Here is a 144179-nt window from a genome sequence, read left to right as displayed (position 1 = left end):
ATCTAGGTTGGTCATAACTTTCCTTCCAAGGAGTAAGCGTCTTTTAATTTCATGGCTGCAGTCACCATCTGCAGTGATTTTGGAGCCCCAAAAAATAAAGTCTGACACTCTTTCCACTGTTTCCCCATCTATTTCCCATGAAATGATGGGACCAGATGCCATGATCTTCATTTTCTGAATGTTGAGCTTTAAGCCAACTTTTTCACTCTCCTCTTTCACTTTCATCAAGAGGCTTTTTAATTCTTCTTCACTTTCTGCCATAAGGGTGGTGTCATCTGCATATCTGAGGTTATTGATATTTCTCCTGGCAATCTTGATTCCAGCTTGTGCTTCTTCCAGCCCAGCGTTTCTCATGATGTACTCTGCATATAAGTTAAATAAGTAGGGTGACAATATACAGCCTTGACGTACTCTTTTCCTACTTGGAACCAGTCTGTTGTTCCATGTCCAGTTCTAACTGTTGCTTCCTGACCTGCATACAGGTTTCTCAAGAGGCAGGTCAGGTGGTCTGGTATTCCCATCTCTTTCAGAATTTTCCACAGTTTATTGTGATCCACACAGTCAAAGGCTTTGGCATGGTCAATAAAGCAGATATAGATGTTTTTCTGGAACTCTCTTTTCTAAAACCAGCTTGAACATCTGGAAGTTCACGGTTCACGTATTGCTGAAGCCTGGCTTGGAGGATTTTGAGCATTACTTTCCTAGCGTGTGAGATGAGTGTAATTGTGCAGTAGTTTAGTGCTTCTCAAAATCTATAAAATCTTAGAGTTGAGGAAATGTATTTTCTGGGCTCTTGTCCCAGTTCTCAGGGAAAAAAAATAGAGCAGTAAAATGAGCAGTGGTGTCCCATTTCTCACAGAGCCTGGTTCCTCTTGATCATGAAGAAGAAGGAAGGCCCCACCGGCTCCCCGGTCCCTCAAGTACTTGGCATCCATTCTTTCAGGAACCCCAGTCCTGTGGGGGAGGCATGGAGGAACTCCTTTTCCCAAATGAGACGAGGCCCTTGACCTCAGGGATGGCTTCTTTTTGGGTCCCAGCCTTGATATGTGTGTGGGGAGAGGTCAGACTAGGGGCACAGATTGATGACAGGGTGGACAGCCCAACCCCTTACAGGTTCCAGAAAACACAGGGCCCTTGGGTACCCTGGGGTTCTATGAGAGGGTGCGGGATGAGGGGAGATCAGAGAACACATCGTTCCTGGAATAGACTTGACGCCACAGATTTGTAGTTTCAGTCCTACACATGGCATCCCCCACCATCACCAACTTTAAGGGAATTTCCATCTCTTCTCTGTCCCTCGGCTCACCCTCCACCCTGCCCAGTCTTCAGGATGGGTGGGAAGGGAACTGTGGAAATTCCCTTTTCAGGGACATGCGGGGTGACCGAGAGAGCAGGGGGTGGTGGAAGCAAAGGGAACACTGAAAACTGAGAAGGATCCCTTGGCTTTCTGCCCCCACTTTCATCCTCAGCCAGGTCATCCTCAGAAAGGAGGAAGGCCTCACCAGACCCACCAGCAGGTGCTGAATTTTCCCAAGGCCTCCTGCCCACCCTCCTCCAGTCCCCCAGCCAGCCCACCCCACCAGGGAGTCAGAAGGCCCAGCTGACAGCTGGGTTGTGCAATCAGCAGCCCAGATGTGGCTGGGACTCTGGCTTGTGGCAGCTGCCTCTGTCATCACCCAGAGCCTATGGCCTTTATTTCACCCTTGAGCTGTATTCTAGCAACATTCCTGTTCTTATCCCAGACAGGCCCCACCCCAGCCACCATCCTCCTCCAGCAACTCCAGAGAACACTTAGCAGCTAAGGATTATGGGCCCAGCTCAGCCATGCAATGCATACTCTGCTGTGCCGCCAATGGGCAGGGCCTCACCCTCCTTGGGCCTCACTAGATACATGCTAAACCTTGAGCCCTAAGTTCTCTCCTGAACTTCTGCATCATTCTCAAGGCCCTTGAGTTTAGCGATGCATTTATTGGCTTCCCACAGTAACTGGATAAAATATAAAACCTTTTATTGCCCTTGGGTATTCTAACCAGGGCAAGGTCACATCCCAAACAGCAGCTACCATGACCACTGTTTGCAGGAAGCCTTGGGTGTGGTCAATCTTTAGGCAACACCATTGATTCTTTGGCTTTAGGTTTGGCAGCCAATCAGACCTACAATAATTTCAGCCTACTCTCTGCTTCATGCAGGACTGCCTGACTCAGAGCAGATGCACTGTAGTTATTTGCTAAATGGAAAAATACAGTAAAGATTAGCCGAGATAGACAGCTGCTTGAGGTCACACTACAAACTAGCGGCCAACACAGGGTAAATCAGATTGCTTTTCCCTGCACCATACTCTCTGAATTCACAGATGTGATGGTGGTGATGGTGGAGTGATGGTGAAGAAGGTGGTGGTCATGACGGCGGTGATGGTGGTGCTATGGTGATAGTGGTGGTGACGATGGTGATGGTTGCAGGGTTGGTGGTCAATGATGCCCGTGATGGTGGTGCTGGTGGTGAGAGTATTGGTGATGGTGGAGACGTGTTACTGGTTGTGGTGATGGAGGTGGTGGTTGCAGTGATTGGAGTGTTGATGAAAGCAATGGTGGGGGTGGTGGGGATGATGTGGTAATGATGACAGTTAAGATGGTTATAGTAAGGATGATGGTGACAAGGGTGGAAATGGTGGTGACGATGGTGGTGACAATGGTGACAATGCCTTGACATGATAATGGACATGAATCCCCCTTATTTCAAGGAGTTCTCTTTGGGAATGCATGCTGCTGCTGCTGCTGCTGCTACTGCTAAGTCGCTTCAGTCGTGTCTGACTCTGTGCGACCCCATAGACGGCAGCCCACCAGGCTCCACCATCCCTGGGATTCTCCAGGCAAGAACACTGGATTGGGTTGCCATTTCCTTCTCCAACGCATGAAAGTGAAAAGTGAAAGGGAAGTCATTCAGTCGTGTCCGACTCTTCGAGACCCCATGGACTGCAGCCTACCAGGCTCCTCCATCCATGGGATTTTCCAGGCAAGAGTACTGGAGTGGGGTGCCATTGCCTTCTCCGTGGGAATGCATAGCACATTCCAATAACTTTGGTTCTCATCTTCAACTTTGGGAGGATTCAGAATCTGAGCCCTTACTCTAAGTTTTCCTCAGCAGCAGAAACTAAGTCAGCTTTGACCCCTGAGCCAGCCTTGAAGATATTTTGCCCAGAACTGCTGCTCTGATGAGGATATGGAAAGACAGCTCCAGCTGCTGCCCTGCTGGATCCACCAGAGTTTTCCGTGGTTCCTGGGGCTACTCCAGGCAATGGCAAAGCACAGCAGTGCTCCTAATGCTAGCCTGTTCCTGGGGATGCAGGACTCCTCAGCCAGGTGAATTCGATTCACCATCCTCCCAATGCTGAGACTTTCTTGGAACTGTACCACAGTCTCAGATTCTTTTTCCCCAACCCTCCTTCCTTCCCTCTCCCCTTCTCAGGGGCAGGCCTGCACTGCCCTCAGAAGGTTCCTCTCAGCCCCCTGGCTCCCTCTCCTTTATTCTGGGAGAGTGTTCCTCCTTCCTCCTTTGCAGGTGTTTCCTCTGGTAACTCTTTTGTGTCTTTTAATGTCCTGTTCTATGCTTTTCAGAAGACCCGGGGAGAAAATCTGATTGCTCAAGCTGGGTAATACCATTCTGGTGAAAAAGAATTTTTAAATAGACAAAACATTTTTTAAAATGAGATGGATTTTCTTCTGACTTTCAGACTGCCTCTGAGGACAATTCCAGGCTGGTATGTGTTATATGCTTTGAGAAATAAAATTTGCCTTTGGGAGATTAAACCCTTGCAAAGGATTTGAAATAGATTGGAGAGAAGGGGGAAGATGGAGGAAACACAGAGCAAAGACTTTGAGACAGGAATAAACTTGCTATGTTCTGGGGATGACTAAGGTGGAGGAGAAGTCAGAGAAGTGGTGAAGCTGAAGCTGAAAGGTGGAGGGAATGAGAGAAGGATGTGGAAGTCAAGGAGAGGACCTGGGATTTGATGAAACAAGAAAAGAGGTGACACAGAGGACTCTTGGTTGGGTGGGAAGTGCATTACAGAGTGGCCGGGCAAGAAGGGCTCACAGGGAAGAGGCCATCTGGAGGTGGCTGGGGTCATCCAGCCGAGCCACGATGCCAGTGGGATTGAAACGGGCTGAGAAAGAGTAAATCCGTCTTGTCTCACTGTGCATGACCACTGGAGAGGAGGAAGGCAGCAAGGCGCCTTGGAGCTTCCAGTCTGGAAAGTAGCCTGGCGGTACCTCTGACAGAAACAAGACGGCTGAAAGGTTCTGGAGGAGAGATTGTGAATTGGTTTTGGCCATGCTTTTCTGTTAATAGTGGGCATGTCCACCAGGGACTTGGAGATGTGGGCCTGAAGCTTGGCAATAAGACTGTGGACCAGGATGCGGGCTTAGAAAGGGAAGAATCAAAGGCGCTGTCCTCTGAGGCAGATGGAGGGAGAAAGCAGATCTTGGGAACTACCTACAGTGGTGGCAGGGAAAATGGAGTGGAGCAAACAGATGAGGGGGTGAGCCACAAGCAGCAGGAGAGAAAGGCAGGCAGTGCTTATAACCACAGGAGTCCTGGAGGCTGAGGGGTGCCTGTGTTTCCCTGAAGGGAAGTGGGGACAGGCATCTGGGGGTTTCTCACAACCTCAGAGGAGCTCTTCCCTAGAGCCAGGCCAGGACAGAGGGGTGACATTCTGGCAGGCTCAGAACATCTGCACCCGCCACCAGGGCGGCCTCCCACAGGCTGCTCCTGTGGTCCAGTGGACACGTCGCTCTCCTGGGGTCAGCGCCGGGGCGGCAGCAGCCTCCGTGTGAGGTGGTAGTGCTGGCATCTGATTCCCTGGAACAGGGACTAGGAAAACAGATGACCTCAGGCTGAAAGCTCTTAGAAGCATTGCTCAGAAGAGGGCGGAAAAGACGAGGCTAAAAATATACACAGACCCAAATTCCCTACCTCTCCGGAAAAATTCCAGGCAGAGTGTCCTACAAATGCGTCTGACACAGGCCCTGCAATTGGCTGTTCCCTCACCACCCTTTCCCCATCATGCTTGTCTCTGGCCTGTGCACCTGCCCTCCACCCAGGCTGGTTCCTCTCTGTGCCTGGGGCACCTTGGCTCAGTCCTATGTCCTGCCTGTCCCCACGTCCCCCTACTTCCACCTGAGGCACCTTCCTTCTCCATTGGGCTTGTCCTCACTTGGGCAGCATTCATCTCAGAATGGCCCTCCAACTTCCTCCTCCTAGGAGCCTGCTGGACCACCCATGCCAGGACTGCTCTGGGTCCCCTAACCCAGAATCTGAATCACACAAAATTGACCCTCAGATGGTCTCTCTTTCCCTCAACTTCTGAAGGTTAGACAGATCTCTTACAGTCATAACAGAATCTTCATAATGGAGGTGGAAGCAAGAAGGGACTTCTGATGTTTTCTTTTTCTTCTATCTCCAAAAGCACTCAGTCTATAATTAGGCACATGTGGAGCTTTAATAAGGTGGTGCTAGTGGTAAGAAATTAGTGAGCTTCCCTGGTGGATCAGACTGTAAAGAATCTGCCTGCAATGCGGAAGACCTGAGTTCGATCCCTGGATTGGGAAGTTCCCCTAGAGGAGGGCATGGCAACCCACTCCAGTATTCTTGCCTGGAGAATCCCCATGGACAGAGAAGACTAGTGGGCTACTGTCCATGAGGTCACAAAGAGTTGGACATGACAGAGCGACTAAGCACAGCACAGTGGCAAAGAATCCGCCTGCCAATGCAGGAGATGTAAGAGGCACGAGCTGGATCCCTGGGTTGAGAAGACCCCCTGAAAGAGAGCATGGCAACCCGCTCCAGTATTCTTGCCTGGAGAATCCAGACAGAGGAGCCTGGTAGGCTATAATCTATAGGGTTGCAAAGGGTCAAACATGACTGAAATGACTTAGCATGGCACAGCATGGCAGAAGCTTAATAAATCTTAGTGAGCAATTGAATAAATAGAATGGCTCAGTTATTAGCAATAAAAAAGTGGGTAGGGACTGTGGAGGGTATGGAGGATGATGGGGAAGGATGGGGAGGCTTACCCAATGTGTGTGTGTGTGTGTGTATGCGCACATGTGTGTGGGCAAGTGTGCCTGCCCTTGCATGTGACATGCATGAAAAACTGTACTAAACCAAAAGGGAGGAACTAGAATGTTTGGGATTCCTGAGTAGTTTCTAAGGTTCTTAAGACAGACCTGGGCTCCCTGGAAAGCCCAAGCCCACATCTTTGGGGCTGGTACTACCTGATTCTTGCCCTGAATCTCCTCAGTTTGGCTGGAGATCGGGGAACCCTCCTGGCAGGGTTCCCAAGTAGAAGCTTTGGATCGTTTTCTGCCTCGAAGACCCTGGTTCCTCATCTTCAGTGGTGGGGAATGGGACACAGGGGTCCAGGGCATGTCTAATGGCCGGCGTCTCTTTACAGCGCTTCCTTTGCTTTTCTCTCAGGACCCTCTCCTTACTACTGCCTCTGTCCAACTGCTTCAGTCCTCATCTGGGAACCTCGAAGCTCCAGAAGCCCTGAGTACAGCATAAGACCCGACCCTCAGTAGGTAGCCCAACGTCGCAATAGGACGAAAGGGAGGGTAGGCAGGAAAGTGGGGGAGGAATTAGTCTTCCAACCTAAACCGTCTGGCAGGAGGATGGCAAAGAAGAAAGAGAAGGAAAACACATAGACCTCCTGCGGCATCATCCCGGTGTCCTTGCGGCACACGTGGCTCAGCAATGCCGGCTGACCTCTGTTTCAACAAAGCGACTGTCGAACAGTCAAAATAGTAAACATTACAGCTCTGACACGCTGGGGAAGGGGATGAGATTCTGACCCCCACAATTCAGCGTGACCCTCAGGGGAACGCCCAGTCCATCCCTCTCCAATCTAAGGAACATCAGGTGAGGAATCACAGGCCTTCTCCTCATCTCCCTCCCTTCTGGCCCCAGCCAGCCACACTGGGGATCTGGTCAAGACTGGACACTTCACGGTGGGTGGGCTGACTCAGACACCACCTCTTGTTTCTTTCACTTCCTGGGACCCGGCCTTCCCAGGCAGGCCCGCCAGCCTCCTGCCTCCTCTCACTTCCTGTGCTACGTTCTCACGGCTTGCCCGAGGCGGGGTGGACCAGGTGCTCCTAGCCTGTGGACAGCGGGCAGGTGGCTGCCAAGCCTGCCACACTGCCCCGGGCTACGGAGTCATGTGGGGCTGGGGGCAGGAAGCTCTCCTTGGACTTCCCAGGAAGCTTGGACTGTCCACCCAGCTCATCAGAGCAGCCTTGCTTTGGGGAGATGCTGGGCATGCATTCGGAGATTAGGGAGCTGCTACTTTGTTTCCCTTTTGGATTTTATCCTTATGTTCAAGACTCCCTTGGCAGGAGAGCTGGAAGGCAAGGAGGTGAACCGTAGAAATCAGGCCCCAGACCTCCCTGGAGCCTAATAAGGAGCCAGTACAGAGATAACTCAGTGAGATGCTAAAAATGCATCCTCAAGGTCACATTTCCATCATGTTCTGCCCCCTTAAGCAGATAAAGTGAAGAGCACAGGCTAGGAGACAGAAGACTTGAGATTCCAACCCTCCCCTGAAGGAATTCTTTCTGCTGCACAGCCCAGTGTCCTTCTGCGCAGCATGAGAAGATGGCTCTAGGAGACCGCAGAGGACCGCGCAGCCTCTCCTGTTAAGCAACTTCAGGATCAGAATTCGGTTTGATGCCTTCAGTTCTGTGTGCAGGACAGAAGCCGAAGGAACTCAGTGGTGGAGCAATGGGGTCAGGAGAGGAACCCACATGTGTGAACCAACTGGAGACAAATGTTTGGCAGAGTTTGATTGAATGCCTGAGTGAGTGGATCAGACCGGCAGTGACGGCTTGTGGGCTGGAACTCTTGCAAGGGAGCTGTACATCCATATGCCCTACAAGCATCGACCGAAGGTTGAATAAATAATACAACTTGCATGTATATGTGTGACTATTTTTCAAATCATCAATGCTGCTGTCACGAATGAAACACAGATTCACTCGAAAGTAGTCCTGCGTGCAGACCGCCTTTGGGTTACAAGGCAGTTTCTCAAACAGCAGACCTTATAAAGACAACTGCGGTTTACAGTGAAATAAAACGATATCTGGGCTCTTCTTTAAAATACTCAAGGGAAAAAAGGCAGGGGGTAGATGAAACTAGGAGAGAATGTTAATAATTATTGACGCTGGATGATGAGCACATGGGGGGCTATTTACCGTTGTCTTACTTTTGTATGTTCAAACTTTTCCATAATAAAATGTTTTTTGAAAAGTATAAGTGCTCTTATGTGGTCATTCATGGAATCTATTGACATTAAAAAAAGAGATTTTTTTTTTTTTTGTGGAAAGCTGTTCACAATACATCGCTGGATGAAAAAAAGCAGTTGTGAAGCCATATGAAAGTATGACTTCAATTCTCTTTCTTTAAAAAAGTGAGTACAAGTATGTGTGTGTGTGTGTGTGTGTGTGTGTGTCTAGAAAAAGGCCTTCCTTTCAGACCCTCTGGAGATGTGAATGATGGTTACCTCCAAGTAGAAGGAATGGGATCATCTTTATTTTCTTTATTCTGTACATCTATATTTCCAATGAGTCTATTTTCCTTTTGTTATCTACCCAAAATATTATTTTTAAAACATTATAATAAGTATTCTTAGATTCTGAGAAAGGTTAGGAGGGATTCATATGGACCCTCGACTGTGATCAGAATGCAGTTTTCAGGGAAACGAGCAAGGGGAACAGGCTTGGGAAGCTGTCATGAAGGACAGACGCCTTGCGCTGGGTCTTAAGGATGGGCAGGATTTAGATCCCAAGGCGGGTGGGAGGGTGTTCCAGGCAACATCAAAACAAGTACATCCCGTCTTGAGACAGTGGCCTTCCCAGAGCTGGGATGAGCCCAGGGGCCAGGGGGCTGTGGAGGACATGGAGTAGAGATGGAGGGGTTGGGTGGGGCATGGCCTCGAAGGGCCATGGGGTTCTGGGAAAAGAGGAGCCTGAATGTCTGGCTAAAAATGGTCCTGGGTATGTGTGTGAGTGTGCACGCGCGTATTAACTGTGGCATTCAGAACAAGGGATAATTGGAAAAACATGACTGATGCTGAGCCACACGCATTTGGGGACATGTGGCTCCAGTTCTGGGATTGTTTGTCATTCCTTATTTCAGGAAAGCAGGAAGACAAAAGATGTAGCTTCGAACGCAGCGAAGACTCAGATGTCACCAGTCAATGTGGGGCCAGGCCACCGCCATCTATCAGCAGCGGCCTTTTGAGGCTGCCACCCGCCCCATGATCAGCCCCATGCCTGGGCTGTCCTGTGCCAGCTGCCAGATAGGACCCAGAGCCCTCCACAATCTGAGCTTTCGCACGCTGGGAGAGGGAACTCTGGCTCCTTCCCAAGGGTTTGCCGGAAGGGAGCTGGAGGGACAGCGGGATGCAGAGGAAGAGGTAAACTGGCAACTGGAGTTACAGGCAAACTGGAGTCAACCGGGAAACTCCCAGAAACCCCAGCACAAACCAAGGAACGAGCCTGGGTGACCCACAGAGGCCTGCATGACCTCAGGAAGGGCCAGAGGCTGCTGACTTCCAAAAGCTGGGGAGGTTGAGGGCCTGCTTCTCTGTACCTCTGTGTCCTTTCTGGCAACTGAAGTGGAGGCATCAGGATGCGGGTGGGGGCTTGAAGAGAGCAGAAGACATAAACAGCATCCACATGCGAGGCCAGGCAGGTGGACTCCGGTTGGCAGGACCTGCATCCAACCCCCTTTGAGCAAGGTGATGGAGAACACACTTGCTAACTGCTAGCATCCAGTTCCTCTGAGTTCCCTTCACTCACTGGGATCTATCTAGTGCATAGACTCTTGGTATTTAGGACTGGAAGTGACATTACCCAAACTTGTTCTGATCTTTGAGAGAACACAGAACACTGTGCCTTACTCCGAGTAGGGGCTCAACAAACGTGAGGTCCCTTTACTGTCCCCATCCCGTCTCTGAGTCCCAGGAGACCTGGGTGGCAGCTTCACCAGGAACACAATAGCTTCCTTCTTGCTTTTCCAGCCAAGTCCTTTCCCCCTTCACTCAGCCAGAAATAAGACTGGACTTTTAAAAAATGTTTACTAGGAAACTAAGAAACAAACAAAGCAAACAGAATGCATGTGATGGAAGTTGAGGAACTATTACAGAATTCCAGATTTTATTAACACTCTTGGATCAAAGAACCCAATCTAAATCCCCCAGGATTTTTTCTCTCTTTTGGAGAAGTGCTTCTTGCTCGTATTTTATTGTTCTAATTTTCTTTCTCATTAATATTTTTTGCTAATATTTTTGAGCATTTGCCATGTGCCAAGCACTTTGCAATGTGATCACCAACCATTTTATCAGACTTAAGCAATGTGCACATATATCATTTTATCAGACTAGAGTGGTTAAATAATTTGCCCATAGTTGCTCCTTTGTGGCAGGAATGGGAGCTGAAATGAAACTCTGTGACCCTCTGCTGCTGCTACTGCTAAGTCGCTTCAGTCGTGTCCAACTCTGTGCGACCCCATAGACGGCAGCCCGCCAGGCTCCCCCATCCGTGGGATTCTCCAGGCAAGAACACTGGAGTGGGTTGCCATTTCCTTCCCCAATGCATAAAAGTGAAAAGTGAAAATGAAGTTGCTCAGTCGTGTCCAACCTCAGCGACCCCATGGACTGCAGCTTTCCAGGCTCCTCCATCCATGGGATTTTCCAGGCAAGAGTACTGTGACCCTCAAACCTGTGTTTTGATCACCTCTACCCTGACTTCCTTTGGCCTACACTCCCTTGTAACACCATCTAAGGAGGGTGAGGTAGGCTGGGGTAGGCTGGGAAGCCAGAAGGCACATGTGAAATTTGGAATCCACTTCTGCCCAGGCCTACTTTGTGCAAAGGTCCCTAACACTGACTATGAAACAGCTCGCAAGTTTAAGAAGACAAATAAATAAGTCTGCACTGTATTTCTTTAATTTCTATTTCTTATGGACTCATGTACACAAAGTTAGCATAATACCCGACTTACCTCTTGGCACGTTATCATCGTTGTTTCATACATGACTCTCGGTTATTTTTTATTTATGTATTTTTCTTTATTTCTAAGAAACTGAAGACCCACAGAGCACCACCCAACATTACAGGCAATGGACAATTACCTGTGTTCCCCTCCCTTCCTATCCCTATACCCCATCCCTTCAGAGTAACTATGCTGAATATCATGCTTATCATTCTTTTAAATGTCAGTTTATCAGATTTATTGTATGTTTAAAAGTAGAATTTTTTTAGTTTTACTTGTTTTCAAACTTGCAGGATTATAGCTGAGCACCAGAACCTAAGATTTCTTTTTTTCACCCAAAATTATACTACCAAGATTCATCCATGTTGTAATGGGCCATTTCTCTTTTTTTCTGTTTGATCCTATCAATAAAAACAGTCTAGTTAAGTAACTTTGCCAAGATTTTTGATCACTTTTGCATCTGCTATATCTTGCATAGATTCTTGAATTTAGTTCTCCTCTTAAAGGACACTTCAAAGAATGTCTTCAATGCGGGTTTCTCATGGCTGGTCATTCAAGTCTATGTATCACTAGGAATATTTTCATTATGCCCTGACAGTTGGTTAGACATTTGGTTAAACAGCTGGTTAAACTGACAATTCGGTTAGCTATATAATTTATGTAAATAAATAACTGTGGCAAGAATACATACATGAGATCTACCTTCTTAACAAAATTCTAAGTATATGCTATAGCATTGTTAACTATAAGCACAATATTGTACAAAAGATCTCTAGAACTTACCACTTTTGCATAATTGAAATAGACAATTTGCTGCTGTTGTTCAGCCGCTTATCATGTCTGACTCTTTGCGACCCCACAGACTGCAGCAGGCCAGCTTCCCTGCCCCTCACCATTTCCCGGAGCTTGCTCAAATTCATGTCAATTGAGTTGGTGATGGCGTCCAACCATCTCGTCCTCTGTTGTCCCCTTCTCCTCCTGCTTTCAGTCTTTCCCAGCATCAGGGGCTTTTCTAATGAGTCAGCTCTTCCTATCAGGTGGCCAAAGTATTGGAGCTTCAGGATCAGTCCTCCAATGAATATTCAGGACAGATTTCCTTTAAGATAGACTGGTTTGATCTCCTTGCTGTTCAAGGAATTCTTGAGTCTTCTCCAGCCCCACAGTTCAAAAGCATTAATTCTTGGGCTCTCAGCTTCCTTCATGGTCCAATTCTCAAATCCATATAAGACTACTGGAAAAACCATAGCTTTGACTATATGGACCTTTGTCGGCAAAGTAAAGTTTCTGCTTTTTAATATATTGTCTAGGCTTGTCATAGCTTTTCTTTCAAGAAGCAAGAGTCTTTTAATTTCAAGGCCACAGTCATCATCTGTGATTTTGCAGCCCAAGAAAATAAAATCTGTCACTGTTTACATTGTTTCCCATCTATTTGCCATGAAGTGATGGAACCAGATGCCATAATCTTCTTTTTTTGAAAGTTGAGTTTTAAGCCAGCTTTTTCACTCTTTTCTTTCACCTTCATCAAAAGGCTCTTTAGTTCTTCTTCACTTTCTGCCATAACAGTGGTGTCATCTGCATATCTGAGGTTATTGATATTTCTCCTGGCAATCTTGATTCCAGCTTTTGCTTCATCCAGCCCAGAATTTTTCATGATGTCCTCTGCATATAAGTTAAATAAGCAGGGTGACAATATACCACCTTGACATTCTCCTTTCCCAATTTGGAACCAGTCCATTGTTCCAAGTCTGGTTCTAACTGTTGCTTCTTGACCTGCATACAGGTTTCTCAGGAAGCAGAGAAAGTGGTCTGATATTCCCATCTCTTGAAGAATTTTCCACAGTTTGTTGTGATCTACACATTCAAAGGCTTTAGAGTAGTCAATGAAGCACAAGTAGATTTTTTTCTCAAATTCTCTTGCTTTTTCTATGATCCAACAGATGTTGGCAATTTGATCTCTGGTTCCTCTGCCTTTTTTAAATCCAGCTTGAACATTGGAAGTTCTGGGTTCACATACTGTTGAAGCCTACCTTGGAGAATTTTGAGCATTACTTTGCTAGCATGTGAAATGAGTGCAGTTGTGTGGTAGTTTGAGCATTCTTTGGCATTGCCTTTCTTTGGGATTGGAATGAAAACTGACCTTTTCCAGTCCTGTGGCCACTGCTGAGTTTTCCAAATTTGCTGGCATATTGAGTGCAGTACTTTCACAGCATCATCTGTTAGGATTTGAAATAGCGCAACTGGAATTCCATCACCTCCACCAGCTTTGTTCACAGTGATGCTTCCTAAGACCCACTTGACTTCACACTCCAAGATGCCTGGTTCTAGGTGAGTGATCACACATCGTGATTATCTGGGTCGTGAAGATCTTTTTTGTACAGTTCTTCTGTGTATTCTTGCCACCTCTTCTTAATATCTTCTGCTTCTGTTAGGTCCTTGCTATTTCTGTCCTTTATTGTGCCCATCTTTGCATGAAATTTTTCCTTGGTATCTCTAATTTTCTTGAAGAGATCTCCAGTCTTTCCCATTCTATTGTTTCCCTCTATTTCTTTACATTTTTCACTTAGGAAGGCTTTCTTATCTCTCCTTGCCATCCTTTGGAACTCTGCATTTAGACAATTTGAGACTACATCAAACTAAAAAGCATTTTCACAGCAAAGGAAATTATCAACAGGGTGAGAAGACAATCTATGGAATAGGAGAAAATATTTGTAAATTGAATATCTCACAAAGAGTAATACCCAAAATATAAAAGGAACTCAGCAAAAAACAAATAACCCAATTTAAAAATGTGCAAGGAACTTGAATAGGCATTGCTCCAAAGATGTAACAGTGGCCAAAAAGTGTGTTAAGAGGCTCAACATTACTAATCATCAGGGAAATGCTAATCAAAATCACAATGAGATATCACTTCGAACATTTTAAGATAGCCATTATTTTTGTTAAAAAAAAAATGAGCGTTGATAAGGTTGCAGGGAATTTGGAACCCTTGAACACTGTTGATGGGATTGTAAATGATAGCAATTATGTAAAAAAGTTTAGAGTTTCCTCAAAAAAATTGAAAATTAGAACCACCATATAAGCCAGCAGTTCCAAAAGAACTGATCCAAAAGAATTGAAATTGGGATCTTTAAAAAATATTTGCGCTCCTCTGTTATTGCAGCATCATTCAAAAGAACCAAAATGTGGAAACAACCTAAATGTCCCCTCAGTGGATGAATGGATAAAGAAGACATGATATATACATGAAATGGAATATTGCTGTTGTTCAGTTGCCAAGTCATGTCGACTCTTTGTGAGCCCACAGACTGCAGTGCACCAGCCCACCTTGTCCCTCAGCATCTCCTGGAGTTTGCCCAAGTTCATGTCCATTGAATTGGTGATGCCTTCCAACCATCTCATCCTCTGTCACCCTCTTCTCCTCCTGCCTTCAATCTTTCCCAGCATCAGGGTCTTTTCAGTGAGTCAGCTCTTCATATTAGGTAGCTAAAGTATTGGAGCTTCAGCATCAGTCCTTCCAATGAATATTCAGGGTTGATTTCCTTTAGGATTAACTGGATTGATCCCCTTGCTGTCCAAGGGGCTTTCAAGAGTCTTCTCCTGCACCACAGTTCAAAAGCATCCATTCTTCGAGGTTCTGCCTTCTTTATGGTCCAACTCTCACATCCATACATGACTACTGGGATGGAATATGCAATGCAATGGAATATTATTCACACATAAAAAGATGGAAATCCCACCATAGATGACAACATGGATGAACCTTGAAGACATTATGCTAAGTGAAATAAGCTTGCCACAGAAAGACAAATACTCCATGATTCCACTTACATAAAACAGAAGGGAGAATAGCAGTTGCCAAGGGCTGAGAGAAGGGGGGGAATGGGGAATTGCTGTTTAATAGTTACAAAGTTTCATTTATGCAAGACAAGTAACTTCTATAAATCTTCTCTAAAACATTGCCCTTTGTTATTTTTAAATAATGTTCCCCAATTCCATCTACAAAGCTAAAATATACCTAATGCAGAATGCTTGAAAAGCAGGCTAAAACGATCTTCAATCTTACCACCCTGAAATTTCTTCTATTAATAGTTCAATGTGTATAGATCCTGCCAAGACCTTCAAGAAGGTCGTAATGATGTAGATGTCAACTGGGTGCTTGAAACTCCTATTTCCTGAGACCTAATACTAATGCTGGATAATATTGATCTTAAAAAGTTTTGCCAAACTGATGGTTAAGAAGAAATGTAATTCCTTGTTGATTTAATTTGTAGCCCCAGAGCTGCAGGATAGTATTCATATGTGCATTAGCTATTGGCACTTCTGTGAAAGGCTCATTCAAACTCTTTGCCCAGGTTTCTTTTGAGTTATTTGAGTTTTCTTATTGTTTTGTAGAAAAAAATTTTGTATGCTAGCCTTTATATATGTTTCATACACTTTCTCCTCTTAAGTAAAGGGAAGGTGATTTGCATTTAACTGTTTCTTTGAAATTACAGATGTTTAAAATTTTCATGTAGTTTCAACATTTTCAATATTTTTCTTTAACATTTCTGAGATTGTGCAATGCCTGGGAAGGTTTTCCCCATTCCACAATTAGAAGAAAAAAAAAAAAATCCAAAGGATCTGAATAAATATTTATCCAAGCAGATATATAAATGGCCAACAAGAACATGAAAAGATGATCAACATCATTAGCCACCAGGAAAATGCAAATCTAAACCACAATGAGATACCATGTATCTACTAGTATCGCTACAATCAAGAAGACTGATCATTCATTACACATGGAGAAATCAGAACCCTAATACATTGTTAATATGAATACAAAATGGTTCAGCTACTTTGGAAAGCAGTATGACGTTTCCTCAAAAGATTAAACATAGAATGACCATACAACCCAGAAACTGTACTCCTAGATAAATACCCAAGAGAAACGGAAACAAATGTCCAAGCAAAACTTGTACGCAAACGCTCATTGCAACATTATTCTTAATAATCAAAAAGTGGAAACAACCAAAATGGTCATCAAATAATGAGTAAGTGAATAAAATACGGTATTCCATACAATGGAGTATTATTTGACAGTGAAAAGGACTGGAATACTGACACATCGTATAAGATGGATAAACCAGGGAAACATTAGGCCAAGTGAAAGAAACCAGTCACAGAAGATCACATGTTATATAACTCCATTTATATAAAATGTACAGAATAGGCAAATCTATAGAGACAGAAAGTAGATTAGTGGTTGCCTAGAGGTATGGTTCGGAGAAGGCAATGGCACCCCACTCCAGTACTCTTGCCTGGAAAATCCCATGGACGGAGGAGCCTGGTGGGCTGCAGTCCATGGGGTCGCTGGGAGTTGGACACGACTGAGCGACTTCACTTTCACTTTTCACTTTCCTGCATTGGAGAAGGAAATGGCAACCCACTCCAGTGTTCTTGCCTGGAGAATCCCAGGGATGGGGGAGCCTGGTGGGCTGCCGTCTATGGGGTCTCACAAAGTCGGACACAACTGAAGCGACTTAGCAGCAGCAGCAGAGGTACGGTTGTATAACTCTGCTGCTGCTGCTGCTAAGTCGCTTCAGTCGTGTCCGACTCTGTGCGACCCCATAGACGGCAGCCCACCAGGCTCCCCTGTCCCTGGGATTCTCCAGGCAAGAACACTGGAGTAAAGGCTGTTGAATTGTACACTTCAAATGAGCAAATTGTATAGTATCTGAATTATGTCTCAATAAAGCTGTTTTTTTTTCCACCAGCTTAAAAGAAAAGGAAATTTATTTGCCCTAACAATGGAAAGTCCAGGACAATGACTGACATGAGAGGTTTAGGGCTTTGTCTGTCTCTCTTCTTGGCCTTCGGATGTATAAAATTTATCCTCAGACTCTTTGGAGTTGGTCACATGGCCATCACCAAATAACCCAGAAGTGTGGAGTGTTTTGATTCACCAGAGCTGGATCACATGCTTGACTCCTGGTGCTGAGGGAGAAACTATATCCAGATCACATGAGACAAACATGTATAAGGAAGTGGATTCTCAAGTGACATTTATGAGCTATTCAGGAAGAAGAGGCAACAGATAGTAACAGACATTCAATATGGAGATAATTAAATCATCTGAAAATAATGGTGTTTCTGCATTTTCGTTTTCAGTATTTTTGCTACCCAATTTTTCTTTTCTTGTTGCATTGTTTAGGGTGTCCAGAACTATATAGGAAAATTATAGCAATAATATTACATGACTTTAATGGGAATGCCTCTAATATTTTACTATTCTAGACAGAATGGTTTGGATAAAATTTGATGCTCTTTACCAAGTAAGAAAAATATCATTATAGGCCTAGCTGGCTGAAATTTCTTAATTAAGAGTTAATTTGACTTATAGTGAATGTCAACTGCTATAATCATGAATTTACTCTCTTTTATTTGTCCAAACTACATGAATAAACTTTTTAACATTGGACAGTTTCTGTATTTCTATGAATTGCTTTATAATGGAGGGGATAAACAGATTATTTTTCTTAAAAAAATCAACAAGTAAGTTGTGACATTTTCTATTTCAGGAGAGCTCCTGGTTAAGGGAGAAAAATTTGGGTACCCATTGAGGGAGTATATGAGCCAGGATTCAAGAATATGGGAAAAGGATATGGCAGCGGGCTCTGTTTTCAGGCCCAGCTTTTAGGCCTTTTCCTTTCTTGGACCCAACACACTGGCAGTAATCATATAAGAGGCAAGTGCGCAGGATAGCCCAGTCCACCAACAGCTCCTTTCATATAATTTCTATTAGGCATGGTCTGTCAACAAAGGTCCATCTAGTCAAGGCTGTGGTTTTTCCAGTAGTCATGTATGGATGTGACAGTTGGACTATAAAGAAAGCTGAGTGCTGAAGAATTGATGCTTTTGAACTGTGGTGTTGGAGAAGACTCGTGAGAGTCCCTTGGACTGCAAGGACATCCAACCAGTCCATCCTAAAGGAGATCAGTCCTGAGTGTTCATTGGAAGGACTGATGTTGAAGCTGAAACTCCAATACTTTGGCTACCTGATTCGAAGAACTGACTCATCTGAAAAGACCCTGATGCTGGGAAAGATTTAGGGCAGGAAGAGAAGGAGACAACAGAGGATGAGATGGTTGGATGGCATCACCGACTCAATGGATGTGGGTTTGGTAGACTCCGGCAGTTGGTGATGGATAGGGAAGCATGGCATGCTGTGGTTCATGGGGTCGCAAAGAGTCAGACATGACTGAGCAACTGAACTGAATTGGATAGGGGTAAAAAACAGGATCAAGATCTGATAGAAGGAAAGAAGTACTTAGAAGACAGATAAGGAGGGACAAAGTGCAGAAAGCCTGTGACTTACCTACAGTTCCACAGGTTTTGAGTCCATGTGGAATAACCTCCAAAGTCTAGTTCCTGTCCTCACCACGATACTATCCCAAAGGTTGGTCTGTACTGCTCAGAACAGGGGCTCTAAATCCTTGGAACAGAAATTTTGGGGAAAGGAGGAACCAATATCCTTGTTCCTGTCTGGGTCTGAGGCTTCTTCTGGGCCACAGAACCCTTTTCACCAGTATGAGATGCTTGGTCCACATCCTGCCCAAATGGGTTCTCAAAGATGAAGCCCTCTGATTCTCACATAACTCACAGTTTTCTAGACAGAGTTTTTAGGAAAAAGAAAAGTTTATGGAAATCCCAGCCAGATTCAGATGGGAAAGACCTGTCCTCATCACAATGTTCATGCAGTTAACAGCTCTGATGCTCAAAAATGCTGTAGTGGACATCAAAATTAATGGAACCAAGGTTACTTGGAAGCCAACAGGGCTTTGGTAATCCCTTAAAAGTGTAACTTGTCTCAGTTATGACAAAGGGAGAGTGGGAAATGGAGGACAAACTTTAGTAAAAGCTGAAGACAACATTGGAAGCCCTTGGGGTTAGCCAGCTCTTCCTAACAGAGGATGGTGTTGATTTCATGGGACTGAATAAGGAGAAATACCATTCATTCATATTTTTGATGAGTATTTACCCAGTTCCTTCTGCATGCAAGGCAGCCTACCAGTTGCTGCAAACACAGTGGTGAACGGAGTAAACATGTCCCCTGCTTTGGCAGAGCTTTGAATCTAGTGAAAAAAGACAGTCAATAAGAGAACAAATTTCAAATTCTGCTAAGAGGAAAATGAAGTGTGTGTTATGGAAGGGAAGATGGGGTACACACGTGGAGATGTCAAGGGCGAGAAGAAGCCGTCTCAGTGAGGAGGAAGGGAGGCCACAGCATGGGTGAAGTCTTCACAGTAGAGAAGAGCTTGTTTTGTTCAAGGACCTGGAAGGTTAGTATAGCAGGAGCACCATGTGCTGGGAGAGACTCAAGTGAGATGACCTTGAAGAAGTATTGGGGCCAAATTATGCAGATCCTCTTGGACCATGTTGAGGAGTGTGGATTTTCTTCTAAAAAAAAAAAGACAAAAAACGTTTTTAGGCATGTGAAAAATCTGGTTTCTTTTTTTTTTTAATTGCTCTAACTTCTATGTGTAAAACAGATAGGAAAGGGCAGTATAGGAAATAGAGAAACTGGTTAAAGGCAAGTTCCCAAGTGAGAAATTAAAGAAGCTTAGGCCAGAATGGTGTCAGTGGAAATGGAGATAAGCAAGCGGACTAGAGATGTATGTTTGAGGAAGAATCAATAGAACCTGCTGATGAAGACAATGTGGGAAGTAAGGAAATGTGGAAAATCTGTAATTACTCCCAGGTTTCTGAATAGAGCAGTTTGTTGGATGGTGATGCTGCCTTGAGATGGGAAAACAAAGGGGAGGGTGAGTGGTGATGTATGGCAAAACCAATACAATATTGTAAAGTAAAAAATAAATAAATAAAATAAAATCAGCAGTCAAAATGACTAGTTGAGATCATGGAAATAAATAAATAATTTCTTACTAAAAAAAAAAAGAGTTCTATTTCATGCATATAGAAATTAAACATCTACTTTTAAAACTCTCCTTTGTCTATGGTCACACACTGTGCCTTATCCCTGGGAGCTCCTTGTCTTATGGGTTGGTGTGTCCTCTACTAGTCAATTACCAAGGACTCAAGCGCGGGGGAGGCCTAGAAGATCTCCTCACCCACTTTTTGCCCCAGCCCCACAATGCCTGTTCTCCAACAGCCCCATGAGGCCCCAAGTACCCCTTCCCCTTGGACAGGAGGATGGACTTGACCCTGGGAGCGATTCTTGGCCTCTACTGGGAAACTGGCTCCCAGCAACCTCCTCCCCCTGCGTCAGTCCTTTTCCCCTAAATGCTTCCCAGCTTCCCAGATGGTGTCCAGATAACCCGCACCCTCTCCCTGGGGTGCGATCATCATTCCGAGGGTCAGCTCATCTCCTTGAATCCTTCAGCGTAGGAAGAATCATGAGTCCATCTGTCATCACCCACCTCCCTGGGAACTGAGGAGGGCAGAGAGCCAGGCCAGCGGGCAGAGTACATTTGTATCCCTTTGCTCAAGGCCAGCTCTGCTGGTTAATCTATGGAGAAACCCAGCCAGGAAGTCTACAAAAAAACACAGGAATCACTAGTTTGAGCCTTCTGTCCCACACATCCTCTCCCCATCATCATACATGTCCTATTCATCATCCCAGATTTAGCTCAAAGGCCATCTCATCTGGGCAGGCTTCCGAATTCCCAAGCACATCTAGTCTCTCTCTCTCCTCCAATTCTTTAATTGGACCACAATGGTGGTCTGATCTTGATGTACTGATAATGAAACGGTCTGGTTATGTCTCTCTTTCCATTAAATCTGTGCTGTTTAATATGGCGCCCACCCATTATATGTGGCTGCTTACATTTAAATCAATTAAAATTCAACAAAATATAATTTCAGCTCCTCAACTGGTCTAGCACATGATCAGGTGCTCAGTAGCCATGTGTGGCCAGTGGCTCCCATATTAAACATCACAGATTGAGAGCCCCTTCTCAATCTGTAGAATAGCACTGTGTTAAACTAAGTACTCCCTGATGACCAAACTGGGTGTTATCCTCTTTGTGCCCTTGGCACCCGGTACAGAATACAGAACATAGAAGATGCTAAATATGTATGGACTGAATGAGCAGATGAGAGGATAAGTTCTGGACACCATGTGTGAAGGAGAATATGGGTGACCTGCATGAAGTATGCTCCAAAGACAGGAACCAAGAGAAGATATGATTTAGGGGAAAGACAGAGAGGACAGCTCAGTGTGAGCAAGGTGGCCTTTCTGTGCCCCGAGACACTAGAATGCCGTTGCCAGTGTCCTTCAATAGCACCATTAAATCACACATAGTCACATAGGACAGCTCATCCTATCAGCCTCTCCTCTGTGACACCTCTGTTTACCTCTCTGTCAATCCAGTCCCCTCATTGTCCTTGAAATTCCCTGAGAAGTCTCTCCTGACCCACCCCAGCTGGTCCTACTTGCCATGCTCTGTCCAGCATCCCCAAGTACAGTGCGAAGGAACTCCGTCTGACAGCTACAGTCACTGTCCATTTTGTGCCCCAGTGCATATGTCTTATGTCTGTAACTCTGCTCTGTCCTTCAGGCTAACTAAGCAACAGATCCCCAGGGATGAGACCCCCTAAGACTTGGGCTCCCTAGGGGTAAGATTTTACTGATCAGGATGAGTAAGGGTTGCCCAAGAAGCTCTTTCCTAACAGGCAGGCCACTTAGGGGAAGGACCCGAGATCTGATCTCACGGAAACTGTTTACCCAGAGTCCTGCCCACCATGGCAGACACAGATCAGGGGCTTGAGGGATTTCAAGACAACGCTACTTCTCCTGTGCAATCTCAAGTGGACTTTATGCAACAGCTTCTCTTCAGGGCAGTGGCTAGACTCTGGGAGAAGTGAGGAACACGGGCCTGAACCTTAAGGATCTGCGGAAGTTGAATCCCCCTGTGTTTGCCTGTATCAGCTCCTACTTCAGCATCTTGAGACTCATCATCTTCCTTTGCTTTCTGAGAATCCAGGAAAGACAGACTGAGCAGTTCTGTAGCTCTGACTTAGCTCTCTGTGATTCCTTCTTGACCCAAGAGCTCTCCCTAAATCCATGACTTCAGAGACCCTCCTGCCAACAGGAAGGGCTCTTCTGGCCCTGGGCCCTTATAATCCTGCTCTTAGCCTGGGCCATTTCTCTGTGGTCCCCTGGAGTTTATGTGCAAAGCTGTGGTAGTACAGTTTGGCTCTGCCCTGGTAGACAGTTCCGCTTCTTTTCCCACTAGAAACTAGGCCATTCTCAACAACAGGCCCAAATCCCCAAATAGTGGCCTTACCAATAGGAAGGTTGTAGAGGGTGATGTAGTATTTAGAATGTCTTCAATCATTCACCTTGTCCTTCTCCTGGGCTCTTAATACCAGCTTCTTTGACCCAAACACTATCCTTTAAAGCAATCAGCAGCTGTTCCCTTTGTCCCCTGAAAGAGAACCTGGCCCTCAGTAACATATCTTTGAAAGTTGGCAGGTGGGCACACCTTATGCCCCATAGATGATCCCTTCTCACTGGTTCTGTGTGTGACACCCCTTCCACCAGAGGAAAGTCTCTTAGAGTCATGATTTGAAAGCTTCAGCACAGTTCATCTGTATAGGAACACACGTCTGCTACAAGGAGGCTTGATGGCACACAACTTTGGTGAGAGGTGTCAGGAAAGATATTCCAAGCCTCAAATCTGAGTCAGTGTTTCCCACTAGACTCATTCTTTTGGGTTGAGACTGGCCCTCCTTTTAAACAGACCCTTCTTTTTAAACAGTGGTCTTCCTCCCTCCCTTGAGGAGCGCTTGGGACTGGTCCCATGGGAGAGCTTTGTGGACGCCAGGTGACTCTCTGACTACTCCTCCAAAGGGCAGTGGAAGGAAGTGGCCATCCCAAAGCCAGAGCCTGTGCTCATCTCTCCCCAGCTGCCATGGCTGAGAGTGGAGGCTGTCTTTCCCATGTTCGGGGCAAAGGAGGGGAAGAGCTGGAAGTCATCAGGGTGTTGTTTTTGCCAGTGGAGCCCTTGAAGTGGAGACAGGAGGAAAACAAACAAACTCATGTCATCTCCCCAGGGTCCTGGAAGAGGTCCCTTTCACAGCCAGGAATGTGACAAGGAGTGAAGTCAGCCAGGAGGCTGCCTGCAGAGGGAGGGAGGCAGGCAGCGGGGCGAGGATCAGAGGCGCAGAGCAGGGGAAGGGGCCAGACACGGGGAGGGTCCAAGGCCGTCATATCCCTGGGGCTGGGGGTGGGCAAAGAGCCCGCAGGGAGAGATGTGCCCCAAGGCTGGGAGGGCCCCACTGTACAGAAAGACATGTATCTCAGCTTGCCTACTAAAAGGTCCAGCCCATATTTTCCAGAAGCCAGTTTTGTGGAATAGATGTGGCAATAATTACAGGGATTGGCCGCTGATTGGCATGGAGATCAGTACAAGGAAGAATAAGATTAGAAGTAGATACACAGAAAGGAAAAATGGTCCCTGGGAGGAGAAAAAGTGCCAGGGTGGGGACCGGCCCCAGGCCAAGTGGCCAAGTGAGACCAAGTGGATGAGAGTCCAGGTTAGACTGAGGTTGCCCAGCCCTCTGGCTCCCCAGGAGGCCTCTGATGTACTGAGGCTGACCCCACACTGCTGCTGTTCAGGAATCCATGACGTGTCCCAGCCTCACCTCTCTATCACGGGGCAGGAGCCAGCAGGCAGTGCTGGGCCCAGATTTGGTTCTCAGCTTGCCACAGCCCCTGGAAACAGGGGAGGGCCTGAGGGGAAGGTGTGGGGTTTCCTCCTCCAAGCCACCTCCATGACCTTGAGAGCACAGGTGCAGCTCACCTGCTCCTCCTTCTCCTTGTGTGTCTGACAGAGTCTGAGATGTTCTCTGCTCTGGCTCCCAGCTGTGTGGGAAAGCTGGGCTATGCCAGCCAGGTCCAGTTTTCCCAGCAACTCCCTTTGTAGCATTGGGATCACTGTAAATGGTCAGGACTCAATATCCCCATTCTGAAAAATGGAGGTATATCCTGACCTCCCCTCACCTCACCTCACTCACAGTTGAGGGTTAACAAGAAACCAGAGTGGCCAGAGCACCCAGGAAGCAAACTAACACATCTAAAGTATTCCAGGAGAGAGGTCTCTCTTTGGGAATTTTCTTTTTGTTTGGGGGTTTGTATAGATAGTACTGAAAACTTTATTTTATGTATTTGATTTTATTAAATATTGTACAGTACATTTTGACAAAATAGATACAGTGTAAATCTATAAATATTTGGATTTAAATCAAATATAATTTTTAACTTACATTCACAAACACCTTTGTTTTTTGGGCAAAAACAAAATCTTATATTTTTTCTGAATTTTGAATTTTGTTAATGAGTGTTTAAAGCACACATTATCTCTGAGACACTTTCAACAATGTTCTCTGGAAGGAAGTCTGAAAAACAGAATCAAGTAAGATGGCATGTATTATGTAGTGACACTGAATGTTGAGTTACTGAACTTGGAATTACAGCTGACCTTGAAAAATCTCTTTGGTAATTTTCTGCTGAAGATGCTGACTCCGTCCACAGCCTGAAATGTACCCGTGAGAGCGTCTGCTCCAGCATCCCTGTGTGCAATTGGGAGGACGGAGGCCCACCTGGCTCACATACCCCTTAGGCAGGCCAGAGAAAGGTGAGCAGGGGAGAGGCAGCCCCGTCCCCTAGCAGCCCCGACCTTCTGCCTGGATTCTGATAAATGGGGTCTACCTTGTGCCTGAGACCCAGGAGCCACCTCAACCCTTTCCCCATTTCTGAACCTCCATCCTGAGATAGTCTTAGCACCGTTTGGAAGCCCAGACCTGGGACTTGCTTTTGCTTCTCCTCCCAGAGGCTCAAGTTCCCTCTGAATCTCCAGCCCAAGAGCCAGTGCCCAAGCACTGCTCCCAGATCCCTGACACCTCCCGCCTCCTGGCTAGCTGGGCTTTCACTAGGATGTAAACACTCTGTGAGCAGGGACCTTAGGTCTCCTGTTCACTGATGAATCCAAAGCCCCTAGAACATAGCACAATGGAGACACCAGTATTTGTTGAATGTGCAGAGGCCAGAACCTACTATAAAAGAATTGGTGGGAAAATCCAGCCCACAGATTAAAGGGAAACCCATCAGGAAAGACACTCTGGTGTGGCCACATGCATCTCACCTCACTTGCCCCTCACCACAGTTTGTGTGCTATGCTCAGTCACTCAGTTGTGTCTGACTCTTTGCACCCCCATAGACTGTAGCCCACCAGGCTCCTCTGTCCATGGGGATTCTCCAGGCAAGAATACTGGAGTGGGCTGCCATGCAAACTCAGGGATTGAACCCAGGTCTCCTGCGTTGCAGGTGGATTCTTTAACATCTGAGCCACCAGGGAAGCCCCACCACCATTTGCCACCTCTCAAAATGTATCAGCCCCTCCAGAGAGGACCACCTCCCTCCACCAGCTCAGGTCCTATAGCTCTCCATTGCCTGGTGGACTCTTTCAGCCTTCTTCTTTCTTCCTCAATGCTCAGTGTCACAGTAGCCCCAGGACAGTCCCTAAGCCATCAGGTTGCTGGCTCAGCATCCATATGGAGCTCACCAGGTCCCATTTGGCGGGTCTATCCTCCCAGCCTGGTCTGTGCATGCTCAGAGCTCACCCCTGTCTTGGAGGTTGTCTAGGGTGGGAGTCCTGGCTGGACCCAGCTCCCAAAACTTATTGGATCATCGAGAAAGCAAGTTTCTTCATCCTCTCTCACATATGCATCCCCAGCTCCACGCCCCTGCCTCTCTTTCCATGTTTTTAGCATCTTCTTCCGCTTGCTGGCTTCCCAGGGGTCCAGACTCAAGGCCATTTCCCACTGCCAGCACCCAGACCGCAGAAAGGCCGCTATCTCTCCCTCCTGGGCCTCCAGATCCCAGGGCCTTGTGTTCCTCTGCTACATTCCAGGCGAGACTCTGGTGGGAGAGACAGGGAGGACACCAAGGTGGTCTGAGCTCCCGGGAACAGCCCGGCTTCTTCCCTCCACTCCACTCTGCCTTCCCATCCCCTCTCAAGCTTTCTGGCTCTAAGCTGCCTGAAGGAATCTTGGCTCAAATCTTTACAGCCCCTCCTTTAGCCTCCTCCAAGGTCGCCTCGTCCTCTCCCTGCTGGTAGGCCCTGAGGACCTCACCCTGAGGACCTCACTAACACAGCAGGCTCCCCATGAACCTGCCATCCCTTTCCTTTGTCCCTGCTGGCCGAGAGATCTTAGAAAAGTTCTAATGAATTTGGGGCTCTACATCATCCCTGCCATATGAGGGATTTCAAGCTGGCACTGTTCCCTTCATCCTGCCACAGACAGTAAGCCAGTGTGGAGACCATACTCCAGTGAGAGACTCTCCCTCGGGCTGTCTCCTTAGCCTCAGACTGTCCTGCCCTAGACACAGATAGGTCTCTAACTCTGGTCCTCATTTGACATCATCTGTCCCTTCACAGGAGAAGGTAATGGCACCCCACTCCAGTACTCTTGCCTGGAAAATCCCATGGATGGAGGAGCCTGGTAGGCTGCAGTCCATGGGGTCGCTAGAGTCGGACACGACTGAGCGACTTCCCTTTCACTTTTCACTTTCATGCATTGGAGAAGGAAATGGCAACCCACTCCAGTGTTCTTGCCTGGAGAATCCCAGGGACGGGGGAGCCTGGTGGGCTGCTGTCTCTGGGGTCGCACAGAGTTGGACACGACTGAAGCGACTTAGCAGCAGCAGCAGCAGTCCCTTCACAACGACCCCAGGCCCCTCCAGCCAACTCTCAAGAATGGGACATGAAGCACTTGAGGGAGCTGATGTTAGAGGCTTTTGGAGACCCTCCTCACAGCCCACCTTGGGTGGGGAGGGGCTGGTCACCCACAGTTCACTGCTTCGTAGATACTCTTCTGCCATCAGGAAGAGCTCTCTGGCCCCGAGCCCTTCGAGGCTTACTCTCATCCTTTGTCCATTTCTCTCTGTCCCACTGGCTCCAAGTATGAAGCTAGAAGCCTAAGATGGTAGCCTAACAGTGTCAATGTTTGGAGGGTGATTTATTTACCATGTCCCCAATTATTCCCCTGGCCTTACCACTGGGTGTATTCAAGCAGTATCCCTTCTGCAGCTGTGCTCCTCTCTCAGGCCTCTGCTCACATTCAGTGTTCCTGAGGTCTCCATGAGCTCTCTTGACCCTCGCCTGGATCCCACCAGCATGCCAAGTCTCTCTTAAGTGTGGATGTCCCTGCTTCTTTCATACTCATTTCATCCCTGGAGCATATTGCTCCTGAAACACCACTCGCTGTCATGGCCTGTCCTTCTAGATATATCTGGTTTCTGATGGGTCCTGCATGGCATGAACACTGTAGAAGGTGATCCCAGAGTTGGCCAGAGTCCAAAATACCTCACTTCTAGCCTCAATTCTTTACCTTCCCTTTTCCCAACTGCCTAAAAAAAACGTGCCTCTTATGGATTTGTTTGAATAATAATTTTCTTTTTAAAATGCAAGCTCTTCTGCAAAGTCTAGGCCCTTCCTTCCCTTCCTTATATTGACCTCACATTTCTGCCCTCTAACCTTCACAGAACTTGATTAAACTGCACAGAGATAGGGTGTCTCTATTGCTGTTTTTCACCAGCTCCTCCTTATGTTTCTCTCACTGGTCCGTCATTTGCCAAATATTAATCAAGACTCTGCAATATACAAAGTAATGGGCACTTTCTATCTTCTTTCTTCTTTTCCATTAAAAAAAATAATTTATGAAGTAGAGCCAGGGATCCCAGGCCAAGATAAAGTCTAAACAAGGATATAGGTGGTCCATCCCAGGACTGAGTGAGGCACAGGACTTGGTGTGCAGAGCAGAGAGTAAATCCCAAGAACCTCTTTTGAGTGAGGACCCCAGGGGCACCTGCCTCCCCATGGCTCACTGAAGAAGCTATCATCAAGCAGCAGCCACCACCCCCTGCCCCCAGTCCACTTCTATTCAGAAGCCAGGGAGAGTCTCCAGAACACACCTCAGATCACATCCTTCAAGGGTGACAAACTCCTGCCTGATCTGGACCTCAATGTCCCCCTCATCCCATCTTAAGTTTGTGTGTTCCCTTGCTTGCTACAGACACATTGGTTTTCTTCAAGACCAGCTTTGTGTCAGCTTGCACATGCCTCCCTCACAACTTACACACATGCCCCTCGAGCCCACCACACTTGTCCTCACCCTCACTCTCTGCTTCTTGCCAACATTCACATTTCACTGTAAGTGGCACTTCTTCAGAAAGGAACATCTTACCTGACCTTCAGCTGAAGTCAGTGCCCTGCTGTACATTCTCATCATCACCCTTATCATCATGAAACTCCACTGAGCTTATGCTTCTGTGATTAGTGATAGCAGGTGGCAGGGTTAACGGGGGGTCTCCATTCTGCTAGGGGGAAAACAGACATAGGTATGAGTTCTGAGAGCAGGGCTCTGGGAGGTAGTAGAGAAGCCAGTACCACATCCAGCTGACCACCAGGAGAGCCCACGTTGGGTGATAAAACCACTGTAGCATCCCCAGCCCTCGGCAAGGTCTGGCTGACCGGTCAGTGAGCAGCTGCGCTGCAGCTGGGACAGCTCTGGCCCTCCCTGTCCTCCGCTCATCTGATTTCTGCATGGCCCCAAGGATCACACTGCCTCCCAGGCCAGGAGCCTGTCATCAGCGTCTTATTCCCCGCCTCCCCTTCCTCCAGTGTGCACGCCACAGCTCATATTCCCAGGGTGTCTGGGAAACAGCAAGGGTACCATGGGCTCCTCCCAACTCAGGTGGCAGGTGATAAGCACTCCAGGCCCCAACAAAACTGAGCCTTTGACCCCTTGAGGCCTTTCCCACACATGCCATAGGTATTCAGTCTGGCCACATGAGGCTGGGGACACCTCCCTGTCTGTGTCCTGCTCCCTGGCTGCTGGCTCTCTACAGGACTGAAGGGGCATGTTCTTGGAGGTCCTGGAGACCCAGATCTATGGCTTCTGGCCTGAGGTGGTGTGATAACTTCCTTCTCCTCTTCCCTGCACCAGCTGCCCAGCCTTTCCTGGGCCTTTTCTCCTATTCTGCCTTTACAGAGGCAGCCGGTGCTAACAGCAGAGGCCTCTCATTCTTCTTCCACTTTATCCTGGTTCAAGCTCATCAGTTCTTGTCAAGAAAGGAACTGAAGCCAGGGGTTCTAATCTTCCCAGCTCTGAGAATAATTTGCTCAGAAAACCCCTCTTTCCTTGACAGCTAGGTTTTGGTGTTGAGAAATCCAAGCCAAGAGACTTCCTCACCATAAAGATCTGGACATAGCTAGCAACATCAACTTACTGCCATCAAAACCATAATCTTCAACACTGTGATCATCACCACCATGAGTAATACAGTCATGACGACCATTACATCATTACCACCATCCAACGAACACTGTCGCCCTCCTCATCACCCTGATCGTTATCACCGTCTCCATTATTTTCACCATGGTTATTATCACCGTCACCAAGACCCATGACCACCCCCGCCACCGCTGCGCAATCATCCCACTTAACATTACTGCTATGATTAGCATGTCCACCACTGTCACTGCTGCTCCACTTTCACAAACATCCTCACCAACTTCTAGATTATCATCCCTGTCAGTTTTAGCACAACACCACAACAATTACACACTCACCATCTCCTTCACGGCACGTCAGCACTGCTATCATCAGGCATCACCAGCATCTCATCACTCTTACCTTCACAAACACCATTACCCACTGCCATCCCCTCTGTGAGCACTGTTATCACCCGCCAACATCAATACCATTATGATGGTATTCATACCCATCATCGCCAGCCATCATCAACACCCATTATCACCACCAAGCATCACTGTCCTCGTCCTTGTCCATGTCCTTCTTTATTCAGATGATTTTTCTCTGTAATAGATTCTATGAAATTCTTCTTTATTCTAAAAATCTATACTAAACACAACCTGTGCATTTAACACACAATGGGTTATTCAGGTTGAATTAGTTGGCTTTCGAGGTATAATGAGAAACCCCAAAATAAGTGGTTTGAAATAACAAATATTTAATTACTTAGTGTATGAGTCATGGGTCGGTTGGGTAGTCCTTCCAGTCTGGGATGGAAGCCACTAGGCTTCCTTGCTGCTGCTGCTATGTGTCCCCAATCAGCTGATAGGTCAGGCAGCAACCAGATGAAGGGTGGTCCGACTCACATCGATGGGGCCCCTTAGCTCCGCCTCATGTGTCTTCTCACTCTCCAGTGGGCTCGCTCAGGCTCATACACACAGTGGTCTCGGGGTTCTAAGTTTAGCAAAAAGGCAAGCCCCCATGCACAAGGGTGGTTTCCAAGCCACTACTTATATCACGCTTGCTAATATCCCATTGTCTAAAGTAACTCACAAGGTTGGCACAGACTCTAGAGATGGAGAAAGAGACCACCTCCTGATGAGAGTATCCACAAAATCACTTTGCAAGGTCATGATCTCAAGGAAGGGAAGAATTTATAGCCACTTTACACTTTACCATACTGTAAACTGGCCTGATGGTCCTCGTGGACCCCTTTTTATCCTCCTTTTCCAGGGACTCTCTCGATTCCTGCTGGACACGGCTTATGAAACTTCTGATTCCATCAGACCCTCAGCCACTTAGTCTCCATTGCGTTTGTGCATGCGTGCTAAGTCGCTTCAGTTGTGTCCAACTCTTGGTGACCCTGTGGACTGTAGCCTTCCAGGCTTCTCTGTCTGTAGGATTCTCCAGGCAAGAACACTGGAGTGGGTTGTCATGCCCTCCACCAGGGGATCTTCCCAACCCAGGGATCAAACCCGAGTCTCTTATGTCTCCTGCACTGGCAGGAGGGTAGCACCACCTGGGAAATAGCCGACTCCACACATGCTTGTGCAGGTCTGCCATCTGAGGTTGACCAGTTGCCCTGCCAGTTTCAGACTCCTGCTGCACTTCCATTCTTAGAAGAAACATCAGTGTGCAGAGTCTGGGCTCTAAATTCATAAGCAGTTACTGAAGGAGCTGAGTGACACAGTCAGGAAGCTCAGGTTAGACAACTCCCTATGAAACGGATTTTGGCAGAGAGAAGATGGGAGAGAACTTCAGATAACAGTCTGCTTTTCCTTTCTAATGAATTGTTCTAAGACACATTTTTTTCTGTACAGTCTGTTCAAAGATGTCCTGCCTAGCTGATGCACTTATATCTTGATGAGCTGTGTCTCTTTGTAACTCGTCAGGAAGCAAGGGTCAATGTGATAACTGTCGTCTTGCATTGGTTCCCAGCCTTTATGCTTCACTTCCACTTTGCTTCACTCTTGCTGCTGAATTTGCACCTCCCAAATAAAACATTAGCACTTAAGCCTTGCCTCAGGCTCTGCTTTCTAGGGAACCCAAACAAAGACATCATCTTAAAGGAGTTCATAACCAGGATGTTTTAAGAGGAAGCCAAGGACATCAGGGGGCTAAGTAGTTATGCCTTCTAGCCAAAGAAGACTGTAAAATTGACAGATTTTTTTTGTGGTGTGAGACAGTGGGAGTAGTGGGACATCTGTGTCCCCCTCATCAAAAAAAAAAAAAAAGTAGCCCATTTCTAGGAAGCTAGGGCTTGGGGATGAGGGTCTAGGAATTCAAGTCCCTATTGTCCCAGTTCCCTGGAGAAAGGGTTTCCTTTTTTTCCCTTTGCCCTTCCAAAAGTATTCAGAATCAGGTTCAAAGATTCTTAGTTGTGCTAAGTATTAGGACTAGTCTCTGCTTTCTATCTCAGCCAATGAGCATGAAGCTTCCCACATCCAGAGATCACCTCCCAGTTCCTTGCAGACCAGGACTTTGACTCCCTCATCAGTCTAGGGTTTCCCAAAGGCAGGAAATATGTGGCTCTCCTGAAACCCAGCCCAAGATGACTCAACTGGTCACAAGAACAGAGCCCAGCCATGTAGCTGAGGTGGACACTGTCTGCTCCTCTCTCCTCTGATCATCTCACTTCCCCGACTGTGTCCTGGCCTCCTCTCTCCTTCCCAGGGCCCAGCTCTCATTAGAGAGCTCACCACCAACCTCTCCTCAGTCTTCGTGGTCTGAGATTTAGTCATGTACATGGAATTGTGGCCCACTTCATCCTTCTCTCTGTGTGTTCATGAAACTGGATGAATGAGTTTTCAACAAGGTTGGAGACAAAACAGTGATAGCAAGTAATCCCCAAAGGGGAAAATAGTAGGAAAATATGCTATTTATTTGAAGACATTTAACCTTTCCCCCAACCCAACTCATTACTTTGAATTTGGGTTTTCCTAAAGTTCCAGCAAACCAGAGACAGGCTGTGTAGTGTTTCAATCCTTGTGTTGCAGGGCTGAGACTAAGCCCATGCATGGAGAGGGATGGGTGGTCACTCGGCCCTGGTCTCTAACTTAGGGCAGCATAAACTCTACACCTGTCTCTTGAGCAACTCTCCTGTCTATGAAAACACCTGGGTCTAAAACAGTAAAGAGAGTAAATATCACTCCTTGCCTGTTTTACCCGTGGCCCAGCCACTTTTTCAGGAGTTCTGCTTGCAGCTCACCCACACCCTGCTGGCTGCATTTCAAGCCTGTTTCTACCTGCCAATTCATAGTGAAACTTGGCACTCTGCTGCCATGCTTCATTCATTGGCTCTGTTTTGCAGGGACACAGGATTTAGCTGACTCCTTGGAGCTCTGGTTAACACTGAGTTTTACTTAACACTCAAAAGTCAAAGAGCACTGGCCAGGAGAGGCCAGGTTCTGTCCTTTCTCCTGCTTGGCATGCTCTCAGCCAGGTCTTTGGTTCCCAGTATCCTCAAGGGCAGCTGCTAGGGTATGGCTTGGGCTGATGAGACCAGCAGGGTATGGGCTCCTTGGGACCAACCAAGGTCATGCAGCACAAGGGGCAACTCTTGTGTTCTCAGGTCCTTTGTTAAATGCAGTCCATTGCCCGATGGTATTAAGTTATAAAATACAGAGCTCAGGGCAAGGTGGGATTCTGCAATGCCCTGTCCCTATTGAAAATACTTGGATCTGATTGGTTTGGGCTCAAGCACAGACACAGGATTCTTCCACTTTAGAGCCCTCAGCTCCCCTTTCCAGTCTAATGACTACCTTTAGCAAGCAGCAAGGAAGACAAGTGAAGACCTTCGTCTTTGCAGGTAAGACAGCAGGGGAAAGGGGAAGGGAAGGACCATCTAATGAGCCTTTGGTAAGTATGTTATCCTAGAGAATATTCAGAATGGCCTGATGTGGCAGGCTGGCCATCCCCAGAGAGGGGAAACCTTTGGTATCAAGGAGTCCCAGTTCAGTGGCAGCAGTAGGGTTTTCCCCAGACACCACCCCAATGCTCGCCTTACCCAGCAGACTGCCTTATAGCTGTAAATAACATGGCATCCCGCCTCCAAGCGGAGAGAGAAATTGATTGTCTCCTATTCTAAGGAGGCTCACCAGGGCTCCTGCTCCCTGTTTATGTGATGCCTTTGATCTTCCCTTCCATGTCTCAGTGTCATGCCCAGATGCTTGGAAATTCCTGGCACCCCATCCAGGTATGGCTATGCCCAGAGGAAGGCAAAGGACCTGTCTTCCTGTTCCTCTGTCTTAAGAGTGAGGAATCATTTCCTGGAAGCCCCCAACAGACATCCTTCATAACCCATTCTTACATAATGAAACTAGCGTGACAGCTAGTAGGCTTTTTTTAAGAGGCGCCTCCAAACCCTCCTAGAACAGCTCCTCTAAGCCTCAGCTCACACCTAACAGTGTTTGGGAAAACAAAGGAAGGGCCCCCATGGTCTGTCTTGGGAGTTCATGTCCAACAAGAATGCAAGATGAGACAACACAGATGGGTAAGTGGCCTAGCCCAACTCCGATTCTTCCTTCCCAGCTTCACTCAGTGAGTGCTTAGGAACTGGACATAGAGGCCCTAGAGAGAAGGTGGGGCCTCTGCTGGGCCTGCCAGAGGCCTTTCAGTGGGGCCGAGACACAGCGATGGGATTGGACTGGACATGAGGGACCTTATGGAACTGAGCAAGTGGAGTAGGAAGAGGAGGACAACAGATTGGGATGGAAGGAGGGGCAGATCTGAAAGGAGGGGAGGCTTGAGTTTGGGTTTGAGCTCAGAGTTGAAGAAACTCAGCCACTGCCCTCTCGGCCCTGGGTCTGGGCAGACATGTTCCCTTGCCCAAACCACAGATATCCCAGAAAAGGTTTTCTCCGGATAAGACCCTGTGAGGACAGGGCAGGGAAGCCAAAGGCTGGTACAGGAGGACGGGGCAGCTGGGAGTGTGGAGATGGCCCCGGCAGACAGTGAACACCCCGCCCCCAGGAGGCTTCCAGCAAGGGAGAGCCCCAGCACCCCTGCACATCCCTTCGGGTCCATCATAACTTCCATGGAGACAGGAAAACTAGGGAGAGTGTGCCCCCAACTGGCCAGCCAGGACAGGGCCACTGGGAGTGCAGGGCCCAGGCCAGGCCAGAGAAAGTCTTGGGCCTTTCTTCATCTCACCCAGGAGCCACGCTGCCTCGGGAAAGTCAGCAAACCTCCCGGTCACGTGCCTTCCTGGCCCTGGGGAGGGTCTGTGGGCCACTCCCTATCTGGAACTTCATTTGTGGTCTCCCACTGCTGCAGGCCAGGCCTTGCCTGTGTGATCAGAGCGCTGGGGACAGAACCACCTTGTCCCACTCCAAAGAGGGTCTCTCAGAGTTCTCTCTCCCTCCCCTGATATCAGGGTTGGTGAAGTTCCCAAATATGGCTCAGTTCAGAGAGAAGAAACTGGTCCTTCAGCAATCAGGAGTCTGGAAAGCTCTAAAGGATCTTCCAAGGGAGGAATCCCAACAGGGTGAGAGGGAAGCATCGTCCCAAGGATTTCCTAGCCCAGTGGGCACAAAAATAAAGTGAAAACTCAGGTCTCCCCAGTACAGGTGAAACTGGGGCTCCCTCCACACATGAGAGTCTGGAGGCCAAGGTTTTCCAGCTCCTGGCTTTCCCTCACTCAGGTAGGTGTTCAGGTTCTAAGGGAACCTAGGAGTTGAATGAGTTAATAATTTTCTCTTTTATGGGAGAAATCATGCCTTTTATAAAAGTTTCCCCAGACCTTTCAAAGCATAATGACATTCTCCCATCACCTTCTTTTTCTTCCTCATCTAAATCCCTCCCATCACAGTTTAAGCCTCTGGGGCTGAGCGACGTGCTAGGCCAAAGCTGAATGTTGCTGCCTTTAAGAGGCCCGCAGCTTCTGGGAGAAACAGGCAAGGCCCTCCTCAAAGGAAAGAGGCCTGCAGCAGACAAATATACAAAGTAGAGCAGAAATCATAAACACGTTTTATTTCTAAATAATTTTAAAACCACTGGCCTTGTAGCAAATTGGAATATATTTCCAGAATCGACTCAAAGAGATTTTTTTTTTACAGCAACATATGAAAAATGTCATTTAAATATCCACCAGCAGCTGCACCACATGTTGGGCTCTTAGGAAAACACGTTCATTCTTTTCATCAAAGTGCATTGATTAATGTTCCACTTTTCTTTGACACTTTTTCCATAGTTTGGGGGAAAAAAATCAAAGGCTGTACTATTATCTGGAAGAAAATTAAACCGATAAGATTTAATGTCTGCTATATTCTACAGTCATGGTAAAAAATATCGCTCAGGCCTTGGGCCAAATGCAAATGAACATTAAGCAGAGGGTACATCCCTGCAGTGAGGCTTTTTGGAGGGGTTAGGCTGGGGCAGATGGGGGAGCAGAAAGAGCTGGGGATGGGGAAATGGCGGGGAGGGGCTGGCGTGAAGGTTTGGGGGCCAGAGCAGGGGGAGGTGGAAACAGGTCTGTGCAGAGGAGAAGCTCTTGATGGCAACCCCTGAGCAGGGCCAGGGAGTGGGAAGTCAAAGGGGCGGTATTGCCCACCTGCAGCAGGGCTCCTGTGATCCTGGGATTTTGTGAATGGGATGGGCAGAGGAGAGAGAAGGATTGAGCGGGAAAGAGGGAGGGGAGCACAGCAAGAGGAGAGACTGCGCCAGGAGGAAGCCTAGGCAGATGGAGAGAGGGGAAATCGCAGCCTGTCTGGCACGGCAGCTGATGCCATAATTTAAAGGTCAACTCAGTGGAAAAGGAAGAGAAAAAAGGGGGAGGGGGTGGTGTTGAAAAGACTACCTCCACAGTATGGCACTTAACCCCTCCCATTCCTGTGCAGTCCAAGTGGCCTTTTCTCTTGACTTGACATCCTCTAAGTTCTGGTATCCCCTTCCCCAGTGTGGGCTCTGGAGGCTGCAAACCTAGCTCTGCCTTCTGCCTCCTTTTGTTACCTCATCAGAGTAGAAGCCACATAACCTCCTGAACCTTAGTTTCTTCATTCATAAACTGGGGATGATAAAACCGAATCTCCCCAGTTTATTGTAAAAGTTAAATTGTATGATGGCGTAAATGCTGGAAAAACTCGTTAAAAAGTTGCAAATCTTTCTGGGCTTCTCTAAAGGAAGTGGCTTGATTACCTTTGAGAAAAAGTGTCCCTTTGTTCTAGGAAAAAAAAAAAAAAACACCATTTGGCAAATAAAAACTAGTAGCCATTCATTGTCCTAAGACACCCTCTGTCCTTGGAGACAACTGGTCATCCTTAGACTGAATGCTGTGAGGATGAGATATGCTCACTTTCAGCTTTCCTCTTTGTCTTTCACCAATTTATTTTGTAAGTGAGTTAATCTTTTAGCAAAATCTCTCTCTCTCTCTCCATGCTCCCTCTTCCTCCCTCTGTCTCTCAACTGGCTGAGTTGCTTCTTGGGGAAGAATGTTACTTTTCTCTGCATGGATTTGGGCTGCCTTATGCCTATAAATTATAGCAAGTTCTTGAGGGACTATGGAGGTTTTTGTTGGAATGGTTTTTTTGCCAGAAGGCTGAAGAGGAAACCCCAAGGGCTGCAGGAAAGACTTGCAGGCATGGGTTTCAGCTCAGGCTAGGGGAGGCTGTATAAAGTAACTGGACAGGCCCACAGCTTCCTGCTACGGTGCTCTGTGATGCTCTCTTGCCATGCAAGGGCCATGGGACAAGCCCACACTGCCTGTTGTCTATGGTGGGACAGAGCATAGACTATGAGGGAAGTCTGGAGACCACCTGTGCTCCCAGGCCTGCTGCTGGGCTGGATCACCCTGATCTAATGGAATTGGCCAAAGGGCTGACTGGAGCCCCACTGGCCCCTTACTTCCCTTCCATTATCCTCAACTCTTCGATGAGTCTAAAATCACAGCCTAGACTCTACTGTTATAGAAGAGCCACCTCCTGCTCTTCCTATCAAGACATGGCTTTCAAAGACTTAGATTTGAAAGATGGATATGGCCATGGTGATACGGTTGGTGAGGGGGAAGATGGAGGGTCCTTCTTCAGAATCCCCATCACTGGGGCTACAGGTAGCCATTTTCCAAAGCAAGACATCAGGAGAATTATACCCTTTCCCCTGGTCTCTTAGGTATGATAAAGGCCTCTTCTCTTTTGAACCCACAAGGACCAGGACACTTCAGCCCAGGAGAGGTTTGCTTCTAGGCAGAGCTATCTAGTTAGACAGTGAAAGAGGCCCTGGCCTGATGGCAGGTGAGGATGACCTTGCCTTGCTTCCTGCTTTCGCTCTGTCTTTCCCCAGTCCATGGTCACTTCTTCCCTGTAATGATGGCTGAGCCTCTCTTAGAAGGTGAGGGCTTTTCAGCACAGGGAAGCTCAGGTCTACCCTGAGCACTATGCAGTCTGGTTCTGGGTGTGCCAGGACTTGGCTGGGTGGGGTAAGAATGTCCAGGAAGAGGTACCCAAAGAGGGTCACTGTATGGAGTGGGGGATGGGCCTTGACCTTATGCCTGGCGAACAGCAAGGAAACTCTAACTCGGGGCTTTTTGCCAGTTGCAGGGCCAGCACAGGGAGCCCTTGCCAAAGGAAGAGGCTCCCTTTGTCCACTTGAGGCTGTAAGAGAACCCCTGGGGAGAGCAGCACACCTTCACAGTGACCACCAGGGGGCTCTGGGGGACCCCGCAAGAGCTACTTCTGGAAGAGAAATTTCAGTGACCCCCCTGCCTGGCCTGGAGCCCTAGAGCAAATGACAGAACCTAAAATCAGCTAGTAGAGAGAGCGCTCCCTGTCTCCACAGGTATGGGATGGAGGCTAAAGGAGTCATCCTTCAACAAGGGAATTCGTTTCTCATGCAAAAGTCTGACACGGGTCCACCCTGCTCCAAGATCCTGTTGACATGGCCCAGGCAAACCGACACTGTGTTTCCATTAGCTGATCGGCACACACAGCACTCTGCCACCAGCCATCCAAGAGACAGAGAAGGCTAAAACCAACCAAGCCCGTGAGAGACAAACACAAGTTTCATTCATAGTCTCAATCTAGCCAAATGTAGCTGTTGGCAGTTCCTTGCAATAATTAGAGAGACAGCTCACATTTGCCTAAAATAACTAAAGAATTGAAGGAATAAAACCTTTAGTTCCAGGGCAAAGGAAACCTGGGGGTTATGATATGTCAACACATCATAAACTGAAGAGGAGCCCGAGGGCAGAGGCAGCGTCTCCCTGGTTGGGACAGAGGCTTCCCCAGGGCAGAGCCTTTGTCCCCTGCCTGACACCACCCAACACATTAGTCCAGAACACTCTCTAAGGGTGTTTGAGAGAACTGATGGGCCCATCTCTCCGGGGCCTTGCTGCTGACTGGGGCTCCTGGAATGGGTTCTGGGCTGTAATGCAGCACCCCTGCAGTGGTCCAGAAAAGAAGCAGCCCGTTGGCAGCCCCCAGCTCCCAGCAGCATCTGGTCCCCTCTCAGCAGCCCTGCCCAAGGCCACAAGAGAACATCATCCCACCCAGAGTGTCTGGCACCCAGTGCTGCCCTCAGCCGTTCTCTGATCAGTGTTTTCAAGAGCCCCATGCTCTTGGAACACAAGTCCCCTCTCCCTAAGGACAGCTCACACCTCCTGCCTCCAGCCTCTGCCTCCTTCCCAGAGTGAGCAGGTCTCCCTGACTCCCCGGGGTCCCCAGTGCCAGCTGTAGCCACTTCTCTAGGTCACTCTGGGCTCCAAATCTCAGACCTGCTGGACCCACTGTCCAGCCTGAGTCATCTCGTGTGTCAGGCCTGCTCTGGGCCCTGGGGACACAGGAGCAAGCCTGCCCTCCATGGAACTCCTATTCAGGATGCTGACAGCCTCAAGAATCGTCTAGAGCTTTGCTTTCCAGAGACTGGACTCAGGTCATGATCCTGGCAGAGACTAGCGGCTATGGCTGCAGGCTGGCCATTGGGACAAGGAGGGACAGTCAGAATCAGGCAGGCATGCCTGGAACAGGGCTGTCAGACTGTTTTGGGGTATCCATCAGGAAACTGGGAGGCAGGGAGAGATGGAAGGGGACACACCAACGGCCAGGCTGGGCTCCGGGCTTATAGTCTTTGGGAGTCAGGTTGGGCCCAGAGAAGAGGCATATTGATTAAACTCATGCTGACCTAGCGTGGGTCTCCCTTCTGGGTTCTAATGCAGGCTTCAACACATACTCACCCCCTCCTTCCAGCCTGTTTCCTTCTCTGAAGATTGTAAGGATCACTCCCGCCCCTGCCTTGCCCCGTTACAGGGATGCAGTGAAGATCACATGCAATATAAAGGCCACTGTGAACATAAAGGATTTGATTCTACTGCTCATACTTACACACCTAGAGAACAGGGAACTCACTACCTCTCAGGCGGATGCTCTGTTGAGCTGGTGTCTTCACTGAGTAACTCACAGGAAGCACACTGCAAATCCAGAGGGAAAAGGGCTAATGCAGCTCAAGGCTTCAGTTGAAGACTGGCTCGACCACATCAAGACCACAACTGCACAGAAGACGGACCCCAGAAAGCCAGAAGGTGATGCTTCTGGTCTTTGGAGACTTCCCTGAGCAACTTCCTCAGCCCTGTACAAACACCTCCCTGATCTTGACCTGCTCAGCCCTTGTCTGGTGGCATCTGACCATCTGTGAAGGTCTGGGGCTCTGTCACCCACTGAAGGCCACACATCTAAGAAGCTGCCTGGATTCTGCTTGTGAGCAACAGCTGTGCCCTGAGCATCCCCAGGCAGGCAAAAGGACATCTCCCCCGACCTAGGAGAAAAAAACCCTGAGACAGGGGCGGCCTCACTGTCCCCTCGGGGAGGAGCCCCCTGGGAGTGAGGGCATTTGGGGCAGCCTAGGGGATGGGGATGAGAAGCAGGAGGCAAAAGCAGGCAGCTGGTTCAGACCCGTGGCAGGAAGTCACAACCAAGATTCATCCTGGAAAAATGCAACTAATGCTACACAGCTGGGGCCCACTAATCAGAAACACGGACCCAGAGGTGGCAGCAGGGACAGGCCCAGAGGGCAGGGCTGACAGCGAGGTGATAATCGGCAGCAAGCTCTAGGTCGGTCTCCCCACCCTCTCCGCCGGCTGCCGTTTAGAGACAGAGGTTGTCACACTGCGATCTGGACGCATTGCTTACCCATAGCCCAAACATCAGCTCAAACAATAGCTGAGCCTTCGTCAGATCTCCAGAGAATGGAGTCGGCATGGTGACATTCACCTCTTTCCTTCCCTCGTGATGCCTCCCAAGTCCGGAAGGCACAGCCTGTCCCCCTTCTCCCAGCACAGCCCGCCATCAGGACAGGTTCAAAATGAGCCTTGAGCCCTCAGTGGACTCCTCTCCATCTGGGCAAGGCCCTGTCCCCTGGGAAAGGCAGGAACGGGACAGGATTCTGGGCCGAGGTTATGTTAGGGGAGAACGTGGAGGACTGGACTGGGCCACAAGCCCTCAAAGTGCCATTTCTTCGAGTTCAAGGAACATAGATGAAGTTCCTGCTATTACCTGCATGCCAGGCCCTGGGCTACAAGGTGAATGTCTGCATTCTCTGTCCTCAGGGGCTCACAGTCTAGCTGCAGAGAGAAACAGGGAGAGAGGAGCTTTCACTCGAGGTAAGAGCAGGGCCAGGAAGGCCCCTGGGAGTCAAGGGCTAGAACAGGGGCTCCCACACCTGCCCAGAAATGGTAGATCCTTCAGACCCCAGGATGCTCCGCTGGTTCTCCTCCCCACTTCCCTCCCACTTCCCAAGCTGTCCTTCTGCCCTCAGCAACATCTGCCTCGGGGTGAGCCCTCAGGGCCACAGCCTAGGGAGAGAAGAGGGAGTGCACACTGTCGGGAGAAGAGGCCTGCCCTGTGGACCCTCAGCCCAGAGGCTGCCCCCTCCGAAGGGCTCTTGCAGTCCCTGAGCTCCGCCACCCTTGGCCCCTCCTCAGCCCCAGACCCTGTGTGGCCCCAAGTACAACCCCAGCAGCCAGGGGTGGGGAGAGGCTGGTGGCCCGTCCTATTGGTAAGACCCCTTCTTTTGCTGCCTAAGCTGTCTACTAGAGGCACTTCTGGAAGCAGAGGTCCCCTGAGCCTTCAGAGCACACTGATGGTGAGCACAGGCCCACAGCCTGCTCCTCCCCACCTTCTCCCAAGCCTGACTCCCCCTCCCTGTGGCCCCACGCTGCTCCCACAGAGCTGTCTCTGAAGCGTAAGGCTTGGTGTCTGGCCGACCCTCCCAAGTCACAGAAAGCATGGGTAGGTGTTGGGTGGGGGCCTGGGTGAAGGTTTGAGAGATGAAAGTTGAAGGACAGAGGGAGAATCCGGAGGGCGTGCAGGTGGGGAGACAGGGTTGGGCATGGCCTGGGGAAGCCTGGATGGAAGAAGCAGGGGTCAGAGGTCAGAAGCAGGAAAGATGATGAGGAAGCAAAGGGCAGTGTGGAGCTGGGAGCTGCCTTGTTGGAGGTTTCCTTACCGCCTGAGTGTTTGCCATGGAATTTCCCGGCCTAATAAAGAAGAATTTAAATAGACCGCAAGTTGCTTAATGTTGACTGTATAAATAATCCAAATCCCCAGCTCCCTTTGTTCCACAAGCTATTTGTGTCGAGAGAGAGGGAGGGGGCGGGATCCAACAGAAGCCACCGTCCCAGATCGCGGGGTTTGGGGACTCTATGTTCTCCTCCACCAGGGCCCCAGGGAGCAGGGTTGAGGCCTCGGACGGGGAGACTCGGGTTTCCCAGCCAAGTCTTCCGTTTGTGAGCGTGCACACACTGGCACGTCATCCCCACACAGATTCACGTGCGTGCGTGTACCCGTGCACACGTGCACACACAGCACATTGTGCCCGCGCTCACTCTGGGCATGTGTGCACAGGCACACGCGGGCCCACACAGGCTGACTCCAGTGCACACAAATGTGCGTACACTCCCAGGCACACAGGGAGCACAGAGGGGCTCAGATGAGGTGCCAGCCTGCCAGGGGGCAGGTGCCCCCTGCTGCTCAGTGACCTGGGAGCTCGAAGCTTGGCAAGAGGGACCCTTCAGAGTCCTGCTGGGTGTGTGGCAGAGTGGCTTCAGTCACACTGAGTCACTTCCAGGGAGGGTTCCTACGGAGTCACACACAAAAGCCAAGTTGAAAGTCTCCAACCCCACAGCTCACCGGTGACCAAGGTCTCCATCTCCTCCTCCCCCACGTGATCAATCCTGCCATGTCCACCTGTGCTTAGGTCTCAGAGGATAGGGGCAGACACGGTCATCCCATGAAGCCAGGGCCAGCATGGAAGCTTCTAGTCCCTTAGTAACAGGCGTGGCTCTAGGAGGGCCATTTCGACACAGAACACAGAAGGAGTACCACCCAATCCGTGGTAGCAATGGGGGAGAAGGAAGGAGAGAGAGTCAAGGGGAGGGAAGAGGAGGGGAGGAGAGGGGCAGGGAAGGGAGAGACTGGGAGGGGAGAGGAGAGGCCAATGGATGCTACAGGGCTGACCTGCAGCTATTCCTGTTTGGTGTCCATTCTGACTGCTCCATCCCTGTGGGGGACAAAGTTAAATATCTTTCACTTCATTCTAGAATGTACTCTTGAGCACATTCACACGGATCACACGTGGCAATGAGAGCTTGGGGGGTAAGGGGTGGGGTGCCTGGCCCCACATATAATCCCAGGTTAGAAATTCCTGTTCCAGTCTTAATTCTGACGGGCCCCTGAGTCCCAGACCTTTCCTGGTCACCTAAACCATGCTCCAGAGGCACAGCTCAGATTAGCCCAACTCTGAACCTTGCACAACCCTACAGATGCCCCAAGAAATCAGTAACAGGGACTGATGAAGACCAAACCCAGTGTAAGGGAATTTTGAGGGTGTGAGATCCAAGCTTCTATCCAAGAAACCCACAATTTAATTCTTATGCTAAGAACTAGAGAACAACCAGCCAGTGAGAAGTGACCACTCCAGATAACCGAGTCACCAGCCAGAAATAAAGAATGAAAAAGCCTCAAAAACTAAGGTTCTGAGTAGAGGAGAAGCCCAGTGGGCTAGAACCTTGGGGGCCATTCATTCTCTAATTTAGCCATCCATTCATCAAATATTTCAGAGAAGGCAATGGCAACACACTCCAGTGTTCTTGCCTGGAGAATCCCAGCGATGGCGGAGCCTGGTGGGTTGCCGTCTATGGGGTCTCACAGAGTCAGACACGACTGAAGTGACTTAGCAGCAGTAGCAGCATCAAATATTTCTTGTGTACCTACCAAATGCATCGTCCATGGGGTCGCAAGGAGTCCGACATGACTGAGCGACTCTCACTCACTCACCAAATGCAAGCACTGCAATGCTGGATACTGTCTTCATAGGAGTGTGAGTGTGTGTCTGGGCATGTGTGTACATGTGAGTGCATGCATCTGGGTTTAAGAACTGCTCCGCCACTTGCCACATACAAACCGAGACAAGCACAGGATGCCACAATCACCCTCAGTCCCAGCCCTAAACCCAAGCCCACCCTCCAGGGTCCTGTAATTCCTTCTCCTGAAGCAGTTTTGTCTCCTGGATCTAATGAGCAGAGGGAATTCGGGGTGGAAGGAGCCCCTACATCTTTGCAACCCTGACCAACTTTGCTCAGGTCCACTAAGCCCAATAATCATTGTGCATAATACCTGCTGTCTTATTTACACGGGGCCCCAGCCCAGTGCTTCCTCTCAGCGGGTGGGGTTGGGGGTGGGGCTCTGGGAATGGAAATGCGGGTCTGCCTGCTGCTTCTTCCCCAGGCTGGCTGGGGGCTCGAGGCTCGGGGCTGCCAGCAGATGGTGTGCATCTCTCAGGCTGCCTGGGAGAGGGACAGGAAGGAAAGCAGGCCTGTCCACATGCCCAGAATCTCTGGGCTGTCACCAGGTCCCCTTGATCCTCCTTCCAAGAAGGAAAGCGGGAAAACGTGTCTTTCCAGGCCCTAATCCTCTCCACATGGGTGGGCACCATGGAGAGCCAGGGCCCCACTGCAGGCACGCAGACCACCAGAGTCCCACCATCATTCTGGCCAAGGACCCCTCCCCTAGGACCTGCAGGTTTGTAACAACAGAAGCTCCTGCCTTCCTTCCAGAGCTTCCACACGGACCACCTTCTACTCTCAGCCCGTCCTCTGCCTAGCAGGCCTTGCATACTTCTGCCAAAGGGAAACAGGCTGATAGACACCTGGGTGGAAGGAGTCAGGCAAGAAGTGGTTTGCCCTGAGCAGCTATTTGAACTTGAAGCCCTCCCAAGAGCACTACAGGCAAAAAGATCCAGGAGAGCTTCCCAGTTGGGTGCAGGACCCTTACAAACCTACACAGTGCATCCCTAGACGTTCAGGGTAGGATACCAGCAGCCGATGCCCCCGGAGCCAGTTCCCCATGGGGTGCTCAGGTCAGGTAGAAACGAGGAAGTGGAAGATCCTCCAGGATGGAGCCCAAATGGTCAGTAGGAGGCTAGAGGATCCATCAGAGGAAGGAAGGTCTGTGTAGAGGCCCTCGTCTAAACTAGCACCAAGCCTCTCCCAGCTAGGATCCTGTGAAAGGTCAGTTTGCGTGACCGATGGTACAATCCTTTCTTGCTACAGCAAAACAGACCTCGTGCCATCTCCATATGGTTTCCAATCTTGGTTTCCAGTCTTGGCTCTTGTGGTTAATCCTGGCCACGTGGACCTCACCCCCAAACCCAACCCCCATGGCCTGGCTTTTGGTGACCTGCATGTCTAACTCCAGGGTGTCTGAGGATACAGAGCCAGTGTGACAAGCACAGAGAGTGGATGTGGGCTGTACCCACCCACAGCTGGAGCTCCTGGCAACCCCAGAGTGGGAAGGAGCTCACATGTCAATTGCTCTAAGTCACTTGGGGCCTGCCACTAATGCCAGGCTGGCCTGCCCCCTCCAGCCACTATGTCAACCACACAGCCTGGACCCCCAGGGCAGGGAGGAGCTGCCAGGAGCTGGGAGGCGGGGAGGGCTTGGCACTGCTTTGATCTCGGGCATCAAAGGCCAGGAAATGCAATCAGCTCTGAAGAGCACTTGCTGTCAAGCCATCCCCAGCAGGCACAGGCCCAGACCCCTCCCCACTCTCCCAGGCCCCGCCTGGGCCCTAGTAGGCTGGCCAAGGGCCCTAGGCAGCAGACTGGAAAGGCCACCCCCATCCCCAAGCAATTCAACAGCAACTCTGAATAAGAGCTAACTCTGCCAGCATGGCGTCTTCCTTCTGTGCCCCCTACCCTGCTTCCCTCCACCTCCTCCCTGCCCCCCACAATGGCTACCCCCCTGACTTTTATTGTCCCAGACATTTGCATGAGAACAGGAACTTTGTGCTCTGGGCTCCATCTGCTCCTGCTTATTTCTCACTTGGAACTGAAATCCATGGTCACACATGCCCCCTCCCCACACCCTCTCTGCCTCTACCCAGGCTGCCCCCAGAGTCAGGGCTTGTGGGGTTTCTGGTCCTTGGCACAGATTGGTGCGTCCTGAGAGAGAGTGGCCCAGAAGTGGACAACATTTTGTATGAGGAGGCCGGGGTGTATAAGTCTCAGGATCTCTCTCCCTGAAAGGCCCCCAGGCCCAGTATCCATGAGTCATAAGCTCCAGTAAATACCATCTTGTGTTGCTTATAGGAACCACAGTGGATAGTACAAGGAAAGCGATGTTGTTAAGTAAATGACTAAATAAGTGCGCCTCTCAGAGGGCACTTACTTTGTGAAGAATTTTATAAATATTACCTCATGTTTACAAATATGGCCTCAGCTTCCTCAAGGAGGTGCTACTGTAATCCTCTTCATCCAGGTGAGAAACCAGGGCAGAGACTAATTAAGGAGCTTGTCCCAGGCCACACACCTGGTCAGAGTGACTGACAGCAGTTGGTGCTCACTCACCCTCTGAGTCTCTGCTCATGCCCTGCTCTAGAAGGCTCTTCTGCCTATTCCCATCCTTCAAAGCCCATTTCCATCTTCCTCCTGAAGCCTCCGTGCTTTTGTCCCCATTTTAAAAAGAAGGAAACTGAGACCCAGCAGTCACTGTATTTCTGGAAAGATTTTACAAGGACCAGAGTCTCATTTTCAACTGAACTCTCTGATTATCTAAAAATTAAAAACCTCTTTTGGTTGGAGATTTTTCATTTCAAGGTGATTCCCTCAATGCCAAGGTCAGGAGCCAGATCGGCCAGTCAGCATGCAAGCCAGGCTGCCAAGCTCTCTGGGTCAGCATCGGTGGGCCACAGCTCTTCCTTCTGAACACCACAGCTCCCCAGTCACTGGCCAGTCCTGCCACCTCTCTGAGGTCTCTGCCCCTCAGTTTCTGGCAGCTTCTATACCTCGGCTGTGCCCAACCGCACATCAAGTCAGAACTTACGAGCTCCCTTTGGGGCCGTGCTGTCATCCTGGGGAGACAAGCACAACCGAATGGACATGCTGGGCGGGCAATGGACCCCTGGACTGGGAGAGAGAGAGCTGAGGTCTATATCTGGCTCTGTTCGCGTTGGGACAAGTCATTTGGCCTCTCTGGGCCTCAATTTTCCATTATGTAAAATAAAAAGGGAGGGCTCACGAAGCCCTAAATACTCTTCCAGCCCAGACGGGATGAAGAGAGACAACATAGAAAATAGGCTGGCAGGCCTGAGCCAGAACAAGGGCACACACAAAGGCTGGGTGTGTGTGTTCACAGGGAGTTGGAGCAGTTCCCAGATGCCAAGAGGCGGTTCCGGAGGGCTTCCTGGGGGAAGTGAGCTGTGCACCCAGCTGGTCAAGGAGGTGTCAGGAACCAACTCCGTGACGTGTAACAGGCAGGGGCCCCGCTGAGCAGAGCCTGGGGGGCGGGTGAGGGCCTGGTGTGCTACGACAGAGGCAGGGAGGGGGCCGCCAGCCCCACAGGAAGCCCCAGCTTGTTGTTGGGTAACTTCTCCTCCTGTTTTCTGGGAACAAGCTGTTTGGAGAAGAGGGGGAGGGAGACTTTAAAGGCTTCCAGATGGGGGTCCCTTCTGCTGCCATGCCGCCACAAAGTCTATGCAGTGCTTTCTAAGAATCCCAGCAAATGTTAGCCAGGGTGGCTCTGGGGAGGTCTTCCAAGCCATCCCTCTGACTCTGTGCTCCCCACTATCCTGGACCCAATAGCAGGCCATATTTCATTCTTTACTATTATTCTTTGTTTATTTATTTATTTTTATTAAAAAGCTGCAGAGACAGGGAATTTGGACTCATCTTTGTCACCCTCCTCCTTGTCCAGGGTCTCAGCATCCTGACACACTCTCTGTCCACCTCATCTGGACCAGTCTGCCCTGAAGACAGGGGTTGGAGGGAAGGACTTAACTCTCCCCTAACCAGGGGAGGCTGTTGGACATTCAACAGAGAAGAGAAAACGGAACAACCCAGGATCTCTGTGGAGAGGAGAGGCAGGGGCTGGGGAGAAGGAGAACAGAAAGGAGGGGCATTAGGGTCCACCCCTCCCCCAGCACACAGCCAGGGCTGCCGGGGTGGGCTCCCATGCTTCTCCTGGGGTTATTTCTCAGGGAAGCCAGGTGGTGCCCATGCTCAGAGACATCCCCTTCCTGCCTCTCCCCACTCAGAGCATCCTGGCTCCAATGCTCACTTATACCCTCCTTGAGCTGGGGTGATGTGGACATACAGGGCTCCCAGCAGAGAGCTCTGGAGAGATCCAGGAAGGATCTGCAGAGACAAGGGTGGCTGGGCCCAGCCCAGCAGGGTCCCCAACCCACAGCTCTGTCCAGTCCTGGGTTTGTTCACTAGCCTCCAGGTGGTAGGACAGGGCAGGTGGGGTGGAGAGGAGAGCTGGGCAGTGAAGGGCGCCACATCTGGGGCCCAGGACAGCTGCCCCTCTGGGTGCTATCCTGGGGGAGGGAGGGGGTGAGCCCCCCAGCCTAGGTCAAGGAAGAACCCACATCAGTCCTGTTAGGACTCTGGGTCTCAGAAGGAGCAACAGGTTTCCCCCAAAGCCTGCGCCTCCTCAGACTGTTGCAATACAGGCTTCTGATGAGAAGGCATTTTTTATGAGTCAATCAGAAACACATGAAGCACACACCACAGGGGTGAGCAATAGAGGAGCAGGGACAGGGGAGAGGGCAGACATGTGCCACCAGAGGAAACCTCCCTGACCTGGTCTCCAGCCAGCCCTGGGCCCAGCTCGGGGTGCTGGGCCCCACCCATGGGGCTTCTACTTGGAAGACTGAATGGGGCCTGGGATCAAGAGAAGAAAGACGGGCTGACCTTGCCATGGCCCTTCCTCTCCCTGAGAGCCCAGAAAGTTCTGAGCCTTCCTGAGCAGAAGGGAGCTTGAGGGAGGGCTCAGGGCTCACCTACCCTTGAAGAGGCCCAGGCAAAGGAGCCCAGGGATGCCATCCCTGAACCAATGAGTGATGCTCTTGGGCCGAGGGTCAATAGATTGGTGTTGAGGTGTAGGGCAAGGGGGCTCATGCAGATAGAAGAATACGGCTGCACCAGGCCCTCACCCTTCGCAACAGATTACTCACGTCCAGACTGGGGCCTGGTCTTGGCTGAGCCCAGTTTGAGCCAGAAGGAGCCAGAGGGGACCCTGGTTTATATGTCCCCAGGCTTTGATTCTGGGAAAGATTGAAGCCAGGGGGAGAAGGGGAGGACAGAGGACGAGACATTTGGAAGGCATCACCGACTCAATGGACATGAGTTTGAGCAAGCTCCAGGAGATGGTGAAGGACAGGGCATGCTGCAGTCCATGAGGTCGCAAAGAGTTGGACATGACTGAGCAACTGAACCGGAGAAGGCAATGGCACCCCACTCCAGTACTCTTACCTGGAAAATCCATGGACAGAGGAGCCTGGTAGGCTGCTGTCCATGGGGTCGCTAAGAGTCAGGCACGACTGAGGACTTCACTTTCACTTTTCACTTTCATGCATTGGAGAAGGAAATGGCAACCCACTCCAGTGTTCTTGCCTGGAGAATCCCAGGGACGGGGGAGCCTGGTGGGCTGCCGTCTGTGGGGTCGCACAGAGTCGGACACGACTGAAGCGACTTAGCAGCAGCAGCAGCAGAGCAACTGAACAACAACAAAAGTCTCTGCTAAATCCCTTCTACACCGAACCCCGACTCCGGCCCTGCCTCACAGGGCCCCATCCCTCCCCAGCCTCAGTTTCCCCTTCCTCTATAAGAGCTCGGACAACAGAAACTCTGGCTCCTCCGGTGATGCTGTGAGTTCTGATGCAGGCAATTTGAGGGGCAAATGTATGCAGACGGATATGCAAATAGCCATCTCCAGGATTTACGGGCGGCCTCCGTTCTGAGGGAGGAGGTGGGAAGGTAGAGGGGGCATTTCAATGAGGCGGCCTCAGCCCGGCTGGCCCACTAAATCCTGGCGGTGTCAGCGCCGTAAAGCACCGTGATGAAGGGCAGGCGGCGCGCGGAGGGGACGCTGATTTACAGCCGCGAAAGTCTCCTCCCCGCGGCCACGCAGGCAAGCGCCACGAGACAGGGACGAGGAAGGATTTATGGCGCCTGCTTCCCCAGCCCGGCGGCAGGCAGTGGGGAGAACGGCGGAAGGTGACTTTCACCTTCAGAAGCCGCGGTATGGGACAGAGCAGCCTGGTGTCCATCCACGATGCACAGAAGAGGGAAGGACGGAGGGAGCGCTACCAGCCCGACCCCTGCCCAGGCCTTCCCACGTGGTCTCTTCTCGGTGGCCTTTTCACGCTAAGCTTGACTCCCTTCACCCGGGCCACCTAACCCCAACTGTCACCTTCTTCCCTGGGGTCCTATCTGTGTCTGGCCAGCTCTTCTAAGCTTGGAAACTTTCTGTCCAGGAAGAGGAGGAAAGTGGGTTCCATTGCATTTCCTTCCCTCATCAGAGCTGGCCTAGAGTCTAACCTAATGCCTAGGCTGGAAAGGGAAAGATCACACTGTGATCTATTTGGGGAGACCATAAAGAGGAAGTTATCTCTCTCCTCTTCACCTGGCTGGAAGGTGCTTGCTTTGTCCGCTCCTTTCCAGCTTCTTCCTGGCCAGCAAGCAGGTGGACGCCCTGGGCTGTGGGTGGGACACAGGAAACCGCAGGCCCTGCCCACCCTGCACCCCCTGAAATCCCCTGTCGCTGGTACATTACAGCGTGGTGACACCGCCTCTCCAGTGACTCACCACTGTCTCAGAAATGACTCATGTGTCACTCCGCCAGGAAGTCCTACTGTGTGCCGGGGTGAGGCTGGAGAACAGGAAGTCTCAGAGGCAAAACTCTCCACCAGGCGGTCCTCAGGACCGCCCAGCCTCCAGCTCTGAGGGCCTCTCCCTCCCGGCCCACCACAGCCTCTCTGTAAACAGTTTCCCGTGTTCGGTTCTCATAATTAAAGGAGGCCAGCCCAGGTAAGGGGACCTAAGTCCCTCAGGTAAAGAAGGGCTCCTTTCGGGGATATAAATACATAAAGCAAAAAGCCTGCTTCAGCTGAGTTGCTCATCTACTGAGTTCTGTGTTCTAAGTGAAGCATGCCTCCCTTGAGTTCATTGTAGGCAAATATGGCCCGGGCTTCTGGGTGTTCGGGCCAGAGAGAGCAGCAGGAATGCCTGCTTTCCTACCCAATGCCTCACCTCAGAAACCCAGAAACCTTCCAAGTAAGGCTGGGATCCTTCAACTTTGTCTCCACTCCTCAGCATCTCTCTGCTGCAGTCAACTCTGGCCGTGTTTCCTGGGGATCCCAATTATTCTCCGCTTCTGTCCCCCTCCAAAGACCAAGTCCAGTTACCACAAGTGCTGTTGCCTCAAGCGTATCTCTGTGATGTTGGCTTTCTTCTGAGAACCAAACTATGAATTGAGGCAAGGTTCTGTATGACCGGACTTCCCTGTAGCTCAAACAGTAAAGAATCTGTCTGTGATGCAGGAGACCAGGGTTCAATCCCTGGGTTGGGAGTTCCTCTGGAGAAGGGAATGGCAATCCACTCCAGTATTCTTGCCTGAAGAATTCCATGGACAGGGAAGCCTGGCAGGCTACAGTTCATGGGGTTGCAAAGAGTCAAACATGACTGAGCGACTAACACACAACACACTCTGTATGACTCAACACAAATACCAAACTCCATAGACATTCCCCGCTGGGAGATTTGGCCTGGAGATTGGTGCCCAAGGTCTCAGAGACTCAAAAGAGCAGGTGATGGAGGGTAGGGGAAGCCACCAGAGCAAGTGAGAGGGCTGCCAGGGAGAGGTCAACACACACAGGGTCCCCCTGACAAATACACTCACCTCCTCCTTTCAACTTCATTTGTTCATCGCACTTTTGCTGAGAATGTGTGGGTCAGATAGAATCACTGCAAATAATTGTGCTGTTGGTGTGCTGCCTAAGGCTTCTTGTCTAGGGAACAGCAGTATACAAGTACAACTCCTGCATCATGGCCCTGGACTGTATCAACCTGGAAAGGGGACAGCTTTATCCCATTCATGCAAAGACCCTGTAGACTAACAGGAACCCCGATGCCAAGTACTGTGAAAATACATTTACATCCATTACCTCATTTAATCTCAACATAGGTAGGTGTGATGTTCTTGTTTTCCAGGTGAGACAATGGAAGCATAGCCAAGTTCAAGTACTTGCCCAAGGTCACAGGGCAGATAACCAATGAAGGCAAGATGCAAACAGCATCCCCAAATCCAATTTCTCTTCTTGGTTTACTCTCTACTTGTACTCTGTCCCTTTCTTGGTGCTGTTATCTAACATGACTAACATACCAAGTGTTGGCACACAGGTGGAACATCCAGTCCTTGTCACATTGCTGGAGGGAACATGCAGTGGGAAAGGTACTTTGAATAACTGTCACATTTAAGCTCACAGAATTTATTCCAAAGTTCAATATACACCTACCGTATGATTCAACCATTCCACTCCTAGACATACACCCAAAAGAAATGAAATACTGTGTCTATATAAAGACTCTTGCATGAATGGGGCTGGGCAGAGAACAAGGGAAGGGAAAGCAGAGTCAGGATGGGCTGGAGAGCTTGGCACCCCTGGGCTGCCTCACTGTGCTCCCTTCCTCCTTCATTCAAGTCGAAAGCTCTCAGGAGCTCCATGCCAACCTTGTGGGGAGAAGCTGGCGGGAGGGGGAGGCCACGGGGCTCTGGACAGTGCTCAGAGGGCCTGCTAGTGACTGAGTCCCAACTCTGACCTGTCATGGGTGTGAAGCAGGGCCCCTGCTGATGGGAAGGGCTGGTCTGGTCTGGGTTGGGCTGGCTGGGAGGCAAGGACAGGGGAGAGGGAGGAGTGGCCCCCACCCAAATGAAGAGCAGCACGGCCAAGCACTGGGCAGACAGTAGAACTAAGGCCAGCTGAGCACAGAGGTTAGGAGCCCACAATGCCAGTATTAGCCAGAGGCCCTCAGCACGGCAGCTCTGTGAGTGCTCAAAGCTTCAGCACTTGCACTTGCGATGCTTCTGAAGGGCTCCAGCCAGGGTAAATCTGGCTGGATTTTCCCTAGGGATGGTGGCATCAAGCTTCTAGGCTGAAAGTTTCAGCAAGCTGCTGCTGGGTGAGGCCAGGCTAGGATCGACTCCGCTCCTGGCTAGGTCACACTCCACCACCCTGACTTCTGTGCCTACACTGGTCATGAAAAGCAGTACTAGCCTGTGAGCCTCAGCTTTAGCCATGCCAGGCTCTGAATCAGAAGACTGGCCCAGGGAGACATTGGTAGTTTCTTCCTCTTCTGGCAACCAGAATCTGCACAGCCTTGTCTGGCAGCCTCAGGTGGGCAGACCCAAAGTACCCTCAAGGACATCTGGAGGTAGCTTCCTCCTCACCCTGCCATCTTCTGCCTGTGCCTCTGGTTCCCTACTTTCATTTCTGCTCCCTGCTGGGACTAGAGCCTCAAACATTCTGCTCCAGGTTACTACTCCAGCCCCTGCCCTCACCCTGAGAACTCCACCCTGGCTGCTCTTTATCCCCACTGGGCAGCAGCCAGGATGGAAGACCAGGACATCCATAGCTCAGAGAGAAAAGACAATGCCACTTGAGCTAGTTCCATGCATCCTCAAAATGGTATTAGCCCCGAAGAAGAGCTCGGGAGTGGAAGGAGACCTGAAGTGGGGGAGACACACTGATTCCCCACTCCCAGCCCAATGTTCATTTTCAGTTCCAGGTTACAGCCTGGATTTCAGGAACCTCTTTGTCATTTGAAGTGTAAAATGTGTTCCAAAGTTAGTCAGGAATGTTTACTTTCTGCCACCCCTCATTCTAATGACTTAGGTCAGCACAGGGTATGGGCAGGGATCGGGGTCACCTGCTAATTTGTCTGTCCTGCTAGGAGAGTGCAGAGTAACACACTTCCCAACCAAGACCAAGAGATGGCCCCCTACCCCGACCACACTCCATTTTGAAGCTGTTCTCTGTGATTCAGTCCTAGGACTTCCATACCACTCACCACACCTCCCGTGTCAAACATGGACTGTTCTTGGCTCTAGCTTGCAAGGATTCCCCCCCTCCACCACGTTTTAAAAGCATCTTCTCTGCTTGTCCCAGATCTGCTCTCTTCTGCTGCCCAGTTGAGGTCATCACAGCTTCTGATCTGGACTCCTGCAGTCCTACCCCTGAGGCCTGCCTGCTCTCCCAGCCCCCCTAACCCCGCCTTCCCACCAGCATAGCTGCCCAGGAGGGCAGCCTCTTACTGAATGCCTACCCACTATGTGCTGGGGCCACAGAAACTGGAGGCAAGGACAGGCTTGTCTTTCGGTGGAGAAGATGGACAAGACTCAATCAGTGTGGCAGTGTCCTGCTGCAGCACAGAGTCTGCCCCAGGTGCGGGCTGGGTCCCAGGGTCATGGAGTGCTTCTAAAAAGGGTGGGTGCACAAAAAGGGCAAGAGCCCCTCTAGGCCAAAGTGGTGTTCTCAGTGGTGGGATGCACTGGGCGAAGGATTTGAGGCCGATTTCACAGTCTTCTGTGCCCTGTGCACACTTACTCATCACACATGTCCCAAAGGACACCTTAGACTGACCTCAGCAACAAAAAGAATGTGTTGATTTTCACCCCAAACTCAACAGATTGAGCCAGAGAAGTTCAACCCAGGTGCTTAAAGGACATCACCAGAGACTCAGTTTCTCTCTGTGTCTTCACTTCATCCTCAGCTCTACAAGGTGGCCCTCCAGCACCTCCCAGCTCCCCCTTCCAGAGAGCAGTGCCCGAGCCCCACACATCACCTTGTGCAGGAGAAGAAATCCTGTGCCAATGACATACTCACTTTCACTCTCTCTTCCTTCCTTGCTAGAGCTTCACTCCCTCAGAAATACAGTGAATGTTTTCTTGGAACTCATTGACTCTGACTAGGTTAAAAATCCATCTGTGAACCAGTCGCTGAGACTGGGAGAATTTGATCATCCTATTGGCTTGGGCAGGGAAGGCCTGGCATGCTACGATTCATGGGGTCACAAAGAGTCGGACACGACTGAGCGACTGATCTGATCTGATCTGATTGGCTTGGGCCAGGCCCTATGCTCCACCCTCGAGCATATAGGCAGAGAGTGGGCGTGAAAGACGCCATGGCCAGGAGCGCAGAGGATGGATGAACCTAAGGCTGGGGAGTGCCTGTCCTGTAGATGAAAGTGGGCAAGAGCACCACCCAGGATTTACTTCAAACCAAATATCAACTCACCTTGAAAAGAAGACTCTGGATGAAATAGTGGGCCCCCAACTTCCCTCAAGTTCCTTTCCCCGATTTACTTTTTCATATCACCTAAGCTCCTGGAGAAGGAAATGGCAAACCACTCTAGTATTCTTGCCTGGAGAATCCCATGGACAGAGCAGCCTGGTGGGCTGCAATCCACGGACTCACAAAGAGCCAGACACAACTGAGTGACTGAGGTGATGACTCTCACTTTCATCACCTCGGCTGGTATGAGAGAGCATTATCTCTGAAGAGTGCAACTTCCATTCCTCTTTGGGGCAATCTGTGTGTGTGTGTGTGTGTGTGTGTGTGTGTGTGGTGATGTCATCTTTTAGAATATAGGCAGATGTGGGGATTGAAAAGCCTTCCTCCCAAACACTAAACAGTTATAGCCAAGAAAGAAAGACCACACATGCGATGTGATGCTGACACTGAAGCCAGCGAGTGCAGCTCTGGGAGCCTGGGGCACCTCTTGTAATCCCGCGGCCCGTGTCTACATGGAAGAGAATGGGGCTGGGACTTTGGCACCTGATAGGCCAAGGCCCAGGCCAGCCCCTCTTCCCCAAGGAGAAGCTACTGGCACTTGCAGGGACAGACAGAAGTGGGTGAGGGAATCTGGAAGGGTCTGAGGCCTCCAAGTCCACAAATCATCCTGTTCTAACATAAATGGCAATTGCCAAGAGTACAGCATGTTTTCCTGCGTCAGCAGCTCAGTGACTAATGTCCTAAGATAAATGGCTTTGTTTTGCCTTGTTTAGAGTGATTCTGTAACCTTTCCCTTCTTTCTGCAAAGGGGACCCCCCACATCCCTCACAAGTGCACCCAGGGCTAAGGAAGGCTGAGGTCAGGGCCTCTGGCTAGGTGGGGGTCACTCCATGTACAATGAGAGGCAGGCCCAGGTGAGAACCTGGGCTTTGTGGGTCTGAAGCAGGTCCATCATCAGTCCCCTGCAAACGACTCTCTAGTAGCTGGGAACAAGCTCTACCCTCAGGCAGACTGGAGCTGGGGCTGGAGGGAGGCTCAGGAGCACCCAGGATTACTGGGGAGAAAACTGGGACAAGAAGGGCGAGGGGAAGAAGAATGAGCGAGTAGAACAAGGAAGAGGTTACACTCCCATCTTGTGCCACTTGAGTATTATTAAGCCACCTGGACTTTGTTTTTTTGTTGTTGTTTAACCAATGATGGCAATGGCACCCCACTCCAGTACTCTTGCCTGGAAAATCCCATGGACGGAGGAGCCTGGTAGGCTGCAGTCCATGGGGTCGCTAGGAGTCGGACACGACTGAGCGACTTCACTTTGACTTTTCACTTTCATGCATTGGAGGAGGAAATGGCAACCCACTCCAGTGTTCTTGCCTGGAGAATCCCATGGACAGAGGAGCCTGGTGGGCTGCCGTCTATGGGGTCGCACAAAGTCGGACATGACTGAAGCGACTTAGCAGCAGCAGCAACCAGTGAAGACTCTGGATTTTGAAAGAATTGGCTGTGGACCCAGACCCAGGTGGTTGGGAATCACAGCCCTATCATTTACTGGCTGTGGCATCTTGGGTGGTATTGCACCATTTTATAGATGAAGAAACTGAGGCTTAGATTGGCTAAGCAATTTGCCCAAAGTCACACATCTAGCTCATGGCAGTATCCAAACTTCAACCTGGATGGTCTGGCTCCGAAGCCAATAGCGTTGAATAAAGAGGCACTTGGGGAAATCAGTTTCCCCAGGTGCCTACTGATTTGTGAAACACCAGCCCTCACTCTTCCAGAAATATGCCCTTGTTTTGCCACACTGCAAGTCCTGTGGTTTATACTTCCACCCCTCTGCTTTCTGAACACACTTCTCAGTGTCCTTGTGGTTGGTGGACCATGGGTCACTTCCAGGATGGAGCATTTCATTGTCAGTATGAAGCCCTTCAGAGCCCTTGCACTCTGTCACAGCAACCAGCACTGTTCCAAACAGGCTGCTCCATCAGCCTGCATCCTACATTAGGACCATGTGAATGGGCCTCCTGTGAACCCACAGTGGACAATGAAGCATGAGTGAGAAATAAAACTTCACTGCTTTAAACCTGGGCTTCCCTAGTGGCTCAGATGGTAAAAAATCTGCCTACAGTATAAGAGACCTGGGTTTAATTCCTCAGTCAAGAAGATACCTGGAGACGGGAATGGCTATCCACTCCAGTATTCTTGCCTGCAGATCCCACGGACAGAGAAACCTGGTGGGCTACAGTCCATGGGATTGCAGAGTCAGACATTACTGAATGACCAAGCCTGCAAGCAGTCTTTAAACCAGTGAGATTGGAGGTTTGCTTGGGGCTTCCCAGGTGGCACTAGTGGTAAGCAACCTGCCTGCCAATTCAGGAAACACATAGACTTGGATTACTGTAATGCTGAATGACCTGCTTTGGAAACAAACCAAGATCATTCAGTCATTTTTGAGGTTGCACCCAAGTACTGCATTTCAGAGTCTTTTGTGGATTATAAGGGCTACTCCATTTCTTCTATGGAATTCTTGTCCACAGTACTAAATACAATGGTCATCTGAATTAAATTCGCCCATTCTAGTCCATTTTAGTTCACTGATTCCTTAGATGTCGATGCTTATTCTTGCCATCTCCTGCTTGACCACGTCCAATTTACCTTGACTGATGGACCTAACATTCCATGTTCCTGTGCAATACTGTTCTTTGCAGCATCAGATTTTACTTTCATCACCAGACACATCCACAACTGAGTATCCTTTCCGCTTTGGCCCAGCTGCTTCATTCTTCCTGGGGCCCTAGTAGTTTTCCTCCACTCTTCCCCAGTAGCATATTGGACACCTTCAGACCCGGGGGACTCATGTTTTGGTGTCATATCTTTTTGTTCTTTTATACAGTTCAGGAGGTTCAGTGTTTGTTCATTTCTTTCTCTTCATGTTTGAAAATTACAGCCTCAACCTCTATTCTTTGGGTGAATAATCTTTTTGAGAGTTGCTATTTCATGGGGGTGTTCTCCCAAATGCCCTGCCCTATAGGGCAGCTTTCTGGTTACCTTATCCCTAGCTCTGAACCATGGGATTCAGAGTTGTGAATAAGAGATTATGTGAACAACTTTGTCTAGGAGTCTTCTGCATGTGGATGGGGTAGTTCTGAACTTCATATCTACATAGGGAACATGGAAGAGCTCGCTTTTGTTATTGGGCTTCATCTCTATTTCTGGCCTTGGATAGACAGCATGTTTCCAGACCCCTGCTCAAGGCTGATCAGAGTCAGTCCACCTCCCCGGTGGGTGGGCTGTATGTTCATGGCTCCCTCTATGGGCTTCACGGAGGAGCCCAGTCCTGGCATAGCGGCCCAATCCCCAATGACTGGTCTTTGTACCCAGTTTTCAGCTGCACTTCAGCTCCTGTTCACCACTTTGGTTTCCTTCTCCATCATTTGCCTGTGAAGGTCTTCCTTTTTATATTCTTTTTAACATACACATATATTCTAAATTAATTAACATATCTGTTCTTCCTATATATTGAGATGAAGGTAGACAGTTTGACATCTTGACCCAGGTTTGATCCCTGGGTCAGGAAGATCCCCTGGCAGAGGGCACAGCAACCTGCTCCAGTATTCTTGCCTGGAGAATCCCCATGCACAGAAGAGCCTGGCGGGCTACAGTCCACAGGGTCACAAAGTGTCGGACATGACTGAAGCACCTGAGCACATACAGCACTGAAGTAGAACATATCCCATCCTGAATGAAACTTTTCTCTTCCTGGGAGGATGAATCAGTGAATCCTTTTAGATGTAGGCAGTAATGTCCAGCAAAGGGAAAGGACAGGGGCACATTTCCACCCACCACACCATCATGTTTCAGAGACGTCAAGGCCCAGGAGAAACAAGCCTTAGGGAAGACAAGGATTCCAACAGCCCTGAGCCACAGAGCTTTCAGACTAGAGGAGGGTCATCTGGCCCACTTGAGGTTAGGAGGGCTGGGTTAGGGAAGTCTTATTTCACACGGCCCTTGTCCATGCTGTCCAGGCCTCCTGGAAGAGGAGTCAGAATTTGGCCTTGGGAGGAACTGGCTCACTGCCAGGCCAAGCGCCAGCAGGGCCTCTCACAGTGGCAGACGAGCAATGGACATCACTGCAGATGCTTACTTTGGCAGACAGGCCCTGGGCACTGGGGCCCCGCCACCTGAATGCAGTCTCCCCTGCCCAGGCAGACTCTGCAAACAGTCGACAGGGTCCTCCATGGGCATGAGTTGTGGAACAGTAACTGCTGCAGTGGGACTGGGCTACAGGACACCAGAGGATCTCCTGGAAGTGGGGAGACCCTGTGGAGGAGTGTAGCTCTAACCTTCTGTCAGATTATTTCTTCCCCTCCTCTAGCACAAACAGAGCAACCCCATCCCACAGTTCCAAGAGACAGCTGAAGGGAAAGTGGCTAGACTGCAGAACAGACCCTTCTGGATCAGGTGGTTCTGAAACTGGACTTGATCTGGGAGAGATTCTAGAACTGGAACTGCATGCTCAAAGGGAATGCCTGTAGAAGCAGGGAGGAGGGTAGAAAGAATTTCCCTTAAGTGGCAACTGCTGGGTTAAGGTGAGTAGAGGGATGCTACTCACCAGGCATGTGTGACCCCCAAGTATCTTCTCACCACTTTCTCCTTTCCCTCCAGTCACGGCCAGCGTTGGCTCATTCTTTCCCTGACATCTACCTACTCACAGCTGTCCAGAATCTCCCCCACCTGGCCAGAGTGGCCTGAAAGAGCTCATCATCCTATAGAATGTGTTGAGTTCCTTCCCGAAGACCCTGGAAGGGCTATGTTATTTCCTAGAGAAGCAGGCAATTGGGGAGCCCCTCTAGCTCTTCCCCCAGCCAAGACTGGCCATTTGGAAGCTGCCTCGGAGGTTACCCTGGAGGCGAATCTTGACGTTACTTCTGACTCCTATTGTGTGGGTCAGCATAAGAGTATGGAGAAAACAGCTCAGCTTTTGAGATCAGACAGATCTGGGTTTCGTCCCCAACTCTGCCATGTGCAAGGTGTATGAACTTGGGCATGAGCTTAAATTCTATAATCCTCAATTTCATGTAAAAGAGTTTACGATGGTGATAACATTAGTCCCCACATCATGAGAGCATGTAAGATTCCGCCAAGGGTGAAAGAAGACACAGCCCTCAGCACAGAGTCTGTCTGATGTGAAGCACATGTCAGTGCTCAATAAATGATATTTAGCATTAAAGTGCTACCCTGAGGGGTGAGAATGGAGAGGCTTGCGCCAGCCTCATCAAGCAGTCAGTGAGTTTGTTTGACTCAAAAAGGCAGGAAGAAGTGTTGGGGAACCATGTAAGAGGTTTGGGGGGACCCCAGGAGCCTGGTCAACAGCAGCACCCATGACCTGGGCACTCTGATGCCAGTGCCCACAGATGAGGAAGAGGTTCCAGGACCAGATCTGCCCAGTCAGCAGCTCTGGAGCCAGCCCAGCACTACCGCGGGCAAACATCTGAACAGAGTTGTTTAGCATTCATCCAGAATTCATGAAGCTCCACTTCATCCATCTCTGTCAGCACAGTTTGTCTCTGCTATTGCATTGTTGAGTTACCTTCTTTGACCTTCAAGTTGCTTGTGGGTATTTCAGAAGACACTGTCAAGTTTCACTGTCTGGGCCAGTGAGAATAGGAGTGAGGCAGTAAGGACCACCACGACCCATTAAGAGCCCAGAGAGACCAAAGAAGGCACAGGATGAACTACAATGAAGATGTGGCCTTTAGGGCTGCTTGAAAAGGACAGGGGCCTGCTTCCCAGATGATGGCTGCCCAGAGGGGAATTTCACCCTAACACATTCCAAAATGTGTCAGTCATTTAGCACATTTAGTCACTCATTATAATTTATATATGAATAATTAATATGAGACTTTTGGCTCAAGATATCAAACTGTCTACCTCCATCTCTATATATAAGAAGAACAGATATGTTTGTTAATTCAGAATATATGTATATGTTAAAAAGAATATAAAAAGGAAGACCTTCACAGGCAAATGATGGAGAAGGAAACCAAAGTGGTGAACAGGAGCTGAAGTGCAGCTGAAAACTGGGTACAAAGACCAGTCATTGGGGATTGGGCCGCTATGCCAGGACTGGGCTCCTCCGTGAAGCCCATAGAGGGAGCCATGAACATACAGCCCACCCACCGGGGAGGTGGACTGACTCTGATCAGCCTTGAGCAGGGCTCTGGAAACATGTTGTCTATCCAAGGCCAGAAATAGAGATGAAGCCCAATAACAAAAGCGAGCTCTTCCATGTTCCCTATGTAGATATGAAGTTCAGAACTACCCCATCCACATGCAGAAGACTCCTAGACAAAGTTGTTCACATAATCTCTTATTCACAACTCTGAATCCCATGGTTCAGAGCTAGGGATAAGGTAACCAGAAAGCTGCCCTATAGGGCAGGGCATTTGGGAGAACACCCCCATGAAATAGCAACTCTCAAAAAGATTATTCACCCAAAGAACAGAAGTTAAGGCTGTAATTTTCAAACATGAAGAGAAAGAAATGAACAAACACTGAACCTCCTGAACTGTATAAAAGAGCAAAAAGATATGACACCAAAACATGAGTCCCCCGGGTCTGAAGGTGTCCAATATGCTACTGGGGAAGAGTGGAGGAAAACTACTAGGGCCCCAGGAAGAATGAAGCAGCTGGGCCAAAGCGGAAAGGATACTCAGTTGTGGATGTGTCTGGTGATGAAAGTAAAATCTGATGCTGCAAAGAACAGTATTGCACAGGAACATGGAATGTTAGGTCCATCAGTCAAGGTAAATTGGATGTGGTCAAGCAGGAGATGGCAAGAATAAGCATCGACATCTAAGGAATCACTGAACTAAAATGGACTGGAATGGGCAAATTTAATTCAGATGACCATTGTATTTAGTGCTGTGGACAAGAATTCCATAGAAGAAATGGAGTAGCCCTTATAATCCACAAAAGATTCTGAAATGCAGTACTTGGGTGCAACCTCAAAAATGACTGAATGATCTTGGTTTGTTTCCAAAGCAAGTCATTCAACATCATAGTAATCCAAGTCTATGCCACTATGCCACCGTGGCTCAGAGGTTAAAGTGTCTGCCTGCAATGAGGGAGACCTGGGTTCGATCCCTGGGTTGGGAAGATCCCCTGGAGAAGAAAATGGAAACCCACTCCAGTATTCTTGCCTGGAGAATCCCATGGATGGAGGAGCTTGGTGAGCTACAGTCCACAGGTCACAAAGAGTTGGACACAACTGAGCAACTTCACTTCACATGCCCCTATTACCAGTGCCAAAGAAGCTGACGTTGATCAATTCTATGAAGACCTAGAAGATCTCCTAGAACTAACACTCAAAGAAGATGTTCTATTCATCATTGGGGATTGGAATACAAAAGTAAACAGTCAAGAGATACCAGGAGTAACAGGCAAGTTTGGCCTTGGAGTTCAAATTGAAGCAGGGCAGAGGCTAACTGAATGCTACCAAGAGTATGCATTGGTCATAGCAAATACCCTTCTTCAACAACACAAGAGACGGCTTTACATATGGACATCACCAAATGGCCAATACCAAAATCAAATTGATTACATTCTTTGTAGCTGAAGATGGAGAAGCTATAACTGTCAGCAAAAACAAGACCTGGCACTGACTGTGTCTCAGATCATCAGCTTCTCATAGCAAAATTCAGGCTTAAATTAAAGAAAGTTGGGGTTGGGGGAACACTAGGTCAGCCAGGTATTACTTAAATCAAATTCCCTATGAATATGCAGTGGAGGTAACGAATAGATTCAAGGGATTAGAACTTGTAAACAGTGTGCCTGAAGAACTGTGGATGGAGGTCCGTAGTGTCATACAGGAGGCAGAGAACAAAACCATCCCAAAGAAAAAGAAAAGCAAGGAGGCAAAATGATTATCTGAGGAGGCCTTACAAATAGCTGAAGAAAGAATAGAAGCAAAAAGTAAGGGAGAGAGGGAAAGGTATATCCAACTAAATGCAGATTTCCAAGGAACAGCACAGAGAGACAAGAAGGTCTTCTTCAATGAACAGTGCATAAAACTAGAAGCAAACAACAGAAGGGGGAAGACTAGAGATCTCTTCAGGGAAACTGGAGCTATGAAGGGAATATCTTGCCCAAAGATGGGCACGATAAAGGACACAAATGGTAGAGACCTAGTACACACTGAAGAATTCAAGAAGAGATGGAAAGAATACACAGAAGAACTGTATATAAAATATCCAGATGAATGGATGATGAGCATGATGTGGTCAGCCACCCAGAGCAAGACATTCTGGAGAATGAAGTCAGTGGGGCCTTAGGAAACACTGCTGTTAATAAAGCTAGTGGAGGCAATGGAATTCCAATAGAACTATTCAAAGCCCTAAAGGATGATGCCATCAAGGTTTTGCATTCAGTATGTCAGCAAATCTGGAAGACCCAGCAATGGCCACAGGACTGGAAAAGGCCAATCCTCATTCCAGTTCCCAAGAAGGGTAGTAGTAAAGAATGTGCTAACCATTGGACAATTGCACTCATCTCCCATGCGAACGTGAGGCCATACTCAATGTGGCCCACGACTGGGGGACCCCTCTCCTTCCTCCACACTGCCAGGTTAGCGTGCTGTGGCCCTCATGGACCCAGCATGGGCAGTCAGCCCATCCTAGCCACAGCGGGGGCGGAGCAGGTGGTCTGGCCGGGTGATCGCCTCCCCTCTTCCTCACTTCATGGATTTCCTCTGCCGCCAGTTGCCCTATGCCCCAGGCCACACATGCCCAGCTCCTTGTGCTAGCTTTTAGCCTCCCCGATGGCTCAGCAGGTAAAGAATCTGCCTGCAATGCAGGAGAAACAGGAGAGATAGGTTGGATTCATTGGTTGGGAAAATCCCCTGGAGGAGGAAATGGCAACCCACTCCAGTATTCTTGCCTGGAAAATCTCATGGACAGAGGAGCCTGGTGGGCTACAGTCCATAGGTTACAAAGGGTCAGACATGACTGAGCAACTAACACACACCCATGCTAGTAAGGTTACGCTTAAAATCTCGCATGCTAGACTTCAGCATTATCGAACCAAGAACTTCCAGATGTCCAAATTGGGTTTAGAAAAGGAAGAGGAACCAGAGATCAAATTGCCAACATTCTATGGATCATAGAGGAAGCTAGGAAATTCCAAAAAAAAATCTATCTCTGTTTCATCAACTATACCAAAGCCTTTGAGTGTGTGGATCATGATAAACTATGGAAAGCTCTTAAAGAATGGGAATACCAGACCATCTTACCTGTCTCCTGAGAAACCTGTATACAGGTCAGTAAGCAAAGCTAGAACCCTGTATGGAACTATTGACTGGTTCAAGATTGAGAAAGGAGTATGACAGGGCTGTCTGATGTCACCCTGTTTGTTTAACCTATATGCTGATCTCATCATGAGAAATGCCAGGCTGGATGAGTTACAAGCTGGTATCAAGATAGGCGGGAGAAACATCAACAACCTCAGATATGCAGGTGATACCACTCTAATGGTAGAAAGTGAAGAGGAACTAAAGAGCCTCTTGATGATGGTGAAGGAGGAGAGTGAAAGAACCAGCTTAAAACTAAATATTAAAAAAAATGAAGATCATGGCATCAGGCCCCATTACTTCAAGGCAAGTAGAAAGGGAAAAGGTGGAAGTAGTGACAATTTTCCTCTTCTTGGGCTCTAAAATCACTGGGGATGGTGACTGCAGCCATGAAATCAGAAGGCAATTGCTTCTTGGCAGGAAAGCAATGACAAACCTAGACAGTGTGTTTAAAAGCAGACACATTACTCTGTCAGCAAAGGCCCGTATAGTCGAGACTATGGTCTTCCCAGTGGTCATGTGTGGTTGTGAGAGCTGGACGGTAAAGAAGGCAGAATGCCAAAGAATTGATGTCTTCAAACTGTGGTGCTGGAGAAGACTCCCAAGAGTCCCCTGGACAGCAAAGAGATCAAACCAGTCAATCTTAAGGGAAATCAACCCTGAATACTTGTTGAAAGGACTGATGCTGAAGCTGAAGCTCCAGTGTTTTGGTTGTCTGATGTGAACAGCTGATTTATTGGAAAAGTCCCTGATGCTGGGAAAGATAGAGGGCAGAAGGAGAAGAGGGTGTCAGAGGATGAGATGGCTGAATGGCATCACTGATGCAAACTTTGGGCAAACTTTGAGAGATGGTGAGGGACAGAGAGGCCTGGCATCTTGCAGTCCATGGGGTCGCAAAGAGTCAGACATGACTGGGCAACTGAACAATAACCATGAAGTTGCCCTATAGGGAAGGGCATTTGGGAGAACACACCCATGAAATACCAATTCCCAAAAAAGATTGTTCACCCAAAGAATAGAATTTGAAAGTGTAATTTTCAAACATGAAGAGAAAAAAATGAACAAAAATTGATTCAACAGAAAGTATAAATGAAGGGGAGGTAAGGAGGCAAAGACAAATCATGCTAAGTGAAATAAAAATGATATTGCAGACATAATTATATTTTATATTCTTAATAAATAAACCTAAATGGCTTAAACCTTTATTAAAAGGCAAATTTCACAGTGTTTTTGCTTTAATTCATTACATGTTATTTATGAAAGAACTGTATAAAATTGAGACAGAAGGGATGGAAATGAAGATAGGCAAAACACATACACATAAAATGCTATCCAAAAGGTAACTGGTAAAATATTAATTAATAAAAGAAAACATTAATTTTATGGAAATAAAAAAGAACATTCTGGAACATTTTCTAGTCTTAAAAAGTATTATTCGTTAAAATGATATAACTATAATGTTGGTATACAACTAACAGTGCAGACTCAAAGTATGTAATTTGACAGTATTAAAAGAAGTTGACAAATCCACAATCAGAATAGACCACCTCTCAGAAATGAATAGATCATACAGTCAAAAATTGCCAAGATTATTAAAGATCTGAATAATAAAAGTATAGATTTGATATAATAAAACCATGTAGTACTTTGCACCCAATAAATAGAAAACACACATATCTCTCAAGTACACATGGGTCATTTGTGATATTTGATCTGAAACTGCATGTCAAAGCTAGTCTCACCAAATTCCAAAGACTCAGCATGATAGAGAACACATGTTCTGACTGCCACATAATAAAGCTCAAAATAACCATTAAAAGAGGTCACCCCCAAAGCCCATATATTTAGGAATGAACAAGCAAAACAATCCCACTGCCAAATAATTTATAGGTTAAAGAGGAAATCATAATAAAAATTGTGAAAATTTTAGAAATGAACAATAATAACAAGAGCATAGTATATCAAAATTTGTGAAGTTGCCCCTAGAGAGAAATGTCTAGATCAATCTGTATTTATCAGAAATCAAGAAAGATTTAAAATAAATAGACTGAGGAGTAACATCAAGAGGTTGAAACTAGGATAATGGGGCAAACCAAAAGGCAGAAAAAAGAGAATAGCAAAGATGAAAGCCAAAATAGTAAAATAAAAATAAAAAATAGAATCAATGAAATAAAAAGTGTTTGCTTGAGAAAAAAGAAAATCTCTAGTAAGTTTTAATAATATAATACGTTAAAATAGTAATAATATTATTTCAATATTGCAATATTCTTACAATCAACCAAACATAATTATAGATACAGTAGAGTTATTTGGGGGGCTTCCAGTAGCTACTCTGTATAATAATCATGTCTTTTTAAAATATTTCCTGATGCTTTAATATCTGAAGCCATGGTGACCCCCTCAGAATTCCTAGATATAGTGAAGGACTCACCTGCAGGCACCCTTCATATGCAAACCAACCAATCCAGTGCCCATACTCCATCTTCTTCCTTTATCCACCTGCCCCTTGCCCTAATCATCTCAGGGCAGGTACCAGACAGCTAGGTGTGACCCAGAGCCTGCTGAAGTTATTCAAACTAGAAAATCCTAAGCCTCCTTACTCTACCTTATCCATTCTCTCAGAAACCACAAAAAAGTCCCTTGCTCATATTTTCCCTTCACCCATACTGCCTTCTGACTGACCCTGGTGCTTCCCCATGTGGGCCTGATGGTGCAGCATTTTCCCTCCTCTTGGAAACTGTGAGGAACAAACTACCTTTTCAGTGACAATCGTCTTCAGATCTGGACCTTACTACACCTGCATAGCAATAAAACTTGCATTGTAAACCAAGTTCCTCACCACTAATCCAGAAGGAGAAAGAGAAGGAAATAGATAAAGTGGGAAATGTAAGATATAAACAATCTCTCTAACCTTAGAAACAAAAGGTCCCAGGGAGGACCAAGCATTATTAGTAAAAGAGGAACCACATTTAAATATCTCCTGGTGATATTTTAGATGTCAGGGAGAAAGTTCAAAATCCTTGAAGTATTTGAGGGAAATAAGGTTAATGTCAGTGTGGAGAGGATTGAACTGGAATCAGACTTCTCCTCTATAAATCTAAAAATAAAAAGAAATATGATAAATATAATAATATCTACAAAGTTCCAAGGGGGGGGAACCTGCAATCTAAGACAAGAAAGCTATAACTCATTTGTGAGATCAATTAAAAGAATATTTTTCAAACATTTAAGCATTCAAATGTATACCACACACTCAACCATCAAGAAAAATTTGTTCAAAATAATGGTTCAGCTAAGCAAGAAACAAAAAGGATAATTAGTAAAAGTCAGACACAACTGAGCAACTGAACTGAACTGACGGTTAATTAAGTTAAAATCAATATTAACATAATTTTTAAAATAGAAATGTTCAAAATAATCACTGAAAAAGAAGGTACATAAGTATAAGAAATAAAGTCATAATAATAATAATAATGACATTAATCTAAAATGTCATTGTATCAGGAAAAACAGGAGGTAGAAGCTTGAAAAGCATGAAATAATCTTACACAAATAAACATATACTATGTTCTTTTTGAGGTTGGAAAACAGATAGTATATATATAGTGTGTGTGTATGTGAGATTAAAGGAGCGCAGTTCACTCAGTTCAGTCACTCTGTCGTGTCTGACTCTTTGCAACCCTAATGATTGCAGCACTCCAGGCTTCCCTGTCCCTCCCTGTTAAGGGAGCTAGAGATGAAATCAAAATGTAAAACATGACTTTCTAATCTCTAAATATAAAGACACTTGCAAAGCAAGCTTAAGCAAATGGGAAAATGAAAAAGGAAATATAAGGAAACATGAAGAGTAGAAAGTATTAAATCATGCAAGATAAATGGTCAAATATCCTGTCTCCAATGACCTAGGACTAAAATGACACTGGGAACTTCATGCTGAGGAGAGTCTCAGTTCAGTTCAGTTCAGTCGCTCAGTCGTGTCCGACTCTTTGCGACCCCATGAACCGCAGCACCCCAGGCCTCCCTGTCCATCATCATCTCCCGGAGTTCACTCAAACTCACATCTATCGAGTTGGTGATGCCATCCAGCCATCTCATCCTCTGTCACCCCTTCTCCTCCTGCCCCCAATCCCTCCCAGCATCAGAGTCTTTTCCAATGAGTCAACTCTTCACATGAGGTGGCCAAAGTACTGGAGTTTCAGCTTTAGCATCAGTCCTTCCAAAGAACACCCAGGACTGATCTCCTTTAGAATGGACTGGTTGGATCTCCTTGCAGTCCAAGGGACTCTCAAGAGTCTTCTCCAACACCACAGTTCAAAAGCATCAATTCAGCTCAGCTTTCTTCACAGTCCAACTCTCACATCCATATATGACTACTGGAAAAACCATAGCCTTGACTAGACGGACCTGTTAGGTCTACTTTAATTTCCCCATTTGCAATAATCCATGCCCTCTGTTTCTCAGAGTACCTGTAGGAAGATAGCTGTTGCAAGGACAGCAAGCAAATCCAGTGTATATGTCCCCTTTGATCTTTAGAGTGGTGAAGCTGAGTGAATACCCTTAACCCTAGTTTCCACCACTCAGGGATGATTCTTATTGGCCCAGCATGGATCAGATGCCCCCTTAGAGCAAGCAAACAAGTGTAGCCAGGGACAGGGTCTTAAAGAGCTCCACACAAAGTGTACCACCTTCCAGGAGAAGGTTAGAAAATCTGCTAGGTGTACACTACTCAAGGACAAACAAAAAGATAGCAATATTCATATTAGAAAATGTAGAACTCACAGAAAAAAAAACAAAACAAAAACCCTAAAGTAAGGGAAAATGTTATCCTATATATAGTAAATTATACAAACTAAATGAGAATATCCCAAAGAAGGCCAATGACAAGGAACATTCAAACAGTAACACTGCGCTATTTCACATGCTAGCAAGATGATGCTCAAAATCCTACAATCTAGGCTTCAATAGTACATGAACTGAGAACTTCCAAATGTACAAGATGGATTTAGAAAATACAGACGAACCAGAGATCAAACGGCCAATATCCATTGGATCATACAAAAAGCAAGGGAATTCCAGGAAAAAAAGCATCTACTTCTGCTTCATTGACTAAGCTAAAGCCTATGACTATGTGAATAATAACAAACTGTGGACAATTCTTTTAAAAAAATGGGAATGCCAGACCACCTCACCTACCTCCTGAGAAACCTGTATGCAGGTTAAGAAGCAATGGTTAGAAAGGGACATAGAGCAATGGACTGTTTCAAAATTGGGAAAGAAGTACATCAAGGCTGTATATTGTCACCCTGCTTATTTAACTTATATGCAGAGTACATCATGCAGAATTCTGGGCTAGATGAAGCACCAACTAAAATCCAGATTATCAGGAGAAATATCAATAATCTCAGATATGCAGATGATGCCACCCTAATGGCAGAGAGTGAAGAGAAACTAAAGAGCCTTTTGATGAAGGTGAAAGAGAGTGAAAAAGCTGGCTTAAAACTCAACATTCAAACAACTAAGATCATGGCATCTGGTCCCCTCACTTCATGGTGAAGAGATGTGGGGGGAGTGGATGGAAACAGTGACAGATTTTATTTTCTTGGGCTCCAAAATCACTGCAGATGGTGACTGCAGCCATGAAATTAAAAGATGCTTGCTTCTTGGAAGAAGAGTTATGATAAACCTAGACAGCATATTAAAAGGCAGAGATGTGTCTTTGCCAACACAGGTCTATGTAGTCAAAGCTATGGTTTTTCCAGTAGTTGTATATGGATGTGAGAGTTAGATCATAAAGAGGCTGAGTGCCAAAGAATTGATGCTTTTGAACTGTGGTCCTGGAGAAGACTCTTAAGAATTCCTTGGACAGCAAGGAAATCAAAACAGTCAATCCTAAAGGAAATCAACCCTGAATAATCTTTGGAAGGACTGATGCTGAAGCTGAAGCTCCAGTATTTTGGCCACCTGATGCAAAGAACCAATTCATTGGAAAAGACCCTGATGCCAGGAAGAATGAGAGTAGGAGGAGAAGGGGGCAACAAGGATGAGATGGTTCGATGGCATCACTGACTCAAACAGACATGAGTGTGAGAAAACTCTGGGAGATAGTGAAAGACAGGAAGCCTGGAGTGCTCTGGTCCATGGAGTTGCAAACAGCCAAACATGACTTAGCAACTGAACAACAAAATGAGAATATAAGAACCAGGAATCTGTGTGTACTGAATATAGTATCAAATATACATAGCAAAAAAGTTTAGAAATTAAGGAGAAATTGAAAAAAACCACAGTCATAGTTAGAAGGCTTAATATTCTTCACCATTTCTGTGAGATCAAGTAGACATAAATTAATAAGAATATATTAATAGAAGAGTTAAACATTATTAAATTAATAGATTTATATCAAAATATGAACAGAAAATACACAGTCATTTCAAATTGCTAAGGAATAGTTGCAAATTTGATCATAACTTAGGCCACAAGGATAATCTCATTAAAGTTTCAAAAGCATAAATAGTATAATACACAAACTCAAACCACAATTTAACAATGCTAGAAGTTAATAGCAACAGAAAAAAACAAAGAAATATGAAGTTCCTCTGGAGGGAGTAAAACTTGTCTTAATAGCCCTAGAGTGAAAGAAGAAATCAAAATTACAATTAATGTTTGTTTCAGAAACAATGGAGAACTATAGCAAAGAAGAAACACAAAACTCTAAAGAACAGAATGCATATAGTTTTATATTTTTCTCATTAAACGGAAGAAAGAAATTTACTGAACAATGTATTCAACTCAAAATGCAAGCAAAAGAGCAAGAAAGCAAACCTATGAAATGCTAGAGAAGAATTTAAAGATAATGAATTAGAACATTAAAAAGAATACATTTGAATCAGTTCTAATGAGGTGGATGAAACTGGAGCCTATTATACAGAGTGAAGTAAGCCAGAAAGAAAAACACCAATACAGTATACTAACGCATATATATGGAATTTAGAAAGATGGTAACAATGACCCTGTATACGAGACAGCAAAAGAGACACTGATGTATAGAACAGTCTTTTGGACTCTGTGGGAGAGGGAGAGGGTGGGATGATTTGGGAGAATGGCATTGAAATACGTATAATATCATATATGAAATGAGTCACCAGTCCAGGTTCGATGCACGATACTGGATGCTTGGGGCTGGTGCACTGGGACGACCCAGAGGGATAGTATGGGGAGGGAGGAGGGAGGAGGGTTCAGGATGGGGAACACATGTATACCTGTGGTGGATTCATTTCGATATTTGGCAAAACCAATACAATATTGTAAAGTTTAAAAATAAAATAAAAATTTTAAAAAAAGAACATAATAAATTACAAATAAAAACTATATATCTGAGAAATTCATGGGCTGGATCTTTGAAAAGACTGTAATTAGGATAACAACAGGTTCAAGGGATTAGATCTGGTAGACAGAGTGCCTGAAGAACTATTGACAGAGGTTTGTAACATTGTACAAGAGGCAGTGACCAAAATCACCATAAAGAAAAAGAAATGCAAGAAGGCAAAATGATTGTCCAAAAAGCCATTACAAACACCTGAGAAAAGAAGGGAAGTTAAAGACAAAGGAGAATGGGGAAAATATACCCAACTGAATGCAGAGTTCCAGAGAATAGCAAGGAGAGATAAGAAAATGTTCCTAACTGAACAATGCAAAGAAATGGAGGAAAACAATAGAATGGGAAAGACTAGAGATCTCTTCAAGAAAACTGGAGTTATCAAGGGAATGTTTGGGCTTCCCTGATGGCTCAGTGGTAAGGAAAAAAAACAAAACTAACAAAACAAAAAAAAACCCGCCTATGATGCAGAAGACATGGGTTCAATCCCTCAGTCAGGAAGGTCCCCTGGAGAAGGAAATGGCAACCCACTCCAGTACTCTTGCCTGAAGAATCCCATGGACAGAAGAGCCTTGCAGGCTACAGTCCACAGTGTCGCAAAGAGTCAGACACAACTGAGCAACTAAACAGACAAGGGAACATTTCATGCAAAGATGGGAACAATAAAAGACAGAAACAGCAAAGACCAAACAGAAGCAGAAACGACTAAGAAGAGGTGGCAATAGCAATCAGAGCAGAAAAAGAAATAAAAGGAATCCAAATTGGAAAGGAAAAAGTAAAACTCTCACCGTTTGCAGATGACATCCTCTACATAGAAAACCCTAAAGACTCCACCAGAAAATTACTAGAGCTAATCAATGAATATAGTAAAGTTGCAGGATGTAAAATCAACACACAGAAATCCCTTGCATTCCTATACACTAATAATGAGAAAATAGAAAGAGAAATTAAGGAAACAATCCCATTCACCATTGCCATGAAAAGAATAAAATACTTAGGAATATATCTACCTAAAGAAACTAAAGACCTATATATAGAAAACTATAAAACACTGGTGAAAGAAATCAAAAAGGACACTAATAGATGGAGAAATATACCATGTTCATGGATCAGAAGAATCAATATAGTGAAAATGAGTATACTACACAAAGCAATCTATAGATTCAATGCAATCCCTATCAAGCTGCCAACGGTATTTTTCACAGAGCTAGAACAAATAATTTCACAATTTGTATGGAAATACAAAAAACCTCAAATAGCCAAAGCAATCTTGAGAAAGAAGAATGGAACTGGATGAATCAACCTGCCTGACTTCAGTCTCTACTACAAAGCCACAGTCATCAAGACAGTATGGTACTGACACAAAGACAGAAATATAGATCAATGGAACAAGATAGAAAGCCCAGAGATAAATCCATGCACCTATGGACACCTTATCTTTGACAAAGGAGGCAAGAATATACAATGAAGGAAAGACAATCTCTTTAAGTGGTGCTGGGAAAACTGGTCAACCACTTGTAAAAGAATGAAACTAGAATACTTTCTAACACCATACACAAAAATAAACTCAAAATGGATTAAAGATTTAAATGTAAGACCAGAAACTATAAAACTCCTAGAGGAGAACATAGACAGAACACTCTCCGACATAAATCACAGCAGGATCCTCTATGACCCACCTCCCAGAATGTTGGAAATAAAAGCAAAAATAAACAAATAGGACCTAATTAAAATTAAAAGCTTCTGCACAACAGTGGAAACTATAAGCAAGGTGAAAAGACAGCCTTCAGAATGGGAGAAAATAATAGCAAATGAAGCAACTGACAAACAACTAATCTCAAAAATATACAAGCAACTCCTGCAGCTCAATTCCAGAAAAATAAAAGACCCAATCAAAAAATGGGCCAAAGAACTAAACAGACATTTCTCCAAAGAAGACATACAGATGGCTAACAAACACATGAAAAGATGCTCAACATCATTCATTATCAGAGAAATGCAAATCAAAACCACAATGAGGTACCATTTCATGCCAGTCAGAATGGCTGCTACCCAAAAGTCTACAAACAATAAATGCTGGAGAGGATGAGAAAAGGGAACCCTCTTACACTGCTGGTGGGAATGCAAACTAGTACAGCCACTATGGAGAACAGTGTGGAGATTCCTTTAAAAACTGGAAATAGAACTGCCATACGACCCAGCAATCCCACTGCTGGGCATACACACCGAGGAAACCAGAATTGAAAGAGACATATGTACCCCAATGTTCATCGCAGCACTGTTTATAATAGCCAGGATATGGAAGCAACCTAGATGTCCATCAGCAGATGAATGGATAAGAAAGCTGTGGTACATATACACAATGGAGTATTCAGATCAGATCAGTCGCTCAGTCATGTCCGACTCTTTGCGACTCCATGAATCGCAGCTCACCAGGCCTCCCTGTCCATCACCAACTCCCGGAGTTCACTGAGACTCACGTCCATCTAGTCAGTGATGCCATCCAGCCATCTCATCCTCTGTCATCCCCTTCTCCTCTTGCCCCCAATCCCTCCCAGCATCAGAGTCTTTTCCAATGAGTCAACTCTTCGCATGAGGTGGCCAAAGTACTGGAGTTTCAGCTTTAGCATCATTCCTTCCAAAGAAATCCCAGGGCTGATCTCCTTCAGAATGGACTGGTTGGATCTCCTTGCAGTCCAAGGGACTCTCAAGAGTCTTCTCCAACACCACAGTTTAAAAGCATCAATTCTCAGCCATTAAAAAGAATACATTTGAATCAGTTCTAATAAAGTGGATGAAACTGGAGCCTATTATACAGAGTGAAGTAAGCCAGAAGGAAAAACACCAATATAGTATACTAATGCATATATATGGAATTTAGAAAGATGGTAATGATAACCCTATATGCGAGACAGCAAAAGAGACATAGATATATAGAACAGTTTTTGGACTCTGTGGGAGAGGGCGAGGGTGGGATGATTTGGGAGAATGGCATTGAAACAGGTATAATATCATATGTGAAACAAATCACCAGTCCAGGTTTGATACAGGATACAGGATGCTTGTGGCTGGTGCACTGGGATGACCCAGAGGGATGGTATTGGGAGAGAGGTGGGAGGGGGGTTCAGGATGGAGAACATGTGTACACCCATGGCAGATTCGTGTTGATCTATGGCGAAACCAATACAATATTGTAAAGTAATTAGCCTCCAATTAAAATAAATTTATATTTAAAAAAGAAGAAGAGGTGGCAAGAATACACAAAAGAACTATACAGAAAAGTTCTTAATGACCCAGATAACCACAGTGGTGTGGTTACTCACTTAGAGCCAGACATCCCGGAGTGTGAAGTCAAGTGGGCCTTCGGAATCATCAGTGTGAGCAAAGCTAGTGGAGGTGATGGGATTCTAGTTGAGCCATTTCAAATTCTAAACAATGATGCTGTGAAAGTGCTGCATTCAATATGGCAGCAAATTTGGAAAACTCACCAAAGGCCACAGGACTGGAAAAGGTCAGTTTTCACTACAATCCAAAAGAAGGGCAATGCCAAAGAATGTTCAGACTAACATACAATTGCACTCGTTTCACATGCAACCAAGGTAATGCTCAAAATCCTTCAAGGTAGGCTGCAACAGTATGTGAACCGAGAAATTCCAGATGTACAAGCTGGATTTAGAAGAGGTAGAGGGATGAAAGATCAAATTGCCAAAATCTATTGGATCATAGAAAAAGCAAAGGAATTCCAGAAAAATGGATATGAGAGTTGGACCATAAAGAAGGCAACTGATGCTTTTGAATTATGGTGCTGGAGAAGACTCTTGAGAGTTCCTTGGACAGCAAGGAGATCAAACCAGTCAATCCTAAAGCAAATCAACACTGAATATTCATTGGAAGGACTGATGCTGAAGCTCCAATACTTTGGCCACCTGAAGGGAAGAGCCAACTCATTGGAAAAGACTGATGCTGGGAAAGAAATGAGGGAAGGAGGAGAAGGGGGTGACAGAGGATGAGATGGTTGGATGGCATCACTGACTCAATGGACATGAGAAAGAGCAAACTCCAGAAGATAGTGAAAGACAGGGAATCCTAGTGTGCTGCAGTCTATGGGGCTGCAAAGAGTCAGATACGACTTAGCAACTGAATAACAACGAGAAGAATAGTGAATCTTTACTGGGTATTCAGCTGATGACCAAGTATCACACTGAGCACTTTAAACACGCCACACATTCATCTCACAATCAACCATGAGGTGGGAAGTATAGATACTCCCATTGGAACCAGGAGAATAATATCACTATATTATTACCACCTAATCCACAGACATCTTTCAAGTTTTGCCAACTGTCTCAATATCCATAGGCAAGTAGATTCAATCCAGGATCACGTGTTACATTTTAGTTGTCATTTCTCTTTAGTTTCCTTCAGTCTGAAACAATTCTTCAATCTTTTCTTGACTCTCTTGACCTTGACACTTTTGAAGATAAAGGCCAGCTATTTTGTTGAAAGTCTCTCAATTCGGACTTGTATGATGTTTCCTCATGTTTCATATTTTGAATAAGAACATCACTTGCTGACTCCCCATTGCATCCTCTCAGGAGTCACATGATTTCAGTTTAACCTCGATCACTGAATTAAGGAAATATCTTCCAATGTCAAGGGACCCTTCTACCCTTTGTAATCAATAGGTACTTACTGGGGAAGTACTTTGAGATTATATAACTAACAAGTTCCTCATCCACATCCAAACATACAATGATGTTTCTTGGATGAATCAATCATTACCTTGATGATTTTCAAATTGTAATTTTTGTGTTTTTAAAAATTTTATTGGAGTATAGTTGATTTTGTTGTTGTTCAATAGTTGATTTATAATGTGTTCATTTTTGCTATATAGCAAAGTGATTCAATTATATATATATGCATGTACATATATTTATATACACTTTTTCATATTTTTCCTCTTATGGCTTATCACAGGATACTGATTGTGGTTCGTTGTTCTACACAGTAGGACATTGGTTTTATCAAATGGTAATTTTGAACCCCCACCATTCCTTCTACTATAAATTAGTTGACATTCTGCTCTTAAGGAAAGGTTCTTTTCTTTTCTTACATATTCATTTAATTATTTATATCAATGTGGACTTTTGGATTCCTATTTTATTCAATGGTAAACATCTGTTGTGTGTGCTCAGTTGCTTCAGTCGTGTCTGACACTGTGTGACCCTATGGACTGTAGCCCACCAGGCTCCTCTGTCCATGGGTTTCTCCAGGCAAGAATACTGGAGTGGGTTGCCGTGCCCTCATCCAGGGGTTTTTCCAGACCCAGGGACTGAACTCATGTCTCTTAGGTCTCCTGCACTGGCAGGTGTGTTCTTGATCAGTAGTGCTGCCTGGGAAATCTAAAATTCTGTTACTATTCCCTTATATTTTTTTCAAATTATTCCAGATCTAGTAGGAGTCCCTTCAGACTATTTTCTATATCCTTTTGACCTGTACTCATCATTCTCTGAGTACTTCTTTTCTGGCACAACAAGATGTTCCAGTCTCATCTTGTAATTTTCCTGCCCCAGTCCAGGAATCCACCATTTCTTTCAAAATCCCTGTTTATTTTTGGTGCAAAAAGGTACTTAAAAACAAAGATCTAGGTATGAGGTGTGTTCATTGCTATTAGGGCACAATGATAACAGAGTTGAGAAATCCACCAATATCTGTACCATCTATCGCTCTATCTACCATCTATCTCTCTGTGGTCGGTAGTTCCAAGATTGTCCCCAGGTATTCAAGTACTTATGAAATCCCCTCCTTCCAAACATAGACTGGACCTAGGAACTCATTTATAACCAACAGAATATGGCAGAAGTTCAAGTTCAACTTTACATTACAAAAAGACTGACTTTTATCTTGGGCATTCTCTCTCATTCGCTCATTCTGAAGGAAGCCAGTTGCCCTGCTATGAGCTTCCCTAATTGAGAGGCCCACATGGCAAGGGACTGAGGGTGCTTCTGGTCATCTGCCAGCGAGGAAGTGAACCCTTCCAACAACCACATGAGTGAACTTGGAAGCAGAGCTTCTGCTGACAGAGACTTCAGATGAGACTACAATCCTGGCAGCCTTGTGCATACTTGAGGCAGAAGCACTCAGCTAAGTCACTCTGGATTCCTGATGCACAGAAATTATGAGATAATAAATATGACCTATCGTTTTAAGTCACTAAGGTTTGAGGTAATTTATTACACAACAAAAGAAAACCACATACATACACTTATTTCTGTATCTATTCTATGTATTGAAAACCATGAACTCACACCACACTTCCAATTCCAATTCAACACCATGGGATTAATTCTAGTTTTCTTCCTTCCCATAACTGTGACTCCCTTCTCAGACAGTGAGAAACTGACTCACAATATTCTTTAATATACAGTTATTTATTAGGTCAATTCCCCACCCTCCATTTATAACCAATTTCCTCTCATTGCCCTTGCCACCCAATGTACGCTTTCTCTATCCACTCAGACCCCAACACTCCAACTTAGATTTATGGACACCACCTACTTTGTTTGGATCCCAACCTTGTCCAGCCATCCCCCAATGACTTCTGAAAGAATTGTTCAAGAAGGGAGAAAGGTAAAGAGACAGACTAGAAAGCAAGCAATATAGAATACCAAAATATATATTTTTAAATAGAGAAATAAGCTTCAAAAAACCTGAAAAACTATTAAGGCCTTACCCACCTAAAGGTGTTAGGCCCAGAAGTATTACTATTCCCAGTTCTCAAGGAGTAGATCATTCCTGTGCTATACAAACTGTTCTAAGACCAGAGAAAAAATTAGGTAGTGTCTCAAATCACTTTACTAACCCAGTAAAACTCTGATATCAAAATCTGATTAAAGAAATTAAAACTTCACATAAATAATAATAGGCTGAATTCAGCAATACATTTTAAAAGTAGTGTATGAGCAACTAGATTTAACTCCAGAAATCCAGGGATGGGTCAATGCTAGGAAGTCTCTTCACTCTAATAGGTAAAAGGAACTATATGGAGACACCAGTTGACATCAAATGGATTTTTAAAAAATTCAGATTATTGGGACTTCCCTGGTGGTCCAATGGTTACAGACATGGGGAGAGAGGAGGGAAGGGTGAGATGTATGGAAAGAGTAACATGGAAACTTTCATTACCATGTGTAAAATAGACAGCCAATGGGAATTTCCTGAGCTGTATGGCTCAGGAAACTCAAACAGGGGCTCTGGATCAACTTAGAGGGGTGGGATGGGGAGGGAGTTGGGACGGATGTTCAAAAGGGAGGGGATATATGTATACCTATGGCTGATTCATGTTGAGGTTTAACAGAAAATGGCAAAATTCTGTAAGCCAATTATCCTCCAATAAAAAATAAATTAACTTTTTTTAAAATCTAACCCAAGAAAGAAATCATTAGTTGGAATATGGGACATAATAAAGACCAAACTAAAATGTACTTAAGCTCTTAATATATAAATTATAAAGTATTTTTTAAACATTATCCACATGAAAAGACTGTTCTAATTTGGAAAAGAGAAATAAATTTACTGTTGAATAAAAAAAAAAATCCACCTTGAAATTCATGGGACATGGGTTCAATCTCTAGTCATGGAACTAGGATTCCACTTGCCACAGGGCAGCTAAGCCCATACACTGCTACTACTGAGCCCATGAGCCACGACTAGAGAGAAGTCCATGAGCCACTACAAAGAGCCCACATGGCACAACAAAGACCTGGACACAACCAAATTAGTAAATTAATTTTTCTTTGATTAAGATTCTTTTCTAGAAAGTCAAGTCATTTTTGGTTGCAGGTAACAGAATCCAAGTCAAGTTTGCACACATAGATCTATCTCATGAAAGGCAATGAATCAGAACCAAAAAGAATTGCTGGAGAGGAAAAGGAAAAAGTTGTCTTTTATATCTGTCCATTAAGAATAAATATTCTAAAATCAATAAATTTCTTATAAATCAATAACAGCTATCTCGAAAAACCAATGGGGAAAAATTCCAGAACCACAGATCAAATTGCCAATATCCATTGGATCATAGAAAAAGCAAGAGAATCCAAAAAAAATGTCTACTTCTGCTTCATTGACTAAGCTAAAGCATTTGACTGTGTGGATCACAACAAACTGGAAAATTCTTCAAGAGATGGGAATACCAGACCACCTTACCTACCTCCTGAGAAACCTATATACAGGACAAGAAGTAGCAGTTAGAACCAGACTTAGAACAGTGGACTGGTTCCAAATTGGGAAAGGAGTACATCAAGGCTGTATATTGTCACCCTGTTTATTTAACTTACATGCAGAGTACATCATGTGAAATGCTGGGCTGGATGAAGCACAAGCTGAAATCAAGATTGCCTGGAGAAATATCAATAACTTCAGATATGCAGATGACACCACCCTAATGTCTGAAAGTGAAGAAGAACTAAAGAGCCTCTTGATGAAGGTGAAAGAGGAGAGTGAAAAAGCTGGCTTAAAACTCAACATTCAAAAAACTAAGATCATGGCACCTGGTCCCATCACTTCATGGAAGATAGATGGGGGGAAAATAGAAACAGTGACTTTATTTTCTTGGGCCCCAATGTGACTGCTGATGTTGACTGCAGCCATGAAATTAAAAGAAGTTTGCTCCTTGGAAGAAGAGCTATGACAAACCTAGACAGCATATTAAAAAGCAGAGACATTATTTTGCTGACAAAGGTCCATATAGTCAAAGCTATGGTTTTTCCATTAGTCTTATACAATGTGAGAGTTGGACCATAAAGAAAGATGAGTGCCAAAAATTGATGCTTTTGAACTGTGGTGCTGGAGAAGATTCTTGAGAGTTCCTTAGACAGCATCAAACCAGATAATCCTAAAGGCAAGCAACCCTGAATATTCATTGGAAGGACTGATGCTGAAGTTGAAGCTCCGATACTTTGGCCACCTGATAAGAAGAGCCAACTAATTGAAAAGACCCTGATGCTGGGAAAGATTGAAGGTAGTAGGAGAAGGGCTCAATATTGGATGAGATGGTTGGATGGCATCACCCATTCAATGGACATGAGTTTGAGCAAACTCCAGGAGGTAGAGAAGGACAGGGAAGCCTGGTGTACAAAGAGTCAGACATGACTGAGTGACTGAACAACAACAACGATATCAATGAAAGACTATAACAAACCTAGAGGATTGATGCTAGTTATGTACAAATATTGAAGAAATGTAGAATATTTTATGTGATGATATAAAAAGGAAATTTGGTGAAAATAGAGGCATGTTCGTGGGTAAGAAGACGCATGTTGTAAAAATGTCCAACTGCCTTAAATAAATCTATAAATTCAAATCAATCCCAATGGTGTTGTTTTCAGAATTTAACGATACAATCCTAAAATTGAGGTGGAACGCTTAATAAAAGTCAGGAAAATCTTGGGATATTGCCTGTGTGTGTGTGTGTGTGTGTGTGTGTGTGTATCACATACTAAAACCTTTACATCTATTGAGTGCTTACATTGTACTGAATTAAGTGTTTCACATGCACTATGGATTCTATTTTCTCCTCCTCAAAACTCAAAGTACAATTACCTGCAACTTCGAGATGTTTAAAAAGTTTGCCAGTAACACAGAGGCACTATCATAAATGTCAGGAGTTTTATTTGAAGCCAAAACTCATTACTTCAGGGCTTAAAAGTTTAACTACTATACTGATTAAATATCTTACAAAGCTTAGAGTAATTTAAACAACCTGGTACAGAAAGAGGGCTCAATTGAACAAATTAATAGGAAGAAATATATATACCTATCTTATTCCTAACATAAGAAAAGAATTACAGGTTTTTTGTTTCACTTTATTTCTTCCATGATTTATTATGATGAACAATATAAGGGAGAACTTGTTTATTGTATTACATTTTTCATAGAAAGTGTTATTGAATATATTTATCAATTCTATTTTTCTTTTTGTAATTCATCTTTTCTTTATAACTTTTCCCTCCTATTTCCTTTGGTGTGTTTTGTTCTTTTTTGAGTTTTTTGAGCTGAATGCTAATGTTTTTATTTAATAATGAAGCATTCTTGCCTATTCATTTTTCCAACTGAACTTTGTGTTCTCTTAAAGTTCTGAAAAACTACTATGAGAATGTTTATCAGAATTTTATTAAAGGTATAAATTAATATGTGGTGAAACAACATTTTTACACATTGAATCTTCTCAACAAGAAGCATGTCCTTCCATTTATTCAAGTCTTCTTTTGTGAATTTCAGTACTGTTTCAGAGTTTCATTCCTATGGGTTCTGCACAGCTTTCAAGAGTTCATGCCAGGGAAATTTTTTTCCTTCATAATTAGCTATTGCTATTTTATTAGAAAGCTCTTGATTTTGTTAACTGAATTCATCTTGTAGCTGGTTCCCCTATAAATTCTCTTCTATAGCTTCCCTAGGATTTTCAAGAAAGAAAAAAAATTATTATATGAAATTAAGATAATTTCATTTTCTACTTCTTAGTTTCTTCTTTCAGTTTCTTAAACAATTGCATTAGCCCAAACTTTGAGAACAATGTCAACTAATAATGGTAATTGTTAGCATATTTGTGCTGATTCTGACTTTAAGGAAAATGTCTTATTTTTTCATTACACTATTTGTTCTGAGATAATTATAGATTCACATGCAGTCATAAGTCACAAAGAGACCTCATGTATCCTTTACCCAGCTTCCCATAAAGTTATAGCTTGCAAAAGTATAATCACAGCCAGGATATTAATATTAATCCAATTTACATCTTATTCAGATTTTCCCAGGTCTGCTTGTATTTGTGTGTGTGCATGTGTATGTGTTTTAACTCTGAGGAATTTCATCATGTTCTTGTAACCACTAGCACAGTCAAGACGCAGGACAGTTCCACCACCACAAGGATCCCTTGTATTGCTCTTCGATAGCCACAATAGCCTCTGCCCCCTTACCAACCCTCACACCCCATCCCTGACTCCTGAAAATCACTCATTTGTGCTCCATTCCTATACTTTTCTCATTTCTCATTTGTTCTCCGTTCTCTATACTTCCTTGAAATAAACTTATATACAGCATGTGATCTTTTGAGATTGGCTTTAACAGCTTCACCATAATCCCCTGGCAATTCATCCAAGTTGCTGTGTGCATCAATAGCTGTTTTTGTTTCTGTTTTGCTGAGTGTATTCCACAGTCAGGGTGCACCACAACTGGTGTCACCATTCACTCTCTGGAAGATTTCTGAATTGTTTCCAGTTGGGGGTATTATGAATATATATGTTGAACATCTTCTCATGAGCTTATTTGCTATCTGTATGTTCTGCTTATTACAAAATATCTGTACGTGTCTTTTTCTAATTGGATTTTTTTTTTTTACTATTGAGTTTTGAGTGACTTTTATATATTCTCGGTGCTGCTGCTGCTGCTGCTGCTAAGTCACTTCAGTCGTGTCCGACTCTGTGCGACCCCATGGACGGCAGCCCACCAGGCTCCCCCGTCCCTGGGATTCTCCAGGCAAGAACACTGGAGTGGGTTGCCATTTCCTTCTCCAAAGCATGAAAGTGAAAAGAGAAAGTGAAGTCGCTCAGTCGTGTCCAACTCTTCGCGACCCCATGGACTGCAGCCCACCAGGCTTCTCCGTCCATGGGATTTTCCAGACAAGAGTACTGGAGTGGGTTGCCATTGCCTTCTCCGATTCTCGGTGCTAGTCATCGTCAAAGATGTGATTTGCAAATATTTCCTCTTTGTGGCTCCTCTTATTCCCTTCAAATAGCTCCCATGGATAAAAAGCTTTTAATTTTGATGAAGTCCAATATATTGTGGCTTTCTGGTATAGATAATGGTTTCACGTCAAATTTAAGAACCTTTCGTCTAGACCCAAATCCCAAGATCTTCTATTTTTTCTAAATGTTTTATAGTTTGTTTTATACTTAAGTCTGTGATAAAGTATTTGTCAAAGCCCAACACTCATTCATTATTAAAACTCAGTAAATTAGGAATAGAAGGGAATTATCTCAAATTGATAAAGAGCATTTACAAAAAAAGAAAAAAAAACTACAGCTAATGTGCTTATGGTGAAAGACTAAATGCTTTTTGCCTAGGATCAGAAACAAGGCAAGTATGTCTGCACTCACTGCTTTTGTTCAATGTGGTGCTAGAAGTCCTGGCCTCTGCAATAAGGCAAAATAAAGGAATATAAGGCATGTTGTTTAGAAATAAAATTGTCTTTATTCGAAGATGATATGATTGTCCATATAGAAAATTACATGGAATCTACCAAAAAACCGATAATATATGAGTTAAGTAATGTTTCTGGATACAAATTCAACACACAAAAAATCGATTGCTTATCTATGTACTAATAATGAACCTATGGAAACTGAAATTAAAAGCATAGTAGCATTTACAATGATTCCAAATAAAGTTAAATACTTAGGTATGCATTTACCAGGGGCTTACCCACTGGCTCAGTGGTAAAGAATCCGCCTGCAGTGCAGGAGATACGGGTTTGATCCCTGGGTGGGAAGATCCCCTGGAGGAGGGCCTGGCACCCACTCCAGTATTCTTGCCTGGAGAACCCCATGGACAGAGGAGCCTGGCCAACTACAGTCCATAGGGTCACAAAGAGTCAGAAACGACTGAAGCAACTGAGCACAGCACAGCACATACATTTACCAGGGCTTCCCGGGTGGCACAGTGGTAAAGAGTCCACCTGTCAGTTCAGGAGGTACAGGAGACGCAGGTTCAAACCCTGGGTCAGGAAGATCCTCTGGAGTAGGAAATGGCAACCCATTCTATTCTTGCCTGAAAAATCCCATGGACAGAGGAGTTTGGTGGGCTACAGGAGTCGCAAAGAGTCAGACATGACTGAGTGACTGAGCCCAGATGCATACATTTACCAAAACATGTACAGGATCTATATGCTAAATATTACAAAATGCTGATGAACTAAATCAAAAAAAATAGCCTCACACCAACCAGAGTGGCTATCATCAAAAAATCCACAAAGAAAAAATTCTGGAGACGGTGTGCAGAGAAGGGAACCCTCCTGCACTGTTGGTGGGAATGTAAATTGTTACACCCACTATGGAGAACGGTATGGAGGTTCCTTAAAAAACTAAAAATAGAGCTACCATATGATTCTGCAGTCTTATTCCTGGGCGTATATCCAGGAGTAAGATATATTTTTTCTTACTATTCTTACTTTCTCTCTGTTTTTCTCTCTGTTTTTGTTGGATACAAATTCAACACACACAAAAAAATCAATTGCTTATCTATGTACTAATAATGAACCTATGGGAACTGAAATTAAAAGCATAGTAGCATTTACAATGATTCCAAATAAAGTTAAATGCTTAGGCATGCATTTACCAGGGGCTTACCCACTGGCTCAGTGGTAAAGAATCCGAGAAAAACACGGCCACAAAAGATACACATACCTGAAAGTTCAGTGCAGCCCTGCTTCCAATAGCCAAGACCATCTGCAGCAACCTGGATGGACATAGAGAGTGTCATACTGAGAGAAGTAAGTCAGACAGAGAAGGGGAAATGTCACATGACTTCCCTTATATGTGGGATCTAAAAGAAATTATACAAGTGAACTTACAAAGCAGAAAGAGACTCACAGACTTAGAAAACAAACTCATGGTTGCTGGCAGGGGTGGGCATGGGGAGGGATAGTTAAGGACTTTTGAAAGGTCATGTGCACACTTCTGTATTTAAAACGGATAACCAACAAAACGTATTGTATAGCACATGGAACTCTGCTCAACATTATGTGGCAGCCTGGATGGGGGGGAGTTTGGGGGAGAGTGGATACATGTTTCTGCATGGCTGAGCCCTTTACTGTTCACCTGCGACTATCACAACTTTGCTAAACAGTTGTACAGCATACAAAATGTTGTTGGTGTTAAAAAATTAAAATGAAATTTGAAAAAGGAAAATCTAAATCAATTCAAAGACATACTGTATTCATGAATTGAATGATTCAACACAATAAAGATGTCAGCTCCATTCAAGTTGATTTTTAGATTTAATGCAATTCCTACCAAAATCCCAGCAAGATTTTTTGTAGACATACACAAGCTTATTCTAAAGTTTGTGTGGAAGACATAGGCCCTAGAACAGCTAAAACAACCTTCAGAAAGAAGAATGAAGTGTGAGAATCACTCACTCTGTTCTGGGCTAAACATCTTCAAATAATTCTTTTTAAAGGAAGAATGTGGATCATACACTCTTACCCACAAAACTGAAAAATGGAAACATTTCCATGCTTTCTTTTGGCAGTCAATGTTGCAGATGGGAAATCTGAAGTCATCCTAACTTGTGGATAATGTTTTTTTTAAGTTTTTGATTCTCGAATATCTTTTTCTTATTAAATATAATTACTTCCATGATATGTCTAGATGAGATCTCTTTTTACTATCATGCCTAAAATATAGTAAAACACTTATGGACACATACGTGGTTTCCCTTTTGGCTTCTAAGAAATCAAAAGAAAACTTTTTTTTGTTCTGACTGACCATTGCCTCCTCCAGCTATTCTGGTTTACCTCCCACCCAACACCTCTTGTTCTTTGCTCCTATCCTGTGCAAGTCTAAGATCTTAATTGCAAGCACCCATACTAACTCTTGCTGCTTTAGTCATGAATTAATTTATTAAACAGATATTGAGAATCTAACCAAAATATCAACCAGTGAGGACTCCAGCGATGCCACCACTGAACGCTGGGGGCTGCTCACAGCATTACCGCTTGAGCACTGGACCCCAGACACTGCAGTTTGTGCCGTGGCTTCCACTGTCCTGGACCAGTACTGCCACCCTCAGAATGACATCTCCTCAATCCTTTCATCATTGTGCTACAAGCCCCCTTTTCAAAGTTCCATCTGCCTGAGCCTGACTGGCTGGCACAGGTCACATGCTGGTACCCTAGCGAGCAGCCTGAGAAAATGGGATTCTGGCCTCTTCTGATTCTATGTGTCAGACAGTAAAGACATCTAACATGAGAAATTTCACAAGCAGAGAAAGGAAGTTCCACTAGGACCTTGCTTCTCTGTCCTCCCTCTTCTCGCTCATCATTTTCATCTCTGTATCCACTCACATTTTGGGGAGAAACACTCAAGTTTGTTTTCCACATCACTATTACAGTTTTCCATTGTGTCAGTGCTGCTCCTCACCTGCCTTAGTGTGGGTATAAATATATGTGTGTGTGTGTGTGTGTGAAAGTGAAAAGTATTAGTCATGCACTTATGTCTGACTCTTTGCCATACCATGGACTGTAAGCCTGCTAGTCTCTCCTCTGCCCATGGAATTCTCCAAGAAGTGGTTAGCCATTCCCTTCCCCAGGGGATTTTCCCGACCCAAGGATAGAACCTGGGTGTCCCACATTGCAGGCAGATTCTTTACCAGATGTCTGAGACACCAGAGAAGCAATATATATATTTATATATAGATATATATTTATTTATCAATTCAGTTCAGTCGCTCAGTCGTGTCTGACTGTTTGCAACCCCATGGATGGCAACACACCAGGCTTCCCTGTCCATCACCAACTCCCGGAGCTTGCTCAAACTCATGTCCGTTGAGTTAGTGATGCCATCCAACCATCTCATCCTCTGTTGTCCCCTTCTCCTTCCGCCTTCAATCTTTCCCAGCATCGGGGTCTCTTCCATTGAGTCAGTTCTTCACATCAGGTGGCCAAAGTATTGGGGTTTCAGCTTCAGCATCAGTCCTTCCAATGAATATTCAAGGCTGATTTTCTTTAGGATTGACTGGTTCGATCTCTTTTCAGTCCAAGGGACTCTCAAGAGTCTTCTCTATATAAATATTTAAATTTATATATATATATATATAATTTATATGCATGTAAATTTATATTTATACAATATATTTATATAAACCATATATGTATATTTAAATTTTGTTCTCATCCTTCCTTTGAACTTGCAATTCATGGGAGTGTTGACTGCAAAGATAGATGTCAACAATTCCTCCTGAACCTGTTTGCACAATTATCCCCCTCCATCAAGGGGTGAAATTTTCCCTTGGTATCTCTAATTTTTTTGAAGAGATCTCTAGTCTTTCCTATTCTATTGTTTTCCTCCATTTCTTTCATTGATTGCTAAGGAAGGCTTTTTTTATCTCTCCTTGCTAGTCTTTGGAACTCTGCATTCACATGCTTATATCTTTCCTTTTCTCCTTTGTTTTTCACTTCTCTTCTTTTCACAGCTATTTGTAAGGCCTCCTCAGACACCCATTTTGCTTTCTGCATTTCTTTTTCTTGGGGATGGTCTTGATCCCTTTTTCCTGTACAATGTCACAAACCTCCGTCCATAGTTCATCAGGCACTCTATCTATCAGATCTAGTCAGTTAAACCTACTTCTCACTTCCACTGTATAATCATAAGGGATTTGATTTAGGTCATACCTGAACAGTCTAGTGGTTTTCCCTACTTTCTTCAATTTAAGTCTGAATTTGGCAATAAAGAGTTCATGATCTGAGCCACAGTCAGTCCCAGTCTTATTTTTGCTGACTGTATAGAGCTTCCCCCTATTTGGCTGCAAAGGATATAATCAATCTGATTTCAGTGTTGACCATCTGATGATATCCTTATGTACAGTCTTCTCTTGTGTTGTTGGAAGACAACAGCAGATGATATTAAGAAGAGGTGGCAAGAATACACAGAAAAACTATACAAAAAAGATCTTCATGACCCAGATAATCACGATGATGTGATCATTCATCTAGAGTCAGACATCCTGGAATGTGAAGTCAAGTGGGTCTCAGGAAATATCACTAAGAACAAAGCTAGTGGAGGTGATGGAACTCCAGTTGAGCTATTTCACATCCTGAAAGATGATGCTGTGAAAGTGCTGCACTCAATATGCCAGCAAATTTGGAAAATTCAGCAGTGGCCACAGGACTAGAAAAGGTCAGTTTTCATTCCAATCCCAAAGAAAGGCAATGCCAAAGAATGCTCAAACTACCACACAATTGCACTCATCTCACATGCTAGTAAAGTAATGCTCAAAATTCTCCAAGCCAGGCTTCAGCAATATGTGAACTACGAAATTCCAGATGTTCAAGCTGGTTTCAGAAAAGGCAGAGGAACCAGAGATCAAGTTGCCAACATCCACTGGATTATCAAAAAAGCAAGAGAGTTCCAGAAAAACATCTGTTTCTGCTTTATTGATTATGCCAAAGCCTTTGACTATGTGGATCACAATAAACTGTGGAAAATTCTTAAAGAGATGGGAATACCAGACCACCTGACCTGCCTCTTGAGAAATTTGTATGCAGGTCAGGAAGCAACAGTTAGAACTGGACATGGAACAACAGACTGGTTCCAAATAGGAAAAGGAGTACATCAAGGCTGTATATTGTTACCCTGCTTACTAAACTTATATGCAGAGTACATCATGAGAAACGCTGGGCTGTATGAAGCAAAAGCTGGAATCAAGATTGCAAGGAGAAATATCAATAACCTCAAATATGCAGATGACACCACCCTTATGGCAGAAAGTGAAGAAGAACTAAAAAGCCTCTTGATGAAAGTGAAAGTGGAGAGTGAAAAAGTTTGCTTAAAGCTCAACATTCAGAAAACAAAGATCATGGCATCTGGTCCTATCACTTCATGGGAAATAGATGGGGAAACAGTGGCTGACTTTATTTTGGGGGCTCGAAATTCACTGCAGATGGTGATTGCAGCCATGAAATTAAAAAAAGCTTACTCCTTGGAAGGAAAGTTATCACTAACCTAGACAGCATATTAAAAGCAGAGACATTACTTTGTCAACAAAGGCCCATCTAGTCAAGGCTATGGTTTTTCCAGTGGTCTTGTATGGATGTGAGAGTTGGACTATAAGGAAAGCTGAGCGCCGAAGATTTGATGCTTTTGAATGGTGGTGTTGGAGAAGATTCTTGAGAGTCCCTTGGACTGCAAGGAGATCCAACCAGTCCATCCTAAAGGATATCAGTCCTGGGTGTTCATTGGAAGGACTGATGTTGAAGCTGAAACTCCAATATTTTGGCCACCTGATGCAAAGAGCTGATTCATTTGAAAAGACCCTGATGTTGGGAAATATTGAAGGCAGGAGAAGGGGATGACAGAGGATGAGGTGGTTGGATGGCATCACCGAAGCAATGGACATGGGTTTGAGTAAACTCCAGGAGTTGGTGATGGACAAGGAGGCCTGGTGTGCTGCTGTTCATGGGGTCACAAAGAGTCGGACACAACTGAGCGACTGAACTGAAACTGAATCAAGGGGTGGGATGTCTTGTGACTTGACATAACCAATAGAATGCAGCAGGAGTGCTATTATAAGACTTCCAGTTTTCATTCATAAGAGGATTGACAGCTTCCACTTTTCCAGTTTGACAATCCAGCTGCCATATGATGAAACTCAAGCCACATGAGAGAGCAAAGGGTCCCACAGTTCTCCAGTCATCAAGTGCCAGATATGAAATGAAGCCACCTTGAACATTCCAGCTTTGGCCTACTTCCCAGCTGAATGCCATCACCACATGAAGCAGACTCCACATCACGTGGGGAAGAATTGTCTAGCTGACCCTGCCTTAATTTCTTCCGACAGAATTGTAAGCAAATAAAATGGTGTGATTTTATTGAGCAATAGGTAACTTGACACACTCCTACATCTTACATGGTTCTCTTTTCATCTTACTTTGTCATTTGTTCATCTCATCTTATTTCCTCTTGATCTTCTCTCTTCTTATGATTGTCTTTAGCTGTTCGTAGAAGCCACATTAACTGAACTGAACTGAGAAGCCACATTTCTTTGCAACTTAATGCAGTTTCCAAACAATTTCCTAAAATTGAATTTTAGTTACTCTATGTACTTATGAGTCATCAAGATGAATTTTTCTTTCTAATGTTCTGCAGTTCATCTTTTTTAAATAGATCAAGTTGACTGCTTTCCTTTTTTATTCATTTCTGGAAATAAAAGATATATTAAATTTTTGGTTTTTTTAAAATAAATTGTTTTAACAACCAACAGATTGTGTAGATCTCCCCTGGTCCTCCTACTTTGAAGTTCGCTGGGTCTCCTTTCTGGCTTAATAGCAACAGGACTTTCAAGGACTCTGTATACTAAAGAGATCTCAGCCCAACTCCCAGGGTCTGTTTCCCAGGCTTTCTTGTAATACGTGGTTGCTGTGTTGCAAGGTGAAGTCTCATCCTCCTACCTAGCTTCCTGGAACTTTGAAACTATGCTTTCTAGCATGTCTTGTTACCAGGTGTGTTAAGTCTCTGTCTTCACCTACATGTATGTTCTCCTTGAAAGCAAAGCACCTCCACTGAGCTCCCCTATATTGCCCTGTTGTTTGCATGGTTTTAGTCTCCAAACGAGTGTAGAAATGCTTGTAGGAAGGCAGAACAAGCGGCATCACAGAGTAGTGGGGCAGCTTCCTAGGTTTTTATTAACCTCACATCAGAATATTTTAGGGCAACCAGAGTAAGAAAAAAGAAGTATCCTGCTTTATTTTAAGAGAAGCAAGAGTATGTCACTTGTCTGGGTTTCAATACAACTTTATCAGTATTATGTTTAAAAAACATTCCTTCCATAATCTGATAATACGTTGTTTATCAGCTTCAGTTTTCAGTGATGTTATATATTTTCATCTCTTTCTAAGTTTTTGTAAGACTTTTAGAAAGGAAATCATAGAGGCCACATCAGGGACTGCAAACCCTGCCTCCATTAAAACCTTTAGCAGTCTAGAATATCTGATAGAGTATCTGACAGAAGCCCATATCACACCTGCTGGAGGAAGGTCGTGAGTGGGAGTAATTCTAGGAAGATGTTGTGCAAAAGGAATTCTAATTCCATTTTCTCAAAGGAAGCAGGTGGACTATGAAGAAAAGGATTGTTAAGGAAAATGCCCTAGATTAGAGAGAGAAGCGGATTTGATGAAAAAGTTTTGCTAGCTGCAGTCAGGATATTGGATCCTCAAAAATTTAGAGATCATCATAGTGCCAAATTTAGGCCTGACCAACATATGAGCAGAGATCTTGAATGCTACAATTTTAATGTTAAGGTCATATCAGTAGTTAAATCTCCAAATTATATATGCTTTTGAATCCAAGTATAGAGAAGGCAATGGCACCCCACTCCAGTACTCTTGCCTGGAAAATCCCATGGACGGAGAGGAGCCTGGTAGGCTGCGGTCCATGAGGTCGCTACGAGTCGGACACGACTGAGCGACTTCACTTTCAGTTTTCACTTTCATGCATTGGAGAAGGAAATGGCAACCCACTCCAGTGTTCTTGCCTGGAGAATCCCAGGGACGGGGGAGCCTGGTGGGCTGCCATCTATGGGGTCACACAGAGTCAGACATGACTGAAGCGACTTAGCAGCAGCATAGAGATGGTAGAAGTAAGGAGTCAGCTAATATGGGGCATTGAGTGAAAATGTGCAGACTGAATCATGCAGTGTAGCCCCAAGCTCTCTTTCCCCACTGTTTTGGTTCTCCACTGTCACATAATAACCACCCCAAAATGTACTATCTTAAGACAACAAGCTTACAAATGCTTACAACTGTAAGCAATACAAGCTTTTATTGTTTACAATTCTGGAGGTTGACTGTATCCAGCTAGATAGTTCTTCTACAGCATAGGAAGTTGACTGGGTGTTATAGTCATCTGAGGGTTCATCTGGCCTGCAACATCCAAAATGGCTAACTCACCTATCTGGTGCCTTGGTTGCTCACGCTAGAAGGCTGGGATAAGCTGGGCTGCTGGGATGTTGGGGCCTCTCTTTACCCGTGTTTCAGGGCTGCCTTCTCTATGCTTGTCCTCTCCATGTGGCCTTTCTTCACGGCCTCCCCAGCAAGATAGCTAGCCTTATTACATGGTATCTCAGGGCTCCTAAGAGTACAAAAGTGGACACATCCAAGCCTTCTGAAGGCTAACCTTAGAATTGTCACAGCATCATTTCCACTATATTTTACTGGTTAAAGTAGTCACAAAGCCAATTCAGATTTAAGGGGAAAAAATATCACTTTCTGAGAGAAAAATGGAAAAAAAACTCAATGACCTTCTTTAGTGCACCATACTCACCTAGGTCCAGAACACTAGCAGCCATTGTATAATGCAACTGAGGCTATACTCACACTGTATAGAGAATGGAGAGAGGGGCATGGAGGACTTTTTCCAGTGGAGAAACTGAATCACCTTAAAGAAAAGATACACACATTTTCTGGAGGTTCACAACAGGACTCTGAGCTACCTGTCTACAAGCCCCTCCTCCTTCCCCAGCTTTTGATCTGCTTTTCAGTCCACACCTCTACATGTGAATGGATAATCAAGAATTGGTAGACATCCGAAGTAAACTGCACACATGATAGACAAAGCGAAAACTCAAAAGAAACAGAGATGAAAAGAAAAGCAGTGAAAGGGATAACAAAATAGGTAATTAATATTTTCAGGGAGATTTTTAAATATTTCATCCAAGAAATAAGAAGATAATATATAAAAAAGAACAATCAGACAATAGCAAAGAACTCTTGAAAATTAAGCATATGAGCCAAAAAAATGAATAGAGGAATTAGAGGATAACATTAACAAAGATAAATACACAAAATAACAAGGATGTAGACAATATAATGGATATTCATATATTATAGAATAAATACAGGAGTTCCAGTTTCCAACCTCTAGGTGTTCCCAAGGTGAAAAAAGAAGATGGCACCAAAGTAACTGCAGAAAGAAAGTTGAAAGAAAGAGAGATAAAGAGAGGGAGAGAGAAAGGGGAAGGAAGGCGGATTCTTTACTAACTGAGCTATCAGGGAAGCCAGGAAGGAAGGGGAAGGAAAAGAGGGCCACACAAAATTTTTCCAGAATTGAAACTCAAGGGCCTCCAGATTAAAACCCAGTTAAAACCAAGGAAGTAAATCAAGAGAGAGGAGACACGACATGAGATCAAATCAACAAAGACTAAACATAAATGGGGGATAAAAGGAATGCAAGAATGGTAGGGAGGAGGCAGGTTGAGGCTATGCAGCAACCATGGAGAGATGTGAGTCAGGACAGAGAGCAGATCTCGGAGCACAAGCAGACGAGACTCTAAAGGGGAGGAAATGAAAGTGGTCAATTATCTGGTAGGTTTGACTACTTGGAAAATTGTATTGAGAGGTATTTTACAGAGCTATGAAATGGTGTGAAATTCCTTAGGCAGAGGATCAAAGAAAACAAAACAGATGGAAAACTGAGGCAATTATTAACTCCAGGAAAAACGAAAAGTTGAACAATAATGGAGATATAACCAGAGTATACCACTTGTGTCAACAGTAAGCAAAATTTATAGTCATAATAATGAAACTCTGAAAATGATTTTAATTAAGAATCAAGATATAATAGTAAAAGAATATGGGCTACAGAAGAGAGTATATAAATGAGTGTATATTTGTATCTGTCATAATAGAAAGTGAATAATGTTTGAAGTTAATGGATAAAGAAAAATCCATATGTTATTTTAGTTAGAAACATGGATATAAATACCAAAAGAAGCACTGTAAGAGCTTAAAATGCTTCCTTCTGGGGAGTAGGATGGGAGGAGGGTGATGAATACAGTTGTGAGGGGTCTCAGTAAAACTACCTACTACAGCATCCAAATAATCCGCTCCTTACCCCATGCAACATCCCTTTCCCAGCCAGGCATTGCCTTGCAACACACTTCTACTCGGTCATAAATCCCCTTCCTTATTAATACTATCTTCCCCCTCACCCCCTGGCCAGGCTCAAACACCCCCCAGACAATCTCCTTTACTCTTTACTCTCTGTTTATACTCATAATCAAGTCTTTGAGACAGCATGTTTGCCGTCTGCAAGTCCCGAGGGAAAAAAACGCAGATGAGAGGGACTTCTCTGGTAGTCCAGTAGCTAAGACTCTGTGCTCCCGAAGCAGAGGGCCTGGGTTCAGTCCCTAGTCGGAGAACTAGATCCCACATGCCACAACTGGTACAGACAAATAAAGGAATAAAAAACAAATAAACTTCCCAAGTTTACTTACTAAAAAACGAGAAATTATATAAAAACTAAGGATCTGGGATCAATAAGGTCAGAGGAAAAAGTTTTCAGTCTAAAGCTCAGAAAGCAAGTGGATAGTCATGTTGTCTTTAACTTTTGAAGATTGTTGGTCTAGCTTGGATAGCCATGTTTACCAGCCCGCCTCCTTCCCAAATCCATCCTTCAAGTCTCACCTCCTCCGTGAAATCCTCCCAATTCCCCAATCTTCAAGGATCTCTCCTTTTTAGGACAGTGGTACCTTCAAACTTACCAACTCCCAGCTCATCACATACATCTTGAAATATTTCTCGAGTCAGCTACAGGAAAGCAAGCACCATACAAATAGGTCTTCTCCATGTATTTAGATCACAGTCAAGAGCCAGGCGGAGAAGGCAATGGCACCCCACTCCAGTACTCTTGCCTGGAAAATTCCATGGATGGGGGAGCCTGGAAGGTTGCAGTCCATGGGGTCACTAAGAGTCGGACACGACTGAGCGACTTCACTTTCACTTTTCACTTTCTTGCATTGGAGAAGGAACTGGCAACCCACTCCAGTGTTCTTGCCTGGAGAATCCCAGGGACGGGGGAGCCTGGCGGGCTGCCGTCTATGGGGTCGCACAGAGTCAGACACGACTGAAGCGACTAAGCGGCGGCAGCAGCAGCAGCAAGAGCCAGGAGCAAAGCGCTTATAGGCCCCCTACAGGGGCTGAATTTGTTAAATTGCTTGATTCAACTCTCAGCAAATGCCTAGAGCCTGTTCACATTTTCTTCTCTTCCTGTATGAACTGGTATGGAGGCCAGTGTCTGACTCTTCATGTCTGTTTTTAGTAGGTATCAAAAAATATTTATTGAATGAATGAATTTAATAATCGCATATTTTACTTCTGGTTCCTGCCTTCCTTAGGTGATGTTAGCACAGGAAAGCTGGGTTAAATTGCACTGAGACCGTAGTTCTCAATGTGTGATCCCTGGAAGAGCAACATCACATAACCTGGGAACCTGTGAGAAATGAAAATCCTCAAACCCCACCTGGGACCTCCTGAATTAGAAACACTGGAGACAGGGCAGCCTGTGTTCTGACAACCCCTTCAGGTAATGCTGATGCAAGTTAAGGTTTGAGGAGCGCTGCACCAATATTTCCTCTCCTGCTGAAGGCTATATCTTGCCCTGCCTTTACTCACATAAAGGTATTGGCATGCTAGGCCAGTAACCACAGCCAGCAGTAAGACCAGCAGAAGCCTCTGGAGTGATGGAGGCCCCTGCTGCCCAGTGGCAGGACTTTAGGCAGACTGTTTAGTCTAAAGAAAGGTGACCTGAATCTTTAAAGTCCTGTTAAGAATCACCTCAGGCAGGAGCACTGGGCTTCAACTACAGTAAAAGGTATCCAGGCTAGCTGAGAGGAGGGTGGCTGGGCCAGAGTAACCAAAGGAAGACGGAGAAGGTCAGGTCCTTTTTCAGAAGGGCCTGGCGCTCTGAGAACCTCAGCCCTCTTCCCCCCGCCACCCTTCCCTTCATCTTCATCCTCCAGGGGAGAGCCGAGACAGCGCCAGGAGCAGATTTACAGCTCACAGCCATGAATAATGCAGCAGCCCAGCTCTTCAGGCAGAAGCTTCTGGGTAGCTGTAAATCACCCAGACACTGTGCCAGCCTGCTTAATCAGCTGTCCCCAGGGCACCTCAGCAGAGGGAAAGAGGGCACCCTAGCTGCATTCAGTAGCCTGGTTAACAAGACCCCAGGCTACAGCAGCCAACAGGCTACCCTCCCTGCCAGCCTCACAGTTCCCAAAGTGTGGCCCATAGAGGAGCGACTTCCCTAGAAGGGACAACAGAAGGACATAGGTGAGAGAAGAGATGCAGCCCTTGACACTGGAAGCTCCAGCATGTGCACACACAGAGCACTTCTGCCCTAGAGCTCTGGGCCACAGTGCGACGTTGTATATGCCAGGCATTCATTGTAGAAAGGCCCCAGCAGGAGGGACACACACACACAAGGCTGAAATCCAGCCCAGCTTTGCCTACTGAGCCCTGTGTGCTGGCTCAGGGCTGTGCTCTGGTATCTTTTTCTGATTTGCTCAAAGTTATGGTCTCTGCTGCAGCTCTGGGCATACACCTGGGTTCCCACTTCCTTTCTAATCCCACTTTCCCTAGGTCACAACACTGGCCCTGCCTCTTCCTAGAACCCCAGTCTCCCCAGCTGCTTCCCAACCCCTGCCTAGGTGAGGCCCCACTCCCTCAGGACTCACCCTTTCCAGGTGTTGAGTTCTTCCTGCTATCTGCCCTGCACTCCCCAGCTCTGTGCTACTCAGAATGGGAAGCCCACAGCTACAGGTGCCCGCACACTGCTGTAGTACAGATACAAGGAGCTGAGACAGAACTTTCCCTGAGACAGCCTTAAGTGGGGTCATACCCAAGTTCCCTGAAGGACAGGGCAGGACAGCTCCTTGTTGTGAATAACCATACGTAGATGATCCCCAGCAAAAGCAAATTGTTTGGGTTCCCTTCAGTGTATTTGCATTCCAAATTTGATGTACATTTCCTACCAGGACCCCTCAGTCAAGCCTGAGCCATAATCTAGCAGGGAGGCCTTCTCAAACTAAGGGACGATTTTCAACCCACTGGAACTCTGATCCATGAATCTTTTAATGATGCTTATTCTCCAGCAGAGAGGAGGATATTGCTCACAATAAAAGGGTATGTTTGGGGAGGGGTATGCACAGGGGAGCAGTCATCTGAAAATAGGATTAGGAATTTTAGAAATGTATGAAGTTCCCAAACCATGTCTCCTATCACATGACCCATTTGGTGTCTCCGGAAATCCCACATGGAAAATTGGACCGAAGCAGGGAGACACAGCTTCCCCAGGGAGGCGGGAAGGCTGAAGTCGGCAAACTGAACCTCCCTGGGAATGGTGGTGCCCTTGAACTTGCGGTTTAATAAATGAGCCAGGTCACCTGCTCTGGGAGGAGCCCCTGAGGTCTTATAGGTCACAGGGGCAGCCCACCCTGACCACAGTAGCCCACTTCCTGTCTTGGCCACACTCCCATCCCCAGTCACCACTGACTCTAAGTGTTACATGACTCAGCACCCAGAGCCACCAGCCACTGAGTTCATCATCCCCGTTGGAGAGGCCCAGGCAACCAGAAGTCCCCAAGTTTACTAGCATCTATGGGCTCCATATGAAATGATCCCCCTGCCCTGATGGAGAAAATGCAACCCTTCCCCTTAGGAGGGCCCTGTCCTTGGCCATGCCGGTGGCCACCGCAGCTAGGCACTCAACACACATCGTTTATGTAACCGCAACAGACCAGGATACAACACAGGAGCCATACCTATGGTCTTTCCTCTGAGTCAAACAGTCAGGTAGTCATTCAACACATACAGCTGAAATCTGTGTGCTGGGCACCGGTAGGGCATAGTGTGAATGGGTTAATAATACAGTCTACAACTTTGCGAGCATTGCTGGGTTCCAGGTACTGTCTTAAGCACTCTGCATGTGTCAGGTCAAGTAAGCCTGACAACAGCCTTTCGTATCAACTTTATTTTACTGGAAACTGAGGCACAAACACATTAAGTAATTTACCCAAGGCCATACTGCAAAGTGAGAGAACAGATTTCAAATCCAGACCACCTGATTCCAGGACTCAAGCTCTGGGTAGCAGCTGACTCTGCTGTTGCTGCTGCTAAGTCACTTCAGTCATGTCCGACTCTGTGTGACCCCATAGACGGCAGCCCACCAGGCTCCCCTGTCCCTGGGATTCTCCAGGTAGCAGCTGACCCTGTTCCTCCACTAACAGGTCTCTTTCAACAGCTCACCATCTAGGGGAGAGTAGGGTAAGGAACCAAGTAATCAGAACATGGAGCACTCTGAGCCAAGGTTGCTAATTCAGCAGGGCCCTGGTGCCTTAACTGGACATCAAAGTAAGATTCTGCCTTCTCCTGAAGGGATCAGTCTATGAACCATCCCAGAGGAATAAGAGCTTGGCATTTCCAGAAAATAGCAAGACACTCCACAGCTGTGAGCCACGGGGCTGGAGAGGCAGGTTGAGGCCAGCGTCTGAGAGGCCGTTCGTGCCAGGCCAGGGCAAGCAAGCTCTGTCTTGTGGGCAGTGGGGGGCCACTAAAGGTTTCAAGTAGGGCAGGAACATAAGTCCCATCCAGAGGAAAGCCCTGGCACAGGGGATGGGGGCCATCTGGGGCCCGCCTGTGGCTGAAGACCTAACGGCCAACTCCCCAGAGCCTGGCCTGGCCTCCACTTGCCCTGGGCCCGGGGCGGGACCAGGGGAGCCGGCCGGCTGTCTCCAGATGATTAAGGAGCTGGCAGTGGCTCCCTTGGTCCAGGGAGGCCGAGCCAGCAAAGCATAGTCTTCCCTCTTCCCCTTTTGGCACCGAGGGGGCCTATTGATGTTTATCAGCCCGTGTTTATTATTCTTAACGCTGCTCAGGATGTTCCTCCCAGCTGGGGAGGGTGAGGCAGGCCAGCGGGGAGCACAGGGACAGGACCTTGGCTTCACTGCCACCCAGGATTTGTGTCAGAGCCGGGAGGCTCACAGCTCGGCCAGTTCGGCTTTCTCATTGACAGATAAAGAAGTGGAGGCCAGAGACTAGGAGACATTTGCTCAAGGTCACAAGCAAATTCAGTACGAAGATTGTCTGCAAAAGAGAACTGAACGTGAATTCAGATCTCTCTGTCCCTAAGACCCTGCATCTGACCTTGGTGTCTCATTCAACAAACACTTACCACATGCCTGTTGTGTGAAAAGGCTCTTATTATCCAGGAGGTATGGTGGGGACAGCTGAGATGGGGCGAGAAAGGGGGTAGGAAGGGTACTCTGAGTAGAGAAAACAGTTTGGGTAAGAACCTGGAACATAGCAATGGTTCTGGAGCTGGATGTGCCTAGCACATGGAGGGGGGTGGGCCAAGGCAGGAAACGCAGCTGAAGAAACCAACGGGGCTGACTTCTCTCCCCGAGAAGTTTCCCATGTGGGGTCAGAGGAGCCAGCTGCCCTTATGCCTCCAAGTAATGCTCAAGCTCATCCCCACTGCCTCCAACTCCACCATTAGGCCAGCATCCCTCAGATTCTCACTGCCCACAAACGCAGCTGAACTAGACTGGGGCAGGGAGGGAAGCTGTGAATCCAGTTTCCTCTGCTCACGGGGAGACTCCGCGTCCAGAAAGAAGGGGTTGATGAGAACTAGCCCTTGAGGACCACACGGGGGCCCTCTTTGTAGGTGGTAATGTCCCTCTGGAGACTAAGGCAGCGAGGCTGAGGCCTCCAGCCAGGATCCCAGCTTGAACAGCCCCTCTAGGCTATATCTAACCCGCTCCCTCCACCTGGGACTCCAAGGGACGGGCCATTGCCCAGCCTGAGCCCAGTGTGCTGCCGCTCCAGGCCAGTGCTGAGCAGCGTCCAGGGAGGAAAGAGCACCCTCTTGGCCTTTGTCCTCCCAGGCTGTTTCTGCCGTGAGCCTTCCCAGAGTTTTCCCCTCCAGACTGTCCTCCCCAAATACCCTTCCTGATTCCAAGAACACTTGGGAGCTGGGGACTCAAGACTTCAGCCCACGAGTTGCCCTATGTTAGTCCACACTCATTTCCCTTTTCTTATAGCCTCTGGCTGATTATGTTCTTCCCTCTGAGAAGGATGGGTCTGTATTAATCCACTCCAGGCTCTTTCCGGGCCTCGCTGAGCCTGCCAGAAACTGGGACAGTATCGAGGAGGCACTTGATGACCTTCTGCCGTGAACCAGTCCCAAGAAGCTGCCTCTAAGCCTCAGGGTTGAGACCCAAATCCATCGTCTTCAGGGTTGAGGTCTTATTGTACCCCCCCACCCCACCCCAGACCCTGAGTACCAAGCGCTTGAAGGGAGGCAGAAAAGAAACAAGGATTGGGGTGTGAGTCTAGGAGGACTTGGGGGCATCTGCTGCATGAGAGGGAGCCAGACCAGCCCAGGGCTGCTGAGACATGAGGAAGAGGGCAATAAGATGTGATGACTGGACAACCGCCCAAGCCAGAGTTCACCGGTGAGCCCTGGGCTTGCGGGGCTGCCCTTCCCAACAGCACTGTGGCCTGTGGGCCAAACCCTTGGCTGCAAGGGCCTCATCTGGATGATGAAGGTGTTGGGTGGTCCAGAAGATTCCTACAAGGCTTCCCAGATCTGACCGTCAGGATTCTGTTTTGTTTTAATCCCATGCTCTGTGATTGCAGTGCACAGTGGTGGAATGTGTTTCCAACCTCAGTATCTCTAAAGAAGAGCCCTGGAAGCCCACATTAGTAAATGCTCATGGCCCTTGTGCAGTGTCTGAAATGACCAGTGCAGCTCAGGGTAGAAGAATGGCATCTCCCTTACAGCCGAGGTAGCAGAGATCAAACAGCCAAACCACACACAGAGCTTCTGTTAGTCATCTGTGCTCAAGGCCAGTTGTAGTTAAGGCCATGGGCTTTGAAGGCCAGAAGAACCCCATGGAAGTAGGGCACAGCTCAGAGCGGGGAAGTAGACTCAGCATGAATGCCTGTGTCGGCCAAGAGTGATCATAAAGGCAGCACTGATCCATCACTCCATTCAGCTCATCAACCATCCATTATTCATTCTTTGAATTTTCCCCTGGCTGCAGTTATATGCCAGGATCTGTGAAGATTAAGTGAGTAAGACCATCTCTACCCAGAGGAGTGCATGACCAGGCTAGGAACACAGATGGGTAATACAAGTTAAGGGCCATCAGAGCTTCATGAGGCCGAGTCTGGTGTCTGCCTGGCAGGGGTGGCTCTGAGGGAGCAGCATGCAGAAGGAGGGGCCAGCCCTGGACCTTGCTGTGTGGGTAGGTGCTGGGCTGGTGATCAAGGACCAGAGGCCTCAACGGCCCAGCACCCCCAGGCCTGCATCCCAGGGGGCTGGGAGCCATGCTGCAGGGAATGGACTTTAGCCAGAGGCCACAGAAGGGCTGGAAGTGCAACTTGCTCCAGTTTGTGCCATCAGGTTAAGAACGGCAGGGCCCTGAGCAGGTGCAGTGAGGAGGGAAGAAAGGGTAGAGGGAGCATGCACTGGCCTGGACCACTGCTGCAAGGACTGGGGAAAGCGGGATATCATCCTACACACCTGGTTTTCCCATCTGAGAAACGAAGGAGGCGACGTTGAACACATCAGAGTGGGTTTAGGAGAAGATGCCAAGTTCAGCTTTCCCTGAATCACACACAGCCATGTTTCCTTCAAGCATAAAAGGTTCTGTCGGCAATTCATAAATGATTTATTGCTCCTCCCTGTCTGCATTCATTATCCTTTGGATTCTGAGTCCTATACACAGAGACAGAGAGAGGCACAGAGAAGGGGAGAGAGCCCGAGAGAGAGTGATCAGAGAGGACTGAGTCTTTCTCTCTCCTCCTGCCCCTGGTCTCTGCCTCTCACGAGGGTGGCCAGTCCTGGGGCCTGCACGGGGCCTGCATCCACTCCCTCACCTCATTCTGACAGCAGTCCTTGAAGCCTTGCGAAATGGAGGCCCCAGGAGGGACTGTAACTTACCAGAGGTCATCCTTCTAGGCAGTAAATGTTTCCTGATGCTTGCAGTGTGGTGGCCACTGGGGTTCACTTCTCTGCTTCCCTTTGTGGCTATCAGCAGCATCAGGAGGTGGAGGGGGATCCCAGCAGGGCCTGGGACATAGCAAGGCCTCATCTTGGTCCAGGGAACTAGGTGGCCAGGGATGCCTCTGGTGGATGCATTGGGTCAGCAGGGAGGGGGTGGTCTCTGCTCCAGATGAAAGGTTGAGAACATGAGAAAAAATGTCAGGTCTGCATCCCTGTGGAAATGCCTCCTGACCTTTTCTAATGTGACGTGGTTTGAGTTTTCCGGAAGCCAAGCCCCCCAAATAATGGTTCTACTCTCTTTTCTAATAAATATGTGGCCCTGGGCCCAGCTCTCTTCTCTGCTTTGTCATGAGGGACCCGTTATTTATGACTTGGGGATGAGTCACAGGCCTTGGCAAGGAACTCACAGCTCTAGGCCCAGTGTATTTTTCCACTCGGTAGCAAGAGAAGGAAGATGCTTGTAAATTCTCCCATTGAAACGACTGTGTAGGTATCTTCACAAGGATACTCCTCCTGGCTCGACTGTAAATCTTCTACTTGGTGGATGTTCCTGGTGGTCTTTGGCTGCCACAGGAAAAGTGGGTGGGGGTGCTTGTGGACTCTGGGCTCAGCTCCCACCCCAGCTCCCAGGCCACACAACTACATGCCTCAAAAAGTGCCACAGATTCTGGGGGGGGGGGTGGTTTCAAGGCACCCTGGGCACTGTGAGTGGAAGGAGATGAAGGGGTCAGGACAGCGGGTCCCAGAGAAGGTAAGAGTACAGTGTGGGAGAAACAGGCCCCAGGAGGGAAAGGGTTTAAGGTTTTCCCAGCACCCCCCAGCCCAGTCTGCATTCCTCACTCACTTCTGACTCTGTATTAGGCTTGACCGGCACCTCTCCCAGGCCTGCATGGACATTCTGGGTTTACTCCCACTTCCCCATTTGCTCCAGCTCTTCTTCCTTCCCCCAACCCCTCCCCTCAGAGCCCCTAGCCAGGTACTATGCTCAAGCCATCAGACCATGTGATGATTTCTTACTTTCCATTTGTTTGACTTACTGTTCGATTTTAAGCTCTCTTTTCATCACTTACACCATGACTAGGCACTTGATCTGGGGTGCGGGTGGGAGAGGTTCAAGAACTGTAGAAGGGACAGAGATGTTTTACCCTGCTTGCAAGCTAGCAAGTTTGCCTGACACTGCTTCAGAGATGCTGGCAAAAGACACAGGATTCCTGGCTCAGAGACAAAGGACAGTTTCCTACTAACATGATGGTAATATCCAGATCACCAGCATTTGAACCAGTGCAGGGAGTCATCATCCCTACAGGGTGAGGCAACGAGGGCCATGAGATGCTTGCATATATCATAGGCTGAATTACAGGGGTGGATCCCTGAGTTAGGGAGCCTGACTGTTTTATAATAGGCAGTAAGCATGTATAAACTTGACCCAGAGGAAGAGATTCTCTTTGTTGTACTCAATAGTAAACAAAGCTGCCCTCTGCTGCAGAGGGAGACACCTTCTCTGTCTTCATAGACTGTTAACCATGCAAACAACCTTGAAAAGGTCATCAAGAACAAAGCAAGCCCGGGCTTGTGCTGGCAAGGAGTACAGGAGAGACCCATGGAACGTTATCTCCTAATAGGAAGCTTATAGTGACCATCTCTGGCTAGCATTGTCCTCAAACCCTGTGATCTCCAGCTCTGAAGTACACTCAGAGTCTTGGTGAGGTTGTACCCCATTTATAGAAGCACGCTGCAGCAGGCTCTTTGGTGCCCGGCCATCATCCTCAGCAGTCACTTGACAAACTGAAGACTGTTAGTATTACAGGTACTTAGCCTACACACAGGACAAGCCTGTGGTGCTGGAGGCTTAGCGCTCCTGGAAGTAGTCCTCAGTCAAAGAAAGATGAGGAGGTGGTGGATAGACACCCCAGCTTCCTTCCCTTTGCTCGAGATGACTGTCTCCCAAGTTCCCAGTGGAACTGAGCCCCAGTTGCCCACATGGAGAGCTACTTGATGGCACACCCTGGGATTCTCCCCTGTTCTGGCTCATTCTTGCCCTCCCAGTACTTTCTGGGATCGCTTCTCTACTTGCACTCAAATCCTTGTCTCAGGACTGCTTCTAGGGGACCCTAACCAAAGATACTTAATTAACATTATAATGCACTCTTATTCAAAAAAATGAAACATATTGTCCTCACAATACAAGGCACAAGTAAAGAAGTTAAGCTTACCACACTCAACTTGACTCCTGGAGACATGCAACAATTTCTTGGAGAGAGCAGCAGATCAATGGAGAGAAGGGGAACATTGTATTAAAGAGGCCAAGATAACCGAATCTAGGCCCTGAGAACAGAGCAACTGAACCAACCTCAGATAATACAAAAGGGAGACACGTAAGCATTATTGGCCAGAGAGGTATTTGCCTGCAGTCTTCCCTTCTGTGAGCTCTCCCCACATTATCCAACCCCAAGTCTACTGCTTCTTTGTCCAGACTCTTCCCTTATAGGAATCTCAATCACTCACAAGTGTGAGGATCTGAGAATAGCTGTGAATGGGATCCCTGGGGTATCGACTTTACAACAAGCCTCAAAGCCTTGAGCTAAAGTGAGGAATACCCAAGAAGGGCAATAGAGTGGGAGTCAAGAGCATCAGCACAACGTGGGGAGCTTGTCCAAACCACACACTTAATAATTTGGAAACATCCCAAGAGTGGGCTGAAAGTCTCCAGTTCAGCCACATCCCTGCAGAATTTCCATTCTGCTCAGGACCACTTGCCAGACTTCCTCTTCAACACAGACACTGGAAATTCTCCCCAACAACCCTTGACAAGTGGATAGAAACCCATGAGGAAACTACTAGCATTAATTGTTCTGTGCAAAGTCAATTCAATCCTGTCCAACTCTGTGTGACCCCTCGGACAGTAGCCCACCAGGCTCTTCTGTCCATGTGGTTCTCCAGATAAGACTACTGAAGTGGGTTGCCATGCCCTTTCCCATAGAATTAATTAGTACTTATCATTATTGCTTATTATCATTATTATCCCTCAAGTGAGAACAGCTCTTTAACTTTTCAAAGCTTTATCACTTTGACCATATGTCATTTGAGACTCTTCTTCCCCCGAGTCCCCATTAATATAAATTTTAAAACAATATCATCCTCATTTTACAAATAATGAAACTTTGGCTTGTAAAAGGAAAATTAATGGAAATTCTCTTAGTTTATAGATAAGAAGACTGAGACTCAGAGACACTGGCTTGCCAAAGGTCACAGAACATGCTGGTGTCACAGAGAATAAGAGGAGCAACTTGTAAGTAGTAGCTATCACTAGCTGGGTATTTACAGTCTTCCAGTTCTTGCATGCTGAATATATTCTGTTCATGATCTTTATTAATCCTCAGAACAACCTTACCAGGCTGATGCTATTATTATCCTCATGGAACATATGAGGACCTCAGGCTCAGTGTGGTTCATGTCTGCGAGTGGTCATGGCTGGGTGGCATGGCTGTGCATGGAGTTAAGCTCCCTGGCCCACAGCTCCCTCCAAGCATGAGCCAATCAAACCCAACAGCCAGACGTCTAGGCTGGTGACATCAGGGCCTAAGACAAGGGACTGGGGGACAGCCAATTCTGGCTGGTAGCCCCCTGCCTAGACAGCTCCCCATGTGCTAAACCACATGGGAGCCAGAGTAAAGAAGTGTGCCTGCTCCTCCCTGCTGAGGACACCCTGCCAATGTGCCTGGGGCTTGTCTTTATACACCAAAACCAGCCCACAATTTCTGGGCCCTAGTTGGGCAGTGGGAGGCTTTGGACTCAATCCTTGCAGTTCCAATTCCAGTGTAGGCAGCTCCAGTGCAGAAAGGACCCAAGTCACTAGCCATCCCAGCACTCCCAGCAAAGCAGAGCACAGAGCCTCCCTTGCCCCTACCAAAGCAGCCCCTTTTCAACTATTTGGCCATCCCTTTCTACCAATCTGCTCCATGGTCTCTTCCCAGGGAGACATGTTGCTCTCCTCCCAGGCCTGGCCCATGGCTCAGAATGTACACCCAGGCTGACCTCTCCACTTTGTTTGAGGAATGGTTTGGTGTGAATGCCAGGCAAAGTCTTGGGTCACTGGCAACAAAAGTCTGCTGCAGCATCCCTTTCCCTGAGCCCCGACACTTGCCCTCTGGCAGTGAACCTTGAAACCTCCTCAGGATCCAGATGTTTGGTGTCCTGCAGTCTGGCCAGTGTCCAGCCACACCACAGCAGCGTTAATGGACCATGTAGGCATGGAGACTTCTGCTGGGCAAGATGGAGGTCAGTTTACTTAACTTGGTTATAAACAAAAGCAATAATTAGCCTGGGTGAGGGAGGAAAGGGAAAAGGAATAAATCAAGCCCAGGCTGAAGAAACACCTGTGGAAAGAACGCCTCAGCCTAGGGGAACAGCGGCTGCAGTAAACAAACCACGAGCGACCTTGGCTCACAGACTATTAATTTGCTGATTGTTGATGGGTTTACACAGCCTAAAATGAGAAGAAAGCCATGGTCAGGCAGCAGCCCAGTCACCCTGTATGGGAGCATTTAGTCATTGCAATAGCAAGGTGGACCAGTCCTGATCTAGGGCTGTAGGCCTGAGTGGGGGCTCTGCCATCATGGGGGCACCCAAAGAGGGATATGCCCTCTACAGACTGGGAGACAGATGGGGAGCGGGCAAATTTGCACCCAGACAACTCCAGTAATAAGTAGAACCAGACAAGTATACGTATGGGTCAAGACTTCTGGTTACACCTTGAACAAGTTTAGGAAAAAAGATGAGTATTGCCTCACAGAATTCAGTCAAGTAATGGCAAGAGCAAGAATACAACTGGGCTTCAGGTGCCCCCAGATTTCTCTGTGTGTGTGTCTGTCTTGCTCTCTCACTTCCATCTCCATCTCTCATCTTCATCTCCATCTTTCATCTTTCTCTCATCCACATCTCATTTCCATCTCCATCTCTGTCTTTCATCTCTCATCTCCATCTCTGTCTCCATCTCTCCATCTCCATCTTCATCTCCATCTTTCATCTTTCTCTCATCTGCATCTCATTTCCATCTCCATCTCTGTCTTTCATCTCTCATCTCCATCTCTGTCTCCATCTCTCCATCTCCATCTTCACCTTCATCTCCATCTCCATCTCCACCTCCATCTCCATCTCTGTCTCTCATCATGGCTGTCTGGGTAGTAGCTTCCTTCTCTTAATGCACAGTGACTTCTTTCACACAGAGAAACAGCATCCAATAGCTTCCAAATTTTCCATCATACCACTTCTACCTCATTCTCCTCAGTTTCTGTTTTTTAAAAGCATATCAGGTATATGAAATTGAATGAGGTAGCTGGTCTTGAACCAGTGAACCAGAACCAGGTGGATAAGGAGCTATGATTGACCCAGCTTGGGGAAGTCCCAATGGTGACCACAAAGGCAGGGTTGCCAAAGACCAGGCCAGTACCCTCTCTTCAGCCATGTCGGTGCTGGGGACAGCAGGGAAGGGAAAGAACTCCAGGTGGAGGGAGGGAGGCTGGATATTAACACCACGGCTGGTCACTGCAGTCTGTTGACAGTCACAATAAAGAACCATAACGGCAGCATGAGCCACAGGAGTGCAGAGCAAAGATTATGTGACTGAGTTGGGTAGATCAAAGAAGGTGGCACTGCAGTGAGTGAAGAAAAATAGGAAGTCAGTCCACACAAGAGGAGCAAATTGCAAAAGATGTGGGAGCCTGAGAGTATGTGGCTATGGTATGTCTGGATGATGGGGTCAGCGTTGGACCTGATGGTCCTTTGACTTTATTATGAGTCATTGAGGAGCCCCTGATGATGTTTGGGCCAAGGTGACATGATTATTCATTCACACAAGAAACACTTCCTGGATGTTTGCTGTTTTCCGGATCTTGTGCTGGGTGCTGGGGACAGAGAGAAGGAAAGTCTTGGTCCTGCCCTCAAACACTTCCTGAACAGGTGAGAAAGAGATACATAAATGGATGGTTATGGTGCTGGCCCTTGGACAGACAGCAGCTATGCCTTAGAGGTCATGGCTGGAATCATGGCATAGTAGCCCCTAAAAGGCATTAAAGGGGCAATAAAAATCTCCACAGTTGACAGTTGAGGGGTAGACAGTTGAGCCAAGTCCTGGAGACTGAGTAGGTGTCTGCCACATGGTTGGGGAGATGGCAAAAGTGAGATGGGTGGGAAACCCAGGCTGAGAAACAGGATGTACAGTTTTCAGAGGTCATGAGCCATTTGGAAAAGCAAAGCAAGAAGAAGAAGAGGGGTTGGAATGAGAAGGAGCAGGCCGTTGGGTGTGCACTGTGGGCAGTAGGGAGCCAGGGAAGATGTGTAAGCAGGGGATGTTCATGTATGGAAGAATCTGGCTGCACCATAGACCTGGAGAGGCAAGTTCAAGTGGGAGACAAGAGACAACTAGCAGACAGCTGTGAGACCAGGACAGAAGTGATGAGACCTGGACTGAGGTAGGGAGATGAAGCAGAAGAGATGGCTTTGGGGGAGTTCAAGGGTTGAATTACATGGGGACTGATAGAGCCTGGGGAAGAGTCAGGGCACACACAGGAGCAAGGGTCCCATAAGAAAAAGAAAGTTGGGGAAGAAAACCGTGAGTTAGGTTTGATTTTAAGGTGTTAGTGGGACCTCCTAAAGGAATTACCCCATTGTGAGGTGTAGAGTCAGAAGATGCTATGCTATGCTATGCTAAGTCACTTCAGTTGTGTCCGACTCTGTGCGACCCCATAGACGGCAGCCCACCAGGCTTCCCCATCCCTGGGATTCTCCAGAACACTGGAGTGGGTTGCCATTTCCTTCTCCAATGCATGAATGTGAAAAGCAAAAGTGAAGTCGCTCAGTTGTGTCTGACCCTCAGCGACCCCATGGACTGCAGCCTTCCAGGCTCCTCCATCCATGGGATTTTCCAGGCAAGAGTACTGGAGTGGGGTGCCATTGCCTTCTCCAGAGATACTTCTGCACTAAAGATAGAGGTGTGGGAGCTCTTTGGGAAGGCAATATTTGAATCTGTGGGGTGCTTTGGATCTCTATGGAAAACACACACAGAACGAAGAAAGTGGGCTTGAAAAGCTAGCACCAACATTTAAAGGGACAGACGGAGGAAAACCGCCCATGACATATATTAACAAGGACCCATCACAGGTAGTCATCCTCCAGTATCTGTTCTCCCTATCTTACATGGGAAGGGGAAAATATACCTGGCTAGAGATCACAGTCTCCAGCTTGGTATGGCCATGTGCTATGTTCTGGCCAGTGAATTATGAGCTGAAGTGACATCATATTTCCCACAGATGGCAGGATCTGGAGCATCCATCTGGGGCCAAGAAATGGAAATGCCACATAGAAGATGGCAGAACAAATAGGAACTGGGTCTTGAAGCCTTCACACTGCCACCCCCACCATGCACCCAGCCCTTTCCTTGAGAGGAGAGTAAATTTCCATGGCCTAAGCCACATGTGGGGATATGGGGATTCTTTGTCTCAAAGGGTAGTCAAAGAGGAAGGTTGTCAGTGTAATCAGACTCCATAGAAGTTAAAGGAGAGAGGTCAGAGAAGAACTTGGTCATGAAGCCACTGGTGCCCATGGTGAACACAGACTCACTGGGGTAGAGAAGCCTAAGTCCAAGTGGAGTGGGCTGAGTTGTGAACGTCAAGCATAGTGGAGAAGCAGATATAGACAAGTTCAAGAGGCTAGATTGAGAGGGAGAGCCGAGATTACCAGCAGTGTGGAGAAAGGGCTAGTAGAGGGTGGGTAGTCGGAGAAGGCAATGGCACCCCACTCCAGTACTCTTGCCTGGAAAATCCCATGGACAGAGGAGCCTGGTAGGCTGCGGTCCATGGGGTCTCAAAGAGTAGGACACGACTGAGCAACTTCACTTTCACTTCACTTTCATGGATTGGAGAAGGAAATGGCAACCCACTCCTGTGTTCTTGCCTGGAGAATCCCAGGGATGGTGGAGCCTGGTGGGCTGCTGTCTATGGGGTCGCACAGAGTTGGACACAACTGAAGCAACTTAGCAGCAGCAGCAGCAGTGAGGGAAAGGGTCCAGGGAAGCCCCTTAAACCCTTTAGGCTAGAGCATGCTGGCTGGGTTAGGGAGAAAGGAAAGAAATGCCAAGGCAATGTGAGGTGGGAGAATCAAAGCCCTCTAGAGGCTAGACAACAGAGATGCCTGCATAAGGCTGGGACTGGAGTATTTCATGGTGGGTTTGGGAAGGAGAAGGGTAAGCCAAGTTCCCATTCTCAACATGAAGGGCAGATCCAAGGTCTGCCCACAACTGCCTCTCTCAGGTCACAGCCTTCATGGAGCCATTAGTCAGTGTCCAGTCTCTGGCTCCATCTGGTCTGATGTCTGCTGGGCAAGCAGGGTCAAGGGTTCAGGGCCAACTGGGTGCCTGATGGAGGAGGGAGGAAGGCAGAAGGGAAACCAGGCCAAAAGAAAGAAGGAGGGACCCATCTCTTGGTCCTGGACTTTCCATCCCTGGAACAGGAAGAGTGGGGAATGGAAAGGTCTGGGTCAGAAGGAGGTGACAAGTAGACGTCTGGGGACATTCTGGGCCTAAGGCTCCCCTGGAGAGTAGCCGGGAGACAGAGGGTCTCAAGCTCTGGTTCTCACGTCTCCAGGGCTGAGGGGAGCATGGCTGGAATGCACCAGAAGCCAGTGTCTATCCCCCGGGGCAGCCAGTAGGGAATCTCCAGCCCTGAAGTCATCACCACCCGAAGAGCCTGGACCCCGCCATGGAAAAAGGGTCCCGCAGGGGCGCCCGGCGCCAGCCGGCAAAGATGAGCTCATAGCTGCTTGCGCCTCTTCCCTTCTTTTCCAGGCATCTCAGATTTCTGGATGTCAGGCACATCTGACAGACAGGAGGAGAGAACAAGAAGGCAACTGGGATATAGACCCAAGGTGGGATATAGGGCCCAGCAGTGTTCCCCTCCACTCCAGTGCTGCTCTTGCCTGCCTGGCTCTATCCTAGACCAGATCCAAAGGGGTGACCTTTCCTCCTCATTTCCTTTTAAGGCACCTAAGGAGCCCTAATGATCAGGCACCTAAGAAAACGCACCTGTGTTACCCGGAGGACCAACAGCACCTCTGTCCTCTCTCATCAGTCCAGACTACTTATCACATATTTGCTTTGGAAACAAGGGTCCTGGACCTAAAAGGAATAGGAAGCAGGGTAGAAGAGGTAGTCAGGGAGGCAGGAGACTTGTGGGGCTGGGGCGTCCTGGGAGGAGGCAAGGAGCTGCCACGTGACACTGCAGACAGAGCACGGTGGCAAGAGCCAGAGCATCTTTCCCTGGCTCCCGCTTCAGCACTTCATAGTCCTATGACTCAAGTGAAGTCACTTTCTGCCTCAGGGCCTCAGTTTTCCCATATGACCTTAGAGGGTTTTGAGGATCATTTGGAAGCACAGAAGTGGGCTTTGAAACCTCATAGCTCTTTGCACTCACAGGGAGCATATTATTGATGCAGGTAAAAAATGTACTGTTCTCAAAGCAGTCACACTGCCCAAAGCCCTGGGCCACTATTCACCCTGCAGCCTATAAGCCTGGTTCTCCCTGTGCTGTGAATGGAGTTCTTGGGAGTGGTGCAGCCCCAACTCGATGGAATGGCTGTCCAAAAGTTTCCGTGCTTGGAGAGTGGGGCTACCCTGGTCACCTGACCATTGGGTGTCTCTCTGGGAACACCTAGATGTCCTCCCTGCTTAGGACATTCTAGTCTAAACAGGGTCATGCTTCCCATAGGGAGGCTACAGAAGGAAACTGGCCCATTGCATCTCACAAAATTAGGACAAGATCAGACAGATTTCAGTTAATTAGATAGTGAGACTACAGAAGAGATAAGAATGGCTCTGACACCTGTGAGACTAGATCAGACTTCCCTAGAGAGCTACCCAGAAACCCTGTTAGTTTATCAACAATGAGGCCTAGATTTCCTGTCTGTATAGGGAACATAAGACTGTCAGGGTCACTGTCTTTTTCAATCAAAGATGTAATAGGCCAGAGTGGCCTTGGAGGTTGAACACTCAGAGGGGGCCCTATGTTCAGGGGCAGCCAGTTCCACAGATGGACAGCTGTCCCTGGCATCCAGAACTGGATGCCTTGTGGTAGAAGTGTCATTTTACCTACAGGGAGAATTTTCCAAGGGAAGGGAGGAAAGGAGTTGTCAGTTACTGAGTCCTTGGTCTATACTAGGACGTTACCTGCCATGTGTCAGATATATTGTAGGAACTCAATTGATAAGGTACTGAATAATTGGACGAATGGATGGACAGCGGGGGAAAAAGCCTAAAACATCTGACACCCTGATTAACTGCAGTGATTCTGACTCCTAAGGAAGTGATATAGTGATGTAACATCTGCCTCTTCTAAGTAGATGCTTTGGTGTGATGCAAAGTCCCTTAAAGAGATATGTGGTTTGCAAAACTGGCCAAAGGAAGTCATTTGCTCATTACAGGAAAACAAAAAATTGACAGCTGTATTGAAAAAGGCACATGTACCCCAATGTTCATTGCAGCTCTATTTACAATAGCTAGGACATAGAAGCCACCTATATGTCCACTGACCGATGGATGGGTACAGAAGCTGTGGTACATATATACAATGGAATATTAGCCATTAAAAAAGCATTTGAGTCAGTTCTAATGAGGTGGATGAACATAGAGCCTGTTATACCGAGTGAAGTAAGTCAGAAAGAGGATAATAAATACTTTATACTAACGCATATATATGAAAGCCAGAAAGATGGTGCTGATAAACTTATTTGCAGAGCAGCAATGGAGACACAGATGTTGAGAACAGACTTATGAACACAACTGATGGGGGAGGAAGGAGAGGGTGGGATGTATGCAGAGAGTAACATGGAAACATATACTATCGTATGTAAGATAGATAGCCAACAAGAATTTGCTGTTATGACTCAAGGAACTCAAACTGGGCTCAGTAATGATCTAGAGGGGTGGGATGGGGATGGAGTTGGGAGGGATGTTCAAGCCACATGTTGAAAATGGCAATGGGTTTCCTGGTGTGAAGAGAGTTAATGTACAAGAAGGGGATAGAGCATGCAGCATCCCAGTAAATTTATCTGGCTGAAGATTTTATCTGTGGTTTAGGTTGCAAAATACCTCAGCAAGGCATTCAAAGTCCTCCCTGCTCTGACTCTAGCCAGCATTTCAGTCCGTATATTCTGCTGCCTCTCTCTATGAATCTTGCGCTCCAAACAACTTTCCCAGATTTTGTTGAATTTCTGGGAAGCCAGAAATACACTGGGAATCAAGGAGCAATGGCTAGCAGGTTTGAGCACTTTACCATGCTGTGTCCTGCCTCTAGCTCCTGGTGTTGCCCCCTCTGCCTTTAAATTGCTTTCCTCTTATCCCAGAGCCCCTCCAGATTGACCAAGTCCTTCCTCCATGACCATACCAGCCACTCAGGATGCTTCCGTTCCCCTAGTACCTCCTGTACTCTATGAACAAACAGCTGCTGTAAGTCACTAAAGAATTCACCAGTATTCCAGCTCTCCTCTTTCCAACCTCCTCAGAAGATTGCACTTTCCTGCCTCTTTGGAAATTAGTCATCCTTTAGCCAATAAAATATAGGCAGACTATAATAGGTGGCATTTCTGAGCAGAAGCTTGAAAACCCAAAACATGCTTCACCATACTCTATTTTCCTTCTGCCGCAAGACTGCAAAGTTATACGTGTCTTGAGGCTGCCCCATCAGCCTGGATCTCAGAGTGAAACTAATGTGGGGCAAAGCCACAGCCAACCTGCAATGTACATAAAAGTAAGTGAGAAAGCCTGTTGTGGAAAGCCAGAGAAATTTTGGAGTCTCTCATTACCACCCCCTAAACTAGCCTAGGGCTTCCCCAGTGGCTCAGTGGTAAAGAATCTGCCTGCAATACAGGAAATTCAGGAGACATGGGTTCAATCCCTGGGTCAGGAAGATCCCCCGGAGCCGGGTACGGAAACGCACTCCAGTATTCTCGCCTGGAGAATCCCATGGACAGAGGAGCCTGGCGGGCTACAGTCCATAATGGACACAACCAAAGCAGTTTAGCATGCTCTCAACCTAGCCTAAGGGTTTCCCAGGTGGTGCTAGTGGTAAAGAACCTGCCTACCAGTGCAGGAGACTTAAGAGATGACATGAGTCAGACAGGACTGAAGCAGCTTGACACGCACACACACAACCTAGCTTAAGCTGACCAATACAGAAACAGTGTAAGATTCTCCACATTCTCTTATAGCCACCGTGATCCTAAAAGCACATAGAATTGGATACTCCATCAGCATAGTCCACGGGTGACCAAGTGCACAGAACCACTTTCTAACATATAGTATTAGAATTAAACTTATGCTGTGTACACTCTCTAAGGTATAGGGGCTGTTCGTTATTACAGCATAACCCAGCCTATTCTGACTATTGTCTTTAGATGCCCTACATATGTATCTGTCCTACGATCTTGATTAATACTCCTATACTGATAATACTGTGTCTGTCATTGCCATGTCCAGCATCACTGCATCTCTTATGAATACCACTGTCCTCACCATTATGAAACTTGACATCTTGGCCATAATCCCTCCAACATCCCCACAACTATGAATCCATCATCCCCGCCAATGTTCCTACCAATGCCACCTCCAACACCAATTCCACCATCACTCCCATCACGCTCACCATTCTCACCACCAAGCAGAGTCACTATCACTTCCACCTTCATTGGTATAATTGTCAATGTCAACCGCATTACTCTCACCTCTCTCTGTATCACTCCCATCACATGAACCCCATTATTACCACCTGTCTCACTACCATATCACTTTACTATCACTGCTAATGTCTCTCCTCTAATATTTCTATCTCGTCACCCCTGTCATCATTAATACAACCACTTCCATCGTTCCTCTATAAGAATTTTGGCCATTACTTCCAAGATCATCATCAATATCACTTTCACTGTCCCTGGCATCCTCACTGCCTCTATCGCTTCTCCTGTCACTTCCTTTATTATGTTCATCACAAAATTCCCATTGTCACTACCAATTTCTCTATCTCTATCAGCCCCATCATCATACTATCACCTCCAGCTTCACTGCCATCTTCACTGGTGGATTCTAAAGGTCATTCACAGCTCTCCTCTTCCAGCTTCCTGCATCAAGGAGTGTTGCAATGTTATTTAGGTCTAAGAATATCTTATGATGTGCTGTGTTAGTTCAGGAGGTAGTATGCCAGACTACCTTCTGGCCCACATGGGTGCAGTATGAAGGTTACAGCCTGCTCCCCCAGGGAGAAAGCCCAGTCATCTCTCCTTTTCGCCTTGAACCTTTTCTCCCCACTCCTCTCTTTCTCTCCCATATGGCAGCCACATGGTCCTGGAAGGGCCTAAGCAATGGAGCAAATGCAAGATATTTCCGTGTTTCTTGAGCTCCCTTTTGTGGCTTTCTGGTGAGTGTGGACATGTCCAAGACTTGGGTTTGGACCTAGAGGCGATAGATGGAGCAGGTCTTTCAGCTGATCTTGGTTCCAAGCCATTTGGATTGACTTATTTGGTCAAGAAGTTCTCCACATAATCTAGCACAGCTCACTCGAGTTTTGATTTTTATATTCTATTTAAATCTTTATTTTTTTTATCAAAGTCATACATGTACATATTTTTGAAAGTAAAATGTTCTACAAGGTTTGTAATGAAAACCATAAGACTTCTGCTCCAATCCTGCTTACTTCTGAGTCCTCCTTTCCTGAGGCAAGTCCGTTGAATTGCTTTAACTCTTTCTTCTAGTGTTTATTTCCATGCCTATAAATGATATGGTAATACTGATATATCTTGCATTTTTCCATTTCCAGTTTTATTTACTGCCATTCTACTATAGAAGATGAGGAGTCAGCTCTCTTACAACACGGCCACCCACATATGCATGTGCGCGCACACACACCACACACGCACATTTGCACAGCAATATTGATTTTGATCACAACCATATCCAGCCTTTGCATTACTATTACTAAATTACTATCATTCACAGTTGCACCACTTTTCCGTTCTTGTATGACTTTCTGGTTCTCTTGGTATTAATAATTACCTGTTTTGCTTAATTTTCTATGTGTCATTTACTAATTCATCCCTGAAATTTCCAGTGGAACTGAAATTTTCCCTTGAACGTACATAACTGTACATTTTTTATTTTCTTCTTGGAGAACTCTCACCTGGAGTCCTTCATCCTCATGGCCAACATGGACTGACTGTCCTCTGCATGTTTTGTACGACTTTCATCCTGACTCTCCACTTCACCATCATCCTCAGACTTCCTTTGTCTCTACCTTGATTGCTACATCCTTTGTCTCCTTCCCTTTCCTTGGTTTACTCCTTAATTAAGTTGGACAACATTCTTCAATATCTTCCTGGAAATAGTGCTTGGGAGCTAATTTTTAAACACCATTCATGCCCCCAAAATATCTTTCTTTTTCATCATACTCAATTGCTAGTTTAACTGGGTATAGAATCTAGTGTGGAAACTATTTCCCTCAGAATTTAGAAGCATTATTCATTTCCTTCTACTTTGTATAGTAGTAGTTGTTGATATCTTTGATACAATGCTGATTCTCAGCAATTTGTAAGTAATCTTTTTTCCCTGGAAACTTTTACATTTTTATTTCCAGTGTTTGTGCCTTGAGGGAAATTGTTTTTGTTTTTAAATTCAGTTTGCCATGTACTCATAGCAAATTTTCAATCTATAAATTCATGTTCTGCAGTTTGGAGAAGTTTTCTTATATTGCTTCTTTGGTGATTTTACCTCCTTCCTTTATTTTTTATTCTCTAGAACTTATTTTTTAGAGGATGCTCCTAGACTGATCACCATTTCTGTTGATTTTCGTCTCTTTGGTATTTTGTTCTTTTTTGGGAATTTGTCCTTACTTTATCTTCCAGCCTTAATTTTACTTTTAATAAAATAAAAATATTATATTTTTATTCCCAAGAGCTTTGTTTTCTCTGATACTTTTAAAAAATCACCTCCAGTTCTCTTTTAAAGGAAGCATCACCTTTTTAATATAATTCTTAAAATGTCAATCATAATATCTGTGCTTTCTTCTTCTTTGTTTCGTCTATGTTCCTTTTTCCTCTTAGTTTGTCTTGATATCTACCTTTCATGTTGAAGAACTTCCTGAAATATCAAGTAGTTCTTAGCTGTCCATTCATACTGAAGTGTGAGGCACTAAAATTTTGATAAAAATGTTGGAAGAAGAGATAAAGTTGTTGACATGTGGGCTTTTGGTGATGGACAGGGAGGCCTGGCGTGCTGCGATTCATGGGGTCGCAAAGAGTCAGACACGACTGAGCGACTGATCTGATCTGATCTGAAAGACCAAATACCAGAACCTATAGAACTTTTTCCCACAGAAAACCAGTTTCCTCTGGAAAGTCTCTTCAAATAGCCTTCCTGCATGATATTTACCTGACTTCAGTTACCTGGGAATTGATGATGAAGAGAGCAGAAATCCTCACCTTTCAGGAAACAGACATATCCTATTTTCAGATTGGCTCCTCACCCCTCCGCATGCTCTGCCTGATGTCTCAGTGTTTAGAACCTTCCAGGTTCAACATCTCAGAACATAAACCTTCTGTCCTCTGCCAGCATGGGAGGGGATGATTACCTGGTTGCATGGGGTAGGGAATAAGTCTGAGATGGGGAGGTTCTTACAGGTCTTTTAAAAAAAAAAAAACTTGTAACCAACCCTCCCAATTTTTCACCCTCATTCTCAATCCCTGCCTTCAGAAGTAACTGGTACTTCCAATTCCCAAGCTTTTCTGGGATTCTGTGACTAGAAACGTTTTGCTACATATTTGCTTCTGCCATCTACCCCCACAACGTTGCAGGCTTGGGTTTCAGTTTTCTGTGGTCTGCTATGTCAGGTACCACTCATCCATCCACTTTCTAATTTCCAAATTCTTGACTTCTCTTGCCTGCTGCCATTTCCTCTCCCATTCTCCTTTTCCTTGTGGGTTTATTAATTTAAAAAAAAATTCCACTAAAATAGCACTTTAGTGAGGCTTCTGGAAGTAGCCAAGATAAACATAAGCATTTAATCAGCAGTGATTAAGAAGTCAAATGTTCTCCATTGGAGTTTAGGGTGAAAGTAACAGTTAATCACATAGCATTCTTCCACCTTGCTGTGCCTGCTTCCTCTGTGCCTTTATCTCCTGGAGTGAATAACTGGTTGGAGGTAATCCTGGTCACTAATCACCATAACTCACCGTGACTCCAAGTCAAGTGTAACACAATTATCCCACACAACACAACCATCTTCACCTCTGTCAGAGCCTTTATTACCAGAGTAATCATCACTGTTATCCTTTCCTTGACGTCATCATAACCTCCATTTCCATCTCCACTACCGCCCCCACCATCACCATCGCTACTGTCTCCATCCATACTCCTTGGCATCCATGCCCACCATTACTTCTGAAAATACCACCACACCCTCCACCATCATTTCATCACCACGAGCACCATCAACTCCACTGTTATCAGTTCCATGATTTTCACCAAAATTTTCATTATCTCCTCAGGTACTGTATTATCACCTCCAGAAATTTCATTTAAATTATACATTTAGTATATTCTTCCTTTTGGGTTACAACAGTGATTTTTTAGTACACAGAAAAGGAGTAATATCTACATTTCAACACACAGAATTCTCTGCGTGGGTGGAGGGGTAGAAAAGAACATACTGGTTTCTCCAGCTCAAGCTACATACATAGGAAGGGGTGGGGTGGAAAGGGAACATTCATTGAGCCCTTTCTAGGTAATAGACATCATACTAGGCACACGAGTTAGAGGATTTTCTCTGGTAAGAATCACTGCCCTAGTTTTACAAGGAGGAAACTGAGATTCCCAGATGCTAAATAACATACTCAAGGCCACACAATTAATAAGTGTTGGAGCCAAGATTCCAACCCTGTGTGACTTCAAAGTCCATATTCTTTCCATTACACTATGCTGGCAAGAAATCTCAAGAGCTTGGTTTAAGCACAATGGGTTATGACTCTGAGTAAAGAAAGCCATTGTCATGGTCCCTGATCTCAGGGAGATCTGATCTGATGAGGCAGGAAGACGCCCCTCTCTCAGAAAGAAGACTGTTATTAATGAACAAGATTAAATCTCAGATTCACAGAGCCTATGCTTTGCCTAGGCTCACTCAAACAATTCTTCACAATGCCCCAATCCTGCCACCTCTCCCTGACCTTGGGTTCCCAGAGGGAAAAGGGAGGGAGTGTGGACATCCAGTCCTGGGAATGCCTGGGGTTGGGAGAGCTGAGCTATTTTGGGATTGTTTACATTTGGAATCTTCCTGATTTTTGGTCCCAGAAAAACACCCACATGTTGGAAACTCTTCCGAGTTATTCACTGTTGGGGTTTTTCTTCATCTCCTTCAGCTTTTTCTTCTTCTTGGATGGAAAAAAAATCTGCTAGTGATTAGTCACAACCTGTGAGGCTCAGCTTTTGACAGCCCCACTGAGAAGAAAGAGACAAAGAGGCTCAGAGAGGGGCCCATGGGCAGATGCTGCTGGGAAGGAAATGTGGTTCACAGCATTGACCTCCTGGGGTGAGGGATGGTCTGTTCACCTCTATCTGCCAAGGGACAATTGCTCCCTGGACTGTGGCTGTTTTATTCCAACCTTTCATCCCAACTTAACTGGAGAGAACAGGCCAGAGCATGCATTAGAAGGAAACCCAGGGGGTCAGGACCTGGGCAAGCAGACTAAAAAGAGAGGACAAGGGGAGCAGGTGCCAAGCACAAAAGATGTCTGCCCAATGGGGCCCTTTAGGCCACAGTCTCCACTGACAACCCAGAGGGCCCCATTTCAGGATGAAAGCATAAGCTGAGACAATTCCATACCCCTTTGGACAGCCCTGTGATCCTTAGCAGGTTTTATCACATGTTTGGGCTCCTGGAAATCCCAGGGTGTGAGAGGGCCTCCTGCTTTTTTGCGAGAAGGCTAAGGGTCGGGTGGGGCTGAGCACTGTCCACAGAGACCAGGACAAAGGGAGATTGTTTGAGCTGAAGAACTGGGGCCTGGAAGTCATATCTGGATCCAATTTTAAAATCTAAGGATTGTGAAACATGGTGAGGAGGGGGTAATAAAGGGAATTTGGGAAATATCCCTTGGTGTAGGTCTTTTAAAGGAGGTTTCAAAGCAACAAAGGGAAAATCAATGAATACAATAAGCAACAATACAGCAGGAAGGTTTAATGTCAGGGGAATGCAGAGCTGTCCCTAGGCTGTGTGGGACCCTTGGAAAATATATTTTTATCAGGCTCCTATCTATGTAAACAATTTGAGTCATTCAAAATCAGCATGTCAGCACCATTCTGAAAGCCCAGTCTCATGTGATCCCACATGAAAAATCCTTCACCAGCCAGAGGAGCAATCCACTCACCAGACTGTCTGCTTTGAAGCCCTGGGATGACTGCATAGGCAGAAGTTGCATTGCTTATTGGAGCATCTGGTCAACCCCACACATAGGGTAGAGGGTTGGAGGGCAGTTGAGGGAGGAGAAAGGCCTGGGGCCCACACAGGTCCAGGTTAAAACTCAGGCTGCCCCACTCAGATGGCAGTGCCAGACCTTGTCTGTCCTAACCACAGAAGAGGATCTAAAAGTTTTAAGAAATGCACTTCAAGGACAGGGTCTTTCTCTCCCGGGTGTAAGGATGGTACTGGGGCTAGAGACAGTGACATCTCAGCAGGACACCTTGTACTTCTGGCAGGAAGGGGTAGTTCTGGAGGGGCAAACTGTTTTTTACTAGTTATGTGACCTCAGTGAAGCCTCTGTTTCCTCTCTAACCTCAAGTTCCTCATTCATAAACCAGTAATGGCAATGCCTACCCTATAGGGCTGTTGTAAGCATAATGGCCAGCATCCGGGTCCTGCCTCTGCCTACAAAGTGTGGAGTTGCCTGTGGGCAGTGTGGTTCAGGTCTAGAATCTTGGCCCTGACTTCCAGCATCTCCAAGGTGGGCTGTGCTGGCCAACATCGTTTCTACGTGTCTCAGTCACTAGCCCTGGGGAGGAGCTCATCTTCTCTTAAGAAGAGGGGTCTCTAGGCCAGGCTCCTGGAGGGGAGGGCAGAAGGCTGAGTTACAGATCTATTATCCAAAACAGGCAGTCAAGGTCAGCAGGGTTCAAGCTGCAGGCCTGACAGGAGGAGAGGAAAGCCTAGGCTGGATCACCCAAGAGAGGATCTTGAGAATGTGATGCCAGCAGAGACACTACCAGCTTGGACTGAAAGGAACAGATGAAATAAAAGAAGGTAGAATGACAATCAAAATAAAGACTGCAACGTCGCAGCCATGAGCCAAAGAATGTGGACAGCATCCATCCTGGGAAAGGTGAAGGGATGGACTCTTCCAACTGGGGGCTACACAGTGATGATCTCAGGAAGTCTTTGGGCAGAGAGTCATTCTGGTCTTGTTGTAAGGAGAGAAGGTGGCAGCTGAGCCCTCAGAGAAACATATTCAAGGCTCCCTTTTGATTCAGGGTATGTGCGATGGAACCCTGGCGGCTGCCTAGTACGCGTCCACATTCCCATCCCCAAAGCACCCGCTGAGCCAGCTGAGGAGCAGCCATGGTCTGGAGATAAGTGAGAGGTGAGGATCAGGGCTTGACTAGGCTAAGCTTGCCCTCTCTCTGATTCCCTCTGCATCTCCTGCTTGCCCTCCCTCCTCAGAATACTACACTAAGTGGCCTCCTGGAAAATCCCCTTGGTGTCACGTTTTGTTAACTATGGAGCCAGACTGAGGTCCCCTAGGACACTCAGCACAACCCAAGCTAGGACAGCCCCCAAAGGTAAAGGCAAGGGAACACTTGGCAATGACCCAGCAAGGGCTCCACAAGAGCCTGTCCTGAAGACACTCCATGAGCTTGCCATACCCAGAACTCTATCCTGCCAGGTGGCTAGCCTGCCACTCTACTCACTGCAGAGCCCTGTGAATCCTGGGAGGCAGCCCCTGCCCAACCCCCACCTCCACCTGGGAGTGCCTCCCTCCTCCCATCTACAGCTACTTTTTTAGAAGCCAGCTGCAGTCTATCAAAAGATTTTGTTTTCTTATGTGCAAGTTTAAAGGAAAAGTCATACAAAGATACAGAAATCAATTACATTTAATTACAATGCACATGTAATGAGCCAACATAAGAAAGAAGAGACTGTCATGTTCTTTGATGGATCTACAAGGAGAGCTGAAGCCATGGATGCAATGCCATGCCTGGCAACACAGTCCCACCCTGGTGACAGAATGCAGCACAGGTTCTGCCCCCCGCCCCCCGAATTAGAGGAGCTCAGTGCCTGCCGGGGCCAGAGATCTGCAGGAAGGGAGGAAGGGGCCTCCATAAGCATGCTCCAGATGTCATTTAGGCCTGAGATTTATCAAAGTGGGGCAAGTGTGGGAAAAGACCACTAAGAAACCAGGATAGATGAAAGTGCCGCATGTGAAGGAAAGACGGAGGTCCAAGTCTGAGCACCAGCGGGCCTTGGCCTGTTTGGTGACATCATGAGGCGACACCACTCAGATCCAACAACGCCCTTCTGCTCAGAATATCATTGTCGTTTATTAACCATCTCCTTTTAGTCACTCTCATGACTACCAACTCCAGGGACGCAGGCTGTGCATTATTTCTGCCATTTTACAGATAGAGTAGCTAAGGAGGAGAGATGGCATTGTGTCCTTCCTTGCTGACCCCCTCCATGGAGCCTGCAGGGGCTGGTTCCAGCCTCGCATTTTGGTGGAGCCCCATCTTTGCCCCTGCCCACACTGACTGGGGTGAAGGGGAGTCAGAGCTGCCAGAGCCAGGTCAAAGAGGGCAGCTCTCAACAGGACAAGAAGGCCACTGGTTGCCAGGAGGTAGCCCAGCCCTCTTGGCCAGGTGCCTTCTCCCACACTCACCAGCTAAACTTCCTAGGCCAGGGCCTCTGAACTGGACCCATTGTCTGGGAGAACTGGCACCTTGGGGATCAGCCCTCATTCTGTCAGAGAGCAATTAGCCTCATCTCAAGTATTTGTGCCCCCACTTGCCCACTTTAGTCTGTTTATGTTTTGTCCTGGAACCATGCGTGGGCCCAGCCTCTACCCTTAGAGTGTTCCCTAAAGGCAAATTCTGGGTCTCCCTCCCCTCTACTTCTATATATTTACTCCCAAGACTGTTTCTTGCTTTTTCTTTTCAATACTCTGCTATTTGCTTGCTTGCTTGGCCGCTCAGTCATGTCCAACTCTTTGCGACCCTTTGAACTGTAGCCCACCAGGCTTCTCTGTCCATGGGATTTCCAAGGCAAGAATACTGAAGTAGGTAGCCATTTCCTTCTCCGGGGGATCTTCCCAACCCAGGGATCAAAGCCTCCTCTCCTGTGTCTCCTGCGTTGCAGGCAGATTCTTTACCACTGAGCCATCAAGGAAGCCCCAGGACCCTTCTATCTTCTCACAAAAACTGATTGATAACTATTTCCTCCCAGACATCCATCTGTCTAACTTGGATTTTCCTCCATAGATGGATGGAGATTCACCCTGTGCTTGTAAAGCAGGGAATGGACCTGAATCTCCCCATTTCCCAGATGGAGAAAGCAAGTCTCAGAGAGGTTGGGAGACTGGCCTGTCAGGAAATATTCAGTTCTGGACCTCTGGCCTCCCAGTCTGGGGTCCTTTCCCCCAGACAACCTCACCATGGCCTCCTGGTGTTCACCCCAAGAAAAATCCAGGAGCTGGGACAGGAACTGGGACAAAGAGGAGGACACTGGGGCCCAGGCCTTGACCCCAAGTTCCTATTTATAGTCTTTGTTCCGGAGACGGCCACTTAAACACACATTCCTGATAACTGAATAATCTTTGGCACCAAGCAAAAAATAGCCTGTGGCCCAGACCACAATTGCACAGCTGGAGCAGGGTGAGCAGGGGCGACGTGGGGCTGGATGGTGCAGGACAGGCTACTGAGGGGGGAGAGGGGTGGCAGGCGGGGCCAGGGTTGGGACAAGTGAGTGGGACTGCAAATATAGCCAGTTAAATATAGCCTTGCCGACCTGGACATGGGGCCAGCCTCCTCTGCAGGCAGTGTTTCCCAAATCGGCTTGGATCTCCTTTTCCCAAAGGAAGTGAGAGCCAGAGGCCTGGCGGGGAGGGACTGGAGGGACCTTGATGGTGATGGGGCTGAAGGCACTGGAGAAATTGGAAATAAACTGGGGACCCAGAGCAGCGGCCCTGCTGGCATCTTCTGGAATTACCACTCTGATGGGGAGGAGTAGCCATTCCCTGAGGCAGATAACAAAGGATATCTCATTTCCCAAACCAGCTGACTAAGACCCCAGGCCCCTGCCAGCTCCAGGACTGATGCTGAAGCCTCTTCTTCCAGAAGACTCAGGCCAGGGTGTAAATGGGAGCAAGAGATATGGAAAGTTTTGGAGTCCAGAGGCCTCAGAAAAGCAACCATGGCTGCTCCTTCTCTCAGGGTTCCCCTAGAGCAGAATTTTGGACCAGCAGACACCAGGTTGATGCCAAGGGGCTTGCAGGGGTGACAGTTTGGGCAAACGTTTCTTTGCTCCTAACAGTGTCCTTCCACCCTTCAGTTGTTCCACTGGAGCAGGATCTTGGTTCTAAGCTCTGAATGTGGGGGAGTCAGTGTGCCCCCCTTTCAAGAGTTACTGATAATAGTAAATAGGGTCACAAAGCCAGATCTGAGGCCCCCCTGCCCCCCTGTCAGTGTCACTGATATTCTGGGAGGTCCCAGGCCGTGTCTCACTCAGGATTGGGGATAAGTCTCGTCACCTTACATGTCGCTGTAAGCCCCCTGAAGGAGTCTCACCTCGGCCCCTGCCGCTGCTGTCCCCTGAAAACCCCTCCATGTCCGGCAGTCACCAAGCCTGCAGAGGGCCAAACCATATTGCTTTCCTTCTGATCATCCTCAGAATGTGTCATCAGGGAAAGGAGAAACAAAAAGAACATCCGTGTCCCTGTTCCTACGCTGTGGACCCCCAAGTATCACTGCCTACGTCTCAGGTCCCACAAGCTCATCAGTTTTCTCTCTGTCAAGGGTATGGGTGCACCCTTGGCACATTTTGCTTGCTCTTCCTTCAACATCCTTCCAAGCTGGGGCAATGCGCCTCGAGTGTGGTTTTGGGGTAGCAATGCCACACTCCCCACTTCAGGAGATGAGGGTGTCAGGTCCAAGGACTCCATGCAACTCAGCAGGGAGCACACCAAGAGGAAGCCCTCAGTGTCCACAGGCTGCAGCCATAGGGCAGGCGGGGAAGGGGGTGGGGGCAGTGACAGCTGTGTGGGAAGGGGCTGGTCATGCAGGCCCGGTGCAGCCGACTCTGGGGCCCCCATGCAGAGCACTGGCCCTGCATTTCACAAAGATGCCCAAGAGCCCACCATCTGCCAATTACCATGGCCACGAGTAAATGAGGCCCAAGAGCTGCTCCAGCAACTGCTCACAGTCACACAGTCAGGTATGTGCTGGAAGTGATGACAGAAGCTGGCAGGAAGCTGAGCCAGTGGGGACAGGGATCAGGAAGGCCTCTGGAGGCCTTGGAGGCAGTGAAGCAAGGGATTCCAGACAAGGATCCTATGTGTAAAGGCCCAGAGTGAGAGGAGGGCATGGGAGATGGGTGGTATGGCTGGTGCTGAGAATAAAGGGAAGAGAGAGAGGAGGTACAGGATGCTGGAGGAAGGAGAAGGGGCCAGATCATGCCTTGGACCCCATTCAGGGAAATCCTCCTGAGGGCAATAGGGAGCCATTGAAGGGTTGTAAGAGGGGGTAACCTGATCTGTTTCTAGATCAGAAGGGTACTTTGGCCAAAGTATAGAGTGGATACAGAGGGGAAGCCTAGACAGGATGTGGGCAGACCAATTAGGAGACACTAGCAGATGCCCAGGGGAGCAATGGTTGTAGCCTGAACCTAGATAATGGGGGAAGTGGGTGGAGAAAGCTGGGAAGTCCTGAGATGTATTTAGGAAATAGACACCATAAGACATGGTAAATACTTGGATGTGGGAAGAAGAGACAGAAAGAGGTAAAACATTTACTCATTCGTTCATTCATTCACATATTCACTTATCAGCTCCACAATGAACATCTAACACAGGAAGTTCTTTGCTAAGCCCTGGGGATACAGAAAGTGAGACAGCAGGTTTCTTCTCTCAGGGTTCACATTCTAGCTACACAGGGATGATGTAAAATAAACACATAAACAAATTCAAGATCATTGTTGGGTAGTGGCAAACGCTATGATAGGCTTCCAAGGTAAAGAATCTGTCTGCCAATGCAGGAGGGTCTTGAGACGTGGGTTTGATCACTGGGTTGGGAAGAGCTCCTGGAGATGGAAATGGCAACCCACTCCAGTATTCTTGCCTGGGAAATGCCATGGACAGAGGAGCCTGACAGACTACAGTCCGTGGGGTCGCAGAGAGTCAGACATGACTGAGAGCACATGCAAACACTATGACGCTAATAAAACAGGGTAAATAATAGAGTGGTTTTGGGAAAGGGCCTGCCTTAGATTAAATGTTCTTTGAAGCCTTTTCCAGAGGACAGACTCAAAAGTCAAGGCTCAGAGTGGGAAAGAATTTGCAGTTTTTGAGGAACAGAAGAAAGACCAGTGTAACTGGGGTGTAGTAAATGAGGAGAAGCTTGGAGAAAATGAGGTGGAGGGTTGGGCAGTTCCCAGATCTTGTAGGCCATGGTGACGCATTTCCATTTTATTCTAAGTGAACTGGGGAGTCACTGGAGGGTTTTTAATTAAACAGGGGAGGGACATGATCTGATCTATACTTTTTCAAAAGATTAACTGCTTTATGAAAAAGAAAACTATGGCCATATTAGTTTTCTAGGGATGCTATAACAAAAAACACAAACTAAGTGGCTTCTACTATATAAATTGATTGTCTCACAGTTCTGGAGGCTAAAAGTCTGAGATCAAGGAGTCAGCAGAGCTGACTCTCATTCTGAGAGCATGAGAGAGAATCTGTTCCATGGCTTTCCCATAGTGGGTTGCTGGTAATTTGGAGCTTTCCTTGGATTGTAGCAACATCACCTCCATCTCTGCTTTCATCTTCACAAGACAGTCTCCCTATGTGTGTGTCTTTGCCCTGATTTCCCCTTTTTATTAAGGATATCAGTCATATTGGAATAGAACCCACCCTAGAGACCTCATCTTACCCTAATTAATTACATTGCAAGGATTCTACTTCCAAATGAGGTCACATTCTGAGGTACTGGTGTTAGGAGTTCAACATATGGATTTGGAGATAGACACACAAAATGTTGGTATTCACTCCTAGGCTTGGTAAGTATAATTTGATACTAGAGATCTTAGGTAATTACCCCAGTGAGTATCTAGTGAAGAACTAGTGGGCAGTGATGCTCTTCCTTGAAGTGGTTATCCTGAAGACCCCATGTGGGAGGCAACGAGAAGTTCAGCTTTCAACATGATGATTTTGAGGTGTCTCCAAAAGATTAGAGGAATATCCAGTAGGCATATGTTGTGGCGCACAGGAGAGGAGGTGGGCCTAGAGGCGTCAGTTTGCAGTTCATGAGTATCTCAGGCAGTAAAGTCAAGGAAATACGTGAAGTCCCCGGGAAACGTGTAGAGGGAAGATAAAGCCAACATGTAGGGGCTCTTTGCTAAGGAACACTGACATTTTAGGCCTGTGCCCATAGTAGACTGAAAAGGGGCAGCAGAGCCAGGTGGGAAATTGGGTGGGAAAGAGTGGTACCACGTGAGCCAGGGGAAGGCAGAGTTTCAAAAAGGAGCAAATTGACTTCTGCTTCTGGTACTGGTGGGCTAAGTTATTTGACTCAGTCCTCTTACTGAGAACAATTGAAAGCGACAGGGGATTACTTTTAAAAGCATAATCTTTAGAGCATAGAAGAGATCATACGGAAATGGAAATTAGCAGGCTAAATCTAGAAGGAGGAGATTGCTCAGAAAGGTAAGGGAGCACCTTAACCCTGAAGGCACTTGCCAATCTGTAAGACGAAGCCTCAAAACCAAGCTGTGATTTTTCACACCTCTCAGGAAGAGGAGAAGAGAATAGAAAGCCCAGGGCTTTCCCAAGTTCGGACAGTCCTCTCCCACAGTAAACTGGAATTATAAAGAATTGCACTCTCCAGGGTGAATTAAGAGTAAAATGGCCTCTCACTTTCTCTTCCCCAGCATCCTCGCACAGGTGCATGTACACACACACACACGAGTGCACACCAAGTCACTTCAGTCCTGTCTGACTCTTTGCTACGCTGTGGACTGTAGCCTTCCAGGCTCCTCTGTCCATGGGATTCTCCAGGCAAGAGTACTGGAGTGGGTTGCCATGCCCTCCTTCGGGGCATTTTCCCAACCCAGGGGTAGAACCTTCGTCTCTTATGTCTCCTGCATTGCCAGCGGGGTTCTTTACCACTAGCACCACCTGGGAATCACACAAGCACATACATAATCCTGCCTCCCAGGATTATACAAAAGTTAGCTTGATGCAGAACAGATCTGGGAAGAAGAAAAAGAAAGGAAAAGAAGAGGGGAGGGAGGGGAGGAAGAAGGGAGAAGAAAGAGAGGACAAGGATACCCATCACTGAGAGTTTACAGAACAATTACAGGTCGTTCACTGGAATCACTGACCAAATCTATATCGCTGGGGGAGTCCAAGGAATCTCGAGCTATGAGATTTTATGTAATTGCAATCATAACTTTAATCAGTTTTTCACTATCATATTATTTAAAATATAACACTTTAATCTAATTAAATATTTACATAAGATATCAAAAACCTAAGGATGCTTACCAAAGAAAAGCTGCAGTAACGAAAAAGAGACTTTAAGAAAAAGGCATTACCAAGAATCTGGTCACAATCAAAAAAGATTTAGTTCACCAGAAAGGTATAGCAAGTTTAAACTCTGTGTACATAATAACATAGCCTCAAAAGTATACAAAGTAAAAATTATCAGAACTTCCAAAAAACTGAAAAATCCACAATCACAGTGCATTAACTCAATTCACACAAGCCAGAGTTCAAACAAGACGTCAGTTCATTCTTCTGTAGCAGGGACTGTTCCTTCTTCAGGCCTAATATATGCCCTCCACTCCAGGGCATCCTTTTCCAGGGTTGGGATAAGGAAGAGAATACCAGAATAGTTAAGTACACAGGGTCAGTACCCAAGCTGCCTGAGTTCAAGTCCTAGCCCTACATTTAAACTCTCTGAATTTCAGTTTCCTCATTTATAAATTTGGGGTAATAACTGATCATGGTGAAGATAATGAGTTAATGCACCTAAAGAACTTAGAACAGTACTTGGAATACAGTAAGCACCCGGATAAATGTTAATAATAACAACTCGACTGCCTAAGAAGACAAATTCTTATTCAGATGATTGCCTTGTGAATGTGGAACTAGAAAGGGGTGTGGAATGGCTTGGAGGGAAAGTTTACTGTGCTCTGGGGAAGCCTAATAAAATATCTTAACTCCACAAAAGAGAGCCCTCCCCCGTTTCCTGAGCCTCTCTTCCCTGAACACGGCTGGAAAGCAACAAACAGCTCTTTTTCCTCCAGTCTTTTTCATTCTAATCTCACCATTCCAACCCACCCACCCTCCTGTAAATGAGCTACGCACCAATGTGCTAAGTACACATTGACTGGCTGTGAATTCAAAGGAGTTTCTCAGTGCCTGTGCCTCAATTTCACATCAATTTCACTGAACCATCTACAAGGCCGGGTTAGTATTCCAGTTATCTATTGCTGCATAACAGACCACCTCAATCCCAATGGCTTGAAACAGGGGTCGGCAAACCATGGCCCACTTCCTGTTTTTGCACAGTCTAAAGGCTGAGAACAGTTCCTTATATTTTTAAAGAGTTGAGAAAATATCAAAAGAAAAATAAAGTTTTATTGGAACACAGCCACACACATTCATTTATGTATTGCCTGTGGCTGCTTTTGCAGGACAACAGAGTAGAATTGTTGCAGCAGAGCCTTAATGGCCTACAGAGCCTAAAACATTTACTATCTTGTCCTTTACAGAATAAGTTTGCCAACTGCCTGGCCATTTCCTAGCTTTCCTATCCCCTTCCTTTCCTTGCTTCCCTTCTGGAATGGTCGGCTTCCAGGACAAAACACTGAAAGAGGCATAAACTCAGGGCAAAGAAACTGCTTGTTGCCCCTTTCCATGGGCATAGTAGCAGAATTAAGTGGGATCGCTGGTTATTTTTGCAGATGAAGAATGGGTCTGAATGGGATGAAGGTTGTCACTCAGACTTGCTGGAGGCCCCACGAAGCCCATGACCAGCTGTGACACATATGAAGAGCCCTTGCCATGGGCCACATTCCATGTCAAAGCCTGGCCTCCAGATGCCAAGCTCCACAGTCAGGGCCACCATCTGCATGGCCCCCATGAGACCTCCCAGACTGAGGCCATGAGCAGGAGTGCTGTCAGTGAGGGAGCGGGGGCCTTCTAGCTGCGGAGCACATGGATTGACAGGTATGCTGTTCCCACCCTAGGCCTCGCCACAGACTTGGGAACTCAGAGCTACCAACGTCGAGACAGTGTATGTCTCCACTGGAGGAGGGGCCAGGCAACCTTTCAACAGCTGGGGCTTTGGGAGGTCACAGGACTCCCTGCAAGTCTCATCCACATCAATTACATTGAAGATAAATTGCTTCCCAGTCACACTCAGCCCTAATTCTGGTCACATCAATGTAACCTCACACTGACCACAGACTGACCCTGACACTGACTCATACTGATTCCAGCCTTGGCCATGACCAACCTCGGACAATGGCCACCAAACTGACCCTGGCCTAAGACTAGCCTTGACCCCAGCTGCAAAACCAATGCTGACCCTGACCACTGACTGACCTTTGATCTATTAATAACATTAGTGGAATATACCAAACCATAGCACAGCCTCACAGGTGTAGCATCCGACTGTACTTGAGTGACAGGTCAGGAGGAGGAGGGTCTGTCCTATATAAACTCAGAGTCCTTGCAGCAAACAGGTCCTGAGTGACTGCTCCCAGGCAAGACAGCTCAGAAGCACTTTCTGGAATGCCTGATGGCCTTTGGACCTTATCCTGTAGTTCCCCACCAGACAGGCCTTCTTCTCCTTTCTGCTTACTCTAATCCTGCTATGTCCAGTCCACCTGCCCGAGTAGGCTAGTCTGACTGTTCACATAGATTTTCAAACAGCTTTGACACATATGATCCTCATGGGAAATGTCCTCTAAAAGGGTCCCTGGGGAGCTTCTTTTTCTAAGAGTAGACACAGGAGCTATGTTTTGCTTCCCCCAACAAATTCAGTGGAAACCAGTTTGGAATTCCACTGTCTTTGGGACTTCACTGGTGGTTCAGTGGTTAAGAATCCACACTTCCACTGCAGCTGGTCACAAGTTTGTTCCCTGGTCAGAAAACAAAGATCCCACATGCCACACAGTGAGGGGGGGGAAAAGATTACTTAAAACATACAGTGGACCAGTAGGCATATGAAAAGATGCTCAACATTGCTAATTATTAGAGAAGTGCACTCAAAACGAGGTACCGTCTCATACCAGTCAGAATGGCCATCCTTAAAAAGTCTACAAATAACAAATGCTGGAGAGGGTGTGGAGAAAAGGGAACCCTCCTACATTGTTGGTGGGAATGTAAGTTGATAACAGCCACTATGAAAAACAGAATGGAGTTTCCTCAGAAAACTAAAAATAGAATTACCATACAATCCAGCAAGCCCACTACTGGGAATCAGTTCAGATCAGTCAGTTGCTCAGTCGTGTCCGACTCTTTGTGACCCCATGAACCACAGCACACCAGTCCCCCCTGTCCATCACCAGCTCCCGGAGTTCACCCAAACCCATGTTCATCAAGTCAGTAATGCCATCCAACCATCTCATCCTCTGTCGTCCCCTTCTCCTCCTGCCCCCAATCTTTCCCAGCATCAGGGTCTTTTCCAATGAGTCAGCTCTTTACATCAAGTGGCCAAAGTAATGGAGTTTCAGCTTCAGAATCAGTCCTGCCAATGAACACCCAGGACTGATCTCCTTTAGGATGGACTGGTTGGACCTCCTTGCAGTCCAAGGGACTCTCAAGAGTCTTCTCCAACACTACAGTTCAAAAGCATCTATTCTTCTGCGCTCAGCTTTCTTTATAGTCAAACTCTCACATCCATACATGACCACTGGAAAAACCATAGCCTTAACTAGACAGACCTTTGTCGACAAAGTAATGTCTCTGCTTTTTAATATGCTGTCTAGGTTGGTCATAAATTTCCTTCCAAGGAGTAAGCATCTTTTAATTTCATGGCTGCAATCACCATCTGCAGTGATTTTGGAGCCCAGAAAAATAAAGTCAGCCACTGTTTCCACTGTTTCCCCATCTATTTGCCATGAAGTGATGGGACCAGATGCCATGATCTTCGTTTTCTGAATGTTGAGCTTTAAGCCAACTTTTTCACTCTCCTCTTTCACTCTCATCAAGAGGCTCTTTATTCTTCACTTTCTGCTATAAGGGTGGTGTCATCTGCATATCTGAGGTTATTGATATTTCTCCCAGCAATCTTGATTCCAGCTTGTGGTTCCTCCAGCCCACCATTTCTCATGATGTACTCTGCATATAAGGTAAATAAGCAGGGTGACAATACACAGCCTTGATGTACTCCTTTTCCTATTTGGAACCAGTCTGTTGTTCCACGTCCAGTTCTAACTGTTGCTTCCTGACCTGCGTACAGGTTTCTCAAGAGGCAGGTCAGGTGGTCTGGTATTCCCATCTCTTTCAGAATTTTCCACAGTTTACTAGGAATATGCCCAGATAAAACTATAATTCAAAATGATACATGTACCCCTATATTCACAGAAGCACTGTTCACAGTAGCCAAAACATGGAAACAAACTAAATGTTCATTAACAGATGAATGGATAAACAAGATGTGGTGTGTGTATGTATATATATATATATATATATATATACACACACACAATGGAATACTACTCAGCCATAAAAAAGAATAAAATAATGCCATTTGCAGCAACATGGATGCAATTAGACTTATCATTACTAAGTGAATTAAGTCAGAAAGAGAAAGACAAATACCGTATGATATCACATATATGGAATGTAAAATATGGCAAAAATGAACCTGTTTTATAAACCGAAACAGCCTCATAGGGAACAGACTTGTGATTACCAAGGGGGAGGGCTAAGAGAGAGGGGTAGACTGGGAGCTCGAGGTTAGTAGATGCAAAGTATTACATTTAGACATGGATAAACAACAAGGTCCTACTATATAGCACAGGAAACTGTACTCAGTATTCTATGATATGAATACATAGTATCTATGATTTGAGTTTATCCTATGATAAACCACAATAGAAAAGAATATTAAAGAGAATGTGTGTATGTATAACTGAGGCACTTTGCTGTACAGCACAGATTGACACAACATTGTAAATCAACATTACTTGAATAAAAGTATTTCACTGTCTCCTTGCATACATCATTGCTGGGGAGAAGTCTGATGTCAATTTGATCTGGGTTTCTATTTGTATGTAATCCAGTCATTCTCTTCCAGTGAGTCAGGATGGGATATGGGACAGAAGGGGCAAGGAGAAGTTCATCCCTTGGGACACTGTGTGGACAATGAGGTGGGAGCCTGGTTGAGGGCATTTTGGTTATGACATCTCCCCATTCCATCTGCTGCACCTATACTCCAAATCCCACTCGCTCATCCGTCCTCAGTGTTCCTGAGCCTCAAGTACCTAAGAACCATGATGTTCTCCATGCACACAGCTCCTATTCTGAGAGCTCTGAACCTTCCCTCTTTCGTGGCAGTGAACCGTTCCCCATGGCCAGGGGACAATGCACATGTGAGCACCCCCTATGCAGCTGTGTGCCTACCTGTATGTATGTATACATGTGGCTGTACATACACGTGTATATGAATGTGTGTTATCGTGCATGTTTGTACATGTGTACATATACATGAATATGAATGAGCACATGAGAGGTGTCTAGGAGTGAGTATGTGTGTTTGGTATGCATATGGGTGTGCATGGGTTAAGTGAGTATTGTGAATGTGTTACTTATGGGTTTTGTCTACATATGTGCTTTTGTATATGTGTATGTTTTTGAGAATATGTGGCTCTTCCACCCTCGACTAGCAATGTGCTCACCTGTTTCCTGCACAATCCTTGGACTAGATACGGCAGATCCCCAGCAAATCTCAAGGGTTTGCATTCAGTGGGACAAGATTTCAAGCCCTCTGAGTCTGTGGCCAGTAGCCTTGACACACCCAGGAACCTGTCAAAAGTTCAATTCCCATGGGTGGTTTGGAGGAACAAGGAAAACAGGAGCCTTTGGGTAGGCTTATGCCTCTAAGTTGTTCCCCCAACTAGTCCAAGCTCATGGGCTGTTACTGCCAGAACATATCACCCACAGCTAATGCTGTCCCTCTATCCCCAAACCCTGTTTCCAGACCCCAGGTCCCTCAGCATACAAAGCACTAGCCCCTGCCTCCTCCCCAGCCACTAACTCCCAGGTCCACCTGCCCGACTCCCCTCTCCACGCACACCCTTGCAGAGAACAGGAAGAGGGAACACTCTCAGAAAGTTCACCTTTCCACCTTCCACCTGAGCAAGCCTGAAGGGAAAAATCAAAAAGCAGCCTGAGGAAAGATCCTTCACCCCTGGGTAATACTTCAGCTTCCGTCTCAACTCCATCCATCCATGAAGAAGAATTTGAGGCTTCAGAAATTTCTCTCGGTTCTACTGCACCCTGCAGCTAGCTAAGATTGTTAGAGGGTGAATGAGGTCACTCTAACCAGCTCTCAAGGCCTGTAAGGAGTTTAGGATCCCAACACACAAGTTCACACACCAATCTACACTCTCCTTCCCATCAGGTGGAGTGAGAAGCAGGAAGTGAGGCATCCTAGGAAGAGCATGAGGCATCTGGGGAGGAGCATATAATTTGCATCAAGCCCCAGATGAACTGCTGATCATCTTTATGACCTTTGGTAAAGTTTTCTTTAGTTTTCCTACATAGACCAGAACAATTGACGAGATAATTTAAAATCCATATTGGAACACTCTTAATAGTCAAACAAGGGCCTATTAATATGCAAACCCCAATATTCCAGGCATATGGAGACATGGGATCACCCTATGTCGCCTATAAAAGTGATGATGGAGGTGGTGATGGTGAAGGACTTCCAAAGAGAAGATCTCTTGGTAGATTTTCAGACATTCCATTTTGGCCATGGGCCAGAATCTGAGGATGAAGGGAGGGAGAAAGGGCTCGTAGATAGTCCCTCTGACTCCCAACATCTCTGCTCCAGGGCCTCCTGCCCTCTCCCCGCCCTGCTCACCTTCGAATGCCTGACTCTCAGACTCTGCAGCAGCTCTGATACCTTTAGCAGTTGCCCAGGTTTATCTCCAGGGAAGTGCTAAGTTCAAAGATCAGATAAATTTTCTCGCAGACTTGGGGCTGGTGGCCGACTGCCAGAGGTGGGATTTTGACTCCTCAGCATGGGGTGAGGGGCCTTGGGAAGGAGAAATGTATCGTGTGGCAGGAGGAGACTCTCTGATGAGCGGGATTTGGCTTCGCCTTCCATCTCGGAACAGGAGAGGGAGAAGGAGGACAAGGCAAGGAGCTGGAAAAGGAAGGGGGAGAAGGAGCCAGGGGAAAATAAATCTGGGGAAGAACCTATTTTAAAAGTCACTCTTTTGGGTTCCAGCTCTCCCCCACCACACCCCAAAACCCAGGCACTGGGCCACAGGGTGTGGTGACAAGGTCTATGTGGTTGGTGGCAGGAAACCCTTAGGCAGCCAGTACAGCTGGAAAGGCCAGGTGGGGAGGGGTGGGTGGGGCCAGCAGAGGTCACCAGAGCCAGTCCCCTGTCTCACTACCTTGATTGCCTCTAGACCATTGTCTTCAAACTTTTTGATAGTGACACATATTTTATGTCACGACCCAAAGTTTACCCCCAAAAAATACTTGCTTAGGGTATCCTATATTTTCAATTCTACTCTTTTTTTTAATGGTGATTGCAAGTCATGGCAATATCTTCACAAACCACTATAGTCACCACCTGTGTTTCTGAAAAATCACTGTTCCAGACTGGTACTTTTGAAACCTTAATAAGCCTGCCTATAAATCACCTGGGAGCTTGCTAAATGCAGATTCTGGTTCAATAGGTCTGCAATGGGTCCTGAGATGCTACGTTTCTAACAAGCTCCCAACATGATGCCATGACAGTCCTCGGATCTGGGAGTAAAAGGCTCCAGACTACAACTTCCTGGACAGCACCCGTTTCAGCAAAAAGGCAAGGAGTTTGGTGCATGCAGAGTGAAAGGGGAAGAGGGTTATCCCACTGAGAGCTGTCCACCGCTCAGCCTCCAAACAAGGCTATAACAGAAATGTTGCAAAGGCCTGATGGCATATGATGGCAAAGAGCTGCCTTCCAGGGACCTAGTGTGATCTTGGAACCACGTGCAGATTCAGCTGCCAGTCTGAGCCTCCCAAAAAATGAAAGAAGGAAGAAATTTGTAGATTTGAGAGACCTCATGCAGCACTCTAACAGGTGAGCTCAGCAATATCACAAACTGGAATTACTCGCTGGAGATGCAAAATCACCAGGAAAGCTGTCTGGTTGTTGTTCTCTAGGTGAACAGTAAATAATGCTGAACTTCCTTCCCCTGCTGCTGCTGCTGCTGCTAAGTCGCTTCAGTCGTGTCCGACTCTGTGTGACCCCCATAGACGGCAGCCCACCAGGCTTCCCCGTCCCTGGGATTCTCCAGGCAAGAACACTGGAGTGGGTTGTCATTTCCTTCTCCAATGCATGAAAGTGAAGAGTGAAAGTGAAGTCGCTCAGTCGTGTCCGACTCTTAGTGACCCCATGGACTGTAGCCCACCAGGCTCCTCCATCCATGGGATTTTCCAGGCAAGAGTACTGGAGTGGGGTGCCATTGCCTTCTCCGACTTCCTTCCCCATGGGTACTCAAGTTAGAAAAACTATGCAACAATTGACTAGAACAGAGGATAGCAAATACAGCTCCTAAAAACCCTAGCTTGGCAAAATCAATCAAAAATGAGTTTTGAGGTCACATGTGTTGGGGAAACACAGTCTCATCTTGGAGAGTTCTGTTCACAGTGAAAGCCTGTGAGAAGACCTTCAGTCAAGAACCCTATTTAATTCATTTAAGTTCCCAAACTTACTCAACATTGAAACTTTTTCTTAACCGGTTGTTATGGACTGAATTATGTCACTACAAAACTTCTCTGTTGTAACTCGCCTAACCCCCAGTGTGACTGTATTTGGAGATAGGGCCTTTCAGTAGATCACTATGGCTAAATGAGGTCATAAGAACGGAGCTGTTATCCTGCAGGACTGATGTTCTTAAAAGAAGGGGAAGACACGCGCTCTGTCTTTCTCTCCAGCTGGCTGCACACAGGAAGGGCCACATGAGGACGGTGAGAAGGTGGCCGCCTGCAGGCCAGAAAGAAAGGTCGAATCAGAAGCCAATCCTAACAGCATCTTGGTCTTGGACTCCGCGCCTCCGGAACTTTGAGAAAATACATATTAGTTCTTTCAGCTGCCCAGTCTGTGGTACTCTGAGCAAACCAGTACATCCTCCTACAAGGCGGCATGGAACTCATCTTAGGAATGCAGGATGTGAGTTGTGTTCTTCATTCCCCTGATCTTCAAGGAGAATTATGAGTTTCATGTAGACAGGAAATGGACTATGATTCCCATTTTAAAGGTTAAGAAACTATAGTCCAAGAGCATGAAAGTGAGTAGCCCAAAGTCATACAGCTGGGCAGAACTGAGCACACGAAATTCAAACTCAGTTCTGACTGAGTGGGCAGACAAGACCCCATTTGAGGAGGCTGCCATCAATGTGCCTGGTTTGATTCCCCCCTCATGACGAATGGGTCTCTCCCTAAGCACAAGACTGCGTGTGTGCTCAGTCACCTCAGGCGTGTCCGACCCTGTGTGACCCCATGGAGTGTAGCCCAGCAGGCTCCTCTGCCCACGGAACTCGCCAGGCAGGAATGTTGTAGTAGGTTACCATGCCCTCCTCCAGGAGATCTTCCCAATCCAGGGATAGAACCCACGCCTCCTGCATTGAAGGAAAGTTCTTTACCCACTGAGCCACTTGGAAGCCTAAGACCAGGTAGTAAGAAAAGTAGTCCTTGATCAAAGAAAATTTCTCGGACAAGGTGGATTCTAGAAGGGGGCATGGAGTGGTCATGTTTGAAGTAACCAGCAACCAAATTGAAGAGAACTGTTGATGGCAGGAAATTAAGTACTAAGTTGAGGACCTACTATCGGACCAGCCGGGCAGTGAGGGCCACTGTAGACCTTGAGCAGCCGGGCCATGACAAGGTCTTTCTTGGTGCAGGTGTAGGAAGCCATCGCCTGGTCCAGGCCAGGGAGGAGCCTGGATCTGGGAGGCCCAGGATCCCAGCCAGTAGCACAATAATTCTGTAGAGGTGGTACGTGCAGTAGGGTAGGGGCTGCTAGCTTCATCATTCTCTCCCCATGCCAGTCCCCATGACCTTGCCACCTGGGGTGGGGATGCTGGGCCCAGGGGCTGGTTGGATTTTCCAGGCCTTGACATTTAGAACTGGTCCTGGCAACCAGCGCCTTCCAGACTGCTGCTGGGGAAACTGACGATGAGGAGTGAAGGGTGGATGGAAAAACTAGTTAAGGCACTAAAGACACACACACACACACACACACACACATGGCTAGGATGGCTGCTGGGCAGGCAGGCTTTCTCCCGATCTGCGTAAGTGAGCCCTGGCTCAGCATGCTCATTTCCATGCATCCTCCCAGACCAGCTCATTCAGCCCAGAATCGTCATCACGTGAGGGGAGGGAGAAAGCCTCAAGGCAAACTCCAGAGGGACGGGCTAGGCCTCCAAACAGGGCACCAGCTGGCCCTCCAAAAGGTAGTCAGTTGGCCCCTTTAGGGCAATGATTCTGAGGTCTGGGGAGTCCTAAGGCTCTTCAAAGTGTCTTAGGGGAACAGAAGAGTGCTGAGGGCCACCCTCTCACCATCACTCCCATCCAAACCCAGCTTGGGAGCAGAGGTGCTGAGCAACAACTTATACTTTCATTCCCCGCCACTCCAGGCAGGATCCAAATGATCACAGAGCAGACAGGGCAGGGCGGGAGTGCCTCTGCCACTCTGTTGAATGCTCAAGGCAATGCTACAAGCTAAGGATGGCTTTCCCATCTCACAGGACACAAAACAAGTCAGGAGGCCAGGAACTAACTTGTCTGCCCCTGGCCACACAATCAAAATCTTCCATCTCTCCTGGGGTAGCAGCAGTTCCAGAACCTACTGGTTACTGGAGGGAAGATTTAAGTAGGGCCACCACTGTCCCTCACCAGGCAACACCACACATGTTCTGTTCTAGAGAGGCTGCAGAGCCCAGGGGCTGAGAACAAAGGCTTCAGGGACTAGAGTCTCGTCGCCATAGGCCTCTTACAACCTGCATGAATTTGAACAAGCCGTTCAACTGCTCTGTTACTCCTGCTGCTGCTGCTAAGTTGCTTCAGTCGTGTCAGACCCTGTGCAACCCTATAGACGGCAGCCCACCAGGCTCCCCCGTCCCTGGGATTCTCCAGGCAAGAACACTGGAGTGGGTTGCCATTTCCTTCTCCAGTGCATGAAAGTGAAAAGTGAAAGGGAAGTCGCTCAGTTGTGTCCAACTCTTCGGGACCCCATGGACTGCAGCCTACCAGGCTCCTCCGTCCATGGGATTTTCCAGGCAAGAGTACTGGAATGGGATGCCATCGCCTTCTCCACAACTGCTCTGTTAAATGGGGATAAAAAATAATTTCTATCTCATAGCGTTATTGCAAGATTAAGTGAGTTAGAATTTAGAGTTCTTACAGCAGTGTCTGTCTCCTCGTGAGTGTATATGAACAAATGTTTAATGAATTCATTTGTGTCTATGTGGCTTGAGTCCCTGGAGCTGGTAGAAATCAATAGACCAGAAAGGAGAATCACTGCAAGGGGTGAATCCGAGTTCAAGCCTGGGCCACTTACCACGATCTGGGATATGACCCTTTCTGCCACTCATTGAGCGATGATTTGGACTGGCAAATCCTACAAGGAAGTCTGCTGAGATCAAAGTCCAGCTCCCCGAAGCCCCCTTTCTGGGCTAGCTTTCTCCCTCACACACCCTTCTTGGCCACTACACTTGTACAGAAGGCTAACACCTGGGTGCTGATCAGTCCTCTCGAGGGGGCCCAGGAGGGAAGGACCTAGGCTCAGTGAGGTGGCAGAGGACCAGAGCCCAGGCTCTCTGGTATTGGTAGATGGGGCATCCAATGTCCTATCTCCTGGGCTGTGCCACAACTCACCTCCCAGGCGTCCCTGCAGAGCAAGGCCCCTCCTGTGGCCTCCCACCCTCCCTCAGCTGAAGAGCCTGCTTCTCCTTTCCTGGTCCTGGCTGTTGGAGGCCCCAGGGAGGGGCTGGAGTTCTAAGCCCCGATGTCTTTCAGGTGTGGGGGAGGCCCAGCTGGATGGGCAGGTGTGGGGAGGGCCAGAGCAGCTGCAGGGTGTCTGGAAGGCATTTGGGCAGCTAATGAGCATGGGATCTAATTAAAATATCGGAGGAGGAATCTGGGCCCAAGCCATGCGAGGCAGGAAGTGCAGGCCTGGGGGCCTGCCTGGCCTGGCTGAGGAGGAGGAGTGCCTAAGGACAGGGGCCAAGGGCGTCCACAACTGCAGTCCTGACTCACCCTCCCTGGCCCCACCTCTTCCTCCAGACCCTAAACCGCTTGGATTCTTAAGTGGTTGGGACTCAGCACCTTCCACTCTTCTCTGCAGACTCAGCTCTGGGCCGAGGGCTGGGGGCTGCAGAGGCGGTTAGGGATGAAGACCAGGACTCAGCTCAGCTAAGACCAAGGTGTTTCCAAGGACTGGAGATGAGAGGGCGGGGTCTTACCAAACAGAAAGGGACGTTTCACCAAGTGGCTCCCATAAAAGCAGGCGGGCAACTGAGTGGAGTCACTGGGCACAGAGGACATCAGGCTCCACATTCACGGCCCCATCGCCACCACCACACCGCCTCTGTCAGCACTGCAACCAGCACCACACCAGCATCCCTGTCTGCATCACAGTCAACCTTTGGAACGTGGCTCATTGGCCCTCAATGCTCTTGAGAACTTCCCCTCGACTGACTCCACCTCATTCCTGTCAGCTGCCGCTGGGCCCAGCCTCCTGCTCCCAGTCCAGCAGCCCCCGGCTTCCTCAAGCACAGTCTACATGTAACACATGCTCCCACCTCTCACCCCACCCCTGTCAGGGCCCCTGGACACAGATCCTCAGACCCCAGAGGGACTCAGGAGAGGGTCAGGTGATGTGGGTCCCCAGGGTCCATACCAAACAGACATGGCCTTAGCATTGACCTTTCTGAAGCCTCTCCATCCCTCAAATCTGGATATACCTGTCACCTGGACCAAGGAATATCCCGTGGAGAACGTCCAGATAACTGGCTCAGGACCCCAGTGGTCTGGGTAAGGGTCTTTTCGGTTTCCTCCCACCCCTATGTTGCCCCTCCCTCCCCCACGGCCCTGCCCCTCCACCATCCCTTCCCATCTGCTCCCAATAACTCTGGCTACCACCTCCCAGCATGCTTTTCACCTCCCGGCCCGCGGGAGGCGGAGGAGACACGACACCCCAGTCCTGGTCCCTGAGTCAGGGTGTTAACGAGGAACAGGCTTTCACCCCAGCTGTGGACCGGGCCCTGGGATGGGAGTTTCCTCCCTCCTGCCTTGTCCTTTATTCTTCAAATGGCCCAATTTCCCCCACAGCTGCTGGGGGTTGAGGGGAGAGAGGCTGGTGGAGAAAGTGAAGGCTTCTTTCTGGGATGGAGGTGACAGGGAGGGGAGGGAGAAGGGGGAGAGCCTGGCGAAGAGAGGGGATGCTTCCTCGGGAGGCACGAGGGGCAGCAAAGGAGGTGGCTGAGCGGCCGTGGTCCAAAGGTGAGAGGCCAGGTCAAACAGAGGAAAGAGTCACAGTCCTGATGGGGGCAGACCTAGGGGAAATTGGGGCAGTGAGTCCCTTGCATCCCAAGACGTCCCAGCCCTCGGTCTCAGCTCCCGCCTCACCCCATCCTCCACCTGCCACAAGCCCTGGGCCAGGAGTCTCTCCCCCAAAGCACCCAAGGGAACTCTACCTCTGGGAGGACCCACCGCACCAGGGCACCGAAGCCACCCTGCAGGGCACAGGGATGTTTGCCCACCCAGAGCCCTGCGTCTGCCTCCCCGAGGGCAGATCAGTCTCTTTTTTCTGCCCTCCTCGCACAAGTTCTTGTGCCCAGCATGCACTCAGTAAATCCTCATTGACTGAGTGAGTGAGTGAATGACAGGACAGTGCTCATGCAGCCGGCAGCCTGGGAGACAGCGAGGAGCCCCGTGCTCTGCTCTCCCCTGCTGGGCTGCGCAGACTTAGGCAACTTCCTTGCCATCTCTGGCCTCCGGAGGGGTTGGACTGGAGGAGCTAGGAGTGGGGGTGCTGTCTCCCCTACATGATAGGATCTGAAGTGCTGGGGCTGAAAGGTGCCCAGGAACTGCTTTACTCAGCTGTTGGGGCGCTTCTGGGAGGGGGTTGAGCTGACTCTGCAGGTGGCAGCCTAGGTGGTAGGGAGGGGACAGGGCAGAGCTACTTCTGTAGGAGTAGCTACAGGGAGGAGGCTACTGCTGGATCCATCCAGCTTCATGTGTGGGCTGAGGCAGAGTCCACACATGTCCACAGCTTCATATGCAGGCTGACCTTGACCCCCAGGAAGGAGAAACTCCCCAAGTGCTGGCTCATTGGTACAGGATGTATCGGTGCCTGGGGCCATCCAGTTCTTGGTGTCTGACTGCATTACCTCCTGCTGTCTGACCTAATTCAAAGGATCAGAGAAGAACAGAGAGTATAGGAAGGCTGCTCTTCCTGCTGCTCTTCTCTGTTTCCCCCGATCCAAGAAACCGTGTGTTTAGGGACATATATCCCACCACTCAGCCACTGTGGGCACGTAAAAACTCATGGCACACACTGTCTGTGAGATAATAGAAAATATACACTGGTTTCTGCCCCCAGTTCCTGGCCTAGAGCTCCTGAAACCCTTGTAAATTCTTAAATGATTAGAGCACTAGCTGCATCTTTTGTTCTAATGAGGAAACTCTGAGTGAGCTCCTGAATGCCTTCTGGATGGGGCTGATCACCGGAAAGACCAAACCGTGATCAGAAGCTTGGAATTTTCAGCCCCATCTCTCATCTTCCACAAAGAGAAAAGGGGCTGGCGACGGAGTTAACAAGTGAGCATGCCTACACAGGGAAGCCTCCATACAGCCCCACAGTATAGGGCTTGGAGGGCTCCCAAGTTCGCAAGCAAAACTACATACAGAAAGGATGTCACCCCTCAACTGCATGAGGACCTACTCCTATACCCTCCCAGACCTCACTCTAAGTATCTCTTCTTCCAACTATTCATCTGTATCCTTTATAATGTCCTTTAAGAAACTGGTCAATATAAGAAAATATTTCCCTGAGTTCTGTGAGCTACCCTAGCAAATTAACCTCCAACCTGAGGAGGGGTATCATGGGAATCTCCAATTTGTAGCCAAGGTGAACAGAAGTTGTGGGTAACCTGGAGACCTACTACTTATAATTGGCATCTAAAGTGGGGTGGGAATAGTCTTGTGGGACTGAGTCCTTAATCTGTGGAATGTGACACTGTCTCCAGGGAGATGCGCTGTGATATGTGATGTGTTCAGTCGCTCAGGCATGTCCGACTGTTTTCAACCCCATGGACTGTAGCCTGCTAGGCTCCTCTGTCCATGGGATTCTCGAGGCAAGAATACTGGAGTAGGTGGTCAGGCCCTCCTCCAGGGGATCTTCCTGATCCAGGGATCAG

General features: G+C 46.9%; 3 long non-coding RNA genes across 6 annotated transcripts in view; 1 reads left to right on the top strand and 2 right to left on the bottom strand.

The window, feature by feature from the left end:
• The window catches only part of LOC147363575 (uncharacterized), an 11653-nt gene extending 3349 nt beyond the window's left edge, over nt 1-8304 (top strand). Inside the window, exons 2-3 of the long non-coding RNA XR_015135971.1 lie at nt 6475-6574; nt 7539-8304. This is a non-coding gene — a long non-coding RNA (uncharacterized LOC147363575). The remainder of the gene's footprint in view (nt 1-6474; nt 6575-7538) is intronic.
• A 10740-nt stretch (nt 8305-19044) lies between these two features.
• On the bottom strand, nt 19045-28429 carry LOC147363574 (uncharacterized). The gene is made up of 3 exons (XR_015135970.1): nt 28299-28429; nt 19258-19487; nt 19045-19162 (listed from the first exon to the last, which is right to left on the bottom strand). It is a non-coding gene; the product is annotated as an uncharacterized LOC147363574 (long non-coding RNA).
• Nucleotides 28430-81895: 53466 nt separating this feature from the next.
• On the bottom strand, nt 81896-143721 carry LOC147363573 (uncharacterized). Of its 4 annotated transcripts, none has more exons than XR_015135966.1 (4): nt 143051-143721; nt 140318-142313; nt 85090-85141; nt 81896-82082 (listed from the first exon to the last, which is right to left on the bottom strand). It is a non-coding gene; the product is annotated as an uncharacterized LOC147363573 (long non-coding RNA). The 4 variants fall into 4 exon arrangements; XR_015135967.1 differs by lacking the exon at nt 81896-82082 and adding an exon at nt 83856-84454; XR_015135968.1 differs by lacking the exons at nt 81896-82082; nt 85090-85141 and adding an exon at nt 107264-107894 and having other exon boundaries at nt 143051-143720.
• Between the last annotated feature and the right edge of the window lie 458 nt (nt 143722-144179).

Source organism: Bos grunniens, chromosome 11 (assembly GCF_055505025.1).
Source record: "Bos grunniens cultivar Pamir isolate PY7600 chromosome 11, Bosgru_T2T1.0, whole genome shotgun sequence".
Taxonomy (NCBI): Eukaryota; Metazoa; Chordata; class Mammalia; order Artiodactyla; family Bovidae; genus Bos; species Bos grunniens.
This window is presented reverse-complemented; position numbering and strand designations above follow the sequence as displayed.